General features: G+C 35.8%; 1 protein-coding gene and 1 pseudogene across 1 annotated transcript; one reads left to right on the plus strand and one right to left on the minus strand.

Annotated features, from left to right (window-relative positions):
- Positions 1 to 53,411: 53,411 nt before the first annotated feature.
- Positions 53,412 to 107,926, minus strand: PPP1R3A (protein phosphatase 1 regulatory subunit 3A). Its single transcript, XM_066262148.1, has 4 exons — positions 107,138 to 107,926; positions 61,757 to 61,815; positions 61,537 to 61,661; positions 53,412 to 59,628 (listed from the first exon to the last, which is right to left on the minus strand). Exons 1-4 carry the CDS (start codon positions 107,920 to 107,922, stop codon positions 57,250 to 57,252), a joined length of 3,348 nt encoding a protein of 1,115 aa, XP_066118245.1. The 5' UTR covers positions 107,923 to 107,926; the 3' UTR covers positions 53,412 to 57,249.
- Positions 61,986 to 80,389, plus strand: LOC136324455 (elongation factor 1-alpha 1 pseudogene; annotated as a pseudogene).
- Positions 107,927 to 144,179: the final 36,253 nt, after the last annotated feature.

Below are 144,179 nucleotides of genomic sequence, written 5' to 3' on the forward strand. Positions count from 1 at the left end.
GCACAGTCTTCGCTTACTTTTCAATTAATGAAGAGTAAATCCAGAAATACAAAAGAATGAGGGAGTAGTTTTACTTTTGAGCAAGTACCTTTATCATTTGGCAAAGGTTATTCAGAAATAAAATTTATCGGTTTCTACATGTATCACTCAATTTTTTCTATTTTTTAAATAAATCGTGAACAATCCAAAATTAGACCAAATCTTGTGAGTTATATATTTTTGGTTTGCTTGTTTGCATGCTTGTTCTCCAACCACATGCCAGCCCTCAACACTTTACATGCACGCACTACACTTAGACTGCCAGGGAGCCAAGTATGAAAAACAAAAACCCCAGTCTCAGAAGCTTGAGCCCTGAGTTAGGCAACATTTTCAACTTTCCTCAAGATATTTTCTTTCATTGCTTTTTGATGAAAATACCATATGGCTCTATGGTTCACATAAAAAAATGTAATCATATACATCTGGACAGAGTGAAAAATGCCAAGGGTGACCCAGGTGCTAAATTATGTTACCTTAATCCACACTTGGTTAAGAAAAAGTTAAAATAATAGAGTCTAGAAATACTAAACTCGCTTTCTATTTCATAGAATTTGAAATTGTAATTTTAAACCTTGTACAATTTTTTAAAAGCTACCAAATAGGCTACTAAAGTTTGGAGGGTTTAGCTTCAACATAAAACCTCCTATAACTCAATTTTTATTTGAGCAGTCAAGGAAAACACACACACACACACACGCACACACACACAAACACACACACAGGACCTGGTTGAGATATGAGCCTCTTCATTTTTGTTTTTCTTTTTCCATTTACAGCCTCCATCTTTTTCACTTCAACCCTATCTTTTGGCCTATTCCTTAAATCTCTTTTTTCTGCTTATAATATTTTCAATTTTGATATAATTATATATTTATTGGGTCTCTTAAAAGTCTAAAAGTATCCAGCTGATATATAATACTATATTTTAACTTTAATTTTTTTAAAGTATGTGTACTGTTTCTAAAATGGTATAAATAAATAGCCTATGTTGTTTTATACTTTGACCAAATGGTTTCTGGAGGAGCACCAATGCAAATTTACAAGAAGAAATCAAGACCAGTACCAATCTGAAAGCCACCTACCACAGTCTGCTGCTTTGTTTTGTTCTCTACCAAGTGCTATGTATGCTGAATTAAAAGAAATAGCTAAGATGTCCTTAACCTCAAATTGACTACTGTCTTGAGAAATTTTAAATCAGAGTACTCTTTTTAGCAGTCATATTGATTTTTAATAGAATTTTAAAAATAAGGTTCCTCTCCTTAAAGCAATCATGAGATAATTCAAAGTATTACCCCCAAGCCCTTATTCATCAATATTACACAACACTGTCCATTGATACTTTCAAACAAATCCCAAGAGCACATTTTGTGAAAAAATTAGATGGAGAAGTCTGTCTTCAGTGGTTAAAACTCCATTTTTAAAAAATATGAAATAAGAAGATAGTATATATATATTTTTTGCTTTCACATTAATGTGTTTTTTTTGTTTGTTTGTTTTTTACAGAGGCAGAGATAGACAGGGACAGACAGACAGGAACGGAGAAGCATCAATCATTAGTTTTTCGTTGCGCGTTGTGACTTCTTAGTTGTTCATTGATTGCTTTCTCATATGTGCCTTGACCGCGGACCTTCAGCAGACTGAGTAACCCCTTGCTGGAGCCAGCGACCTTGGGTCCAAGCTGGTGAGCTTTATGCTCAAGCCAGATGAGCCCGCGCTCAACCTGGCGACCTTGGGGTCTTGAACCTGGGTCCTTCCGTATCCCAGTCCAACGCTCTATCCACTGCGCCACCTCCTGGTCAGGCTTATATTAATGTTTTAATGCTTACATCATAGTATCAAAAACAAACCAAGGACTATGTGGAAGTGCTATAAAGCCTAAACTTGGGAACAAATTTCAGTTTCTCTTTTCCTGATGTTATATGTCAGCTTATATGATGATTAATATAGGTTGTATATGTGTGGTACTCAGATCTTATATACCATTCAACAGATAGTTACAACCACAGATAATCAAAATTATTCTAGATACTAAATCATTGCACTATAAAATGGAAATTAGCACTATTAGAAAGACTTCATACTTGAAGAGGTAGAATAGTTTTATTTGTTGTCAGAGATATGTTATGGCCATTTACTTTTATTTTTTATTTTTTGGTGAAAGTTTATAGTAATATATCTTTTTTTTTCTTTTTACAGATACAGAGAGAGAGGGATAGGTAGAAACAGACAGACAGGAATGGAGAGAGATGAGAAGCATCAATCATCAGTTTTCGTGGTGACACCTTAGTTGTCCATTGACTGCTTTCTCATATGTGCCTTGACCATGGGCCTTCAGCAGACCGAGTAACCCCTTGCTTGAGCCAGCGATGTTGAGTCCCAGCTGGTGAGCTTTGCTTAAACCAGATAAGCCCATGCTTAAGCTGGCGACCTTGGGGTCTCGAACCTGGGTCTTCCGCATCCCAGTCCGATGCTCTATCCACTGCACCACTGCCTGGTCAGGCTATAGTAATATATCTTAATAAGTATGAGGTTACACAAAGATAGCTCTCAAGGATTTTGGAAAATGAACTTGTCCCATGAAAAGTAAATTGTAAAAGCAACAAGAAATGGATCAAAGAGATAAACAGTCATCGAAAGAGTTTGGTTTTAACTCTAGTCCAATTATACACACACACATACACAAACACACACTCACATACGCATACACTCAAAAGGACTATGCCCATTAGAAAGGCAATTGGTCATTAAAGAAATAAAAAGAGAGTCATAGAGGTAGCTGTTAGCAGTAACCATTTAAACACTTTCTACGGTAGAGAAAGACTCAACCCTCAGCAACAGATATTTCCCTCTGGTGGGGATGGGTGGAAGAGATGGCTGATGGACTTGACTGCTTTCTGCTGCCATTGGCGAACCTCTTGCTTTGTGAGAGAGGTGTATTAAGCGACCTTAAAATGGGGCAATTCAATATTTCATTTAACGTTTTTTCAAATTCTACTCTAAAATGGCACTTTCCTCATTATAACTTACTTCTCTATGTGGTTTGACTATAGAGAAGAGTACAAAACTAGAATATAATATCTACTCTCCCCTCCTCCCAGCTTAGTCAAAGTTTCAATTTCTACAGTTTCTGTTACCTGCTGTAAACCAGTCCAAAAATATATTTTATTCCCCTAGATAAAAAATTTCTAGGGGGAGGCAGAAGAGTGTAAAAGGGGGATAAATAGAGACAGAAGACTTGACTTGGAGTGATAAACACACAATACAATATGCAAATGATGTATTATAGAATTGTACACCTGAAACATATAATTTTATTAACTGATGTCACCACAACAAATATTTTTTTAAAATCCAGAAATAAACAATTCATAAGTTTTAAATTGAGCACTGTTTGGAGTAGTGTGATAGAATATTGTGACTTTCTACTCTCTCCTGCCCAGAATAAGAATGATCCCTTCCTCAGGTATATCCATGCTGTAAAAGCTCCCCTCCCACTAGTCAGGTAGTTATTGTCTTATTACCAAATGGACTGTCATGGTATTAGCTTTTATTCAAATAACTCTTTCTTTACTTAATAATTGCCCCAAAGTGCAAGAGTAGTAATGTTAGCAATTCAGGTATGCTAAAAGAGAAGCTGTTAAGGTGCTTCTTTAGACCAAAAGATGAAAGTTCTCAATAAGGGAAGAAAAAATATCATATGCTGAGCTTGCTAAGATCTATGATAAGACCTAACCAGGTGGTGTTGCAGTAGATAGAGCATAGGACTGGGACGTGGAAGACCCAGGTTCAAAACTCCGAGGTTGCCAGCTTGAGCAAGGGTTCATCTGGTTTGAGTAAGGCTCAACAGCTTGGGCCCAAGGTTGCTGACTTGAGCAAGGGGTCACTTGGTCTGCTGTAGCCCCCCAGTCAAGGCACATATGAGAAAGCAATCAATGATCAACTATGGTGCCGAAACAAAGAGTGGATGCTTCTCATCTCTCTCCCTTCGTGTCTGTTAGTCCCTATCTGTTCCTCTCTCTGACTCTCTCTGTCTCTGTCAAAAATAAAAATAAAAAAAGATGTAATATATGGCCCTGGCTGGTTGACTCAGTGGTGTGTCGGCCCCATAGTATTCCATTCTGTATATGTACCACTGCTTTTTAATCCACTCATCCACTGATGGACACTTGGGCTGTTTCCAGATCTTGGCTATTGAAAACAATGCTTCTATAAACATGGGGGTGCATTTCTTCTTTTGAATCAGTGATATGGTGTTCTTAAGATATATTCCTAAAAATGGGATGGCTGGGTCAAAAGACAGTTCCGTTTTTAATTGTTTGAGGAATCTCTATACTGTTCTCCACAGTGGCTGCACCAGTCTGCATTCCCACCAGCAGTGCAGGAGGGTTCCCTTTTCTCCACATCCTCACCAGCACTTATTCTGTGTTGTTTTGTTAATGAGCACCATTCTGACTGGTATGAGGTGGTATCTCATTGTGGTTTTAATTTGCACTTCTCTAATGATTAGTGATGATGAACATTTTTTTATCTGCCTATTGGCCATCTGTATGTCCTTTTTGGAGAAGTGTCTATTCATTTCTTTTGCCCATTTTGTGATTGTATTATCTTGGATAGGAAGTATAAATAAAAATCATTGAGTTTTACAAGTTTTTTATAAATTTTGGTTATTAACCCCTTATCAGACATATTGTCGAATATGTTCTCCCATTGTGTGGTTTGTCTTTTTATTTTGTTCTATTGTCTTTAGCTGTGCAAAAGCTTTTTAGCTTGATATACTCCCATTTGTTTATCCTGTTTTTTATTTCACTTGCCCATGAAGATAAATCAGCAAATATATTGTTGCGAGAGATGTCAGAGAGCTTACTGCCTGTTTTCTTCTAAGATGCTTATGGTTTCACAACTTACACTTAAGTTCTTTTTTTTTTTTTTTTTTTCATTTTTCTGAAGCTGGAAACAGGGAGAGACAGTCAGACAGACTCCCGCATGCGCCTGACCGGGATCCACCCGGCACGCCCACCAGGGGCGACGCTCTGCCCACCAGGGGGCGATGCTCTGCCCATCCTGGGCGTCGCCATGTTGCGACCAGAGCCACTCTAGCGCCTGGGGCAGAGGCCACAGAGCCATCCCCAGCGCCCGGGCCATCTTTGCTCCAATGGAGCCTTGGCTGCAGGAGGGGAAGAGAGAGACAGAGAGGAAAGCGCGTGGAGGGGTGGAGAAGCAAATGGGCGCTTCTCCTGTGTGCCCTAGCCGGGAATCGAACCCGGGTCCTCCGCACGCTAGGCCGACGCTCTACTGCTGAGCCAACCGGCCAGGGCTTTAAGTTCTTTATCCATTTTGAGTTTATTTTTGTGAATGTGGTAAGTTGGTGGTCTAGTTTCATTCTTTTTGCAGGTAGCTGTACAATTTTCCCAAGAACGTTTGTTATAGAGGCTGTCTTTACTCCATTGTATGCTCTTACTTCCTTTGTCAAATATCAGTTGTACATAGAGCTTTGGTTTATTTCTGGGTTCTCTGTTCTGTTCCATTGATCTATATGCCTGTTCTTATGCCAGTACCAAGCTGTTTTGAGTACATGGCCTTGTAGTATAACTTAATATCAGGAAGTGTGATACTTCCAACTTTATTCTTCTTTTTCAAGATTGCTGAGGCTATTCTTGTTCTTTTTGGTTCCATATAAATTTTTGGAATATATGTTCTATATTTTTAAAGTATGTCATTGGTATTTTTTTTAGAGAGGAGGGGGGGAGAGAGAGAGAGAGAGAAGGAGGAGGAGCAGGAAGCATCAACTCCCATATGTACCTTGACCAGGCAAACCAGTGTTTTGAACCGGCAACCTCAGTGTTTCCAGGTTGACGCTTTATCCACTGCACCACCACAGGTCAGGCTGTCATTGGTATTTTAATTGGTATTGCATTGAATTTATAAACTGCTTTGGGTAATATAGACATTTTAATGATTTTTATTTATTCTTCCTATAAATGAACATGGTATATGCTTCCACCTGTTTGTATCTTCCTTGATTTCTTTTATCAATATTTTATAATTTTCCAAGTACAAGTCTTTAATCTCCTTGGTTAAATTTACTCCGAGGTACTTTATTTTTTTGTTGCAATAGTGAAGGGGATTGTTTCCTTTATTTCTCTTTCAGACAGTTCATTGTTGGTCTATAAAAAATGCCTCTGATTTCTGAGTATTAATTTTATATCCTGTCACCTTGCTGAATTCATTTATCAGGACAATTAGTTTTTTGACTGAGATTTTAGGTTCTTCTATATACAATATCATATCATCTGCAAATAATGATAGTTTTCCTTCTTCTTTTCCAATTTGGATGCCTTTTTATTTCCTCTTTTTATCTGATTGCTATGGCTAGGACTTCCAGAACTATGTTTAATAAGAGTGGTAAAAGGGGGCAACCTTGCCTTGTTCCTGATCTTAAGGGGATTGCTTTTCATTTTTGCCCATTGAGTATGATGTTGGCTGTGGGTTTCTCATAGATGGCCTTTATCGTGTTGAGGTATGTTCCCTGTATTTCCACTTTGCTGAGAGTTTTGATCATAAATGGGTGCTGGATTTTATCAAATGCTTTTTTCTGCATCTATTGAAATTACCATGTGGTGTTGCTCCTTCAATTTGTTTATGCGATGAATCACATTGATTGATTTGTGAATATTGTACCAGCCTTGCCATCCCAGAATAAATCCCACTTGATCATAATGTATGATTTTTTTCATGTATTGCTGGATGCAGTTTGCTAATATTTTGTTGAGGATTTTAGCATCTAAATTCATCAGAGATATTGGCCTATAATTTTCTTTCTTTGTGTTGTCTTTGCCTGGTTTTGGAATTAGAATTATGCTCACCTCATAAAAGAAACTTGGAAGTCTTTCTTCCTCTTGAATTTTTTGAAATAACTTGAGAAGGATAGGAGTTAGTTCTTCTTTGAATATTTGGTAGAATTCACCTGGAAGCTATCTGGCCCAGGGCTTTTGTTTGTTGGGAGTTTTTTGATAACTGTTTTGATCTCATTTGTTGTAATCGGTCTGTTTAGGTTTTCTGATTCTTCCAGATTCATTTTTGGAAGATTATATGTTTCAAGGAATTTGTCCATTTCACCTAGGTTGTCAAATTTTATGGCATACAGTTCTTCGTAGTATTTTCTTACAATCCTTTGTATTTCTGTTGTGTCAGTTGTTATTTCTCCACCCTCATTTCTCATTTTACTTATTTGAGTCCTCTCTCTTTTTTTCTTGGTGAGTCTTGTTAGAGATTCATCGATCTTCTTTACCTTTGCAAAGAACCAGCTCTTGGTTTCATTGATCCTCTGTATTGTTTTTTTAGCCTTTATGTCATTTATTTTCAGTCTGATCTTTATTATTTTCTTCCTTCTACTACCTCTGGGCTTTACTTGCTGTTCTTTTTCTAGTTCTTTTAGATGCAGGGTTAAATTGTTTATTTGAGCTTTTTCTAGCTTCTTAAGATATGTCTTTAGTACTATGAACTTCCCTCTCAGGACTGCTTTTGATGCGTCCCATAAATTTTGAGTTGTTGTACACTCATTATCATTTGTTTCTAGATACTTTTTAATTCTTCTTTGATCTCATTGTTAACCCATTTGTTATTTAATAACATGCTATTTAGTTTTCAAATGAGTATTTTTTTAATTTTTCTGTTTTGCTTGATTTCTAGTTTCTTGCCATTGTGATCAGAGAAGATGCTTGATATAATTTCAATCCGCTTAAATTTGTTGAGGCCCCTTTTGTACCCTAACATGTGGTCTATCTTAGAGAATGTATCATGAACACTTAAAAAGAATGTATATTCTGCTGCTTTAGGGTGAAAGGTTCTGAAGATATCTATTAAATCCAGTTGATCTAGTGTGTCCTGAAAGGCTGCTCTTTGTTAATTTTCTTTCTTGAGGATCTATCTAGTAATGTTCGTGGGGTATTGAAATTCCCTACTATTATAGTATTGATGTTGCTCTCATCCTCTATATTCATCAAAGTCTGCTTTATGTATTTAAGTGTTCCTATGATAGGTGCATAGATATTTATAATGGTTATATCTTCTTGTTGGACTGCTCCCTTTATCATTATGTAGTGACCTTCTTTATCTCTTACCATATATAGCCTTTGTTTTAAAGTCTATTTTGTCATTCTCTCCAGACTTTTAATTTATTTTGTTTTGTGTTTTCTTATTTTTCAGCACTCAGTAGGGTGTAGTCACAGAGGTTCAGTGGGTGTGGCCCCTGTGCTCCTGTTGTGAGGTCTGTCCACCGGGCTGCCACCATCATTGCTGCCTGGGCATTTGGGTTCAGGTGCTGTTGGTGCTGGCCCACCTCCGCAGCTGCCACTACCCGGGGCAGGCTCTTGCATACCTGTGCGCACCAGTTTGGGCCACTTCGGTGGCCGCCCTAGCTTCTGCTGCCACTGAGAGCGAGCCTGTGCCGCTGGCAATTTTGCTCATGGGTTTGGGCCTCCGCAGCATCTGCCCTGGCTTTGGCCCCTGGAGGCAGGCCTGTGCGCACCCACTTGGACCACTTCCGGGGATGCCTCGGCTTCTGCTGCTACCAAGGACTTGTCCTCATCACTGAGGGTCTGCGTGTTGGCTCAGACCCTCTCAGCAGCCACTGACAGGGGGACCCGTGCATGCCTGTTCGGACCATTCCTGAGGTGGCCTGGCTTCCGCTGCCCCTGAGGGTGCGTCCGCACCTAGGGCAGGTTTGCGCGCCACCCAAACCCCTGCAGAAGCTATAGGGATTTCTGCTTTCACTGGCAGGTCCACACGCGCCCCTGTGGTCCCGCTCCACTGTTGCTCAGGCCTCCGCCCCTGCCAAGGGCAGAGCAAGCAGGTCTGTGTGTGAGCTTGAACCTCTGCAGTGGCAGCAATGGTTCCCACCTCCGCTGGCCCGCCTGCTGAACCGCCCTGGCTTCTGCAGCCGCACCCTACCCCCTCTGGCCGCCTGCCTCAGCCAGCATTCAGCAGTTTGGGGGGGGGGGTGTAGCTTAGACCTCTGCACTCCCTATTTGTGTCCCTAATGTGCTACCTGTCTCTAAGTGCCTTTGTTCTAACTGGGGCAAGTGAGCCTCCAGTGGATGGAATAATTTCTTCCCTTTGCTGGTGATGCTGTTCCCAGGAAAAATGTTCACTTTAGATTTGGGGAGTGACTCAGACCAGGGATTAGGGTGTCCATCCCTCAAAGTGTCTCCTCCTGTGCCTCTGAGACCACACTCTTCCCTGGCAACTTCAGTCCTCCCAGCGCTCTCCGCTGCTGGAGCTCCGGAAAAGTGGCTGTGAACAAGGCTCTCCGTGCAGTCCCTTTAATACGGAGCCTGAGTCTGAGCCATGCAGTCCCTTTAATATGGAGCCTGGGTCTGAGAATTAATCAGGAATAAAATACTTCAAAACCTTCTGTTTTTGAGAATTAACATGCTCTTTATTTCACAGATCAAAAGGAGGAGAGAGAGTTACATAGGATTAGTTAAGATAGTAGCTATTTCTTTATGTATTTTTCAAGGTAACTTATCTAGTAGGTTCTATTTTGAACAGCTATAATTTGATGTAGTCCATGTGGATGAGATTTGATATGTCTCGTGTATCAATGAGAATTATAGTATTTTTAAATAAAAATTTTAAGTTCTGTTTATTTTGTATTTTTTTTATCATAAAAAGTATGGTTATAGGTGTGTTTGATGCTAACTATATAGTATATATGCATGTGTCAGTCTAGGGAAACTCTAAAAAGTATTTGCCTATATTATTAATAAATACACTTAAGATCACTCAAGTAACATAGTTTCATAACCACAGATCTAATACTAAATTAGGTTGGAACCAAAAGAAAGTCAGGTCAGTAGGTATGGGATTAACACCCACAAAATCACCTTGCTTGATCTTGATCTAAAAGTAGTCTAATTTACATAATCAAATTACAAAGTGAGTGTTTTTATTATTAAAAAAAAGACTTTATCAAATACTTCCTTTTAATATGCTAGTATTTAGGTACAGGTTAAATTAATAGTGATATGGTTAGGTCATGGGAAAGTGCTGTGAACAGTAATATTGCACATAACCACATGTGACCAGTAATCTATATTTCCTCATGTATAAGATGCTCCCATGTATAAGACACTCCTTAATTTTGGAGCCCGATATTTGAAAAAAATGTATTACATAAAGTTATTGAACTCAAATTTTATTCATCATAAAATTTATACAACTCCTCATCACTGTCAAAACTCCCATCCATTAGCTTGTCCTCATCTGTGTCTGATGATGAATCACTCTCTTCAACAATGAGCACAAAAACAAGTGTGAAAAAGAGAAATGCAAGCAAAAAAACCTACAATCACTGTATAAGACGCACCTAGTTTTTAAACCCCAAATTTTTTGAAAAAAGGTCCATTTTATACATGGGAAATATGGTAGTTATCCTTAGGTGTACGCAAGGCTCAGGTCTCCAGCATTTGGGAAATACTCTTTGCTGTGACCCTCAGATAAAAGTGATTTTACTCCCCTTTCTATAAAAGAAACTTTAGTGTCCTATAAATAAGGATATTCCCCATGGACTTCAATGTTTCTCCATGTTATCCTTTAATTTGCAATTGCCCCAAGTTTTCTCTCTCTGCTCCATGTCTCACTTATTGTGCATGCTATTCCTATTTTGTATCATATTATTCTACCAAAATAATTTCTTACTCTCCAGAATCCTACCAGCAAGTGTTTGTGACCTTGGTGAATTCTTCTATATCTTGAGAAAGGTAAAAATGTCTATAACAGTGACTCAAACTCTAGAAGCAGACAAGGAAAAAGATTAATAAATTTGACTACATAAAATTAAATTTTATTTTGTATATCATGACATACACAAACACATACACACAACAACCACAACAAAGACAAATGATAAGCTAGGACATAAATATTTGTAATTTATGTCAACAAAAATTAATATCCTTAATATATAAAAGGCCTCTAAAAATAGAGAAAAATAGTAACAATAAAATAATGGACAGGAGATATAAAGCAAGATCACACAAAAAGAAATAAATGCAAGTGACTCTCAAATGTATAAAATATATTTTATATTAAACATAAGTTAAAATCCATTGAGACACAGATGTCATCTAATAGACTGAAAAAATTAAAAAGCTTGTTATTACCTGCTAGTATATAATACCAAATCTAGACTTAGAGGACAAATAATCCACTTTCCTAAACATAAATTTCCAGGAGACAAATAGAGAGTGAGAAATGGAAAAAAAGCTTTAGAGTAAAAGAAATTTAAGATATACATCAATCAGTTGCAAAATTTGGACCATATATTGATCTCAATTTGAAAAACAGTTAAAAACAATTATAAGACCATCAGGAAAATTTGAGCACTGACTAAATGATTATGAAAAGAATTATTGGTAAAAGTTATGTATAGTAATGGTATTGTGGCTCTCTAATTAAGTCCTTATATTTTAAAGACTCATATATTTATGTATAAAATGATAGTGTTTGGCATCTGCTTCAAAATATCACATGGTAGGCAGACAACAAAAAAAGGAGGATGTATTTATAAAATAAAATTTGACAATGAATTGATTGTTGTTTGTTAGGTGATAATTACCTTAATCTCTACTTTTTATGTTATTGATGTATTTTTCATAAGAAAGTTATTAAAAGTGTATCAAAGAATATATGTTAAAAGAATAGTTTTTCCTCTGCAGCTCACTTTACTATAATGTGTACCAAAAAATATTGTTTTTATATTTTTTTGAAGTGAGAAGTGGGAGTCAGAGAGGCAGACTTCTGCATGTGCCCAACCCGGGATCCAGGTAAGCCCACTAGCGGGCAGTGCTGCCCATCTGGACCATTGCTCCATTGCAAATGAAGTCATTCCAGCACCTGAAGCAGAGGCCGTGGAGTCATCCTCAGCGCCAGGGCCAGCTTTGCTCCAGTGGAGCCTTGGCTAGGGGAGGGGAAGAGAGAGACAGAAAGAAAGGAGAGGGAGAAGGGTGGAGAAGCAGATGGGCGTTTTTCATGTGTGCCCTGACCAGGAATTGAACCTGGTACTTCCACATGCTGGGCTGACACTCTACCACTGAACTAACAGGCCAAGGCACAAAATGTTTTAATTACAATAATAAAAGCAATGTCTGTACTCAACTCTGAAAGTCTGAAGACAAAGACAAAGTTTATTTTTTCTGGATTGCATATTAAACAATTTCTAGCCCAAGATCATCACCCTTGTTTTTCCATGCCCCCTATCCTCTTCCTTTTGCTAAGACACTCTTTCTAAATTCCTCTTATTCTACTCTTCACTCTTCTTTGTTTACTGTACTCTGGGACCCACCAACCCTGCTTTCAGCAGCCATCTATGCACAATAAATTCTCTCATTTTTTCTCCTTGCTAATCGAGGGACTGCTCTCCAAACAGTCTTGCCACACACAAAGTGACTGCAAAATTGTTTCTCTTAAGAAAATCTCCCACCAGATTTAAATCATTTTTCCATGCTATAAATTCATTACCTTATGCATAAAATAGATGAGTATTTAAAAAAAATCTTAATCTTCTTATGGATATAGTCACTGACTTATACCATTCATGTATCAGAGAAATAGTTTGTTAGGAATTAATTATATTGTTTGTATTTAAATTTTTTATTTATAAAAACTTACTTTGCTGTTAAAACAAATTTGTATAGAGATATACATAAAAATGTAATATGTAAGAAATATAAATTATCAAAGAAACAATTATCTTTAAGTAGTTCTAAATTAGAATATTATCATATAACATATAATAAACTTCTCATGTTTTATGCTTTAATTTTGAAAAATTGCTTTAAATTTTTTCACCATTTTATTTCATCAGTTTACCCCAAAATCCTTACCGAAACATTACAACTACACACAAGCTTCAACTTACTGCAAAACTTTTGAATGGTTTTATGGTTAACTTTGTGGCAAATTTTGTATTATGCAGAATTTCTGAAAATCTCTTATCATTTCAGCACACATTTATTGAGTTCCAGATAATGCATTAGTGCCTGACATTACCAAGGTATCACTTTTTCCCCTCTCTGTCCCTAAGGATCTCCTGACAGAGTTCCATTGCTTTCCAAGGACGCATGGCTACAAAATGCAACTCCAGATTCCCCCGCAACTTCTGCAGTTTGGATCAAGAAGATGTTATTGATTCTTTTCTATGTTTATTTAGTGCATGGAACCCTTGACTCTTACAATTCATGTATCTCAGACTGGTATACCATTTACTTCTAGGGAACTATTCACTTATTTTAGGGTTACACAATCATTTTTATATTGCCCCTAGATAAAAAGTAAAATTTGTTTTAGTGAAGATCCCCAAATACAATCGCAAGTTTATGCACTAAATTACTGTTTAGTTTAAATGGAGTTAAATGATATCTTTGGAAAGGCTAACTATGAACAGGACAGTTATTTTCAGAAGAAGCTAGAAATAACATTGTAACTTGTGGGAAATGGTCAACAATGAGTTCACTTCAGTGATGTCATTTGTTCAATATAAGATTATCCAATAAGTCTCAGAATTCATTTTTACTGCAGTGCAAAGAAGTTTATTTGCACCATATGCACCTTAGTTGATTAGCTGTCAAATTTACTACTGTAATGGAATGTGAAATAGGAAAACAAGCCTAATTTCTTTTTCCTAGAAGCAAGTTCTTTTTTTTTTTTTTTTTTTTTTTTTTGAGATAGAGCGAGAGTCACAGAGAGGGATAGATAGGGACAGATAGACAGGAACAAAGAGAGACAAGAAGCATCAATCATCAGTTTTTCATTGCGATACCTTAGTTGTTCATTGATTGCTTTTTATATGTGCCTTGACAGCAGGCCTTCAGTCAATGTAGTAACTCCTTGCTCCAGTCAGTGACCTTGGGTCCAAGCTGGTGAGCTTTTTGCTCAAGCCAGATGAGGCCGTGCTCAAGCTGGAGACCTTGGGGTCTCGAATCTGGGTCCTCCGCATCCCAGTCCAACGTTCTATCCACTGCACCACTGCCTGGTCAGGCGAAGCAAGTTCTTTTTGAAAAATAGTACCATTTAGTCAGTTGGTTTGAAAAGGACTCAGAAACTTTAAAAATATTTTTATGCGTTTGAGTCACACTGATGACAATTACTAGGGAAGCAAAATCTGAATGAATTGAGAAATGCTCTGGAAAATGGCTGTTTTATCATTTATTTTATATATAGAATCAAGGGAGGAGATGTAAGGGGGTTACATGAAATCCACTGGTGATACAGGAGGGACGCTGGAGAAAGCTAAGGGGGAAATCCCTGGGGTTGGAGAAAAAGTAAAACAAATAGACACATACTTCTTTTACGTAGGCAGTTATAGGATAGCTAACAGTTAACATGATAATAGCAATGAGGGGATTTGTGGTCTAGAAAAGAAGATTACTCTTAACATTTCAAAAGCATGTTATTCTTACACTTTAAAGGTGTATTAGAAGGTATGTTATTGTAGATGAAGAAAAAACAAACAAACAACCAAATAGGCTCAGTTAAGGTAAACATTGGCCTTTGTTAGGAAAAAATATCAGCCTAGGCCCTGACTACCCACCATGAACTGCTTTTAGTTGGAAAGTTTTAATTTCAGATCATACTGTGTGGTTACTGTAGGTCTCTGAGTCTGTGAGGCTGCCATGTAGGTCTCCACTGAACTCATCAGGTGTGGTATGTGGCCCCTTTTATGCCCACACTTTTCCCCTATTGGTCATAATTCAATCCAGAGGACTCAGTAACTTTTTATTTAAGCCCTCTCAAGTACTATAGTGACATTATTCCCCATGGTTTAGCTTCTTTCCCAGTTTCCCTTACTCTGAAATTTCTTATTCAATGCAAAAACTCATGTCACATGTTTTAGTCCTAAGGGAAATTACTGTGACCTGTTTTTTTTCTTTCCTTGGGAGTTTATTTTTCTCTATTTCTCCCTCCCCTTGATTTTTGGCTATTTCTTCTAGCTATAGTCCTCTAAATTCTAAATCTGGCAAGGCATGCTAGCTGTCTACTGAGGATGCATCTAATCTTGGCTCTGTCTGTCATTTGGCCTTTTTAAAATAGTCCCAGTTAAAGGTGTTGTGCAATAAAGATAAATAGGCTTGTCTTTCTGAATGCTGTGACTCACCCTCATTAAGCCACTGCTGCCTTAAATGACTTTTCCCTTCAGAGATACACATGTACTTTCCAAAAGAATTAAGGGCAGAAGAGTCATATTTTCGTTAATCCACATTTATGGATCACATACTAGGTCAGTGGTTTTCAAAGTGTGTGCCAGGGCACACTGGTGCACCCTAGAAGATTTCCAGGTGCGCTCTATGGTATTCCAGAGAAACATATGCCTGTTGGGGACCAAAAAACAAACAAGGTTTTTGGAGTTTAGATTTTTGGGGGGACAGAGGTGTGGGGAATTGGCTGTAAACTGATAGTCTGCCCAACCCCCCCACCTCACTTGCCTGATTAGGTTGCAAAAGGCTGTTAAACTGTGGTGCTGGATTGTTTACACCACCTCCCATGTTCCCCAGAGAGACTGGAGGCAAGTTTCTATCCTTTGTTTGGTGTAAAGTTAAGATGATATGTATGGTGGGGGTTTTGGATTGATGAGTAAACATAAGGAATTGTCTCTTAAAGCCTTTTGGATTTCTATAAAAGAAGAATATGTGGCAATATCTAAAAAAGCTTTGAACATTTTATTATAATTTTCAACATCTTATTTATGTGAATTAGGATTTTTTACCCTCAACACAATTTAGAGTAAAAAGAGAGGAATTCTTCAATGTATTGATGAGGAAATGAGAGTTTGCCTTTCAAATATATGCCCAAACATTGAAGACATAGCTAGGACACATCAGGCTTATGTTTCTCATAAACACAAGAATAAAAAAACTTAACACATTCGTGCCAGGACCTGCCAAATTTACTAAATCTTACGAAGAATGTATCTATATATATAAAAAGATAACTTTTTTGTCATTTTCTTTTATTTTTTAACCCCTCTTTTTTTTATGAATTCTAAAAAGCATAACTCAAAAATGTAACATAAAAATGTTTTTTAATGTCAGAATAAATTTAATTTTGTTGTATTTATTTTATTTAATTACCATAAAAGCATGCTTGGGCTTTATATTTTTTTCTTTAATATTGGACTTAATTATTCTAACATATTTCTCAGAAATTCGTATATAATACACCTACCATTATTTGTAGGATTTTAAATGTACCCCGACTTCAAAAAGTTTGAGAACCATTGGTTGGGTACATGGATTGGGAACATGTGACCCAACTGCATACAGGAAAAATAATTCACCAACTATTTCATCCCAGCTTATTTAGATTTAATATCAACAATCTGAAAGTCACAAATTTTTCGAGAATTAGTCTGAAATTTCTTCAGCTGTGTATTCTTGACTTTTGCAACCCTGAACAGAATATATACTTTAGTTGCTTTTGATTTCCTGTCATGAGATTCTTATAACCTATAACATGCTACTTCTTTGACAAACAATCCTAGGTGTTGGATATACCTTTATATATGTTTTATTCCTTTTATGTTCTGATTTCTGTAAATAGTGTGTTATATTTTATTTTTTAAATTATAAATTATTAACAGTAGCAAGCAAATATTAAATATTTACCTCTATTGGTTTGTCCATGACCTGTCTGAGTAACTTATTTCATAAGGACAACTTAAAAATTTGATATTGATCAGTTGTTTCATGTATTTTTATGATATGTTACACAATTTACCTTGGTAAATTTTCAAATATATTAGATATTATGGACAGATAAATAAAAAAGAAACAAAACTGTGTTCTATTAACAAAAGTTAATATTAATTAAAACAAAGATGACACTTTTATTTGGAAAAGCAGCTTTTTAAAACATTCTTCATAAGCAAACCAATCTCTTAGCAGTTTTCCCCTAGTGACTAATCAAGTAAATGCTCGCACCTGAAAACCATGAATTCTTGAATCAATGTTATATGTATAACTCATTAGTTTAAGTGTACAGTAATCATAGACTGTCACCTGCCAGTTGTTACATGTCAAGGGCATTTGATATAAGCAGTCCTTTCTAAAGGTGAGCAGAAAGAGAAAAAAATAATGGTAAGCAGAGAAACTGATTGATATTTTACATAAATGAAAAGTATGTGCACTTAGAGGGTAAAATTATAGAGCTTTAAATAAATGTGTGCATCAGAAAATAGATAAAATGAATTAAAAAAATTCTAAATTATAACTCTATGTATAAAATGTCAGATTCCTTAATAGAAAGATCCCCTTATGGGTCAGTGATTCTCTGAATCTATGTATTTGGTTCTTAAAAATATTGTTCATTTAAAATAATTATTTATTTTTACTAAGTAGCATTTAAAACATGCTTGCATAAATTTGAATAAATGAAGGAAAGTATGAATGAATGAATAATTGTGTCCCTAGAATTAGATGGCATCATTTTTTTTTTTTTTTTTTAGGATTCATCCCAGATGGTTTCTTGCCTCTCCCTTTCTCTTTAATGAACTATAAGTAAAAATGAGATGATATTCATATTTCAGGTGCTTAAAAAAACTAGAATTAATTTTTTTTTGGAAGAGAGGGAGAGAGACAGACAGACAGACAGAAAGGGAGAGAGATGAGAAGCATTGACTCATAGTTGTGGCACTTTAGTTGTTCATTGATTGCTTCTCATATATGCCTTGGCCGAGGGCCTTCAGCAGAGCCAGTGACCCCTTGCTCAAGCCTGCGACCTTGGGCTTCAAGCCAATGACATTTGGGCTAAAGCCAGAGACCATGGGATCATGTTTATGATCCCATGCTCAAGCCAGCGATCCTGTGCTCAAGCTCATGAGCCTGCACTCAAACCAGATAAGCCCACACTCAAGTTGGCGACTTTGAGGTTTTGAACCTGGGACCTCAGAGTCCTAGGTTAATGCTCTATCCACTGTGCCACCACTGAGCAGGTTAGAATTAATTTTTGATTTTATCTTTAGTTCATGAAATTGCTATAAATCTTGTTTTAACAGTGTTCACAAGTGCGAGCAATGGCAGCATAAGAAAATATTCATTCAGAGATGTGAAAAATAGAGGTCTGTTTCATGTAAATATAGTGCCATACAAAAACAATGCAACGTCTTGTGATAATTAGCTACAAGATGGTTATAAAATGTTGTTTGTCAATTTCCAGACTAATAAAGGATTTAAGTTCTAATCATATAGCCAAGTACCTTGCACAATAAAGACCACTCAATGCATTTTCTCATGCTGAAAGTTAACTGAGGCCCTGGCCAATTGGCTCAGTGGTAACTAATGTCAACCAATCAACTTCACCTCTGCTCAAATTTTATATGTAGTTATTTGTAAACTACTTTTTCTGTGGAATGTTGGTTTACTGTAATAGGTGTGATAGGATATATATATATCGCCAAAAAAGGATTATTTCTAAGACCTGTGAGAGTCTTTAAAATACTCTGTGTCCTGGAGACCAGCACATAGTTAGAGGTATGGCATGAGCGGGTGGAATAGTAAAAAATGCCTGTGCAGGTGTCAGCAAAGCCAGGCTGTAGAAGGCTTTGTAATGACATAACAAGAAGCACCAAATTCATCCTGGAGGAAATGTGGAACCATTGAAACATATTACAAATGGAAGTCAGAGTCATATGTGAAAAGAAACACTTGGTTTTCAATGGATTTGATCTAGATAAAACTGTAGTAACTGATTGGAAAGAAGGTAAGAGGTGGTTGTCTCAATCTGAGGGGTAAAATGGAGGTGGATTTATTTATAAGGTCAGGCCCATGGGAATAATGAGAAAGGAGTTGACTTAAGTCTTTTAAGAAGATCATATTACTAGGAATTGATAATAACAGTAAAGAGATAAAAAAAGGAAAGTATATATTATGATTGACTCAGGTTTGTAGCTGAATCGTTAGATGAATGGTAATGCCTATCTCAGAGAAGAGGGGTAATGAAAGAAATGCTTATTTATTTATTTATTTATTTAGAGACAAGAACATCAAGTAGCTCCTGTATGTACCCTGACTGGGTAATTGAACTGTCAACCTCCACGCTCCCAGACAGGTGCTCCAATCAACTATGTTATCTGGTCAGAAATGTTTATTCAAGTAATTGAATGATTAATTAATGAAAAGAAGTTTCTAGTCTATCTCCAAAATTTATTATCAATCAGATCTTGGGCATATTACCTAAATCTCATTTTCTTCAACTGAAAAAGAATGGCAATTGTGTCCTCTCAGTCAATCTTATGGAGTTGATATCAAAAAGTGAGGTAATAATATATTTTCTAATTTCGAAAATATTTAATATTAAAACATTATTTTAAAAATGGATCTTTTTTAATCTTCTATAAATATATTTTTATAAGATATCTATCCCATCCTTATTATTTTATCCCATCCTTAGCAATAATTAATCACTACCATAAATGTTATGTTTAACACTTCTTTACTTTAAAATATAGTTTTATATATATATGTATATATATACATTCTCAAACAAGACATAACAGAGTTTTTCTTGTTTTTAGTTGTATTATAGTGTTTTTTTATCTAGACTTATGCACCTTTCTTTTATTCATTCATTATTATTTTTATTATGGTTATAAAAAATTATGCATAAAAGTAAAAAAAATAAAACACAAAATAAAACTAGAAACAACTCAAATATCCACTCACTAAATGATAAACTAAGCTGTGATCTATTCTCCCAGAGTAATATTACATAACAGGGAAAAATTACAGCTGAGTATAGCAATAGAAAATGTGAATTGTTATCTACTTTGAAAAATAGCAAGATGTTATACAAATATAATAAGTAATACTTTTATGAATTCTATGTAGGTAAAAATAAAAGAAAAATATGTTTGCCAAGAACAGTATTTCTTACTAAAACAAGCTACAACTCTTGAGAAGGTTTTAACAATTATGAACCAGGAAGGAAATTCTTTGGTGAGAAGGACCCTGGAGGTTTTCCTTCCAGTTTCTCCCTCAGCCTTTATGTTCTCTTATTTAGAGCTACTCTGTTACCATGCCAGTTGTTGCCAGGGGTGCCTGTTTTTCCTTTTCTGAGGCTTAAGCACGTATTAAGAACTATTTCTGTATGGAGCAGGGTTTAGGCATTAGCCAGGCTGTTTATTTTGTTCCACTCAAGGACAAAGTCCAATTCCATTAAAATTAAAACATTACCTAACTCAAATCGTAGGAAATTTAGTATTTATTTCAATACAAAAAGCTGCTATATTTCTCTGAGGTTTCCTAAAACATTAAGAATTTTAGTGGATAATATACATATATATATAACACTTAGACACAGTCAACAGTGTGGTGATAGCCAGAGGGAAGGGAGATGGAGACTAGGGCGAGGTGGGCAAAGAGGGCGATATGGGAGATGTTGCTAGGGGCAGAGGTTGCACAGTGCAGTGGGCAGGTCGTGGTTTGTTGAGCTGTGCACTTGAAACTTGCAAATTTTGTTGAACCTATTTCATCTCCATAAATTCAATATATATATTTTTAGACATCTAAATCAGATCCAGAACTGCAGAACTTATTCTTTAAGCTCTATAAACAGCTCTAAGTATTGTAATACTAGATAGAATCATGTTATTAAAAATATAAATGTGATGGCTAGGAGTTACTCTATTTCATTTATTAATACATCTTTCCTTCCTGTGTGCTCAGTGTTAAGGAATACAATACTGATTACGAAGACATGCCAATTCAAGTCTACATAACTTTTCAATGCATATCTGTTATAAAAAGATCAAGTTTAAATTTTGGGTGGAAAAACAAAGGAGGAAGTCTTGTTTATGCATCCATCTCAATATAAGCAGCTTATTTCTCATCAAGGACATAAGCTTCAGTTTACTAGTATCATGATATTGCTTTGTTTGCCATATATATATGATATATACATACATAGATACCTATATAATATATACAATTATCATCTATTACATTATAAACATGGTAATGACAATCATCATGGTTTGTTTAAATAAATATTTTGTTTCTGCTATTAATAATTATCATTTCTTTAACGAACTTTGTCAGACACCATTCTAACTTTGCAGTCTGTGAGATGAGTAGTCTTATTATCTTCCTTTTGCAGATGAGAAAGCTGAGACCCAAGGAGGTTATACAATGAGATCAAGTCAGACAGTTCATAAGTATCAGACTCAGTATCAAAACGTACATGTCTGGGAAAATGGAAACAGAAGGAGACGTTGCTAGGGGCAGAAGGGCGCAGGACGTGATGGTGGTTTGTTGAGTTGTGCACTTGAAACCTGTATGTTTTTATGAATCTATTTCATCCCAATAAATTCAATAGATACTATATAATAATAATAAAAAAACAACTTCAAGGGGGAAAAAAAAGAAAAGAAAGCTTCATATGTCTGGTTCCAGGGACCAAGCTCTCAAACCTCATCCTTTATTGCCTTTACTAAACAGATATGTAAAATGAGGTCATGTAAAATACCACTGTAGAGAGTTAAGATAGCAGTCCAAGGAGAAAAAGATTTTTTTTTTATTTTTGTATTTTTCTGAAGTTGAAAACGGGGAGGCAGTCAGACAGACTCCCACATGCACCCCACATGCTCACCAGGGGGTGATGCTCTGCCCATCTGGGGGTTGCTCTGTTGCAACCAGGGCCATTCTAATGCCTGAGGCAGAGGCCATAGAGCCATCTTCAGCACCCGGGCCAACTTTGCTCCAATGGAGCCTTGGCTGCGGGAGGGAAAGAGAGAGACAGAGAGGAAGGAGAGGGGGAGGGGTGGAGAAGCAGATGGGCACCTCTCCTGTGTGCCCTGGAGGGGAATCGAACCTGGGACTCCTGCACTCCAGGCTGACACTCTACCACTGAGAAAAAGATATTTTGATTGTGGTTAGTTATTTTGAAAATTAATCTTCACAGTCTTTTTGCATATATTAAGTAGGTACATTCTCCCATCCCTCACCCCCCATTAGCCTTGCCTATGAGGCTATGACCTCTTCCAGCATAAGGACTCATTCTAACTATTTGTACTCTCCTGAACCTGATACAGTACCTGTCACACACTTGAAAAATGGTTGAAAAGATAAATGAAGGAGTGACCCATGGAACAAACTGGCAAATTCAAGGAAGTGTTTGAGATAACTGAATGCTTCAGAGTGAAATTTGATATTGAGAAACAGTAAAATACTTTGGTTAAATTAATTAGATGGGTAGTCTATGTTACTCTGTTTCATTGGCAAAAAGGAATTGGTTACTAATGTAACTATCTTAGTTGATTACTTGTGCCCTTGCATCATAATCTACCAGAGATTATTCTTGTGATTAGTTTAATGGGGTCCAAAAATTAAACCTGAAAATATACCATACTCTTGTCTAACAGCATAAGCATAATACTTTATTCAAATATGAACATTTTTAGCAAATATAGTGTATTAAAATATTAAATTATAGTACTATTTATTTTTTTAAAGGTTTTATTTTTATTCATTTTAGAGTGAGGAGAGAAAGAGGGAGAGAGAGAAAGAGGGAGGAGCAGGAAGCATCAAGTCCCATATGCACTTTGACAAGGTAAACTGGGGTTTTGAAACAGTGATCTCAGCATTCCAGGTCAACACTTTATCAACTGCGCCACCACAGGTCAGACTCACAGTGTATTTAAGAATCTACTAAATTACTCATTCCCAATGAAAACGAGGTAATGTGCACAAAATTTAAAATATTTGCTTTCCCACACTAAAGAAAACATTTAACATTAGTAAAAAAAAAGCCAAATTATAATCTTCAAAATATTTTAATAGAAGAAAATATGAGGTAAGCATGTGTAGATTTTGTGTTTTTAGCACCTGAAACTATCACTGCCCAGAGAAAATGTATATGAGAGAGGTAAGTCAGATACTCATCCCACTAGTCTGTATAAGAAGGCTGGGCCAGTTGTCACAATAGTCTGTTCACTCAGTTAATGATTATTTATTTTTTTATTTTTTGTATTTTTCTGAAGTGAGAAGCAGGGGGAGGCAGACAGATAGAATCCCAATATGTGCCTGAATGAGATCCACCCGGCATGCCCACCAGGGGGCGTTGCTCCACTGCAATCGGAACCATTCTAGCACCTGAGGCAGAGGCCATAGAGCTGTCCTCAGAGCCCTGGCCAACTTTGCTTCAATGGAGCCTTTCGCTTCTGGAGGGAAAGAAAGAGAGAGAAAGGACAGGGGGAAGGGTGGAGAAGCAGATGAGTGCTTCTCCTGTGTGCCCTGGCCGGTAATTGAACCTGAGACTTCCACATGCCAGGCTGATGCTCTACCATTGAGCCAACCAGCCAGGACCCCAGTTAATGATTATTGAACACTCATTATGTAACAGGCAGTGCACTAAGTGTTCTGTAGTAGTACACTGTGTGCATATGCTACCTTAAAGCACTTCTAACATTCATTGTATTATCTTGTTTTGAGTTAAGGGGTGGGCAACCTTGATGTCCTTCTTTCACATTACAAATGTAGAAACTGAGGCTCAGCATGGTTCACTACACTACCCAAATTCACAGAAGTGGTGGGGAAACTGGAGCTACAAGAGCAGTAACAGTTATAATAAAAAGGAGAGAGGAAACAGAAATAGCCCATCAAAAGGTTCTGCTTCATAAATGTCATGATTTGAAAGCAATGTTAAATGGCTTGGTTATACATGAAACACACACCAAACCCATTTTATCACTAAGGGTTAAGTTTCTTTTGATTAATGCAGGCCAACTTCCTATAACAATACTGTTTTTGAATAGAGTTGGTCTATGCTTATTTTATGCTTTTCTCTCTTTTTGCTTAAACATAATTGAAAAAGCAAGCTTAAAGAAAGGCACCCTATGAATAAATAAGGTATGTAATGAGCACCCATTATACATGATTTTTTCACTCATGTGGAACCCCTATAACCCACTAATGAGTTCACCACTTGTGAGGTACTAAGGTCTTTTGTTTCAACTAGGTTAATCATATTTTATGACCAACCATTATGTCTCTTCCATTTATGTATACTACTATTTCATTGCTAGGTACAGTATTCATACTTTATGGTCCAATTTATTATTTGGCTGCATCTGAAAATGAAGTCTATATGAATATTTTACTTGATATGCAAAACACAATAAAGTTACTGTTATCTTTATAAACAGACAATAAATCATATAAAAAGGCATATTTTATAAAAATAAAAAAATTAGGATGATTTTAAGCTTCCTATTTACAATGTCAAGAAATTAAGCATCCAGCAATTTATTTGGCCCAATATCAATGTTTACAATGGCTATGACTTACTGAGTACCTTCTCTACACTTGATTCTTCATATATACATTTATATATTCATTATTTCACCTAGCTGAATTTTTTAATTGGACATACAAAATAATTATCTCCATTTTACAGCTGAGAAAACTGATTACGGCAAGTGTAAATAACTATCATATTACAGAACAGCGAATGTGAGCTTTTATTCCACCCCGATCATACTGTCGACTACATCATACCTTTCGCCATTTCCTACTTCTCCCACCCTCTCAGACAAGCAGGCTGAGGTTCTGTCTTAATCCCCATGTCATCATCTCTGTAAGTCATCAATTTAGTTATTCATTCAACATACATTTGTTGAATACCTATCCAGGGCCAGCCATAGTTTTAGCAACTGATGACACAAAGTTAGGAAGACAAAGTCCCTGATTTTAAGCGTTTATAGACTCAGGGCAAAATCAGGCAACAAGACATAAATAAACAAGAGAACTTCAGAAAGTAATAAATGTTGGTAAGATAAACAAAACAATGAAAGAATGCAGGAAGGGCAGCTGGTAGAAATGGAGCGTGTCTATTTTAAATTGGAAGTTCCTTTCTGAGGAGGTGCCATTTGAACTAGACCGTGAATGATATGAAAAAGATACCAGGTGATCTGGGACTGGGTATTCATGTCAGAGGGAACATGAGTGTAAAGGCCTAAGGCAGGTACAAGGTCAGCATGTTCAAGGGTTAACTGGAATGGCAATGGGGCCGGAATTTAGTGGGCTGAGAAGAAAGTAGTAGGAGGAGGTGAGGTTGAAGAAATAAACAAGTTCCTGGTTCTGTACAGCCTTACAGATCCTGGGAAAGAGTCTGGTTTTATTTTAAGTGCAGCAGGAGGCCACTGGAGTATGTGGAAATGTCCCAGTGTTAGCGGGATTGCAGCTCAGCCTCTTATCACAGCCAGCTTACCTCATGTTTACCTCTGGCTAGTGTGTGAGATCCCATTGCCACGGAGCAGCTGCCCCACCTGTCCATCACTCTATTAGAATCTCCAGTATTTCCTTTGCATTTACCTGATAAATTTCATTGCCTGATACTGTTGCCAGAGCTGCATTAGTTTGCCACCCATTTTGGATGCCTTGGCACTGCCTTCAGCTGCTCTATCATTCACTGAAATTAACTTTCTTTGCCCCAATGCTGATGATACCAGCTTGGTGTTAGGGAAACACCAATAGGGTGAAAGTGGGGATGATTCACTCTGAAATATGGCAGCCATTTATTAAACTCTGGAAGAAAAACTGACTTCTTAAAAGATAATTCATATTAACCCAAATGAATTTTTAATCTGTAGAGTATCATAACTTTAATAAAGTGACCTGAATTATAATAAGATGACTTGGAATCACCACATATACATGTGTCCCCAGGGTTAGCCGTTCTAAATTAATTCTGCTTTTCAAAGTTCCTTGACTTTCTTAACCTCTGAACAGGTTTTTATAAGCTCCACATTTTTTTTTTTTTTTTTTACTCTTCTTCTCTCGGCACTGAGGAGTGGGACTGGGGAGGAGAAAGCTATTGGAGAGAAGAGCATGAGTCATAGGCAACTGGTTTTTTTGTTGTTGTTGTTTGTTTGTTTTGTATTTTTCTGAAGTTGGAAACGGGGAGGCAAACAGACTCCTGCATGCGCCTGACCGGGATCCACCTGGCATGCCCACCAGGGGGCGATGCTCTGCCCATCTGGGGCGTCAGAGGCAACTGTTTTAAGGAAAAAATTTAAGTTTAAGGATTTGTTTTGTAAGTATATATATACATACAAGTACATATTTATTCATAGTACGTATACATACATTTCTAGAGAGAATGAATTTTAATTTAAAACAAGCTTTGATATTAATTAAATTTGAATCCTAAGATTAACAATAAAAGCTTCCAAGTCATTTCTATGGTCTTGAAATATAGTTATAATAAATTCTCTAGTATTTTTCCCATAATTTAGTTGAACTGGTTAAGGAAAGGAGCTAGGGACAGCAATTATTACATATATATTTCAATTTGATGACTTAGTAATTATTTTATTATTTTATGTAAAGATTATTATTTAGAAATGTTCACACATGTAAGATCTCAGAAGTGTTATTTCCCTTACTCCTAATATTAAGAAGTAGCTTCTATGACAACAAAAATCAAATGTAAATAAAAAAAGAAGGCTAGGACTCAGGAGAAGTAAATCTGCCCAGGAGAACAGTAAAAGGACCTCCCAGGATAACTGCTGGGCAACAGACCTGGAACGGAACTAATTCCTACTGAAGCAGGAAAACTGGAAATAAATTTTTTGGGAAAACGTCATTTGATAGAATTTATGATATAATATAAAGTTTTTCAAAAGTATATATGACAGAGGCATATCATGTAGGAAGAAAGAAATGCAAAAAAACACCATGAATACCAAAAGATAAAACTATAAATACCAAGAAGTCAAACCGAAAAACTTGGATCCAGAGAGTACAACATTTGTAGGCTTAATTATGTAAGTCTTCATTGATTTAACTAAAAACAGTGCCACAAGCCCACAGGAGAATGGGTGAGGGAGAGCATCATCTCTGCCATCCGGGCAGCACAACTGCTTGGGCACAACCAACACCTACGGGCCACCCCAACTCTGCCACATTTCAGTTATGTCATCTTGGGCAAGTTAGTTACCCTCTATGATTTTCAGAGATCTCATCTATTAAATGGAATAATACTATTAAGTCCATAGGCTTATTGTGAAGATTATGAGGAAGTTTTTTTTAAATTTTATTTATAAAATTAAATTTAATGGGGTGACATTGAGCAATAAGAGTACATAGGTTTCAGGTAAATATTTCTATAGCCTTTGAACTATTGATTATATTGTGTACCCATCACCCAAAGTCAAATCATTTTCCATCACTGTATATCTGTCCCTCTTTACTCCCCTCCCCCAAAACCTCTTCCCCCTGGTAACCACTTCACTTTTATCTATGTTCATGAGTCTCATTTTTATATCCCACCTATGTGTAAAATCATATAGTTCTTCACTTTTTCTGATTTACTTATTTCACTCACTATAATGTTCTCAAGGTTCAGGAGGAAAGTTTTTAAATAAAGAGTTTAACATTATTCTTGGACTCTTGTTAGTGCTTAGAAAGTGATACTTATTTTTGCATTATGCATTATCCCTTGACTTAAAATTTTTTTTTTCATTTATTTGAGAAAGAGAGAGAAAGAGAGAGGAAGAGAGAGAGAAGCATCTACTTGTTGTTCCACTTAGTTGTTCCATTTAGTTATGTACTCACTGGTTGTTTCTCATATGTGCCCTGACTGGGGGTCGAACTGTGACCTCAGTGTCGTGAGACAACACTCTATCAGCTGAGCCACTGGCCAGAGCCTATCCCTTGAGTTTGACACGTATACTACCTAATTGATAGTCTATGACTTTGTTATACTTTATCAATAAGTCAATACACTAGAATAAGTATTTGAAAATATAAAACCAAAATGTCCTACCTCTTAAAACTTCAATAAAATTATTTTTATCTACAAAAATATTGCATTTATGATTACTGGTTTTATTTTTATTTTGTTTATTTTCCAAGTCAGCTGAATTTCCAGATTAATTAGTTGTGTAAGAGCATAGAGATTCAGACATTTTGTACATATTAAGCCCTTTTGTTGATTTTGATAAGTTGAGAAGTATATTGTGTTTAGTTCTTAGGATCATTTTCTTACTTTCCAAACAAAAGATTCTCTGCTGTGAATCTATCAGTTTAAACTTCCCAGGATAGGCTCTCTTTAACCCTCCTCTATCTTTTTTTTGAGTAAATAATTATATGATGTTGTCTCCCTAATGCATACATTATTATAAATCAAAGCTCTTTCAAAAGAATTACATGAAAATGAATCACATAGTAAATATTAATCGTGTTTTGAAGTAATAAACAATAGCTATACTGGCTTTAAGCCAAGTTAAACTAAAAAAATAAAATTAAATAAAGTAGAGGTTACTGAGTTTAAGCTGATGTTATTTTTCACATCATTTCTCTAGAGTTAGAAAATCCATGAACAATAACAACAAAATCACCCAAATTGGAGGAAACAAAAGAATTAGAAGAGTACATAAACCTAATTTATCACATTTCTAACTTTAAGGTCAAGGAGCGTGAGAAACTTAAGCATATAGATACATTCAGAGTCTATATTTGTTTGGTGTCATTTAATCGCCGATATTGCATGTGAATTTCTATGGTGTTACTATGCTAGCCACATTTCTCAACTAAATTGCTGAAGGAGTTTATACATAACATTTCCCCTTCTGTATTCACTCTGAATAAGTCAGCAATTCTCTCCTCTCTCTAAAATCAATAAATAAAATCTTTAAAAAAATTAATAAGTCAGCATTTGCTATTCACTCTTTTGAGTTTTAAGTACTGTTTGTGCGCACTGTAAGTGTTGTATAAAATTGGAAATTTCCAAGATGTTGTTTATGTTCAAGGACAAATTTAAATGAGGGGACATCAGACTTGGAAGAGTTTCCAAAAACAAAGACAACTCATAATCTCTATGAAAAAAAAAAAGACTATTTGAAAAATACAGTAAGAGGATGAATTGCAGAACATACATGCAACACTAATTATCACTGGTAAGTCCCTCTCCCCAGGCTTTCTGCCTGTACTCCGGGGTTTTTGACAGTGCTCAAGAGCTACACTGCACTGCGACTTTCAGGGGGCACCTAACAAACCACCCATATTTTGAAAGCAGTGAGCAGGAGAATTAATGAGTTGCTTGGCCCTCCTCCTTTGAATGTGTACTTATTGATTTTGACAGAGGCGTAGGGACGTGAATGATAGAGAGTAGAGTAGCATACCTCATATAGCTCTCTGCCTTTATTTGTTTTTGAAATGGATTGAGACTGATGGCAAATAAGACTGGGTAGGAAAGACAAGACACGGAAAACTATAATGGTCACAGAAAGAGAGTATCGACTAGAATATCCAGCTTTTAACCAGTTGCTATTTTTATAATCTAGGATTTTAGGTGCACATAAGCTATTTGAATATCATGCATATGAATACATTCACAAAGTTATATGCAGTTTACAGCCTTGAAAACAAGGTTTTCCTAACTTACAGAACTGTAAGTTCAATTTCGTGTACCTGGGTCTGAAAAAAAAAATCAGACTGTGTTCTTCTAGTTTCATATATCATCACCCGTGAAAGAGATTTATGGTGTTCGACCACAATGACACTTTTGTTAAAGATGCATGAAGTCAATGATCTGGACGTTTGACAGTGACAAACATTTCCTTGTCACTTAAATGAGACGTAAGTGACTCAGAAGAGAAGATACAATACTGGGGGTATTTGTTTGCTTTTTAGTTTGATTTTATTCTGTGTGTTTTGCAAAGGCATGCTGTTGGCTAGACCAAAATTAAGGTTAGCAATGAAATGCTATTGGTATTTTCTCATTCCATTTAGTCTTTAGCATCTCTTAGTTTGAGGAGCTAAAAACTGTAGATGAAGACTAGGTCTCCATGTGACCACACTCTTGTATTAGTTTCCTAAGGTTGCCTTAACAATGTAACACAAATGAAATGGCTTAAAACAACAGAAATGTACTGTTTTACAGCTCTGGAGGCTAGATGTCTAAAATGAAGGTGTCAGCAGGGCCACCCTTGCACTGAAATCTGTAGGAGAATCCTTCCTTGTCTCTTCTAGCTACTGGTGTTTGCCAGTGGTCCTTGATGTTCGTTCCTTGGCCTATAGACACATCATTCGGATCTCTGCCTCTGTTGTTTTCCCTGAGTCTGTCTTTGCATCTTCCTCCTCTTAAAAGAACAGGAGTTATGTTGTAATAAGGGTTTATTCTACTTCAGTAGGACCTCATCTTAAATTAAGTAATCTGATCTGAAAAGACTATTTCCAAATAAGTTTATATTCTGAGGTACTAAGGGTTAAAACTTTAATATATATTTTTTGAAGGACAAAATTAATTCCATATAATTCTCAATAGCTTTTTTTTTTCTAAACCCAATATGTTTTGGGTGATATTTTTAGATGTAAGAAGCCTATCTTAGCAAGGAACAAAATTGTAAGAGAACATACAGTTACATTTGAATTTCACTAACTGTCTTATGTTCTCTATTTAATTATATTCTTTTCCTTTTGTTATAATTAGGAGCCTGTAGAAGCCATGTTTGAAGAACAGTTTCTTACTTTATAATTTGATGAAATTTTTAAAATAAAAAATTAATTTGTTCTGTTTATCAACTATCTACTAATAAAGTAGTATAGCTTCTTCAACCCTTAATTCTAGCTGCGATTCAGATTCTCTTAAGATGAGCCCGCAACTCAAGTTATAAGTTAAGTGCCTACCATGTGCTAGGATCCGAGGAAGAAACTGTCTACACATCTCTCCCTAAATTCATATTTTCTATCTATCTATCTATCTATCTATCTATCTATCTATCTATCTATCATCTATCTATAACTGAACAAAGTAATTGTAGTTACATGAGGCCAACCACTTCTGATACAGTGTTAAATGCAGAAAACACACCCTTTTGAATTCTTCCTTAAGCCAAATAACTGGCATGACTAATTTCTCCTCACTGACTGAAATGGCTGTTTTGGTTGTATGTATGGACTAACTTATCCATACATACTTATGGTCACTGTTTTATACTTGGTTGTGAGGAGAAAAATCAATCTTACTTTACCTTCTGGAAGATTTGGTTCTCTACTTGTCATTCTAAAGAAGGCTAATTTTTTTTTCTTTTTTTAAAATTTAAAGGGTTATAATTTTATTTTACTTAATTGTAAAGCACAGAGTTAGCATTTGAAGCCATTAAAATATGACAATGTGTTTGTCTATCTGGTATAAACAATACTGAATCGAACTCAACCTATAAAAACCTTTCATTTTTAGCGTTAATATGACAATTTTATATTTTAAAGATAATATCCCTAGGCTTGGTCCATTTATAGAAACCTGAGGAAAAAATTGGTTTTGTTCTAATGGTAAAACTTAGCTTTCATCTGTTATAATATCTTCCTGTCCTATCTCCCCATTCTAATTCTCTCCACCCACGATTTATCACTACATAGCACCATCACTACATAGCCTGTTAGTTACTATCTGACACTCATTGCACATTAAATGACATTCAAATTCCCCATCATGGTTCATAAGCTGCTGCCTGGTCTAAACTATCTCCTTTGTCCCACTGCCTACCATACTCCACACCACACACTGGCCTCTTGGCACCTACTGTCTTAAAGGAACAGGTTCTTTCCTTCGCTGGCTCCTCCTTTCTGGTCCCTGTGTACTTTCAGGACCTCCCCTTTTACTTACAGGACTCAGTGTATGTTTGCAACACCTCTTCTGGATGCTTTCCTTGTTTACTCTGTTTGAATAGAATGCCCTGTGTCATTCTCCAACCTCCTGCACTGTTTATTTCCTTAAGAGCACTTAACACTCTTCATTACTTGTTTACCCGTTATTACCTGTTTCCTCTCTAGACTGTAAGCTCTGCGAATGCAGAGAATAAGTCTGTCTTGTTGACCACAATACATCCAATTTCTACCTTGTTGCTTGATATATATTAGGTCTTCATTAACTATTTATGGGAGAAATGGATAAACACGTAATATTTGGCTTCCCTGTAGACTCAGTACATTTTTAATATTATTTTTGTTTTTGGTGATCTGCTTACTATTATATGACTGAAATTTTTAAAAAAATACCAAGACATGGATGTTCTGCTTTTATTTTTGCTTTTTGTTAAGTGGTCTTTTTGAGTGATAACATTGATTTTAAGAGTTAATTGACAGCTTTTAAAAGATAATATTTGACCACACTACTCCTTTGTTATTATATTCTAAGAGTAACAAAAATCACCATTCTCTTATTTGTGCCTCACACATCACAGGGTTAATTGAGAACACAAAAAGACAAAGATCAAGTACTGCAACTACAAATCACAAAGTTTAAAAAAGGTAACTCTTCTTTCTGAAAAATAACATAAGAAATCATTTTTAAAAAGTGGAGCTATACAACTTACTCGCACCACTCATAGGTTGCTGGGAAATTTTAATGTTGATATAAGTATCACAAATAAATACTCCATTATATATATGAAATGGCTGAATTGGTGGCTACTGTCTTTATTACCATCAGTGAAAGTATCAAAACCACATTTGTTTAAACCATTCATGTGATACATTATTCTTTTTAAAGATTTCCCATCTAATCGTTCTCTATTTTTCATACTTATTCAAGACCTAGCCCATAATGATAAATTAAATACCACATCATATATGATAAATAAATGAGTAGTCATTAAATATATTGAATATATTTAAATATATTAAACACATTTAAATATATTAAATACATGGCATTAGGTTAAGAATTGAAGTATACATATTGGTTTTGTGACCTTTCCTAAACATTACTTGTTCCCCATAGTGTAGTGCTCAGGAAATGAGGCTTAGGGCCAGTTTCTCAGCTTTGCCACTTACTGCCACTTAACCATTTTTTTCTATAATATGTGAATAATATTACTTACTCATCTTTGTTCAATTACAGTGTACTTTTTTCTTTAATTTTACCTGTAGAGGTCACTGGTGTCACAGGGCAATCTTTCTCTCTGTTTTGGTTTTGATGGGTAATTACCTGCTGACAGGTAATATATTACAGGAATAAGGTAATATATTCTTACAATTTACTATTCAGTAAGGAATTCATTAACATAAAGATTATGACCTAGAATATACCCTTGGGAAACTTTCATGTTGATATGCTTTTATTTGGAAGGGGAGTCACTATGTTTGCTAGTGGAAAATAGTTGACAGAAACTTCATTTTTAGCTTACTTCTTATTGGATATAACTGTAGGGTTCAGTCAAATGACAATGAACAAACAAAAAAGTGAGCCACTCATTTAAAATTTAATAAATGGCTATATCCATGAATGTCATAAGAGGTATGGTTGTCATAAGAAAAATGAATTATGTAAACCTAGTTAATGGAACTAACTTTACATATTTTATTAAATATGTTCACAAATTCTAAATAGTAGCCTTCATTTCATTCAGGTTGTTAATATAACACAGACTACGAGAGATGCCTTCCATGAATTATTTAGTCAAAATGGTGACAGTAAACTTTAGCATTTTACAATCTAATGCAAATTCAATTTTTACATTTGTGTAATTAATTGCTGTATATATGGTATTTATTTACCTAAGTATTAAATGTTTATTTTTAAATAATTAGTTTCCTAATTGGTGAAAATGGCCTGAATAGATTTATTGTTGACTGATTCTTTCTTTGAACAAATATTAAAATATGGAGGTTTAAGAAAAGTTGAACTAAATCCAATCTACTTTTTCATCTCGAACAAAAATGGGATCAGCCAGGGAGATTCCTTAAGGATTGAAAGTTCTCGATTCAATTCTTGCCTGGGAAGAATGTATCACCCACAGCCAATTACACCACAGCTATATTGGTCAGAGTACAGTACACAGAATTCATTGTTACTGTTTATTTTTTGTGGAGGAAAAACAATAAGTATGACCAAGATCTAAAGGAGGCTAGGTAATTTTTCACTGAAGTTTAGACTGGTAATACAATCAATTCAGAAAGTTTATTTTTAAGAACCTGATAATCTATTTTTTTTAATCCTGAATTGACAATGAGATCCTAAATCCATATGATAATTGTAAAACTCCATGATTGTTAGGACTGGGCTCATTAAGCTTTTGCAAAAAGAAAATAGGGTTTTAAGAGTTAATATTTTAATTCTTTGGAAATTTCTTTATAACTTCTCTCTGTTTCACAATGAAAGGCAAAAACTATCTTGAAGTTGCAATGCAAGTGAATTAGTTTTAAAAGAAAATAAATGTATTTGCACTAGAAGTGCAAATGTTTGACAGAAATTGGAAAGTGGCTCTTAAAGAAACTATCAGCAGGAAAACCATTAGTTTGAAGATTTACTTCTAGTGGATTCTCAGACCACTAGTGGCTGAAGCAGCTTAAAGTGTCTAGGGGACATTCAGGCTTCAAATATCGAGGCACATATGTTTTGCTGTAGTCCGAAGAGCCATGTAAAAATATAATGTGAAAGTTACAACAAAAGTTATCAAATAGAAACTATTTAACTTGAGATCAGTTCTCCTTATTTGGATATATATATTTATATTTAGGCTGCTTATAATCTTTGTATAATTGGCTCTTACTCTATGGTTCTGCAAATGTATTTTGAGAAAAAGATATTCTTTTTCAATTTTTTTGTGGAGGTAAGATAAAAATACACATAATAGAAATGAATATTTTTTTTACATAAGCAGTGATAGTAAAACAAATCATCATTTTAACTTTATATATCAAATTAGTTCTAAAAGCTTCTAAAATTTTTAACTCATTAGAAAAGGACCATAATCAAAGCATAGGACTTAATATTAACATTAATCAATTTAATGAGTAAATATTATCTTGAGCCTATATGGTATACTAATCTTTGTTCAGATATAAATGTAAAATGTGATCTTCCTTTCAGTCAATTTACAGTTAGTTAAAAGGTACAAAGTAAAAATAACGATCATATAGTATTACAAAACAAATTATGTAAGTAGTAAATAAAATAATAACTTACTAAGAAAAAGAAGATATTTATGTCTATGAACCACCACCATGAACAAAAATTATTTGTGAGAGTATTTAAGCACAAAGTCAAGCACAGGGTGTTCATGTCTCCTAGAAGCAAATGTTCACAGACTTACCAATTTAATTCTCTTATTTGGTAAATGAGGAAACAAAGGATGAAAATATTAAATGGCTTGTCCAACAACATATAAAATATTAATAATGGATTATGCTGTTAAAATTACAAAGGTAGAATTTATCTATGTGTAAAGAATTTTTATAAATTTTTATTTGAACCAAACAAAGGATATTCCTGAAAGCAAGATCTCAGCAGACTGAGATACATACACCCTTCAAGGAATAACAGTTCACAGTTTTGTTTTGTTTTTTAATGTATTTGTGATTAAAGAGGGAATGTATGAAAGATTACATGAGGGTAGAAGAAAGTAATGGGGAATGGCTCAAAATATAAAAGAGTTAAAAATTATGTGCTCTCTTAGGGGTGGTCATGTGGAGATTGGATTACAGGGTAGTTAAGATTATGTGCTCACTTGAGGGTATGAATGCGTGATCAGATAGGAAAAAGAGGGGATCAAAAGGGGCATTTCAAAGGTGTATTAATCAGGGGTTGGAAACCTATGGCTCACGAGCCAGATGTGGCTCTTTTGATGGCTGCATCTGGCTTGCAGACAAATCTTTAATAAAAAAATAATAACAACGTTAAAAACATAAAACATTCTCATGTATCACAATCCATTCATTTCCTACCACTCATGTTCATGGTTGCGGGTGGCTGGAGCCAATCACAGCTGTCCTCCGGGACAACACCAAATTTTTATTAGATAATGCGTAACGTACACAGGTCGTTGTATGGCTCTCACAGAATTACATTTTAAAATATGTGGCGTTCATGACTCTCTCAGCCAAAAAGTTTCTCGACCCCTGACCTAGATGCACAGAAACAACAGCCAGGGCTTGCTTAAGGCCAAGATAAGCCTTTTAATAAAGAAGTTGCATTCCAACCATTACTTGCCCAGCAAGAAATTTATGATTAGATTACCCTGTGAAGTTACTTTTCATAGAACCCCCTTTTGTCGTCCAACAACTAAATCATGGCAGCATGCCTGGATTTGTTTTCATGTCCCTGTGCTCCCCTTCCTCCATTCTATGTCCTGTTACCAAAATGATTTTCAAAAATGCCTTTGATCTCTCACTGACTTGTTTAAAGACCTCTTCAAGGGTCCCTGAGATCTGGACTTATGACTGCTTTTCTTCCTTTCTCTCACTCACCTTTTTTCTCTTCATGCAAACAAAATACAAGCCAAGCTATTCCTCAAACTCATTCTGAATGTTTTTAAAACACGATGCCTTTGTGCACACTGTACTTTTACCCATAACAGCTTCCCTCTTATCTCTTCAACCGCAAGCTTATCCATTGGTGTTCTACTCAAAAACCACTTATGGACCCTTTCTTAATTTCTTTCACTCAAAATGAATCTTATATTAATTTTATAACAACTGATTTTATAATATATAATTTATAATATATAATATATAATATATAATTTATAATAAAATTAATTTTATGATAACATGCAAATATATATGCTTAGCTTACTATATCTCTGGAATATCGATCTATTGTTCCTAAAAAAGTGGAAGTCCACTGAAGACTGAGACTTTCCGATATAAGCTAAATCACGGTGCAGAATATCTGGGTTTTGAACTTTATAGTTGGCTTAATGAAGATAAGACTGGTGTGACAGAAACAAAACATTGGGAACCTGTTGACAACCTTCTGTCCCAGCTCCAAATAAATTTTACTGCAAAAGCCTAAGCCTTATGTGGGTCTAATAAGATATTTTTTATATGATACCATGCATGAACCACACACATTTCAACTGGTATCAGAATCTATATCCCTTCTACTTACTGAATGACTTACATATAACCACAGAGCATTAGCAATCACATGGCAGTTTATTAGTAATAATAATAAACAGAATTAAAATAGTGAACATCTTTGTCACTTAACAGTTGACAGGTACTAATCTGGGTGCTGTAGATGGAGTCAGGATTTGAAGCTAGGCTGTAGACTCCAGGATCCATGATTTGTCAGTGTGATCTCTGGAATCAACTGTTCTGGACTATATCCTGATTAGTCCACTTACTAACTAACAGATCTCTCTGTGTCTCAGGGATTCACCTATAAAATAGAAATATTAATAGTGTCCAACTCATAGGTTTTTAAAGAGGTCATGTTAGCTAATTCATGGTAAATATTTTTAGAGTAATGCCTACTTTACAGAGGTGCTTAGGTATTAACTCTACTACAGTTTGTTTTAATTATTTGTTGCATTACATGGATTCAAGCTTTTTAAGTAAAACTTTTCTTACTTTTTCACCTCTTATCAAAATTTCATTTTATAGAACTACCATATGACCCAGACATCCCCCCAAACTTGAAAACATTGATACATAAAGACACATGCACCCCCATGTTCATCACAGCATTGTTCACAGTGGTCAAGGCATGGAAACAACCAGTGTCCCTCAAGAGAGGATTGGATAAAGAAGATGTGGTACTTATATACAATAGAATACTACTCAGTCATAAGAAATGATGACGTATTGCCATTTACGACAACATGCATGGACATTTAGGTCATTATACTGAGAGAAATAAGTAAAATAGAAAAAGCTAAGAACTATATGATTTTACACGAAGGTGAGATATAAAACTGAGACTCATGGACATAGATAAAAGTGAAGTGGTTACTAGGAGGAAGAGGTTGTGGGGGAGGGGTGTAAAGATGGACTATGCAATGATGAAAAATGATTTGACTTTCAGTGATGGGCATACAATACAATCAACAGTTCCAATGCTATAGAGATGTTTACCTGGAGCTTATGTAGTCTTATTGATTGATGTCACCCCATTTAATTTAATTTTCTAAATAAAATTAAAAAAAATCCTATTCTAGTTTAAGGACCTGCCTATGAAACAACTCCTTTGGAAAATCATTCCCAATGCTATCAGGATTATTCTTTCAGTGTAGTAAATTATGAACTTCACACAGTTATTGACTATAACATATATTAGCTTTTGGAAATAGTTACGGTCAATTATAGCTACCAATAATGTGGGAAATAACTATAATAAATGACCAACTTTTCCTCATGATAACAAACAATGATTGTTGAACCTTTTGTGCTTTGAATCTAATATCTCCACTGACGTGTCTAAACATGTAAAAATGTTTCTTGTGGCCTGACCAGGCAGTGTGGCTAAGTGGGTAGAATGTCGGACTGAGATGCGGAAGACCCATGTTCGAGACCACCAGGTCACCAGCTTGAGCGTGGGCTCATCTGGTTTGAGCATAAAAAGCTCACCAGCTTGAACCCAAAGTTGCTGGCTCAAGCAAGGGGTTAGTCGGTCTGCTGCAACCCCACAGTCAAGGCACATATGAGAAAGCAATCAATGAACAACTAAGGTGTCACCACGAAAACTGATGATTGATGCTTCTCATCTTTCCGTGTTCCTGTCTGTCTGTCCCTATCTATCCCTCTTTCTGACTCTCTCTCTGTCTCTGTTAAAAAAAATGTTTCTTGTAGTCATGATACCTGAGTGGGAATATAAAAGTCTATAACTACAGCAGAATTCTAATTTATAAATTGGAAGAATGGTCCTGGCCATTTGGCTCAGTGGTAAAGCATCAGCTGGCGTGTGGATGTCCCTGGTTTGATTCCCGGCCAGGGTACACAGGAGAAGCACCCATCTGTTTCTCCACTCTTCCCCTCTCTGTCTCACTTCTTTCTTTCTCTCTATTTCTTTCTACTCCTCCCCTCCTGCAGCTATGGCTCTATAGATCAAGTTGACCCTGGCCATTGAGGATGGCTCCATGGCCTTGGTCTCAGGCATTAAAAACAATGGCTCCCCTTACAATGGAGCAAGGGGCCAAGATGGGCAGAGCATCACCCCCTAGTGGGCTTGCTGGGTGGAACCCAGTCAGGGCACATGCAAGGATGTGTCTCTGCCTCCCTCCTCTCACTAAATAAAAAAAATATACAAAAAAAACCCCCTATAAATTGGAAGAAAGAAAAAAAAAAAACTCTCAAGGCCCCAGGTAGTGTTAACATAACAAAGATGAAATTTTACTCAATATGTTTTTAAAATTCCAAATTAAATTTTTTTTCTTACAAGAATTGTTTTGGTATCTGAAGAACCATAGTCAATTTGCCAGGTTATATTAAAGCATGTTTTTGATGAGGTAACCCATATATATGTATTTTCCTATAATAAAATGTAAATATTTATCAGCCATTTTCCCTGAATAAGATGAAAGTGATATCAAAATTTTCAGGACTTGATAGCTTGTTAGGTCAGTCCTACTTCATAATGTGGTTCTAGACAGTGACACCAATAACTAAAAGAGAAGCTGAAATGAAGCATTTTGATATTTTCAGTATTTGGACATACATTCTGAAACAGAAACATAAAATCAATCACTAGTTAATGTGTTCTTTAGTACTGAAGTAATTTTTTATTACTTTTTTCTAGTTATTTAATGGAAATAAACTATATAATATCAAGTATTATTTTATATATTAATAGGATTATAGCAAACACTAATCTACTTTGACCCAGTTTTAAGATTTCATGAGATTTTATATACATATATACATATTTATATATTTTTATTTATATATTTCATTTATATATTATATTTATAGTATATTTTATATATTTATATTTATATATATTATATATATTTTATATTTACATATATTTATTTTTATATTATTTTATACTGGCTGATATAATCTCAAGATAACAGTAAGATACCTATAGTGGCGAAGATTAGGAAGGAAAATGGGGAGAATGAGATATAAAATGAAAGTGAAAAAGAAAAAGCCTAGTAATCTAAACACTGAGTGCCTTTTATGTTTCTCAGTGAAACTGAATTCTTTTGTACAAATCACTTTCAGTCTCCCTGCTTGCTACAGGGTGAGGAATATAAGAAAACTAATATCAAATGTTTCAAATACATTTTCTGGGCTTCATGACAAAGGGAACTTGATTACAAAAGTCATTTAAACATATACTTTTCAAGCTCCAAGGAGTCCTTGAAATACAATGAAACATTCTAGCAAATGTCTAAGAACCTCTAAAAATAGATCATTTTCTTCTCTTTCAAGCCTAACAATTTTCAAACATAAGCTCTACATATGTTGAATTTGATAGAAAGGTATGGGATAGTGTAATTTATGGATATATCAAAAATATTTGGAAAACTAATTTCAAAGTATCTCTGATCTTAAGTACTAATATTTAAAAATTTAAAAATACTCAGCACACATGAAAGAGAATGAAGAGACAACATACACAACCAATATACCTTACTATTATAAAAATTGACATTAAGCTTTCTAAATAAAAACTTTATTTGGGGTAAACTGAGATAAATATACAATATTAAAACAGAGACAACCATCCCATATAATATTTTTTCTTCTTTTTTTTAATACCCTTTTTAACTAATATGCAGTGTTGAATCCCTGGCCCCTCCAATTTGACTCCTGACATTTTCTAAACATGATGTATATAACACTGGGATAACTAAAAGCAATACTTCATAATGCGACTCAAGGCACATTTACAATTTAAAGCCAAGGATTAGAGTGGGAATCCACTTTTCATGAAACACACACACACACACACACACACACACACACACAAAGACTTAGAATGTAACTTTTTAAAAATTGAATTTATTGGTGTACAAGTTTGAGGTGTTCAACTCAATAAAACATTATCTGCACACTGGATCCTGTGCCCATCACCACAAGCAAAGTCGTGTTTGTCCCCATTTCCCCCCCTTTTGCCCACCACCACCTCTCCCTCACCTCCCCACCCCCCTTTCCTTCTGGCTATCACCACTTTATTGTCTGTGTCCATGTGCCACAGATATAGATAGATGATATAGATATAGATATAGATATAGATATAGATATAGATAGATATAGATATAGATAGATGGATATGTTGATAGATATAGATAGATAGATAGATTTATTTATTTATTTATTTTCTTAATCCCTTCACTTTTTGTCACCCAGCCCCCCAAGCTCCTCCCCTCTGGCAGCTGTCAGTCTTTTCCATGTATTCATACTTCTGCTTCTCTTTCGTTTGTCAGTTTGTTTATTAAATTCCAAATATAAGTGAGATCATATTTGTCTTAAAATGCAACTTTAACAGTCTCCAAGCCTAAGGAGAATTCCGACATAGCTTCTTTATTAGGAATAGCACAAGGCCCTGGCCAGTTGGCTCAGTGGTAGAGCATTGGCCCTGTGTGTGGAAGTCCCAGGTTCAGTTCCCAGCCAGGGCACACAGAAGAAATACCCCTCTGCTTCTCCACCCATCTCCCTCTCTTTCCTCTCTGTCCCTCTCTTCCCCTCCTGCAGCCAAAGGCTCCTTGGAGCAAAGTTGGCTCAGATGCTGAGAATGACTCCATAGCCTCTGCCTCAGGTGCTAGAATGGCTCTGGCCACAATGGAGCAATGCCCCAGATGGGCAGAGCATCGCCCCCTAGTGGGCATGCCGGGTAGATCCCAGTCGGGCACATGTGAGAGTCTGTCTGACTGCCTCCCTGCTTCTAACTTCAGAAAAATACAAAAAAAAAAATAGCACAAAAACAATCAATTGATTTTGCAACTGACAGAATATGCAATATTTCTATTATCCCCATAGCACAGAAGCCCCCACATCTGATAATATGATCAGGTTCTGCATGTAAGAATCGAGAAGCCAGGTGGTCAACCACAAAACAAGGTCAAGACTGGGAAAAATAAACTCAGAGAAAAAGAGAATGAACTCAAAAAACAATTTTAAAACGTGAAGAAATCTAATACCCAATACTGGTATACTTAGAAGATATTGTGGATTCAGTTCCAGACCACCACAATAAAGCAAATATCATAATATAGCAAGGCACATGAATTTTTTGTGCATGTAAAAATTATGTTTACATTATATTTTATTCTACTGTATGCAATAGAATTATTTCTTCAAAGAGCACATCTTTTAATTTAAAAATACTTTATTTCTAAAAAATGGTAACCATTGGCGAGTTGTAATCTTCTTGTTGGCAGAGGATCTTACTAAAGCACGTTAGTTAGCTGCTAGAAGAATTTTTTTGACAAGTGAGAAAAGGAAAACACAGATAGATGGTTAGACAAATGGGGCCAACCTAGTCACGCAACTTACAGCCAGCTAGTAAATCACAAGGTCATGTCTTAACCAAGAACACTTGAGACCAAATGGTTTATAGCTCTCCTCCCTAACCAGAAAGTAAATAGCTTAAGTTACCTTGGTCAGGGAGATAGGTAACAGATACTCACTTTGTGCTGTTAGTGCCAGTTAAACACAAGGACTGATGAAATCAGAATAAATAACAAAAAACTCAATAAGAGCCCCAAAAAATCTAAGATAAAGGCAAAGATGACCAGAAAATGATTCTGGTCCCTCTATGCACTCATCTTGGCCCATCAACATATTAAAGAAAACACCTAGAAAGCTGATGAATATTAAGCTGAAACATTACCCTGAAACCTCCCTAGGATTCCTGTCCATAGAAGAGAGATAAAAGCTCTCAAGATTGCATTTTGAAGATTTTTGGAGAAAAGAGCTAGTTCTCTTGGTTACTTTACTGTATACGTTTGCACACAAAAGAATTACAGATGAGGAGAGTGCAAAAAGAAAAATGTCTCCAATAGCTTTAGCCAGGTAGCCCAATTGGTTAGAGCATCCTCAATACACCAAGGTTGTGGGTTTGACCTCCAGTCAGGACATATACAGGAATCAACCAATGAATACATAAATAAGTGGAACAATAAATCAGTGTTTCTCTCTCTTCCTTCCTCTCTCTCTAAAATCAGTCAATATAGAAAAGTCTCATGTACCTGACCAGGTGGTGGTACAGTGGATAGAGCATTGGCCTAGGACTCAGAGGACCCAGGTTCAAAACCCCGAAGTTGCCGGCTTGAGTGCGAGCTCATCCAGCTTCAGTGTGGGTTTACCAGATTGAGCACAGGGTCGCTGGCTTGAATGTGGAATCATAAGCAAAACCTTATGGTTGCTAGTTTAAGCCCAAAGGTCATTGTCTTGAAGCCCAAGGTCACTGGCTTGAGCCCAAAGTCACTGACTTGAGCAAGGGGTCACTTATCTGCCATAGCACCCTCCCTCTGGTCAAAGCACATATGAGAAAGCAATCAATGGACAAGGAAGGTGTCACAACGAAGAATTAATGCTTCTCATCTTTCTCCCTTCCTGTCTGTCTGTCCCTCTCTCAAAAACAGAGAAAGAGAGAGAGAGAGAGAGAGAAAGAAAGAAAGAAAGAAAGAAAGAAAGAAAGATTTTAAAAAGTCTCATGCATGTAAGATTTTTTATAAGTCAAAATCTACATCCTCATATTGCCACTCATTTTTTAATTATATAAGAATCATTCCCTTTCATCAGTCTCTTTTATATCTCACTGAACTGGATAAGGAATAAAGATATTTTTCTTGTAGCCCTGCTAGGGAAGCTCAGTTGGTTAGAGCATTGTCCCAATATATCAAGGTTGTGGGTTTGACTTCCATTCAGGACACATACATAAGTTAGCCAATGTATGCATGGGTAAATGGAGCAACAAACTGATGTTTCTCTCTCTCAACCCTCTTCTCTCTCTAAAACAAAAATAAAAATAATAAAACAATAATAATAATAATAATACCACAATGTGAAAACACAATAAACTCCCTTAAAAAATAGATACTTTTCTTGTTAACAAGCAGTTTATATCTGATATCATTAATCTATTGCATTAATAAGAAATAGAGCTGCTTGGGTTGTCACCCATTATATTCTCCCTAAGAACCCTAAAAACTATATTAAAGAAAAATAACTGTTTTTTTTCCTTTTCTATTGAAGTTAAAATAGGAAGAGAGATCATTAGAAAATAACACACAAAAAACTTTAGAAAAACCCAGATAAACTAGAATGGAGCCTGTTTTCTTTGCAACTCCTGGAACCAAACCTCAGACTGACTAGGTAATTAAGAAACTGATAAGCCTTTGCACCTTGGAAATTTGTCATTGACCTGACACTTCAATGAATATAATTACAGTAATACTTTAAATTTATCTGTCTTTTCAAATTGCAACGATACTTATTATCTCAAATTTACTCTGACTCCCCAACACGGGACAAGATTTATACACTAAGAGATGAAAAATACATTATCTAAGTAAAAAGGAGTAGCCCTGAAGGATCATCTATACAGAAAAAAAAAATGTGTATGTGGACTATTTAATATGCCAGAGACGATTTACATTCTCTTCTACAGAGAGCTTCTGCATTTGATAACTGTGTCTGAGGAAGCAAGTTTGTTTTTTTAAAATGAATTCACTCCTTGCTTAAAGCTCTTCAGTGCAGACTGAGACAATAGATACATTGATCTGAAGTATACTGTTTGCCTACTGTGCAGATCTTCACTCTGCGATAATGACTCTTGAAAATACACTATTCAAAGTTTTACATGTAAACTAAATAAAAAATGTAATAATAATAAATAAATAAACCTACAAGACAAAGGGATCGCTCTGGATCATGCCTATGCCTTTTCTTGGGTATGAATGTTTTACTTTCTTTCTCCTAAACTCTAAATGTCCCCAAGAAACTTGCAACCAGAGAGCAGTGGGCAGTGGCAGCTCATGCAGCTCATGCCGAGTTTACTCCCTGAACTTGTCTCGAAGGTCCCCTTTTCTCTGACTTCCCAGTGAGTTCACAGCAGCTCTGTCTTGGCTCACTTCTTTCCTATAACAATTCAAATGAGCCAAAGCAGAGCAGCATCTAAGCTCTCTCCTGTTGCTTCTTCTACCTTAAGTTTTTCCTTTTTTCATTGTCCCCAGATTAATAACCATACTCTCAAAATCACCTGGACTCATGTTGTGAAATCTTTTCTGCATGAAGTCAAGAACCCACACACTATAGGCAGGTCTGAGGCAGATCTGTTCTGGGCCAGTCCCTTTGTGGTGACATTGCCTTGGTGTTGATGAAAATGAAATATCTGCAAAGTGCAATAAAGCAAAGCAGAATAAAATGTGGTATGCCATTAAACCAAATTCTAAAACACATGAAGAAATAAAATACTAAATACAACTAAATAAATCAAGAATTTGTACATTCACTCCAAACTACATGGTTATAGAAGCAACAAATTGGATTTAACATTTTATAGCAATCCTTTTGTAACTAACTTTGTTAGTGCATTCTTATGAAATATTCCAACAAGATCCTCAAATTCATAAATGAAAGAATAACTTTTATCTTTTAAATGGCAAAAAAATATTCTTTAAAAAAGAGAAAAGAATAAAAATGCTTAGTTTAAAAAACACAAATTTAATATCTTTAAATAAAAAACATGGTCATTAAAATTTAATTGGTACATTATTAGAAAGATAATTCAAAGAATTTATTAAGAATTCAGTATTTAGAAAAAAGAGAAAAATATAAAGCAAACCTCAAAATGACATAGTAAAAGTAAGTCCATATATATTAGCTAAACAAAATACTAGAAATAGCTCAAATTTACCTTTTAAAAAAATTACAAATTGGATTTTAATAATATAATAATAAGTTGATGGCTAGAGATATATTAAGTTCTGAGAACAGATATATTATACAAATACTAAACATAGGAAAACTAGTGCAGTCCTATTAACATCAGATTTTAATGGAATAAATATGCTATACGATTGATTTACTGATATTAGTCTGACTAGCTATAAAATAGAGTTAAATTTATAACTCTAACAAGGTTGTAAAAGGATTCCTGTAAAATGTTAAATCCAGTTTGTTCTTATAACCATGATTCAATATTACTAGTTTAGTCACCACAGTTATGTATTTTTTAACAAATCAAAAGTATAAAATCAATCCTGTACTTTCACCTCTGGCCAAGATCTTGTTACATTTACAAAGCCTGTTTCTCTCCAGATGATGAATATCATATCGAGAGTTAATATCTGAGCAAGAGGACTGCTTGACTGTGAGAATCTGTGAACCTTTGTTACATGAAACAAACACCCCAGGTTATAAGCTATTTGCTAGCTTTAGTTCCTATAACAACCAATGGAGGGAACTGACTCCAACATTCAAATATGTGAGCTTTAGAAGATGTGTGGCCTTCAATCAGTTATCATCTGAACAAATTGTGCTTACTCCTCCCAGCAAAGAACTCTCAACCCCTGTTGTTCCAGTTTTGCTTATTCCCTTCCCCCTCCTTCTCTCTCTTTATAAAAACCCCTGCCTACACCAGAAATGGAGATGGTTTTTTTGAGAACGGGAGTCCCCCTATCTTCTTGGGAGGCTGGCACTAAAACAAACCTCTTTCCTTCTCACCAGCACCTGTGGCATGTAATTGGTTTTCACGGCAACAGGCAGCCAGTCCTGACTGTTATTTTTTTCAGTTATGTTACAGAATTTAAGGCAAAAATATTAATAAGCTTATTATGTACAGTAATAAAGGGAAAATTTTACTAAGAAATGGTCACAATAATAAACTTATTTGCTATTAAGAAATAAGAGTCTTGAAATATTTAAAGCAAATTGGCACAATTATAAGAAGAAATGAATACTTCCATATATTAGCAGGAGATGTAAGGCAATGATAATTGAAGCTGACTACATATTAGTTAGAATATGGTTTTGAACAATAAACTTAAGAAGCTTGACCTAACAAATATATATATATATATAAACCTCTGTACCCCTAAAATAATATGTGTATATAGAATAACAATCAAACTAACAATGTAGTTGATCACAAAATGTTATCACATTTCAAATAATTAGCAATAGTTTTATAACAGTCAGATGTAATTTGACACCAATAATAAAAGGTCATATAAACAATTAAATGTCCCTTTAACTATCTCATGTATTAAATGACAATAATTACAATGACAAATAGGAAATATAATTAAATAAAAATTAAGTTATATATATGTTTTAAGATATAATAATTCAAAACCAATTAAATGTAGTTAAAAATGTTGGGTTTATTTTATAGAATTATATAAATTTTTTTCTTTAGTAGAAGACTTAAAAATAAATGAGATAGATATATTTACCTCAAGAAGCCAAAGAGAAGAAAGTAGAAGTAACTGGATTAATAAAATTATAAACTAGATAGTTATTCTATTGACAGAGTTCTTGAACCTGCATAAGAGAACAAATAAAAATAGTGTTTCTACACTACTGGCATAATTACCAAAACATCAAACTCATAGCTAGTAGAACTAATGACAAAGTTCAGCAAAATTATTGAATAAATGACATAAAATTCAAGTATTACAATATATCAATAATTTCCCTGAAGAAAATAAAGTGCAAAAAATATTTTATTCATAATAGTAACAAAATTTATAAGGTACCTAGGAATATATCTATTAACAAATGTGCAATGTAGTCACAGAGAATCTTATAAATTACAACTGAAGGAACAAAAAAGACATAAGAAATACACTATTATCATGGATGGGAAGACTAAATATTTTTTAAATGTCAATTCCCCTCAAATTATTGTAGACATTCAGTAAAATTTCAATAAATATTAAGGATTTTATAAATCTTGGTAAGCTGATTCTACAATTCACTTAGAAGAGCAAAGGGCCAAAAGTTACAGAATTTGAAAGAACAAGGTAGAGATAACAAGATCTACTATAAATCTATAGAAATTTAAGCCATGTAGATATACAAAAAAAGAGAGGCAGAAACATATCCATAAAAGCTTGAGAATTGGCACATTATAGAAAAACATAAATACCCTATTTCCACCTACTATTTGAGAACCTGTAAACATTTCCTTTACAGTAAGTCCTCTATCAAATTTCCTATGAGAAAATGGCAAGTTCTCTGCCCCAGTATGGGATATAACAGATTGCATTGGGAATGAACATCTGATTCACACAAAACCAATGCATTTCTCTCTTCTAGGAGTTTAAAACTGGGACTCAGACCACTCTAATCAGTTAAATTTTGAATTATATAATCAGGATGTAAGACTACAGTTGGAGAATTTTATTTTAGAAATCATCTATCATGAAGAGATAGTTCACTAACAAAAACAGGGGGGAAAAAAGGGAACACAGAAAAATGAAGAAAGATGGGAAACCATGAAACCCAGAAGAAACTATTTCTGATGGCTTTTCATGACCTGGCTTCTGTCTCTAAAGATGTCTATTTTTACTTCCAGCCTTGGAGTGCCAATTTTTTTATAATATGTTTTTCTCTTGCTTAAACTACTTTGAGAGATTTTGGTTATTTCCAATCAAAGCTTTGAGCAACACAGATGGACTATTACCAAATTTCTCTTGGCCTTAGCAATTAAAAATGACAATGCCCAACTTTATAAAATATCACAACCTCTACAATCTAATTGACAGAACAGCTTATAGAGACATAAAACAGATCCCATTAATACTTTCAAAATGAGCAAAGAGTAGATATAGAAAGGCAATGTCTAGAAATTGTTTCTCTATGTCTTGTGTGGGTAAGATTGGGTTGAAGTCAGTGGAGGCAGAGCTAAAAAGGCTTTTCAGCAACTATGTTAGCCTTTTGCCATTCATTTAGCATGAACATGTTCTACAGTCTTAAATTATGCAGTTGTTTGGAGTTTCCAATGCACATATTCCATAAATGGAAGTGAAGAAAAAGCACTTCCATTGTCACTCAGCCTCAGCGCTGTGCACTTGTATGAAATGAAGCCAAATGTGAAGGTCATGCAAAGGTCAAAACTAGATGGAGTGACACTGGTTCTGCCTTAAAATATTTTTGTCTCTTTCTAAATATTTCAGGCCATTTATTTATATTTTAATTTATTTTTGCTATTGTAATACTATTGGCTTATTTCATGATTGTTAAATGTCAGTAATATGATCTAGTTTCTTTCCAATATTTATTTTTCTTCTTAGAGATGATTAGCTGAATATAGATTCCCAGTACGGCTTCCAGCAGTTATACCACCATAATTTTGAGTAACACACAGTGTCCTCCACAACTTTTTTTTTTTTTTCTGAAGCTGGAAATGGGGAGAGACAGTCAGACAGACTCCCGCATGCGCCCAACCAGGATTCACCCGGCACGCCCACCACGGGGCGACGCTCTGCCCCTCCGGGGCATCGCTCTGTTGTGACCAGAGCCACTCCAGCGCCTGGGGCAGAGGTCAAGGAGCCATTCCCAGCGCCCGGGCCATCTTTGCTCCAATGGAGCCTCGCTGCGGGAGGGGAAGAGAGAGACAGAGAGGAAGGCGCGGCGGAGGGGTGGAGAAGCAGATGGGCGCCTCTCCTGTGTGCCCCGGCCGGGAATCGAACCCGGGACTTCTGCATGCCAGGCCGATGCTCTACCACTGAGCAAACCGGCCAGGGCTCCTCCACAACTTTTGAAGCTTTCTTCTCTTATTTCACTTTGGGTATCCTCAATGATGGAGTTACCATGTCTGGAGCTCTCTGAGTAGGTTATAAGCTATAGTATCTGGTTCCACAGTGATATAATTATTAACATCAGTAATGTAAATGACATCTTTCTAATAGATTCTGGCCAGTGCATTCTTTATAAAGTGTTCCTACTAGTTATTTCCCCCCCTTTTGAGGGGAGGGTTGGCTTGCTTTTTTTTCCTTCTTTTTTTTATCATTACCCTCTGTATTAGTGGATTTGCAAAAATGTTGCTTTACTGTACCTAGACTGACCAGGGGCTGGTATATCTGAATTATGTTCTATGATCTTAAGCACAAGAATTCTGTCTGTAAATTATAGATGACATTCATATTGAAAGCTGCCTCCTTTATTTATGTGAGACAGAGTCATTTATACCTGCTGGCTAGGATATTTTCTTGGATTTTAGGCTGACATTATCATTTTCCATGGAAATCTTGTTACTTTAAAAAGTAAAAGGAGTTCTATTAATAATTACGCTAGGACTGTAGGCATAAATACACACACACTATCACAGTCATATCAAGATTTGTCTTTATGGCAGTTATGTTTGCAAAACTTAATTGTAATGAAGCATTTGGTGGCTTTATTGTGATTTCCTTCACACTTAAAATTATATAGTGTTAAAAATATGGCAAATCTCTGAAACACCAGTTTTACATTGTGCTGCTTCTGTTCCCAAATCTTAACTCTACTATTGAACTGGTCACAAGATATTGCTATTATTGGTTTATAGCTTCATCTCCTGGAACTAACACATTGTTTATGATTTTGAAAGGAATCAACCTGTATATTTTCTGAATTGAAGTTATATGAATAAATTGAAAAGAAAAAAATATTTTTTTAAATTTTCTTTTTAAGTGTGTTAATAATGTTAGGATTATCTGTGCAAAAGATATGGTGCATTATATATAATGTCCTTATATATTATTAAAATAGCTCTATGAAGCATACTAATACATCACTGTACAATTCATAAGAAAATTGGTATACCTGGATAGAAGGAGCAACATGGTACAAAGGTTTAGAGAATCAACTCTGGAAAGGTTGCTTGAGTCTGAATCCAGATTTTGACATTCAGTGGCTATGTGATCTTAGAAAACTAGTCTTTCCCTGTATCTGTTTTTATCTGTAAAATGGGAAGGTAATAGTATTCTTCTCAGGTATTTTTAAAACATGAAGGGGTTTTTTCACATAAAGAGCTTAAAACAGTTCCCAGTTATTATAAACACACAAGAGTCAGCTATAATCTTGCTATAATAATAATTATAATAATAATTGCTATTATTATTAGAGATTAAACCTGACATGCACAGATCAATAGAGATACAACTGAACATGTTATACTCAAAGATTCAGACTACAACTGAGTTCTTTGCTAATTCATGTAATAAAAAATTCTACATGTTGCACTTAAATTGAATACTAACTTAAGAATGGAAATAAGACCATGTAGGTGAAAGAATTCACATGGAAGAAGACGACAGACTTATACTGAAATCTACAGGCCTGACCTATATCAAAAATATTAAATTTCAAATATTAAATTTTAAATATTAAAGGCTGCAAAATAAGTATGGAGATTATTTATAACTTTTTACTTCTTTTTCCAATCAATTTTCAAAGAGTAGAAATGTATTTAAAATATTTTCACTTACATTTCTGAATGTAAGAATATATATTATCTTTTCTTTAATGCAGAACTGTTTCACTTAAATATGGGAAAGTTTATGTACATAATAAAAAAATGACAGTTGCATTTTCCAAAGATTTATGAATTAATTGGGAAGATCACTTAAAGTTTAGAAACAAAATATCCATATCATTTTAGAGTATATGTATAAAAATGATTTAAATGTGTAATATTTTCACAAATGCTTTATATTAAAAATATTTTATAAACTGAACACTGAAAGCCTCCTGCATAAAATTGTTAAAAGTAGATTATGGGTTATTTAAGTGTTTAAAAAGAGAATTTCTAACCTCTTATATTACTTTCTAAGCACCATCTCTCTGCTGTTTGATATTGTTTTATTGAGTGTGTCTTTAGAAAATTCTAAATGTTTCCACTCAGAGTGAAGTCAACCAATACAAGGTACTGATGAATTCTACAATATAGTGCACATGTATCTGACTTTTATTTAAGTCTTCAGAGACTAATTATTGATGGCTTTAAGTCATTATATGACATGTGACTACATTTCCAGGCCATATACTGCTTTCCTTTAGACTTTGGCTCAAAAATTGGCATATCTTTGCATTATTATTTTAATTTCATTTCTAAATATGATAAAATGAGTTTCTTTAAGAACAGTATAAACCTCTTGCATATCACATTCATCACTACACATTGTGTTAATTGACTATGTTAGCTGTCATACTGCCAGCAGATGTTGCAATATTATGTCTGCATGTATGTACATGTATGTATATGCCTGTGTGTGTGTGTGTGTTTGTGGATATACGTACTCTCATATGTTAATAAAGCAAATGGTTTATTTTTACCTTTTTGATTTGTTTGTTTTATTTTGTACAAATATTTTGTTTAAAAAAGCACTGACTATTTTTGTTAGTTGTTCTATTTGCTTACCTTAAAAGTTGACCTGTAGAACAGGTGTGAAATTGAGAGGTCAGCCATTTTCAAAGGGCATGGCAACAGTTGGGAAGATTGAGTTTCTTACACTTTATACCTTGTGATGTTTGTTGGTTTTTAAGCTACTGAGCTATTTTATCTGAAAACATGTCTTGTTTTATTAATTATCACATTAGCCAGTGAATAAAAATATGCATTATTATTTTAATGTATAATTTATATGTTACTTCCTATGAAATCAAATGAGGAAAATGTTTTATGTGCTAGGAAGAATTAATAAATATAGAAAATCAATTTGATTGTTAAGAGGAATGAAAGAAAGAATTGTTTCTCTCTTTTAACATCCCAAATCCACCATATTACTATGTTTTATCTCTATATTCTCTTTACCTCTTTCTACCTTACCTTTGGTAGTTTACTAAAACATCCTAGCTTTGTTCTGATTAAATTTATTCATTTTAAAATCAGACCTCAGAGTATCCTGTGCACATTTCAAGAACAGGATAGGAAGGAGATAGTGTTGTGATTCAATTCTAGCAACACGTATCAACTGAGGATTCTTGCCAAACAAACTCAACTTTGTCCCTATCCTAAACACGCAGGCAATCCAGTTAAGATAGTCAAATGCCCAGTGCATGTAAGAAATAGTGTCCTAAGAGATCTGAAAACAGAGTGATCTCACCATCTGGAATGGTGGGAGACTTCAAAAGGATGAGCTATACACAGAAAATGTGCAGAGTAGGATAGAAAGAAACACGTAGACTACTGCAAGTGACTTGTAGACAGAGGTGTACATGAGCTGTCACAGAAAATCCAGCTGAGCTGGACTGACAGAGGACTTGAATTAGAGAATAGTGAAAATAAGGATGCAATGGTGCAGGCATGATTGTGTGAAGGGCAAAGCAGATGCATTAATCTCAACCAAGACAGGTACTTAATTAGACATAGAACTATGTTGCAAAACTAGATCTTGGAGGCATCTCAAACAAATTAAAATAATTTGTCTGAAATCCATTATTGATTTGTCCATGTTCTTCTTTACTTTATTATAACTATAAAGAAACTTATGTGTTTCTTTTATTTGTATGGACCAATGTCACCCCATTAAATTTAACTTCTAAAAAATGATAAAAAAAATTAATTATATTAGAAAAAGACTTAGGAAATTTGCCTTTAAGTTTCCACGTAATATATGTTTTTATTTCTGAAAAATGAAGGTGATACGTATGTATTTAAAAAAATACAGAAATGACACAAAATAAAAATGTTGAACTTTTTAAAGAGTTGTTTAATAAGGTTTTACCACACTACAATAATGACATTTCTTGTAAAACATGTGATCATTTAAAGCTAGACTGAAAGTCTAGTGAAAACTTAATTTGCTGTTTAAAAAGATTTGGGTAAAGTTATAAAAACATTGGATTAATGAGAAGATTTATTTTTAAAAGATGAAAACTAAATTATGTTGCATAAATTATTATAAATCACATCTGAGGAATAAAAAAATAACTGATTTAATCAAATAAATAAAAGGAACTTCTTAACCTGTTCTCTTCGTACAGGTATGGAAGAGTATGGCATACCGTATTTCTTTCATACTTGGATGCAAAATCAGAGTAGATTCTATTCTTCAGTTCCACAGGAACTGGCTAAGACAGATTCAAATGACAAAAGATGAGTCTTATTTCATAGTTCAATTTCCATATTCATTCAATGAAAGCTTGAAAGGTCAGAGATCTTGATAACAAGTATCAGTAGATGAACTGAGCCTCTCCTGCCTGCATTTGTATTAGTTCTCCTGTTAGTTTTTGTTATGCTTTGCTACCAATTTTATTTATATGCAAAAAGTGAGGCTAACAAAGAAGAGAACAAGTCTGGTGACACAAAATAATATTCATGACTGAAAGAAATTAAGAACTTAATATGAATGCTGTTTGGGAAAAATAAAGTATTTTTTTTATTTCCTTAAATTTGGTATATATGTTTTAAAGCTATCAATTTAACCAGCAAACTGGTTTAAGATGACGAAAAAAAAACCCCTAAAAACCCTGTTTCTTTCACAAATTTGTGGCATAATATGTATACTCTTGAAAGAATTCAAGATTAAAATATTGGAGCTGAGCAGGGAAACAGCTACATTAATCCAATGTCCCTGTATGTTGAAGGATGGAAGTTGTTTCAATGACTCATTTCTTCCTACATTGAAAAATATATTTGACTTATACAGATATGAATTTTTAAGATAATTTTACTACCTACATTTGTGAGACTTGCCAATTAATGTTTTAAATTTTGTTTCTAATAGTCAGAAGCCCTGCAAGGTAAAAGATGATGGTTAGTGTGGCACATTTCTTACTCCTTATGAGAATCAAGTGTGCAATGCATTTCCCTAGGCATCCTCGTGCCACACCCTCTTTGGCTTTTAAGTATTACTTGGGAGACATGGTGAAGGCAGCTATGCTTGCAGAAGTCATTCTTGCCATAGTGATTCACAATCAAATTTTTATTAACCAGACTTTGCCTATTCTTTCTGGATTTACTTTTCTTGTTTGACATAATAATGTGACAAAAATATGTTCCAAAACTCTACTTCTCCACCCAGTGATGGTTTTTATAAATTCTTATGACTATTTCAAATACTTCACAAGTAATGTTTGGAAAGTCAGTTAAATCACCATTTTTTTTCTTCTTGCATGCTGAGAAATACACAATTGAGCATTTATATCCTTTGGTTGTCATATTATAAATATGCATGAGAATGTTTTATAAGTTAATGTTACCAAAAGTCAAATAAAAGAGATAAAAGAAGTTGCATATTTTTATGTAAAAAAGAATAATTACAGTTTGTGCACCTGTGTTCATGAAATTACGTAGTGTTCTTTACATTAATTAGATGTGGTATTTTGACTAAAACTTAAAGGTAGAATGAAAAAACCAAGCTATTAAGAACTGAAGAAGTGCTAACCTTAATGGCATTGTACTTTAGATCTGTCAACAAAGTTATCAGGATAGCAATTTTAGAGATAATATGCTAGGTATGTCCTACAGCAGTGGTCCTCAACCTTTTTTGGGCCACGAACCAGTTTAATGTCAGAAAATATTTTCGCAGACTGGCCTTTAGGGTGGGACGGATAAATGTTTCACGTGACCGAGACAAACGTCAAGAGTGAGTCTTAGATGGATGTAACAGAGGGAATCTGGTCATTTTTAAAAATAAAACATCGTTCAGACTTAAATATAAATAAAACAAAAATAATGTAAGTTATTTATTGTTTCTCTGCAGACCGGTACCAAATGGCCCACAGACCGGTACCGGTCCACGGCCCAGGGGTTGGGGACCACTGGCCTATAGTATCCTACTTGTATTTAATAAAAATGTGCTTTTACAATCAAATATTTGCCCTAAGTTCTACTTCAAGATATTTGTATTTATTCAGCTAAAAAGTTAAAATCAAGCATTCAATTTCAGTGAGACTTGAGACAAGGGGATTTGGAAATAGTTGTGTACCTAATAAAATTTACAGAAATCACGTACTACCATATGAAAGTCAGTTAAAACGCTCCACTCCAATTTTTTCTTCCCATAAATGCATGATTCTTAGAAGTGTGGAATGATATATGCAAGCTTTACTTATTGGATTTACCTTTACAGGTAAACAAATTACTGTTTCTCTCTAAAGAGCAGTGCTACCCGCTCTATGAAAGACGTTCTTATGAGAAAGAAATCACCCAAATAGGTCCCCTTGATGTAACTCTTTTACATTTTCCTGGCCAAGTCAAAAGTGCCAGATTACATACTAATACCTTCTCCCTGAGGACTAGCCACTCAGGGTATCAAAGGGAGTGCTCTGTCATAAAACAGAGTAAAGGGTTTTTCTTATAGTAGTTCTTCAGTAAAAGGTAATTTAAATCAATTGTGTAAGAATATTTGCATTACCCACATGTGACTAAAATGACCAGTTGTTCCATTATTTCACAGACTTAGCCATAAATAACAAAAATAGCCAAAGTCGTTGCTATACTGGATATTCATTTCTCCCTCAATAGATTTCTACATCTACTTATTTGCCCAATTTAAAATTTGAGTTACCATCCAACAACCTGATAATTATATAATAAATATCACCAATGATTGGTTGGTTACCTTGAGGAATAATTCATTGTCTTATAATGAAAAAATACTAAAACTTTATTTGAGGACAAAAAATACTATCAAGTAGAGTAGTTAGTTTGGAAGTGTTTTTAAAATTACTATTATTATTTGAAGCTTTATAGGTACAAGTTCATTCTAAAGCAATGCTTGTAGAACTTTAAAATTTTTATCTCCAAATGATAGTTGACATTGAAATTCTTCAACTATGTTACACAGTCTCCCTTTCTAAAAGAGAACCTACTTCAAAACAGGTCACCCACAAAATTTTGTAGAATTGAAAGGTCATCTCTTAATTGGTTTAGTCTTTGTCAGACTTGGCTTATAGATGCCCTAACTTTGTATGTATAAGGAAGGTGAAGTTAAATGTGTGCATAAAGTATTACTCAAGCAAGTAACATGTTTCTTCAATTTAAGTTTACATATTTTAATATACATGTGCATTGTTCTTAAAAATCTTAAATTGAAGTTGAAAGATTTGACCTATCAAACTGGGCTAATAAAAGATATGGTGGTAAGTGCAAATTTCATGGTCACTACTGAAAGACCAATAAAAAGCCTCTGTCATTGTCCATGTTTTATCTATTTTTAAAAACCATAGAGGGGAAAGTACTCTCAGGGAAAAAAAATGAAGCTTTACTGCAAAAGAAATGAATGCAAGAAATAGCACTTTAAGTAGTGAAGAGTTGTGAAGCATTGCAACTTCATCGCCTGCTAAGGAGCAACAGCTGTACCTAATTTCAACTTGACGTGCTTCAGATCTCATATTCATATAGGTATTTAATGATCCAAGCATAATGGTCCTATATAGAATAATTACTTATATGAAGGAGCAAACTTTATACGCATTCCTTTTTCAATGATCCTTTAAGAGGAAAAAATGCACTGGTTCTTTGAACAATGAATAGTCTTATTCACCAATCCAAATATTTGGGGCTAAACAGCTTATCTTTGAAAAGAGAATAGTCATGGTGCTGAGGTTATTTCTTTCTGACAGACTCTTTTTGTCTCCCTCCTTGCCAGGATAGACAGTACAATGAAAAAAGGTAGAATGCCAAGCCAGTCATTAAGTCATACTGGTAGATGGTTATAAGAAATACCAGAAACAAAATGAAATAGGGTATTTTTGAGTGGGTGTATTTCGAAAGCAGAGATTCACCGTTCTGAGCTTGACTTTGCTGGGTAGGAAGATCAGCAGAAGCAGAGCTCTCAGACTCCTCGTCCCCCGAGAAACACAGCGATTGTCCCAAGTTTAATAAGCCTTCATTTTTATGCCTTGCCTCTTCTATGTTTTCAGCAGCTTCAGTGATTAAAATTTTGGGCCCTAAATATTTTTTCACATTGCATTCTCCTTGTTGAAAAATCTGACCTTTAAATTTTTCTCTTCTACTAACTGATGTCACTGTTCCTGAACTTTTGGAAACTCCTTCAGGTGTATCTCCAGGATGTGGGTATTTCTCAATACTCTGGATTTCACGTGTTGGATTATGATTATATTCTGATTTAGTAGGAATAGACTGGCAAATCATGGTAGTAACTGTATTCTCTAACACAATTGCTTGTTTGGAGGATGATACGGAAGTTGCAGCACAGCTATTGGAAATGTGAGAAGCGTTCTCAGAAGCTCTAATTGTGTCTGAGTTTAAAGCAGAATGAATAACGACATCCACATGCAATTCCTTTGATAATTCTTGGACCTGCCCATAATCTCTATTTTCTGGAAATATTTTTTTGTCTGTTGGTAAGATTCCGAAATTCAAATTCAGTTCTGAGGCTGATGCTGTCTGATCGCCTCTAATGACCTGTGAGGGTTCTTCTATAGATGTTACATTTCCAGTGCCCCGTTTCTCCCTGTCATGTGTCTTTGCAGGATTGTACGTAGACACGGTTTCATCACTCTCCATTTCATCTACATGTACATTACAAATACCTACATCTGATTTTTTTTCAAAATCATTGTCATAGATTACACCCACTGTGTCTCCTTGACAAAAGTTATAATGTGAATCATCATTTTTCCCTTCATGTGGATCAAACGCTGTTTCCTTTACCTCGATGGGCCTGTCACTTCGTGCTGTCTCTAGAGGTAGCTTAGCAATTATTGCTTTTTCTCTAGCAGACACGCTTTCTAGAGTACTTTCTGATGTTGTCTTAATTATATAAGCTGTACCTGCTTCTGCTTTCTCAGTAATATCATGATCAGCTAGAGAAGACAGTTCACAGCTCGCTGTTTCTTGGCAGGTAAACAATTTTTCTGTAGGTGTAGCCGTCAAACTCCTTGTATTATCTCTTTTTTTCCACATGTCTTCACAATCCGCTTGTTTTCTGATCTGCTGTGTTGTATTTGTCTTACTCTCTCCCGCTTTTCCCTGACTTTCCAGAAAATTCCACCGTTGTTTATGCCGAGTGTTCTTATTCTGATCTTCAGGATTAATCCAATCTGAATTTTCTTCTTCGACTTGGAAAAGATAATCATTCCCCAAAACATTTTCAATTCTTGGTGAACACACCTGACCGGGCATCTCTCCTAAAGTAGTGCCTTTATTAGTGAAGAAATCACACTCTGAGGTTGTTAACACACTTTCTTCCCAATTTAGGTTTCTTTGTGGGGATTGAAAGGAATCTGCTCTGATTGCCTGGTGAGGACTTGTGGAGTCTTGACTCTGCAGAGCAGTGAGTTCCCTGCTACTGGCCCCGCTCCCTTTTACACTCTGCTCCGAGCGGCTCGTCTTCTGCTCTTGGTCATGTGAGATTGATTGAAGAGTTTTGCTTTGTTTTTCATTAATGTCTAAATGTATTCTTTGCTTCTCCTTCTCCTTCTTACCATTCCCATAATCTTTCTTGGGAGATCCCTTTTCTACTGATTCTTCCAAATGGAAATCTCTTCTTAAACATTCCCAATCTTTTATTTTAACTTTCATATCTCCTCCTTCATATTTTTTATTAAGGTTGTCTGCCATTAGCTGTTCCGAGGAGGAACAAGGTATTTTCACTCTACCTCTCTTTTGAGCTGGGTTAGCATTATCATCCAATACTTCTTTGTTGCTGATATGTAATTGCATGAATTCATCACTGCCAGTATTTCCCAATGATGGCTTGATTTTTGTCATATCTGAAGTAATTTTTTCTGAAGGTTGATGACTACATTCATTTCCTGAGAAATAGTTTTCATCTCTCTTTAAGGAGCTTCCTGCTGATGAACTTGGAGACAAAGTCATTTTAAGCGAGTCAGTGTATACTTCATCATGAATATGCGTCTCCTCTAACCCTTCAGCTCTATTTGAAAAATTGACTGGAACTGTTGAAAATGTGTTCTTTTCATCTCTGGAAGCAGTGCTTCTTATTAAGCGTTGATTTATCTTAAGGAATAAAAACAATAAGGAATAATGATTTAATGATTTTAAGTATACAAAATGAACTAGATAGGTTTCATCAACTTGGCTACTAATTATCTGGTAGATTTCCTCATTTCATTTGTGGATTTAGTGCAAATTCTGGAAGCTAGATGTTTGGGGGATCTTTGTAGGCTATGTCTTGGGAATGAGATTAATAAGAAAAGGGACCAAAATTAATCATTCTCCTTCCCAGCTTCCAAATATCACATTGTATTATTCAACTATTCTTGCTTGTCATTGCACTTTCTCCTCACTTGGGATATGCACACTGATAGCTCCATGCTAATCAATTAGAGAGCAGCTTCCTGGGTGCCCCTTGCTGCATTCACACTTGCTGTAGGTGCCCCTATTACAGTTTCTCTTATTAATATGTTTTCTGCAAAGCCCCTGCAAACTATTAATAGCAAAACGTCACTCAAAGAAAAGTGAGGGAGTTAATGTCTCTGCAAATTCTGTTTTAATGACCCTCTGCCAACTGGTACTCAAATGTATTTGAGCTCTTCAGTGATGCCAACTGTCAGGATTTAACAGTGAGATGCCTGTGTGTGTGTTTTTTTTTTTTCCTCCTCATAACTGACATTTGCATGATCTCAATAATTATATGCAAATCTTACGTTTTCCCCTTCTTCTCACATAAGGCTCATGTTACTTGTCAACTGCACAGCTGTCTTGTAAGCCAATGCCTGTGGGTTCCACAGATTTGGTTGTATTTCCATCTATTATAGAGCTTCATTGTTTTATGCATTAATGTCAGCGTGGAGCAAATTAGCTTCTAAATTATAGGTCCCTGTTCATTTATTGGACATACAATCTCAGTAACTTCTAAACAAACTTTTATATTTGAGCCTGCTCATTGTAATGAGGTATATTGGTGAAGTATGTGATTTTTTCAGGGCCCTTTCATTATATTCTGTGGTTTGGGGAAAAAAATGGCAATGTTAACTTTCAGCTGCTGAGAATTCTCACAATGGTGACAACTTTGTACTTTCTTAAAGTTAGAGCAAAGTAAATTGCATACTTTAGTGATGCAGCTTCCATATCACCATAGAAAAGGGAGAATGTGTGGGGAAAGAGATGAGCTCTATTTCTTTTCTGTTTCAGTCCTGACACTTGAAGAGGCAAATGTCATTTTAATCTTAGATGATTATGAATCTATGTATTCTAATGAGAAGAGTTCTAACCAAATTCAGTAAAAGGTAAATTATATTATGTGACTCATTTACTCCTATTTCTTCTTTTGTAATAAGTATGCTATCTAAACCATCCCTCTCTCCCAAATTCCAATAGATTGAATGTTCACCAAGTGTGAAATTTATAACAAATGTAATACTGTATTGCACAGTACTGCACTTGTTTCCTGTTAAAAAAAATATGGTACAGGATATTTTTCTCCTTATTTTGTAATGTAATACTTTCCAATGCTATAGAACTTAAGAGATTCTTACAAAGATGTAAGTTAAAAAAATGCTACCAGATGCAATACTTGTGGTGCTGGACAGAACCCTAACAATCATCTATTCCAGCCCCCTCATTTTACAGGTGACTTTATGCTGAGTGTACACTTGCCACAAATATTAGAAATGCACATCAGAATAGTGCTACCTCTTCTGTAACTCCTACAAACTACTAATCAGAGCTACTGGTAAAGAGATAAAAAAATTAATGTTATTAATTTACCACTGCAGAGAGCAGAAGCAGCAGACTGAAATCAAAGTGCCTTGTTGATCAAGTTAGAGATGCAAGGGCAGACTAGGCTGTGCTTTCACATTTGCAAATTACATTAGTTGAAGCTATTGAAAGGCCAGCATTACATCATCTTTGAAGCATAAATGGATTCATCTTCTTTAATACTGTGGCAACCAGAACACTTACCATCAGCTCTAATTCTTTCTCATCGTGTTCATCATGTCCCGTGTTTGCATCTTTTACATTTTGATTACCGGTGTCCAAGTCTTCCTTCTCCTCATGAGAACAAACAATTATTGGGACATAGGTATCTGAAAAATTAATATAATTGTACCTGTGTAAGATTGTATAATTGTAGGCTTTAACAAAAAGCAACACATTTTGTTTAAAATTTAAAGAAGATTACCTGTAACCTTGGAATTCTCAAAGTTATTCTCATACGATGTTCCTGAAGATTCTTCTTTACTGTTAAATTTAAAACAAGATGTTACACATTTCTCTGGAACCATATCTTCTATGTATTTTTATACAGGGGGAATTTCAAAACAATAATGAACCAAATGAATATTATATAAACTTTCATATATTCTTGCATTACTTTGTATATTTTTGAATACGCCCGATCTCTTAGAATGATGCAAAGGTATATATTAGTTGTAAGAATTTTAAAAATAATTTACACAATGCCATATTTCTAAAGAAGATTATGTTGCTCACATAAAACTTATATAGCCAAAATACACATACTGTATATGCAAATGTCGATGATTCCATCATTCATGAATTTAATCTTCGCAAGTAGTAACATTCTTTTCTCTTAGTTTAAATGATCAAGTTTTATGAATTGACAGTGCCTCTGTGGCCATGGAAATTGTTTCCAACATCCTAATTATTAGTTTTATTTGTGTTCCATTTTAACCAAATTTTATTTGGACTGATACATACAACATTAGCTCTCTCTCTCTCTCCAGAGAAGGACAGAAAAAAAAAAAAAACTTACAAAAAACTGAAAGGCAGCTAAATTTATACTCAGTTAAAAGACTTTATGTGTGTATTGCCACAGGCCAATTTTACAACCGAGACTTTAGATTGCACATACGAAAGCATAACTTTCCTTCTTTAAAATGATTTAAGTTACACTTTTCTATCATATTCAGCATAGTAGTTGAGAAAGATAAATACCTTTACTTTCAAATGTAATCTGTTTGTAGGTGTGTTTGTGGAATCATTAAATTTAGATTTGTCCATAACTCTTGACAAAATATGTTACTGAAAAAGACCATTCTGTGTATAGTTATGTCACAAGTCAATCTATCAGATTTGCTTGCTCTGTTTCAGCTGAATCTGCAATAAAAAAAAAATCTAAAAATTTGGCAATGACTGATAAGTTTCTGTAAAAGAGCTGATTTTTCCATAGACAATTTTGATCTAAATCTCAGGGAAGCTAATCTTATCTCAATAAATCATGAGAAAATTACAAATTTCATATTGACTAAGAAAGCAATTCAGTATTATTTGAATTTATATACTTAATTTTATGTTAACCCAAAATATTTGGTATTTTCCAGGGAGCCATGAATGAAAATAATATTTCTATATAATTTCATTAGAAAATTAGTATTTACAGTGGCAGATTAAGGTTAGCTGAGGCCCAGGGCACAGAGAAAATTTGGGGGCCCTTAAGAAAAAGAGAGAGACAGGGAAAATAAAAATACATGTAAAGTTGAGGTTTTGAGGGGCCTTTCAGAAGCTGGGGCCCAGGGTACATGCCCTGTGTGCCTGCTGTTAAATCCACCTCTGAGTATTTACATAATTGACAATCTATATATCTATAATGTTTAATGACACCAATAGCCATAAAAAGACCCATTTTGTGAAATACTATTGAAAGCTGACAGACACATTTGTCCTTCTCTGTGAATATACTCTGTGAGCTTAAAAATATATAAATAACTTAACATCACTTATTGTTTCTACTGCCTTCTATTACCATAACAGTGAAGAAAATTCTCATTTGTAGGAGGAAAATAGTTATTTAAAAGCTTTCATTTTTGCCCAACCAAACCACTATCAAAAATTTTAATTCAATTATCTAAAATACCTCAATTTTTAAAATGATTGCATCAAAAAGAAAGGAACATGTTTTAAACTCATTTTGGGGAGAAATAATTAAGCACCAAACTATGTATTATTATATTGATATCTTATAAAAACATATCTTATAAAAACAGAAATATAAGGAGAAATATTAGATTTAGTGACAAATACAAGAGAAGCCAAAATAGATGAAAATTAAATATATCAAATGATTATTTAAAAAAACTAGCCCTGGCCGGTTGGCTCAGCGGTAGAGCGTCGGCCTAGCGTGCGGAGGACCCGGGTTCGATTCCCGGCTAGGGCACACAGGAGAAGCACCCATTTGCTTCTCCACCCCTCCGCCACACCTTCCTCTCTGTCTCTCTCTTCCCCTCCTGCAGCCAAGGCTCCATTGGAACAAAGATGGCCCGGGCGCTGGGGATGGCTCTGTGGCCTCTGCCTCAGGCGCTAGAGTGGCTCTGATCGCAACATGGCGACGCCCAGGATGGGCAGAGCATCGCCCCCTGGTGGGAAGAGCATCACCCCTAGTGGGCGTCCCGGGTGGATCCCGGTCGGGCGCATGCGGGAGTCTGTCTGACTGTCTCTCCCTGTTTCCAGCTTCAGAGAAATGCAAAAAAAAAAAAAAAAAAAAAAAAAAAAAAAAAAAAAAAAAAACTAATGGAAGACATGTATGTAGTAAGACTCTTAAGGAATAAAATTGTATCAAGACCTAGAAAAACTGAGAAATATACCATGTTCATAGATGAGAAGAAGGTATTATAAAGATATTCATTCTTTCCCAAATTGATCTGTTTTCAATTAGATTTTAATCAAAATTACAATAGTTTTTCACAAATTTTGAAAATATGAATCTAAAGAAAGTAAGCATCAGAACTAAAGAGAGCTGAAATATTTCTGAGAAATAGCAGAAAGGAGGAAACTGCTATACATAATTTTAAGAGTTCTTGTGAAGATTTAGTTTAAAGCAATAACTTTGGCATGGAGACAGATGAGGACTGAGGAATTTAGTAACAGATCTACATGAACTGAACTTTAGTATATGACAAACAGCATGTCAGACAACAAGGAAGTAAGAAACTTTTAGTAAATGGAGACAGGGAACATGGTAGCTCTTATGGGAAAAGATGAAATTAGCAAAACATAAATTTAAAAATCAACTCCAAATTGATTGCAATCTTAACTGTCAAAAAACCTTGAAAGTGTTAATAGAAAATATATGTAAATACTTTTTTATAAATTTTTTTAGATTTATTCATTTTTAGAGAGAAAGAGAGAGAGAGAAGGGAGGAAGCGCAGGAAGCATCAACTCCCATATGTGCCTTGACCAAGCAAATTCAGGGTTTCAAACCAGCAACCTCAGCATTTCAGGTCCACATTTTATCCACTGTACCAACACAGGTCAGGCATAAATATCTTTCAGATCTCACAATAGAAAATGTTTTCTTAAATAAGGATAAAAACAGTAACTATAAAAAAGATTGTCAATTTACTTTATCAAAATTTAAGCTATTTATTAAAAGACATTATAATAAAAAATACAAATTATAAACTAAGATAAGATGCTTGCATTACACAAAATCAATACAAATAAGTATTAAAAATATACAGAACTCCTATAAATCGTTAAGAAAACACAAAAATTTTAATGGAATCAGGGGAGAGAGTCAGACATTTCACAGAAAATAAGATACACTTAGCCAATAAGTACATAAAGGGATGGTTAACATTATTAAAAAACAGAGAGCTCTGACTGGGTTGCTCAGTTGGTTAAGGTGTCATCCCAATAAACCAAGTTTTTGGGTTCAATTCCAGGTCAGGGCACACATAAGAATCAATCAGTAAAAGTATAAATAGGTGGAACAAAAAAAATTGATGTTTCTTCCTCTATCTATCCTGAAAAAATCATTAATAAAAAGAACAGAGAAATATAAATCAAGACCATAAGGAGGGACTCTTTTATACCGCTTAATTGATGAAAGTTGTTATCATCTGCATAAACTTGGACCAACCCAGATGCTTATCAAATGAGTAGAGGCAAAACTATGCCATATCACACACACACACAAACACACACACACACACAGACACACACACACACACACAAAACAACTGTATACTACTCAAAGATAATAAAGCACAAAGACATAAAACAATATGAATAGATCTTATCAAAATAATATTAAATGAACATTTCCAAAGCATTATATCAGAGGACTTTTTATTAAACTAAAAATAACTAAGACAATTTAAATATATGCTCCAAGGAACACATAGAATATAATAAAAAGTTATATAAACAACTTGATTTTTCAAGATATGGTTTCATCAGGTGGGGTAAGTTAAGGGACAGAAATGAGAAAAGAAAATGGTTAGTTATTGTTTTGAGTGGTAGTTTCAAAGGTGCTAATTACATTATTTATAATATCTGAATAATTAAATTCTAGTTTCCCACTCTGAAATTCAAAATACTCATTATATGATTAAGTTATATCTAAAGAGTAAAATAAAACAACTTTAGAAAACTTGGAGCAAAAGATAGACTTGCTGGTTGATGATAATAAGGCCCAGACCTACATACAATTGTGATATAAATGAAACATTCTTAAGTGTTTTTAGTCTTCCCTGTATGTTTCGAGTCCTTTTTGAGTTTTGTACTTTTCTGCATTCCCAGAGTCTAACACAGAGACTGACACATCACAATGGTCACAAAGGTGCTGCTGAGTAAATGCCAAGCGTCCTCTCTCCTCTCTCCTTCTCTCCACCTCTTATCAATATCATTATGCATTGTTCTTCTCTTCCTTCTTCACTAAAAGTTAATTTCAAAAAAAGTTCTATCTATTAAATGATGAATATTTTTAGTGTCTTATAATGCTTTAAATATCATCCCTTTCAAAGTTCAGGACAGTGTTTTTAATTATGGGTTCAAATAATAAAACAAAAATTTAAAAATCTAATATAAATTTAGAAATTAAAAAGTCAAAATGTATGTACTTTGTAAAGCAACAGTTACATTTTAGTGAACCTTATATAATGTATTCATTTATACTCTTTAATTGTAAGAGGGGAATTTATTCTTCTAATAGATATTTTGAATACACACTATGGGCCATAAGTTATAAATAAGCACTGGAAAATCACACATAAACAATCTATAGCCTTTTACCTCAAGGAAGCAATAATGTAACAATGGAAAACACATCAATAAGCCCTGGCCAGTGGCTCAGTGGATAGAAAATTGGCCCATCATATGGATGTTCTGGGTTTGATTCCCAGTCAGGGCACACAAGAGAAGCAACCATCTGCTTCTTCGTTCCTCCTTATCCCCCTTTCTATCCCTTTTCCCTTCCCTCAGTCAGTGGCTCAATTGGTTCAAGCATCAGCCCCAGACACTAAGTATAGCTCGGTTGATTTGAGCATCCACCCACAACGAGGCATTGCCCAGTGGATCCTGGTTGAGGCGCATGCAGGAATCTGTCTATCTCCCTTCTTCTAACTTAAAAAAACAACACACCAATAAGCAATTGTTATAACAAATGATAAATATTATAATAAATAATGTGATATGATAGGTATTCTCTTAGGAAAAAAGAGAGGACAGAAATGAGAACATTCCTTTGGGGGAAATTAGAGAACTTTTCAAAGAGAAAGCAACATTCTGAGTTAAATTTTAGGGAAAGTAGAAGTTCTCCAATTAGAAAAGTATGGTAAGGTCATTTCAATCAGAGGAAATAACAAGTGGACAAAGAATAAAAGAAAGTTCCAAGAAAAGATAGAAATCATGAAACAATGAGATTTTCAGGGTATTTGGACTGCCGTTTGGGGTAAGAAGGCCAAAGAGCAGAAGTAGAATTCATTTCAGTCAAATTTAAAGATCTTAGCATGCCACACAAAATGGGGATGAATTATTTATGCACTTTTTAATCACTGTAAGGGAGTGAAAGGTGGGATGTTAAATGGGAGGTATGTTCAGATTTATACTTAGGGACAAATCTCTGGAGATACATTTAGAGAGGTTGGATGGAATGAGCCACAATATAGCAGGAAGACTAGTCATGAGGTTGCTGAAATATTTCAGGTGCAAAATGATAAGGATTAAAGGTGACAGCAATGAGGAAAGAAAATAGGAATTAAATTTGAGTTACAATTTTTGATGTAGCATCACTATGATTTGTTGATTAATTTCCTACAAATAGATTTTAAGAACACCTCTCTTCATCTGAACTTGGTTTCGTTTATGAGCTTTAGAAACCTAGTATGTCCCCTTCTATGGAGGAGTTAAGTCTGGTGGTTAACTGGGGTCAGTAACATATTTAATCTGAAGTTTGGTTTCTGATGTATTATAGGCTGTGTGATTTGCTTCTCAGGTAGCCATGAAAAGTACTTTTCTCTTTAGTCTCTGGTACATGTGCCTGAACAGTGGAAGAGCAAGTTATGCCTAGGTGCCTGGCTTTTATTCTAATCCTTCTCTGGTGAAAAATAAAATGCTTTCTCAGCCATATTCTGTTCACCTAGGTTCATACCATTCCAAGTCATTCTTGACCAACCTGTGAGTGGTAACAAACCTGCTTTGCTAGATTTAGATATTCTACCAAGAACAATTTCTAAGAAGTTAGAAATTAGGCTTATAAAGGAACTTCAGACATCTCATTTGTTCAGAAGCTCTGCGCTCTTGACCTTGACTCTCCCTTCCCCCATGAATGCTATAGCTTTTAAATCTAACAATAGTTCCCTAAATTACCTTCATATTAGAAACATCAGGTCCTATCTCTGTAAATTCTAAATTAAAAGGCCTGCACATGGAGGTGAAGAGAGGAACTGGAGAATGATGGTAGGGGAATTGCTTAAGATGGTTTAGATATGAAGCCAGATTGGTAAACTCCTGAAGTACACAATAATGTACCTCAGAGCACAAAGCCCTTTGGACTTAGCTGTTTAGACTGCCCCTTCCCTAGGCAGTTAAGAAAGTTACTCCTCACCTTAAATTGAACCTCCAGGCCCCAAGCAGAGTTCTCCTACATTGTACTAGTTTTATATGTGTGTAGCATGATTTACAACTACCCAGATGATATGTATGAGTAGAGAGAAATAAAGGTTGAGGCAGAGTCTTCTAGTTTGAGAATTTAAGGATGGAACTCATGTCACATGAGATGAATTCAGGACAGTGAACAAGAATAAAGGAGAGGGTGACTTCTATTGAAGGAAATGTGTTCAGCTTAGAAAATCTTTGGGATGTAGGCTTTTAATCAAATGGGAAATAAAAATTAGCCTTTGTTAAATAGAAAATGTCCTGTTTTTGTTACTTTTCCTTTATTTCTCACAATATTTTTGACCAAAGCTTTGTACCATCTATACAATTTGAAGAAAAATTTTCCCCACTTCAAAGAAATGGGACTTACATTGAAATTTATGTAATGGTCTTAAATAGATAATAAATAATATGTGTTGACTATATGAAGAAGTAAACATTTTCAGCCAATAGTGATCCTTATGAAAATGTACTAGTTATTTAAATATATAGCAACTGATATTCATTCATCATTCAATCAACACTTAACAAATATATAACAAGTGCCCACAAAATTTCAGATATTGTACCATAATAAGACTGAGTTTCTTCCCTCAAAGGACTCACAAGCCAGCAGTGAAGTTAGACAATTAAGTAAAACAGTACATTCATCCCTCATTATCTGAAGTTTTGTTTTCCAGGGTTTCAGTTAGCCATGGTCAACCATGGTCTGAAAATATTAAATTAAAAATTCCAAAGTAAACAGGTCACAGCTTTAAATAGCACACAGTTTTGAGAATTGTGATGATATTTTGAGCCATCCTGCCCCATCCCTCCTGGGCTGTGATTCATCTTTTTGTCTGACACTTCCATACTATCAATGCTCCCCATCCATTACTCAGTTGCTTTCTTGGTTCTCAGATTGATTGTCATGCTATTGTATTGGTGTGTTCAAGTCACCTTTGTTTTACTTAACAAAGGCTTCAAAATGGAAGAATAGTGATGCCAGCAATTCAGATATGCCAAAGAAAAGCCAGAAAATACTTTCTTTAAGTGAAATGGAGAAAGTTATTTGGCTTCATAAATGAAAAAACTCATATGCTGAGGTTTCTAACATCTTAGGTGAGAATGAATCTTCTATGTGGAAAATTGTGAAGAAGAAGAAAAAAATAAATTCAGGCTAATTTTGCCTTTTCACTTCAGACTACAAAGTTTGTAGTCATAGTGCATGGTAGTGCTTAGTTATGATGAAAACAAAACATTAAATTTGTGAGTAGAAGACATTTAACTGAACTGATATAATCTGGTGCTATCTGTGGTTTCAGGTGTTCACTGGGTCTTGGAGCTATCACTTTTGAATAAGGAAAAACTACTGTGACTGAATAATGTAATTTGTATGCTCAGCAAGGTTCAGGGTACAGCAGGGAAGACTTCCAGGAGGACAGGGACTCTAAATTAAAACTTAGACAATAAGTAACATTAGAGAAGCAGAAGCAGAAATTCCAAGAGTAAGACATCATGTGCTTTACTCTTCAGTAAAAAAGGAATTCTTTTTAACATGTCAAGTAATTCAAGATACAATTTAGAAATAATGAAAGTTTGAAAGCCAGGGCACCTAGAGCAGAGATGACGTCAGAGTAATGGTAATATGAGAGATTCTCTCAATCTCTTCTTTTGAAATTTTAACAAATTGAACAACTATAATGCAGTGAAGGAATACCAGCTGGGCTCATAAGTGCACCTGGAAGATCCACACACCAAATGAACTAAAGGTGAGACAGGGTGAAAAGGGTGGGCAGAAGATAAAATGCAATCACAGTGGGCTTTGGAGAGGAGACAAACCTGGTGTGACTGGGTTTTTTATTTCTCTGTTAGACTACAGGGAGGAAGGAAGCTCAGGCTTTCTGGATTTTGTCTGAGGGGTACAAAGAGGAAAACTTGGAGTGACTGGGTCTCCTTCTGCTGGGAGGAACATGAGACAGAGGACCAGAGGGGTAGATAAACCAAAGCAGCCAGAGTGTGGAGTCATAGCCAGTGTTCCTGCAGTCTGCCTGCAGCCCACACTCAGCAGAGACAGAGAAATCTAAAGTGTGGCCCCCAGCCTCCCAGATCCCGCCTCCCTCATCTTGCGGTACTGAGAGTGGCAGAGACAAATCCCACAGCTAGCTCTCCAAAGCCACTCTCTCCTGAAGAACAACTCTGATAGGGGTTAATATCCAAAATATATAAAGAATTCATAAAGCTCAGCAAAAAACAAGCAAGCAATCCAATTAAAAAGTGAGGAGAGGACATGGACACTTCTTCCAAGAAGAAATACAAATGGACAACAGATATATGAAAAAATGCTCATCTTCACTAGCTATTCAAGAAATGGAAATCAAAACTACAATGAGATATCACCTCATAACTTAGATTGGCTAATATCAACAAGACAGGTAATAAGTGTTGGAAAGGCTATGGAGAGGCAGTGTACCCCTCCTACACTGCTGGGGGTATACAAATTAGTACAACTGTTTTGGAAGAAGGTATGGTGGTATCTCAGAAAATTAAGTATAGAACTACCATATCACCCAGCAATCCCTTTACTGGGTATCTACCCCCCCAAACTAAAAAACATTGGTGCATAAAGACACATGTGCACCCATGTTCATTGCAGCCTTATTCACAGTGACCAAGACATGGATACAACCAAAGTGTCCCTTAATAGAGGATTGGATAAAGAAGTTGTTGTACATATATATCATACAATGGAATACTACTCAGCCATAAGAAATGATGACATAGTGACATTTACAACAACATGAGTGAACCTTGAAAACATTATATTGAGTGAAATAAATCAATCAGAAAAAGCTAAGAACTGTATGATTTCACACATAGGTGGGATACAAAATTGATACTCATGGACATAGATAAAAGTGAATAGTTACCAAAGGTAGGGGGTGAGGGATGGGAATGGAGATGGGGATGGGAGAGGGGAGTGAAGAGGGACAAATATAAGGTGATGAAAAATGATTTGACTTTGGGTGATTGGCATACAAGATAATCAACAGTTCAAATGTTATAGAAATGTTTACCTGAAACCTATGTACTCATATTGATGAATGTCACCCTATTAAAGTTAATTTTCTAAATAAAATTTAAAATAAAAAGAAATCCAGGGTACCAACTGGTAATCAATTGTGCCAAAAGTCACAAAATTAAATTCTAACAGTGCCTCTTAAAATGTGGTTCTGAGATATCTTCTGTGAAAATCACCAGTATTTGTTACAAATGCTACTTCGGGGCTCTAAATTTAGGTATACTGAGTTAGCATCTCTGAACTGGGAAGTGGGAATTTGCATTTTTTTTAACTGGAAACTCAGGAGAATGTAAACACGAATGGTTGGATTCACTAGGGTTTAGCTGCACATATAAAATGACAACAAGCAGACAGCCCGCCCGCGGAAACAAGGCTTGTCACCTGACTCAGGAGCCGGCTTCTCCCCTGGGGGTGGAGCAAAAGCCCAGAACAGGTGGAGTCCTGCAACTGAGCATGGGCACATAGACCCGCCCAGCCCGTGGGTCCAAGGCTTGCAGCTGACCCACAAGTGGGCTTCTCCTGCAGTGGAGGGGCGAAAGCCTGGAATTAGGAGGAGACCCACAGCTGAGCAAAGGTGCTCACCCCTGCCCTCAGGGCCGAGCATAACTCTACCCACAGGGGCAGAGCAAAGGCTAAGGCCACCAGGGCTTGTATACCCGAGCACATGACCAACAGCCACTCCTGTGAAGGAGAGGCAGAAACCACAGAAACAGCCCAAGTGGGCTGGCACCAGCAACGCTCATACCCAAATACCCTAGGCAGCAGCAGCAGAGGGGGTGGTGGACTTGCAGACAGACCACACCTAAGAAAAACAGAGGCCACACCCAGTGGACTCCAGTGGCCAAAACTTTCCTTTAAACAGAAAAAATGAGAAGGCAGAGAAATGCAACACAAATGAATCAATAGAAATCCCCCCAAAAGGGCCTGAATGAGTCAAATATAACCAAATAACCAGAGGCAGAGTTTAAAATAATGATTGTGAGGATGCTCAAAGATCTTAGAACAACAATAGATGGTCATTACAAACACCTAAATAAAGAGATAACAAATATAATAAAGGACATTGAAATAATAAAAAAGAATCAGTCAGAAATGACAAATACAATATCAGAAATGAGGAACACAATGGAAGGAATTAAAAGCAGGATAGATGAAGCTGAGAATCGAATCAGTGAGGTAGAGGACAAGATAAATGAAGACATGGAAGCAGAGCAGAAAAAAGAAAAGAGACTCAAAAAGTCTGAGGAAACTCTAAAAGAGCTCTGTGACAACATGAAGAGAAATAACATCTGCATCATAGGGGTTCCTGAAGAAGAAGAGAAAGAATAAGGGATAGAGACTTTGTTCAAACATATCATAGCTGAAAACTTCCCTAAATTAAGGCAGGAAAATGTCTCACAAGTTCAAGAAGCACAGAGAACTCCATTAAAGAGAAACAAAAAAATTTACAGCAAGACACATCATAATTAAAATACCAAGGTTAAGTGATAAAGAGAAAATATTAAAGGCTGCTAGAGTAAAAAAGGCTATCACCTACAAAGGAGCCCCCATAAGGATGACTTCTGACTTCTCAACAGAAACACTTGAGGCCAGAAGGGAATGGCAAGAAATATTCAAAGTAATGCAGAACAAGAGCCTAAAACCAAGACTACTTTATCCAGGAGGTCTATCATTTAAAATTGAAGGAGAAATAAAAAGCTTTCTAGACAAAAAAAAAAACAAAAACCTCAAGGAATTCACTACAACCAAACCAATGCTACAAGAAATGCTAAGGGGCCTGTTGTAAACAGATCAAAGGTGAAAAAGAATATAGCAAAAGAGGAATGCAGTTTTAAAGAATAAAATGGCAATAAACAACTACATATCAATAATAATCTGAAATGTAAATTGATTAAATGATCCAATCAAAAAACATAGGGTAGCTGTGTGGATAAGAAAACAGGACCCATACATATGCTGTCTACAAAAGACACACTTTAAAACAAAAGATGCACATAGGCTAAAGATAAATGGATGGAAAAAAATATTTCACGCAAATGGAAATAAAAAAAAGCTGGGGTAGCAATACTTATATTAGACAAAATGGACTTTAAAACAAAGGCTATAGTAAGAGATAAAGAAGGTCATTATATAATGATAAAGGGAGCAATCCAACAGGAAGATAGAATTGTTATAAATATCTATGTGCCTAATATAGGACCACCTAAATATATAAAGCAGACTGATGGATTTAAAGGGCGAGATCAACAGCAATACTATAATAGTAGGGGATTTCAATACCCCACTAACATTACTAGATAGATCCTCAAGAAAGAAAAATAACAAATAAACAGCAGACGTAAAGGACACACTAGATCAACTCAATTTAATAGATATCTTCAGAACCTTTCACCCTAAAGCATCAGAATATACATTCTTTTCAAGTGCTCATGGTACACTCTCTAGGATAGACTACATGTTAGGGCACAAAAGCAGCCTCAACAAATTTAAAAAAATTGAAATAATATCAAGCACTTTTTCTGATCACAATGGCATGAAACTAGAAATCAACCACAACAGAAAAACTGAAAAATACTCAAACACTTGGAAACTAAATAGCATGTTATTAAATAATGAATGGGTTAACAATGAGATCAAAGAAGAAATAAAAAAAATTCCTAGAAATGAATGATAATGAGCATACATCAACTCAAAATTTATGGGACACAGCAAAAGCAGTCCTGAGAGGGAAGTTTATAGCATTACAGGCATACCTGAAGAGGCTAGAAAAAGCTCAAATAAACAACTTGACCCTAAAAGAACTAGAAAAAGATCAGCAAGTAAAGCCCAGAGGTAGTAGAAGGAAGGAAATAACAAAGATCAGAGCAGAAATAAATGACATAGAGGCAAAAGAAACAATACAGAGGATCAATGAAACCAGGAGCTGGTTCTTTGAAAAGGTAAACAAGATCAATGAACCTTTAACCAGACTCACCAAGAAAAAAAGAGAGAGGACTCAAATAAATAAAATTAGAAATGAGAGTGGAGAAATAACAACTGACACAACAGAAATACAAAATATTGTAAGAAAATACTATAAAGAACTGTATGCCAAAAACCTAGACAACCGAGAGGAAGTGGACAAATTTCTTGAAACATATAATCTTCCAAAAATTAATCTGGAAGAATCAGAAAACCTAAACAGACCAATTACAACAAATGAGATAGAAACGGCTATCAAAAAACTCCCAATAAAGAAAAGTCCTGGGCCAGATGGCTTCACAAGTGAATTCTACCAAATATTCAAAGAAGAACTAACTCCTATCCTTCTCAAGCAATTTCAAAAAATTCAAGAGGAAGGAAGACTTCCAAGCTCCTTTTATGAGGCGAACATAATTCTGATTTCAAAACCAGGCAAAGACAACACAAAGAAAGAAAATTATAGGCCAATATCCCTGATGAATTTAGATGCTAAAATCCTCAACAAAATATTAGCAAATGGGATCCAGCAATATATGGAAAAAATCATACACCATGATCAAGTGGAATTTATTCTTGGGAGGCAAGGCTGGTACAATAATCAATGTGATTCATCACATAAACAAAAGGAAGGAGAAAAACCACATGATAATTTTAATAGATGCAGAAAAAGCATTTGATAAAATCCAGCACCCATTCATGATCAAAACTCTCAGCAAAGTGGGAATACAGGAACATACCTCAACATGATAAAGGCCATCTATGACAAACCCACAGCCAACATCATACTCAATGGGCAAAAATTAAAAGCAATCCCCTTAAGATCAGGAAAAAGGCAGGGGTGCCCCCTTTCATCATTCTTATTGAACATAGTTCTGAAAGTCCTAGCCACAGCAATCAGACAAGAAGAAGAAATAAAAGGCACCCAAATTGGAAAAGAAGTAAACTATCATTATTTGCAGATGATATGATATTGTATATAGAAAACCCTAAAGTCTCAGTCAAAAAAACTACTGGACCTGATAAATGAATTCAGCAAGGTGGCAGGATATAAAATTAATACTCAGAAATCAGAAGCATTTTTATACACTAACAATGAGCTATCAGAAAGAGAAATTAAGGAAGCAATCCCCTTCACCATTGCAACCAAGAAAATAAAGTACCTAGGAATAAAGTTAACCAGGGAGATTAAAGACTTGTACTCGGAAAATTATAAAACATTGATAAAAGAAATCAGGGAAGATACAAACAAGTGAAAGCATATACCGTGCTCATGGTTAGGAAGAATAAACATCATTAAAATGTCTATATTACCCAAAGGAATTTATAAATTCAATGCAATACCAATTAAAATACCAGTGACTTACCTCAAAGATATAGAACACATATTCCAAAAATTTATATGGAACCAAAAGAGAACACAAATAGCTTCAGCAATCTTGAAAAGGAAGAATAAAGTGGGAGGTATCACACTTCCATATATCAAGTTATACTACAAGGCCAAAGTACTCAAAACAGCCTGGTACTGGCATAAGAATAGGCAGATAGATCAATGGAACATGACAGAGAACCCAGAAATAAACTCACAGCTCTATGGACAACTGATATTTGACAAAGGAGATAAGAGCATACAATGGAGTAAAGACAGCCTCTTCAACAAATGGTGTTTGGAAAATTGGATAGCTACCTGCAAAAAAATGAAACTGGACCACCAATTTACACCATTCACAAAAACAAATTCAAAATGGATAAAAGACTTATTTGTAAGCCATAAAACCATAAGCATCTTAAGAAGAAAACATAAGCAGTAAGCTCTCTGACATCTCTCGCAGCAATATATTTATCTCCATGGGCAAGTGAAATAAAAGACAGGATAAACAGATGGGACTATATCAAACTAAATAGCTTTTGTGCAGCTAAAGACAATAAGAACAGAATAAAAAGACAAACTACACAATGGGAGAACATATTTGACAATACATCTATCTGATAAGGGGTTAATAACCAAAATTTATAAAGAACTTGTAAAACTCAATACCAGAAAGACAAACGATCCAATCAAAAATGGGAAAAAGAAATGAATAGACACTTCTCCAAAGAGGACATACAGATGGCCAATAGGCATATGAAAAAATGCTCAACATCACAAATCATTAGAGAAATGCAAATTAAAACCACAATGAGATATCACTTCACACCAGTCAGAATGGCGCTCATCAACAAAACAAGAAGAATAAGCGCTGGCGAGGATGTGGAGAAAAGATAACCCTCCTGCACTGCTGGTGGGAATGCAGACTGGTGCATCCACTGTGGAAAAGAGTATAGAGATTCCTCAAAAAATTAAAAATCAATCTGCCTTTTGACCCAGCTATCCCACGTTTAGGAATATACCCGAAGAACACCGTAGCACTGTTTCAAAAGAAGAAATGCACCTCCATGTTTATGGCAGCATTGTTAACAATAACAAAGATCTGGGAACAGCCCAAGTGTCCATCAGGGGATGAGTGGATTAAAAAGCTTTGGTACATATATACTGTGGAATACTACTCAGCCATAAGAAATGATGACATCGGATCATTTATAACAACATGGATGGACCTTTATAACATTATACTGAGTGAAATAAGTAAATCAGAAAAAACTAAGAACTATATGATTCCATACATAGGTGGGACATAAAAATGAGACTCAGAGACATGGACTAGAATGTGGGGGTTATGGGGGGGGGGAAGAGAGGGAGGGGGTTGGGGGAAGGAAGGGGCACAAAGAAAACCAGTTAGAAGGTGACCGAAGACAGTTGGACTTTGGGTGATGGGAATGCAGCATAATCAAATGTCAGAATAACCTGGAGATGTTTTCTCTGAACATATGTACCCTGATTTATCAATGTCACCCCATTAAAATTAATTTAAAAAATAAAATAAATAAAATGACAACAAGCAGACACTCTCTGACTACAAGAAAAGTGATTCAGGAAGTGCCTCTTTATGTCTCGGTTGCTTTAGTCAGTCACATCCAATATGTAAGGACAGTTGCAGTTCTGTGCACACACAGAAAAATTGTTTATGTATCTTATATATACCCAGAAATAAATAAATGCATTGAAGACTCAACCAGTCTATATGCCTTACAGAATAAAATAGTGAAACATTAATGACTTTGAAATTGACAGGTATTTGCAAACTAATGAATTAAGTCATAAGCAAACAATAATTTTTGTTTGAGTCAGCTGTTAATCACTCAAAAATTGAGGCCTAGAGACTATCTCTGAGCCTCATGAAATTTCCAGAAAGTTTAGTTTATTTTTTATGTCAAGTTCCTCCAATTCATAGGATCTCAGATATGTAAAAAACCATATACTTGGGTCGTGTCATTTCATCACATCATAGAGAAGCTAGAGCCTCAAGAGGACAGCAGAAGTCACACATGTTAACTACTAGTCAAGCTAGAAGTAGATTCAAGTTTCTTGATCCTCATGTCAGTGTTTTTCAGTAGAGAGTCAATCCACAATGATGCAAATCCCAATCTTTCCTGTCGTTTACCACTCACAAAGCCACTTAGTATCTATGTGACCACAGACAAAGAAATTAACCTTTCCATATCTCATTATTTTTCAAAATATGGCCTATTCTGTACAGAGGACAATTACTTAGCATAGTTCTCAATATGTGGAATGTTTAAGAAATATATCATTTTATCACTACTGTTACTTATCATTATTAGTTAGATGTGGTAAATACCACAGTGATTATTAGTTCTATGTTACTGCAGTACCCAATTCCAAAGCTAAACCTTTTACTTGAAATTATCTATATTTTTAATATTTATTCTATTCTTACATATCTTTAATTCACTAGTTACTTTTAAGAGTAAAATTTGCAACCCATAATGCATATTTACTTAGTCTTTTTTTTAATATGCCCTCCATATTATTTTATATTTAATCCATATATGTAATATGTCCTCCTTCTTTGGACTACCCTCCGAAAAAGTAATTAGATCTTTAGTGAAAGCAATTTTTTATTTAAAGTGTCATTGCCAAATGCAGTTTGCATAGGAACACTAATTCATGTTTTCTGTTACTATACAACTGATTTATTCAGTGTCAAAATTTAGGTAGTATGTTAATATTACTACAGTTTCTGGGTATGTGGTACTTCCACTTTTAAAGTTATGGTTAATTTAAACACTGTCAAAATTTAGAAAATCAAAAAATGCAGTAATGTTAGTATATAAGTAATAATATGACTTTCCTCAAGTTCTGTAATGTCATTGTACTAAAAGCCCATAATCCTCTTAAAATAAGAGTGGAACCTCTTAGAGACCTGTTCCACACAATCTAAGTCTAATGTAATGGAGTGACTCAACCAGTCAGGGTAAATGTCAGGATTAGCTTGTAGACAGAGGAATCAAAATGTTGGCATAGGGTTTTTTTTTATAATGGGTTTGCTGGCAGAACACAGGTATTGTGAAAACCACCAGTCAATCAAAGCCATAATAAGACAGGAAAAGACTCAACGTCACTGATATTGGACATGTAGATTCCAACATGTCTGATACATCTGATCTACACATTGGCCCTCTGATCTACAACTATGGTGGGAGCAACAAAAAATCCTTCAAAAAATTTGAGAAACAGTCTGCTGAGGTCAGGAAGGGCTCCTTCAAGCATGCCTGGATCTTGGATAAACTAAGACCTGAACCTGAGTGTGGCTGAAGACTGGTGAAAATTCAAAACCAGCAAGGATTATGTGACTATCATTGATGCTCCAAGACACAGAAACTTTATCAAAATCATGATTATGGGCACATCTTGGGCTGACTGTGCTGTCCCGAGTTTTGTTGCTGGTGTTGGTAAATTTGAAGCAGGTATCTCCAAGAACTGACAGACCATGAGCATGCCCTTCTGACTTACACTAGAGGTGTGAAAATAACTGATTGTTGGTGTTAACAAAATGAACTCCACTGAGCCACCCTGCCAGAAGAGATACAAAGAAATTGTTAAAGAAGTCAGCACCTACATTAAGAAAACTGGCTGCAACCCTGACATAATATTTGTGCTGATTTCTGGTTGGAATGGTGACAACATGCTGGAGCCAAGTGCTAACATGCCTTGGTTTGAGGAATGGAAGGTCAACATAAAGACAGCAATGCCAGTAGAAACATGCTCTTGAAGCTCTGAATTGTGTCCTGTCACCAACTCATAAAATTGACAAGTCCCTGTGGCTGCCTCTCCAGGATGTGTACAGAACTGATGGTATTGGTACTGTCCCTGTGTCCTGAGTGGAGACTGGTGTTCTCAAACTTGGCATGGTGGTCAGCTTTGTTCCAGTCATCATCACAACTGAAGTCAAGTCTGTTGAAATTCACCATGAAGATTTGAGTGAAGCTCTTCCTGGGGAATGTGGGCTTCAATGTCAGGAACGTGTCTGTCAAAGATGTTCATCTTGGCAATGTGGCTGGTGACAGCAAAAATGACCCAACAATGGAAGCAGCTGACTTCACAGCTCAGGTGATTATTCTAATCCATCCAGGCCAAATCAGTGCTGTCTATGCACCTGTGCTGGACTGTCACACAGCTCACAATGCTAGCAAATTTGCTGAGCTAAAGGAGAAGATTGATTGTTGTTCTGGGAAAAAGCTGGAAGATGGCCCAAAGTTTTTGAAATCTGGTGATGCTGCCATCATGGTTTGTGGCAAGCCCATATGTTTTGGGAGCTTCTCTAACTATTCTCTTCTGGGTTGTTTTGTTGTTCATGACATGAGACAAACAGTTGCTGGGTGTCATCAAAGCAGTGGACAAGAAGTCAATAGGAGCTGGCAAAGTCAACAGGTCTGTCCAGAAAGCTCAGACAGCTAAAAAATACTGTCCCCAATACCTACCACCCCAGTCTTAATCACTGAAGTAAGAGTGGTCTCACAACTATTTGTCTCAATTGGCCATTTCAGTTTAATAGTAAAATACTGGGTAATGATTACAGTGCATCGTAAAACCTTCAGAAAGGAAGGAGAATGTTTTGTGGACCATTTGACTTTTAGGTGTATATGTGTGTGGCAATTTTTAAGTTATTAGTTTCTAAAACCCAGTACTTTTTAATGGAATTAGCTTGACTAAAAACCTTGCACAGAATTTTGAGACCCATTAAAACAAAATCAAATGAGAAAAAAAAGTTGGCATAAAAATGATCATTTTCAAACTGAGTCATAATGAAGGAGCTTTCAGTCAAGATGATACAGTAGGTAAGTGCTGTACTAGCTTCCTCTCACAACTACATCAAATTTACAGCTAAACTACTAAACAACCATCAATGAGAACTAACTGAAGCCCAGCTGAACAGAAGTCCTATAACTAAGGATACCCAGAAGAAGCTGTTGAGAATGGTGGTAGGGAAAGAGATGCAAAATGGGCCGATCCCACATCCACTTGTGTCAGATAAAAATTGGGAGGAATCTCTCAGATGCTGAGATCCTCCCTGTGGACAGAAAGTCCCAGACCCACACCAGGTTCCCTAGTCCAGGGTTCCAGGGCCAGGAACCAAAGTCCCCATAAATTCTGACTGTAAAAACCAGTAGAGAGTATGACAGAGTGACAAAGAGGGCTGCTGGAGTTTCAGGACTTCCTCATAAAAAGCTTTCACATGGATTTCTTTATTGATAGACTCACTTTTTAATGGAGTCACTCCTTCTGAGATCCAGTGCTGAGGCAACAAGTTGAAAGGCACCAGGGATATATAGGGAGGAATTGAATTATCTTGTTTCAGAACAGGGGATAGAAGGACAACTTTTTCCCAGACAGAAGTACTGGCAAAAAAGAGAAAGCAAGGGATTGAAACCTTATTTGAATAAATAATGATGAAAAACTTTCTTGAAGAAGGAAATGGATATACAAGCCCAGAAAATGCAGAGTCCCAAACAAGACAAACCCAAAAAGGTCCACACCAGGACACTTCATAATTAAAATGACAAAGGTTAAAGACAAAGAGAGAATCTCAAAAGCACCAAGAGAAAAGCAGTTAGTTACCTACAAGAGAACACCCATAAGTCTGTCAGATGATTTCTCAACAGAAACTTTGCTGTCCAGAAAGGACTGGCACAAAATATTCAAAGTGTTGAAAAACAAGGGCCTATGACCAAGATTACTCTACTCAGCAAAATTATCATTTAAAATTAAATGTCAGATAAAGGGTTTCCCAGAAAGAAAAAAAAAGCTGAGTTTATCACAACCAAACCAGTAATACAAACAAAGGTAAATTAATTTATTTAAGGAGAAAAAATAAAAAGATAAAAATATGAATATCAAACTGACACTAAATAGATATCAATCAACAATTACTTTAAATGCAAATGGATTAAATGCTCCAATCAAAAGGTATACATTAGCTGAATAAGACCCTCATATATGCTGTCTATGAGAGACTCACTTCAATTGAAAGACAGCACAAACTAAAAGTAAAGGCATAGAAAAAGATATTTCATGAAAATGGAAACAAGCAAACAGACAAAGCTGAATAACAATCCTTATACCAGGAAAATTAGACTTTAAAACAAGGCTATAAGAAGAGACAAAGCAAACAAACAGCAATTCTTCTTCTAGGTATTTATCAAAGAAACTAAATACACGAACTCAAAAAGATATGCATTCATAGGTTCATTACAACATTCAGTTACTTATTTCTTTTAGAGAGGAAAGAGAGAGAGAGAGAGAGAGAGAGAGAAGGGGGAGGAACAGCAAGTATCAACTCCTATCTCTTCCTTGACCAGGCAAGCCCAGGTTTTCCTTTTTTTGTTTGTTTGTTTTTCTGAAGCTGGAAACAGGGAGAGACAGTCAGACAGACTCCCGCATGCGCCTGACCGGGATGCACCCGGCACGCCCGCCAGGGGCTGCGCTTTGCCCACCAGGGGGCGATCTGCCCCTCCGGAGACCAGAGCCACTCTAGCGCCTGGGGCAGAGACCAAGGAGCCATCCCCAGCGCCCAGGCCATCTTTGCTCCAATGGAGCCTTGGCTGCGGGAGGGGAAGAGAGAGACAGAGAAGAAGGAGGGGGGGGTGGAGAAGCAAATGGGCGCTTCTCCTATGTGCCCTGGCCGGAATCGAACCCGGGTCCCCCGCACGCCAGGCCGACGCTCTACCGCTGAGCCAACCGGCCAGGGCCAACAAGCCCAGGTTTTCTACCAGAGACCTCAGCATTGCAGGTTGACATTTGTCCACTGAGCCACCACAGGTCAGGTGCAACATTGTTTACATTAGCCAAGATATGGAAGCTAGAATGAATAAAGAAGTGGTACATATATACAATGGGATGTGACTCAGCCCTAATAAAAGAATGAAATTTTGCCATAAGCAACATGGAGGGATCTACAGAGTATTCTGCTGAATGAAATAAGAAAGATAGAGAAAGGTAAATACCATACGTTCTCACTTATATGTAAAACCTAAAAAACAAAACCCACAAACAAAACATAAACAGATTCATAGATATAGAGGTTGATGGCTGCCAGATGGCAGAGGGGCATATGTAAAAAGGGGGAAGGGATAAAGAACTACAGCTTAGTAGTTGCAAAACAGCGATGGGAATGTAAAGTGCAGCATAGGGAGCATAGTCAATAATATTATAATAACTATGCATGTTGTCAAATAGAAACTAGATTTATCAGGATGATCACTTTGTAAGTTATATAAGTATCTAATCAGTACAATGCTGTATCCCTGAAACTAATATAGTATTTTATGTCAACTATAATTGGAAAAAAATTTTTTTAAAGAGTACATTAAGTCATGAATGTTGTATTTGTGTCCAATTAATACCCTGCATGAAAATATTCAGCACTGCCTACAGGGAACCAAATTTGTAATTCTTGGGCATCACCTCTCTATGATAAACAGCTAAAAAATGAAAGTTGAACTCTTCAAGAACTTTGGGCTTGCCATCTTTGTTCAAAACCTGTGGTCCTATTTAATTTCCTCTACCCTTTCCCCATTAAAAAAAAAAAAGCAATAAATGAATGTAGAGACGTTAAATGAGAAATAATATGCACCTCATTAGAGATTTCTTTTTTAAAGACCTTTAAAAAGAGTATATTATCATTGGCATTGATAAGTGGATACTATTAGAAGTACTAAAAAGGGTTTTCTTAAAGTAAATAATTATATATTTTGTATTATTTATTTTCATAATTTTATGATGATATACTCTAAAAATTGTCTTTCTAGTACTCTGACATTTTATATTCACTTATAGACTGGAAGAAGAAAGGAAGCAGACACTTGTACTTAATGAGAAGAAAAGTTCCTAATACATTAACCAGCTATTAGAACTTAAATATTTATCCCTTTGGTGTTGTAATACCGACAGTCTTCTCTTGACCAAGAATAAAACTGAAAACAGCAGAAGAGAAATATTTGATTAAAAGAAAGACAAAGAAACAAATGTCTAAGTGTGAACAGAAGTGTCTAAGAAAAAAAAATGTTAAAGGAATGATGCAGAAGTAATTCAGAGTGAAAAGATGAATTAAATTTAATTCCTTAATGATAATGCTAGGAAGAAAAACAAAATGAGGACTGTCTTTATTATTAGAAGGGATTATAAGAAACAAGAAAGTATGTCAAAGAAAAAAATAAAAAATTTTGATGACTTTATATTTCTCTTAGATGTTGAATATGCAGGCTAAAACTAACATGGTAAGGAACATAGGTTTTGTGGGCATAACATTCTTTATCTTCAAAATTAAAGCTCTGGGTTAGATTAAGGATATCAGATACAACACCTTCATGCTTGCCTCTCTCTCTAGCACCCATGGCAAGCACTGATATAGATCAGGGGTGATAGTCAGGCAGCCACTCTGTGTATAGTCAGGCAGCCACTACCCATCTACCCTCTTATTCCTCAAAATGAAAGTAATTCTCAATTTTGATATTAAATAACATGCCTTCTAATTTTGGAGTTCTATGTTTATATAAATAATAGCATCTAAAAAGGAAATTTTGAAATTTTTAATAAAAAATTTCTTAAGCTTTTTTTCAAAAGAAATATAAATGTTAGTAGGATCAATAGAAATAACTGTTAAAATTGCAACAGTCAAAAATAAATTCTCAATTAAACTTTAAGGTCAACATCATTAGTTAAAATTGATAGAAATCTTACCTGCACACTTTGCTAGCTTGTCATTTCTAATACAGGTCATGGAAGGATTTATTCCTACATTAGTTTACTTTTGTCCAGCTAAAACATTTCAAATAGTGGAAGATTGCCAATATCTACAAGTGACTAGAATAAATAAATGTATTGAATAATACATATTTTATAAGCTAATGCATTACTTAAATTTTTTTTTTCAACTGAGAGAGAAAAGCATTAACTCATCATTCCACCTAGTTGTTCCATGTTTTGTGTACCCATTGATTACTTCTTCTTCATGCCCTGACCAGGATGAAACCTCAGTGTGCCTGGACAACGCTTTATCCACTGAGCCACCCGGCCAGGACCTACATTACTTTAATATGTAATCATAAACAATGATAAACCACAAGTCCCTTGAGTAAACACTAGTGAACTGATCAAGTATTTAAGTAAGAATATTACTATTATGTTAGTGACTGACCAGATGGTTTTATTGTCACTTTCTTATTGTCTATGAAGTGGAATTACTACATTTCTAAAACAAAGTAACTACACTACAGTTTGTCCTTATGTACAAAAATTAGCTCAAAATGGATCAAAGTCCTAAATATAAGATCTGAAACAATAAATTACATAGAGGAAACATAAGTAATAAACTTATAGACCTTTGTCTTAGAGAAGATTTTATGAATTTGACCCCAAAAACAAAGGAAGTAAAGGCAAAAATAAATTAATAGGATATATCAAGCTAAAACATTTTTGCACAGCAAAGGAAACTGTCAATAAAACAAAAAGGCAACCAACCAAAGGGGAGAAAATATTTGCAAACAATAAACAAAAGGTTAATATCCAAAATATATAAAGAATTCACACAGCTTAACACTAATCAAACAAACAGTCCAATCAAAAAGGAACAGAAGAACTGAACAGACACTTTTGTCATACAAATGGCCAACAGATATCTGAAAAGATATTCAACTCCCCTAGCTATTAGGGAAATGCAAATCAAATCTACAATGAGATACCACTCCACAACTGTTTGAGTAACTATCATTAACAACAGAACAACAGTGGTTCCCAACTCCCCGGGCCATGGACCAGTACCGGTCCGTGGGCCATTTGGTACCGGTCCACAGAGAAAGAATAAATAACTTACATTATTTCTGTTTTATTTCTATTTAAGTCTGAACGATGTTTTATTTTTAAAAAATGACCAGATTTTCTCTGTTAATCCGTCTAAGACTCACTCTTGACGTTTGTCTTGGTCACGTGATACATTTATCTGTCCCACCCTAAAGGCCGTTTCATGAAAATGTTTTCTGACATTAAAGCAGTCCATGGCCCAAAAAAGGTTGGAGACCACTGATTAACAAGACAAGCAATAACAAATATTGGAGAGGTTGTGGAGAAAAAGGAACCCTCATTCATTCACCACTGGTGGGAATGTAAGCTGGTATAGCCACTATGGAAAACAGTATGGAGCATCTTCGAAAAATTAAGAATAAAGTTTTTATATGACCTGGAAGCTCCTCTTCTGGGTATCTACCTGTAAAATTTAAAAACACCTATTTACAAAGATATATGTACTTTTATGTTCATTGCAGCGTTATTTACAGTGACCAAGTCATGGAAAGTGTCATTTGCTAGATGACTGGATAAAAAAGATATGGTCCATATATACAGTGGAATACTACTCAGCTGTAAGAAAAGATGAAATACTGTCATTTGCAACATGGATGGATCTTGAGAATATCATGCTAAAAGAAATGTCAGTGAGAAAAAGCTAAGAACTACTGTATATGATTTCACTCAAATGTGGAATATAAAACTGACACTCAGACACAGACAACAGTATGGTGGTTACCAAAGGGAATGAGGGGGAATAATGCATAATAGGGGACAAATAGATGGTGATAGAAGATGAGTTGACTTTGGCTGATGAGCACACATTGCAACATTTGGGTTATGTAACATAGTAATGTATACTTGAAACCTACATAATCTTATTAACCAATGTTGACCCAATAAATTTAATTAAAAAAAGAAAAGGTAATTTAAAATATAAATTGAAGTTCCACTATATGTTTGGAAGGGTTATGTTTAAAAGGTTTAGGAGAGGGAGAAAATACAAAGGGGCATTAGACTTCCATGTTTTCAAATCAAATAATTGAGAAATGACATCTCTCAGAAGGTGAATTTGTTGCCCAACTGAGGATGGCTAGATGTGAGGCCAGAGCACCAAGTCTCAGTCACTTACCTGCACATCTGTGCCCTCCATTGTTTCTCAACAGAATAAAACTTACATGTAGATGTTCATTTTGTTATTATATATATATAATTATATAATTATATTAATTATATATATATAGGTGAGAGGGGAGAAGATTGTGAAGCAGATTCCTGCATGCACACCGGGATCCATCCAGCAGCCCATCTTGGGTTGATGCTTGAGCACCAAGCTATTTTTAGCACCTGAGACAAATGCACTCTAACCAACCAAGCTACCCTCAGTGCCCAGGGCCATGTTTGAATTAATCAAGCCACTGGCTATGGGAGGGGATGTGGGAGAGAAGGGAGTGGGGAGAAGCAAATGGTCACTTCTCCTGTGTATCCTATGAATCAAACCTGGCACATCCATATGCCAGGCTGATGTTCTATCCACTGAGCCATTGGCTAGGGCCCACTTTGTTATTTTTTATAGGGAACAAAGTGTCAAATGTCTCCAATGTTTTTCCTAGCTTCTGTTCTATTCCTGTCTCTTGACAAAGAATTTCAAACATATATCAATATTCATTCCTTTAGCTGGAGAGTAAATCAGGTGAAATGGTATATAATTCTATACAAATACTAGAAGAGCAATTCCTCAGTATTGCTTGTATTACTTATAGGAGATCATAGATTTTATGTTTGTAAAAAAATCAGCAGATATCTTTAGTACCATAATTGGGACCAACAAAAGTCAAAGTATGGCAAATCATGTTAGAAATGTTACAATACTCCATGACATTCTATGACTCCTTTTTTTTTTTTTTTTTTTTAAATTTTTATTTTATTTATTCATTTTAGAGAGGAGAGAGAGGGGGAAAGAGAGAGAGAGAGACAGAGAGAGAGGAGAGAGAGACAGGGGGGAGGAGCTGGAAGCATCAACTCCCATATGTGCCTTGACCAGGCAAGCCCAGGGTTTTGAACGGGCGACCTCAGCATTTCCAGGTCGACGCTTTATCCACTGCGCCACCACAAGTTTTTTAATTTTATTTATTTATTTTATTTATTTATTCATTTTAGAAAGGAGAGAGAGAGGGAGAGAAGAGAGAGACAGAGAGAGAGAAGGGGGAGGAGCAGGAAGCATCAACTCCCATATGTGCCTTGACCAGGCAAGCCCAGGGTTTTGAACCGGCGACCTCAGCATTTCCAGGTCGACGCTTTATCCACTGCGCCACCACAGGTCAGGCCATGACTCCTTTTAATAATATGTTGGACTTAAAAGTTATGAAGTCATTTTTTTAGATCCTGAACCATTTCTTTATTGCTATAAAATCAATATATATCTATTATCTCCTCTATATTTTAAATGTATTATACTATCGGTCATTGTCTTTTAGTTCTAATAAGGTTTTAGTAACTTTTATGATATGAAATTTGTTGGAATTCATTTCCATTTTCAAACAATTCAGTTTTACAAATATATTTTCAAACTCACTTTTCTACTTATGCTTATCACAGCATAAATTGATATATCAAAGGAAAGAGAAATGTGGTAAATTGGGTTGGATGGTTTGCATTCAAATTCAAATAAGAACACTATTATCAAACTGGATTTATATTTAATGGCATTTCAAAGTTTTCTAGGCAGACTCAGTATGTCTTAAAGCATTATTTCTAGATTTAATGCTTTTGTGAATTTACCTCACACATTAAAATCATCTTATTGCAACTTTTTGCCAATTCTTCACAGTAATATTATAAAAGGGAGTAGAGGATACATTTAAAAAGCAAATGAGAAAAAGAACTCAATGAAAGCTTATTAGGCAACCTGTTGATGAGAGCATATAAGAAAGTCATTACTATGCAAAATGTTGACATGATAAGCCTTAATGACTCCTCCAGGGAAGGTTTAGTCTATGTGTCAGAGACTAGTTTGGGATTCATTAACGTGAACCAGGACTTCTTAAAACAAAAATTAGTAAGGCAAGGCACTGAGGCATACCTCAAAACTATCCATATTTTGTTACACATTTTCTTTGCCACCCTGCTTCCACATGTTTTGTGAAATATTTTCTTTCTTCCATTCTTTGTTATATATTTCTTCACAAAAAAATCTTTAATTATGAAATTCACCACTTCAAATCAAAGACTCCACCCCTGCAGCCCACATCTCTTTAAGGCAGGTTTACTTATACAAACCACTCCAACATTTTGACTAAATTAGTCAAACTTTAGCACAAGATCTGACATGATATATTTTTCCAGTGTCAAATTGGTTTTTAGCTAAAGGCAGAGCACTGTGAACAAAGTACTCATTATTATTATTTTTATTTTATTTTATTTTTTTACAGAGACAGAGAGAGAGTCAGAGAGAAGGATAGATAGGGACAGACAGACAGGAATGGAGAGAGATGAGAAGCAGCAATCATTAGTTTTTCTTTATGACATCTTAGTTGTTCATTGATTGCTTTCTCATATGTGCCTTGATCGTGGGACTTCAGCAGACTGAGCAACCCCTTGCTTGAGCCAGCGACCTTGGGTCCAAGCTGGTGAGCTTTTTGCTCAAGCTGGCGACCTTGGGGTCTCAAACCTGGGTCCTCCACATACCAGTCCGATGTTCTATCCACTGCGCCACCGCCTGGTCAGGCTCGTTATTATTTTTTTTTAATGAAGCTCTGAAACATAAATCATATGACTAGCAGCTGAAGAATTTGGACTGAAGGTGGGTGGGAAAAGAGTAGGGGAGAAGAGAAAGAAAAAGGGGAGCAAAGTCCCCAGAGAAGTGTAACTACACCAAGTAAAGAGTGTAAATATATCAGTGTAACATTAAATGAGGAAATGGATTCAAAAGACTCAGTGTCTGACATACAGCAAGTAATCAATTAGCTATTTTTATTATGTTGACATTTTGAACTATGGAAGAAGATAAAGTTAATGTGCACATCTTCTATTGAAATAATAAAATAACTGTTATAAAGTTAAAGTAGTTCTGTCTTTAATATAATATGAAGAAGGGAATCAAATTTATAATTCCTTATTCCTGCAGTAGAATTAGCTATAAAATTTATGGAAAGTTACTTACATATCTTTTGAAGCTTACCCACGTACCATGTATGTAAAATATGTTATAATACAACTTTTTATCTGGAACTTCATATGCTAACTATATATATGTATATATATTTGCCACTTCATTACTCTAGCTTCATCTAAAATACAATACAATCTTTATTATTTTTCTTCTAAATTTCAAGAAGAATAGATCCTTATTTCTAAACTTAAAAACACCATAGATTTTAAACTCTGCAGTAGGTCTATAGAAGTCTATCTTTATCATAAAATATTTATTTCTCATACAGCTTTATAGAGGTATAATTTGCATACAACAAATCCATTCATTTTAGTGTTTGATGTTCCAGCACTCCAAAAAGAAATCTTTTGCCCACCTGAGTCATTCTTCATTCCCACCCCCAGTCCTAAGTAACCACTAATCTTTTTTTATCTTTATATATTTGCCTATTCTGCATATTACATAAAAAGGGAATCATGCAATATGTGTTCTTTTATGTCTGATATCTTTTGAGGAGCATAATGTTCTTCAGGTCAATGATGTTCAATGTATTAGTATTTTTTTATATTGTTGAGTTATATTCTAGACCTCATTGATTCACTCACCAGTTGAGGTACTTTTGAGTTGTTTCCACCTTTTGGGTTTTGTGGCTAGTGCTTCTGTGGACATTTGCATGCAAGTGTTTGTGGGACATTTGTTTTAATTTTCCTGAGTAGATATCAGAAGCAAAATTGTTGGGTTTGTGATAATTCTATAATTTTAAATTCTTCACATACTCCCTAATACTTAATATCTGTCTTATTCAGTGTAGTAATTCTACCAGGTGTGAAGTAATACCTTATTGTGGTTTTGATTTGTATTTTTCTAGTTATTAATGATTTTGAATACTTTTAATGGCTTATTAGTCATTAATATTTGTTTTAGAGAAAAGTTTATTAAACTCCATTGGCCATTTTTAAATTGAATTATTTGTCTTTTTATTAGTAAGTTGTGATAGTTCATCTGGTACACATATAAGTGAGATCATATAGTATTTGTCTTTCTTTTCTCTCCATTATAGTCTCCAGGTCCATCCATGTTGTCTCAACAGGTAAGATCTCCATTTTTTTTTTTTTTTTTTTTTTTTTACGGCTGAGTAATATTACATTGTGTAATGTAGTGTAAATTTTTTTTATCCACTTATCTACTGATGGGCACTTCATCTGTTTTCAGTGCTATGGTAAATAACATTGTATTGAACATAAGTGTGCATATATTCTTTTAAATTAGTGTTTCATAATTCTTAGGATATATTTCTCAGTAGTGCAATCATTGGGTCAAAATGCAGTTGTATTTTTAATTTTTTGAGGAAATTTCATATTGTGTTCCATAGTGGCTGCATCAATCTGCATTCCTACCAACAGTGCACAGGGTTCTCTGATATCTCATTATGGCTTGAATTTGCATCTCTCTGATGATTAAAACTTTGAGTATTTATCATATATCTATTGGCCATCTGTATGTTTTTCTTTGCAGCAGTGTCTATTCAAGTCATTTGTTTATTTCTTTAAATTTTTATTGGATTTATTGGGGTGAGATTGCTTAATAAAACTATACAGGTTTCGGGGGCACAATTCTACAATTCATCATCCATATATTGTACTGTGTCTTCACCACCCCAAGTCAAGTCTCCTTCCATCACTATTTATTCCCCTCTGCTTTCCCTATCCCTTTTCCCTTTGGCAATTCTCACGCTACTGTCTGTGTGTATAAATAATTTTTTAACTTTATCCCTTCATTTTTTTTTACCAATCCACCCCCAACCTTCATGTCCTCTAACAGCTGTCAGTCTGTCCTCTTTCTCTATGAGTGTTTATATTTTTTCAGGTGTTTCTATTTTGTTTGTTTGTTTATCTTGTTCATTATATTCCACATATAAGGTCCATTCATGTTGTTGCAAAAGGTAAGATTCCCTTCTTTTTTTTACACCTGAGTAGTATTCTCCTGTGTAAATGTACCACAGCTTTTCTATTCACTCATCTACTGATGGGCACTTAGGCTTTATCCATTTTCTAATCGGATTGTCTTCCTGGTGTTGAGTTGTACAAGTTCTGTGTATATTTTGGAAATTAACCCCTTAACATGGACAAATATGTTCTTTCATTTAGTGGGTCCCTGTTTCATTTTGTTGATGTTTATTTTGCTATGAAAAAGCTTTTTACTTTAATGTAGTTCCATTTGTTTATTTTTTCCCTTGTTTTTCTTGCTTATGGAGATACATTGGCAAAAATATTGCTCCTAGAGATGTTTGATATTTTACTGCCTATGTTTTCTTATAGGATTTTTATGGTTTCATGACTCACATTTAAGTCTTTTATCCATTTTAAGTATTGTTGTATATGGTGTAAATTGGTGTTCAGTTGCATCTTTTTTTTTATTTGCATGTAACTGTCCAGTTTTCTCACCCCCCATTTATTAAAGAGACTGCCTTTATTAAAGAGACTGCCTTTGCTCTTGTTTCCTTTGTCTAGTATTAATTGACCATAAAGGCATGGATTATTTCTGGGTTCTCTGTTCTGTTCCATTGACCATATACCTGTTGTTGTGCCAGTACCAGGTTGTTTCGACAAGTAATACAATTTTTGCATTAGCTTTAAGGTCTTTGCTACCTTGAAAATATATGCATAGAATTATTTGACAAAAACTATTTAAGTGGGAGGAAATCTTATTTTTAACAAAAATAATCTTTATTATGTAATTATCACAAGCAGTTAATTAGCTTAACATTTTTGCTTGTGTTAGTTTCAATACCAAAGGCTACAAAACATTCACAAGTCATTGGTCCAAGTTTTAGACTGGATTCAGAGATGATGCAAAAGAATATATATATATATATATATATATATATATATATATATATATATTCAAGATAAGCAGTACAACTGATTTAGGAAGCTTACAGTACAAATACAACCTTATTTTCTCTGGAGCCTACCACTGGAAGAGAAGTAGCAGGCAAGAAGGAGCTCATCAGTGCCAAGATGGCTCTTCTGGTTAAAGGCTTAGAGATTAGTATAAGAGCAATATGGTGCTTAGGAAGGACAAGTTGAGAACCAGATATGAACCAACAGGCCTAAATCAGGTGACAGAAGAAGTTGGGCCACAAACTAGGATTTCTGAAGGAGTCAAGTTCAAGAGCCAAATTCTGCTGAGATGCAGGTCCATTGTGAGAAGGTGTCAATCTCTGCCATACTTTTAATGAGGCAGCATAAGACTTTACAGTCAACACTCTGAACAACGTGACTATCAATGGGTTTAAAAGAACTTAGGCCTTCTATTAGATTTTTCACTAATTCTGAATAATAGTTGAAAAATATTTATTGTGTACTCATTTTATAAATATTTAATATGTGTTAAGCATTTTGCTAGTAGTTAAACCATAGCACAAATCAGTATTAAACAAATTGTGCCCTCATAAAGTTTACAATCTAAAGAAAAATAAGATGCTCATCTTCTTTAGTTATTAGAGAAATGCAAATCAAAACTGCAATGAGATACCACCTCACACCTGTTAGATTAGCTATTATTAACAAGACAGGTAATAGCAAATGTTGGAGAGGCTGTGGAGAAAAAGGAACCCTCATACACTGTTGGTGGGAATGTAAAGTAGTACAACCATTATGGAAGAAAGTATGGTGGTTCCTCAAAAAACTGAAAATAGAACTACCTTATGACCCAGCAATCCCTCTACTGGGTATATACCCCCGAAACTCAGAAACATTGATACGTAAAGACATATGCAACCCCATGTTTATTGCAGCATTGTTCACAGTGGCCAGGACATGGAAACAACCAAAAAGCCCGTCAATAGATGACTGGATAAAGAAGATGTGGCACATATACACTATGGAATACTACTCAGCCATAAGAAATGATGACATCGGATCATTTACAGCAAAATGGTGGGATCTTGATAACATTATACGAAGTGAAATAAGTAAATCAGAAAAAAACAGGAACTGCATTATCCCATACGTAGGTGGGACATAAAGGTGAGACTAAGAGACATTGATAAGAGTGTGGTGGTTACAGGGGGGAGGAGAGGGAGAGGGAAAGGGGGAGGGAGAGGGGCACAAAGAAAACTAAATAGAAGGTGACAGAGGACAATCTGACTTTGGGTGATGGGTATGCAACATAATTGAATGACAAGATAACCTGGACATGTTATCTTTGAATATATGTATCTTGATTTATTGATGTCGCCCCATTAAAAAAAATTATTAAAAAAATAATAAAAAAAGAAAAAGAAAAGCAAACCAGCAGTTTAAAATCACAATTGTACCTTTCATGATGGGGGAAACATGGGGTCCTATAAAGGAAAATAAGAGTGCTAACTGCAACTCAGGGAGACAATAGCAACTGTGTACACATATAATCTTTTAGAGAACAGGGTGGAGCAGGATCAGATCCTGTAGTATGATCACAGATCACATTAAAAGTTTGATTTTCTGAATCATAAAATACACATCTTTTTCAAAAAGAAAAATTAATACTTTCTACAAGTTTTCCTCATTCTAAATGGAAATTAACTTTCCATGTTATTTAATGTGCTTTTTTCCTCTTCTTCAAGTCAGCACAGGGGCAAAAGATTTTCTAATAAGTGCCTTATTTATAAAGCTCACTTATATATCTCAGTATCCCAGAGTCTTTAATGTTGCTATTATTGCCTAAAAGTTTCTCATGCCATAGTTACAAAAATGTTGTTTTGTAATTTTCCTTTATTTAGTATTACTCTTTTGATGGATACTGAGACTAGATGACTTTCAATTGCTAAAAATAATTATAACTCAAAACACTTGTGTTTATGTCTTGTTTCTACCAGGCTTTCTCAACCCTTGTGCAAATTTGAGTCACCTGGGAGACGTTTTAAAAATATCTATTCTTTGGTATCTGTGTGTGTGTGTGTGTGTGTGTGTGTGTGTGTGTGCGCGCGCGCGCGCACGCGCGTGCATTTGCCTGTGCCCCCCCATATCAATTAAGTTAGAGTATTTGTGGTGACATCTGGGCCCACGTAGTTTATTTTTAATTTACTATATACAGCCAGGTTTGAGAGACCTGGTTACATTAACATTCTATACTGCCTTTTACTATATGATGACATGTTAGTGTGAAATTAAGTCCTCCAGTAAAAATACTCTGCTATAAGGTATTCCATGGGAAGGAGAGAGGAGAGATTACACAAAATCAAACAGGCCAGAAATAACCTAAATTGTATATGGACTATATTTCTGGTCCTGTTGGGTCTATCTATAAAACAGTTTTCATTCTCCATGGGTATTACATGTTAATACTTAAAGAAATTTAATTTTATTATTATTTTTAACTGAAAGGAAACCTAGTATGGTTTAAGGTAGCAGATGTTCATCATTTCTACATTAACAACTCCATTGCTAATTATAAAAATCATGTTTGTGACCTGAGCTAATAAAATGTTTTCCAGGTGTACTATATAGCAAATTGCCCAACAATCATTGTAAATACGAGCAACATAAAGTATGTCCTCAAGGATGCTAGTAGATTAGATCCCATAAAAGAAACAATTAGAATTTTGAGGTGAAAATAATAGAGATAAGTTGACAGTTACTGCAGAAAGGTAGACTGCAATTCAATGGTTCAAATCTAAGTTCTTGAAGAATGCTGATGGTTTGATGTGTTTGAAATTTATCATATGTAAGAGAATGTTTCATATAAAAATACAGTGACTATATATACTGTGATCTCTTTTCCTGATTTGATAATAAGTGAAGGCACTTGCAAGATTATACTTGTTATTTTCAGAATCATCACTTTACAATGGTTTGCTTGATTTATATGTGAATGGTGTTGATTTTATTTAAAAATTTTTTTTCTCATAAGAACTAATTTACATAATCTTATCTGACATGTATAATACTAGTTAGTGGTCTATATTGGAGATCATCAAAACATTTTAAAAATAAAAATAATGATAGATACAATTATTTAGTAGTTTTTAAGATAACTCATATGTGGACTTTCTTCTTTGACCAGATGAACACACACTTCTATGTCACTAAAATTGCAAATGAATCCTTCAGTGAAAAAGATGTATTTAAAGGATAAGATATGGGGATATGGGTAGCCAGAAAGCATCCAGAGAAAGGAGAAAAGTACCCTAAAAGATACTGGCATGTAAGATAAATGGGTAATTGCATGTTTCATCTACACTTTTTCTACACCATCTCTTTCTCTCAGAAAACCTGTGGGTAGTGACTGCTCCTATGGGAAATAAACCCAAGAGTCAGTAGGAGTCCTAAAGAGAGGAAGAACCCAATGTAAACAGAAGGGAAGGTCCATCATTTGAACTTGCTCAGTGCATTTACACTGGTTGCTTCATTCAGCATGGAACTCTTGTCCTGCAGATTTCTTCATTACTGACTATCTTTGAGTCTCTAATCAACTGTTGCCTTCTCAGTGAAGTACAATTCTTACTTCTTATTTTTCTTATGCGGCTCTACATTTTATATTATGTTTATTACTTAATAGTTTTCTCCCCATTAGAATATAAGCTACATGAATACAGGAATTGTTGTTATTTTGCTGCTGTATATCAGTGCTTAAAATAATACCTAGAGCACAATATGTGTTAAATAAATATTTGTTGACGGTATAAAGATTCTATGTTAATTTCTTCCAGTAATTGATAATTTTACTCCCTATGAATGCATAAACTAAAGAGCATAGTAAGAGCTTTGCAACTGATATGATTATTTTTATTTCATGTTAACCAAGACCAATACTCTTTTAATCTTGAGGTCAATAGTATTATAGAAGAAAACATACTAGTGTAATTTCCATACATCCAAAAGGACAAAGATTCAAATACTTGGGCTAACCTTTTTCATTAAGTTAAAGTGTAAACCTTAATTTTTGAAGGAAGAATTGGTATCAAAACTAATTGCAGAAATAAATTCTTTTAAGAGTGACAAAAGTAAAATAAATCACCCATAAAATAGGTATATATATATATATATAAATCTGTTGCATAATTCACATCTACTTAACATATTTATTATTGAATTTATGTTTTAAACATTCCAACATGTAGAGACAGTAAATTAAAATCAGTTATGAACATAGAAAAGATTATTTAATCCATGACAAAACCAAAATCACAGTCATAAGTATGTTGGTATTTATAAATGTCAAAAGAAATATTCAAGGCAGTGAGAATCTTTAACATAATTAATGAAAAACTCCTAAAGAGAAAAATATTAGGGAATTTATACTCAACATTTCAAATTGCATTTAACCTAATTCATGCTTTTTTCTTCACTTTAATTTATCGTGCATACTCTTTCTGGATTAATTATTATTACTCAATACTACTTTGTCCTTGAGCATAGTCACTAAAATTCAAAACTCTTAGCCTAACAAGATTGTACAATTCTTTTACAGCTCTTTTTTTTTTCAAAAGAGAGACAGACAGATAGGAAGGGAGAGAAATGAGAGCATCAATTCATAGCTGTGGCACCTTAGTTGTTTATTGATTGCTTTCTCACATGTGCCTTGACCAGGGCACTCCAGCTAAGACAGTGACCCCTTGCTCAAGATAGTGATGTTGAGGTCAAGCCAGCGAGCTTGGGCTTCAAGCCAGCAACCTTTGGGCTCAAGCCAGCGACCATAGGGTTATGCCTATAATCCCATGCTCAAACTGGTGACCTTGTGCTCAAGCTGAGTGAGCCTGCGCTCAAGCCAGCCACTTTGGGATTTCAAACCTGAGTCCTTAGCATCCCAGATCAATGCTCTATCCACTGTGACACCACCTGGTCAGGCTTCTTATAATTTTAATATATACTGCTACCTATGTTCAACTTGCTAAATAAATGATCAGTTCCCTTTACATATTCCTTGACTAGAACAAAGAGCTGTTAGTTAAAAATGTACACACATACACATACATGTCAAGAAATTTAACACATATTCAAATTAATTTTGCCTTTAGACACAGTATTAACCTTTCTATAAAAGGATGCACTTAGAATAAATTTAAACTTTAGGTGCTCTCTAGCACATTAGACTTTTTCAAATCTATAAAACTCTTTTTAAAAATTTTTTTTTATTGACTGATTTCAGAGAGAGAGTAAGGAGTAGAGAGAGGGACAGAAACATCAATCTGTTTCTATATGTGCCCTAACTGGGAATTGAACCAACAACCTTTAAATATTAGGATGATGCTCCAACCAGCTGAGTTATCTGGCCAGGGCTCAACAAGATTTTCTTTTCAATGTCTTATTTATACAATTACATTCCTGAGTAAAATTTTATTTAAAAATTAGATACCTATAAAATAGAATAACTAATATTTTAAATTATTCATTATATGTCCAAGAGAGTTTCAAAAATTCTAACACAGCTATCTTTTACAGTAGGATTGATAAACTGAGTAATCTGAAATACTTTAATTTTGTAAAAAAAAAAAAAAAAGTCTCCTCCCCTTCTCTGACTCCCACAGGAAGTACAGTAGTAATGTCAATACCTCTATTAATCCTAAAACTAAAGAGGGAGAGCTCTTTAGCTAGTCTGCTATTAACCTATTGGACTGACGCTTGATATGTTAGTGCTGCCAAAGCACAGTCCTTGTAATAGCAGCAGAGTTCATCTGTTAAGAGAATCCAGTTGGTTATGAGCTGTTTCTTCTCTGAATTTTGCATTAAAATACTGCACTCTTTTATTAGTTTGCTAGTTAAAACCTCAAAGGAAAATCTAAAGTTATTGTGGTTATTTGACATACAAAATAAAAATCAGCAACAGAAACAATATAATCTTGTTAAATTTTAAAGTATGTATATAAGGATAGGGACTTCAACATTTCATTCAAGTGAGCATTAAACAAATGACAACATGAAAGACATAGAGCAACATAAGTAGCTACGTAAAATGCATAGAATTTCCTATAGAATGCATTACTGAAGAACACTATTTTCCTAGGAGATAATTAAGAAGAGAATTTATAACCATTTGGTTTGAATAGTTTTAAGAATCATTCTGCCTGAAAACAAGGATAAAATTAGATGGTATCTTTATAAAAATACAATTCAGTGAAAATTGTTAAGAAATCATTGGAAACAATGATTAAAACTTTATACTAAATACAATAATTTTATATACCTACTTAAAATTATATGTGTGGATTATATATTTTTTCTGCTACACCTGAATATGATTTTTAAAATTGTGCAAATTTTCTATTGATAAATGTTTAGAAGTTTAAGATATAATAATATAGTATTATGAAATTATTTATAAACATTAATTCTCAAAACAAAATATTATCAAAATGTGATTTTTTTTTTGCCTAACTGTATTTCACATATAGTTTATGAGGTTAAGATTAGCCTGAGAAATTCTATGTAATTTGGAGTTATGTGAAGATAACCACAGTGATTTTTAAGAATGAAAATCAACTAGGAGTTTTCTTACAGATTTTCTTACAGAGTCATTAGGGTAGGTTTGTATGTGCCTTAAATCAGAAGAACATCAGGTTTTAAATGGGTTCTAAAATCTGTTTCACTATTAGGAAAAGCATCTACTATTTGGCATGCTTTACAAATATAAACTGGGTAAATATTTTGATCTTTTTGACTACCACAAATTTCCAAAGGGATAAGCAAAATTCAAATCCACAGAGGCGCATAGAACTTCACTTCTAGTTGGCACTACCGTACAGAACACATAGACCATTTTTACAAGAACTTGATGGGGCAGAGAACAGTAAAATTTTATGACAGTTTTTTCCAGGTACAATTAGTCTCTCTCACTAAACAACACAGTAGAACAAGTTAGCAATTTATTTTCATTTGTCATAAAATCTTTAAAGAGCGGGACCGTATGATGTAGGTTCCAGTTATTAACACTACAGGGACAGTTACCAAGAACTATTAGAGAAGCAGAATGAAAATGTGAAAAGATTTGAGAGATGTTCTGAGTAGGCTTTTCTTTTTTATATAGTGGTAGGATACAGAGAATGCTTTAAAACAAAGGAATGGCCCAAATGCAATGGTGTATAATATATTTTCTTGGAGGAAAGGAATTATATATAATTCAATTTTATCTTCTATTCAAAGACATGAAGACACGATAAGGTGAAATTGTGTGCATCTAACTCTGTTATTTTTAGGCCAAAGTACCATTAAGAACTCTAAGAAAAAAAAACACATTGTAGTTCATTTTTTAAAAAGTAGCAAGTGTCCAAATTATGAACAGGTGATGTTTCAGAATCTTTTGTAACAAAAAAGTTGCTAGAATTTGGAAATAATTTTTCTCCATAGAAATAATGCCATAAATATTAGTTAGTTTTCCTGGTTAATGACTAAAAACTTATTGGACCTATGGCATAATTAATTTTGAAACTGTATTATCCTGTCTTCTGGCAGTAGAAATGATATTGAGAAAAACAGGCATTTCTTCATTACTCTCAGGAATAGAACTAGCTATATACAAAGTGTGGAATTTATCAGCTATGCCATTTTGAGTATCTACAGAGTATCAGAAATGGGGAGATGTATGTGTTAGCTGATATATTTCTTATAGCAATTCTGGCAAGTATAAATTATTATTTTACACCTGAATAAAATGGATACAGAATATAATTTTTTCAAGTTTACACAGTAATTAGTAGGAATGAAAGCCCAAATTGTCCCCACATTAAAGCCTGTGCTATTCCCATTATGCCTCATGGTTTCTGAGTCCTCCTTCCCCTCAAATATACAGACACACACACACACATGCACACACACAAGCACACTCACACACTCCACACCCTGAGTCCTCAGGCTTCTACAGAGCCCTTACCATAATTGTGTACTCAAGTCTGTCTGAACCCTCATAGTGCTTTCTGCTCTACAGTTATTGATTTCCATGGTCTCAGTCTAAATTCCAAGCCCATTTGTGAAACTGACCCTTAATTGGGTGTAAGACAGAAACAACCCCTGACGTCCTAGAGGCGTCAGCGTTTAAAGAGAGGAAATTGTGTGTGTGATATATGTCTGTGTGCATACACACATAAAGGCACACATATATAATACATGTACACATAAATAGATGTATTTTCAAGCACAGTTTTAAAGAGAGTTATCATAGTAGAAAGGATCTTTATTCTGACAAGAGGCTGGGCAATGGGGCCTACCTCAAATGTGTGCCCGTTAAGTCCCCTTCCCTTACATATTACTCCTGTTGAGGTGCTGGGATGAAAACTTGGAACAGGGCTGAGTTACAGTCAGCAGAATGGGAAGAAAGTGAAAAACTGTCCTGGTTCACAATCTGTTTTGTTGTTGTTGTTTTTTGAGTTCTTAGGCCCTGCTCTATCTTTTACAGGCTGCAGATGGGCTTTGGGTGGGAAATTAGGTACAGAGAGATCCCAGAGGATCATGTGAGGTATGAAATCCACAGGGATTCCCTTCAGCTGGAGCTTGAGAGAAACCCTGAATGATGAGACCCTTTTCTTCTCTCAGAAAAGGTTCAAAGTGGCTCTCGGGAAAGTCTATGTTGAACAGAATGAATTTTACAAAACCAGAGAACCATGGAGCCTTGGTCGATCTCCAAGGAAACTCTAAGCTGTTTGGCTCCTTGCTGCAAACAGCTGGCAGCTCCAAAAAGTCTTCTTGATGGGTTCTTTGCAGCTGTGTTATGTGTTTCCATATGGTCTTGACAGAGGTCCCTCCACAATTAGTGTGGACTCAGAACAAGTTAGCTATGAAATACATTAAGTTCTAAAGGCCTCGTGGGGCAATTTATACCTCTATGGACTATTTCCAGGATCCCAGATTATATTGTAAGTGTAAATTAAAGTGTAAATTAAGGAAGTCTCACAATTCAATGCCACTGGCTGAAACTGGAACACGACCATATCTTATGCCTCATTTTCTAACACTTTTCTTGGTCTCATTTTAATTTTACCTTCCTGACAGATAAACTTTCTGTAATCCTATATTAATGAATTAGAGAGCACTTTGTTCTATCCCATTCTTGAATTTTCCCAGTTCTATACTTCAGGTACAAAAAGTGACCACAGATCAATTTTATTCTTTACATTAAAGTTTTTCAGGAATCTATTTGCATTTACCTAGCCAAATTATAAATACAATTTCTCTATTGAAAGTAATAAATTGGTTTCACTTACTAAAATACAAAACCAGATGGAGTTAGTCTGTACCCAACAGTTGGGAACATACATTTAGCAGCTGGTGAAGGGAAAAAAAAATGCTGAAAAGGTAATTCCCTTACTCAATACAGATCACACATTCTAGAAAACTCTAAATGCAATGTAAATGTTTCTTATTTTATTTGTTTATCCATGGCTTCCACTGTTTACCCAAAGAACCTGAGTTTGGTTTGGTGTTCTCTCTCTACCTCTCTGCTCTCATCCCCTGTGAGGCCTTTTCCCTGGGGCCTCTCCTTGTCTTCACAGGGTCTGGTTCCTGCCACGGTTTTTGGTTAGATACAGATGTCTAACAGTCCTTAAAGTGCTTTTGAAATGGGTTTTGGAACCTGCACAAGGATGGCCGTGATGTCTAGGAAACAATGCAAGTTCAAGAATCAGAAAATTAGCTGAACAAGATCATAGTTGGCTTTTTTTTTTTTAACAGAGACAGAGAGATAGAGAGAAGGATAGACAGGAACAGACAGACAGGAATGGAGAGAGATGAGAAGCATCAATTATCAGTTTTTCGTTGAGAGACCTTAGTTGTTCATTGATTGCTTTCTCAAATGTGCCTTGACCGTGGGCCTTCAGCAGACGGAGTAACCCCTTGCTCGAGCCAGCAACCTTGAGTCCAAGCTGGTGAGCTTTGATCAAAGCAAATGAGCCTGCACTCAAGCTGGTGACCTCAGGGTCTCGAACCTGGGTCCCCCGCATCCCAGTCCTACACTCTATCTGCTGTGCCACCGCTTGGTCAGGCATATAGTTGGCTTTTGATGACTCTTCAATATATGCCCAACAGGTACTGAAATTTTTAAAAAATATAAGCTCATTTTACTTTTAATTTAATCAACACAACATCAGGCATTGTTACTCCCTATATAGGGAGTTAACTGAGGCTTTGAGAAATTAAGTTACATGTCCTGGCCACATAGCTCCTAAGTATAATTTCTGGAATTAATGCACATTTCAATGGCAAAATTAATGCCTTTTTAAACCTTTACTAGCTGATCCTCCATTATTTCAGCTATTAAATATGGAAATATTAAGTCATTAAGATCTCTTCCAACTTTAAGATATTCCAGATAAAAGGTGACACACATTTCAGAAAATTTGCAATTCAGTTAGTTTTGCTTATTTATTAAGTCCTGCAAGAGATAAAGAACTGGCTCTCAAAAGCTGAACATTTGCCTGATCTGTGGTGGAGCAGTGGGATAAAGCATCGACCTGGAAATGCTGAGGTCGCCGGTTTGAAACCCTGGGCTTGCCTGGTCAAGGCACATATGGGAGTTGATGCTTCCTGCTCCTCCCCCCTTCTCTCTCTGTCTCTCTTCTCTCTTCTCTCTCTCTCTCTCTCTCTCCCCCTCTCTCTCCTTTCTAAAAAAAAAAAAAAAGAACAAATTTTAAAAAATTAAGAAAAAAAAAGCTGAACATTTAAGAACCCTGAAAGAAAAGAGGAGAGGACTTTTGGGCAGGGTGAGCCTTCTAGGGTTTTTCAAATCCACCTACAGGTGGATTTAGCCTTGTCTTTTTAGAGCACTTAATATTTACGGATAACTTACTATATACCACACACTGTGTCAAAAGTTTGTATGTATCATCTATATATCTCAAAACCCCCTATGGGGTATTATTATTATTATTCCTAATTAACAGATGAGGAAACAGAGTTTAAGTTGCTCAAGGTCACACAGTTAGCATGTGATAAAGCTTGGACTCAAAGCCAGATATGTTTGACTTTGAAGCTCATAATTTTAACTTTGAGCTTATCTGCTTCTTTATGCTATTTTAGGCTACTTATCTATGTACATTTAATGTCAATTATATCAAAGTCATTTATTCCTTTCAAAATAAAGCTCTTGGGTTATAGATCAGCCATCTGCATAGTTTGTCCGCACGTACCCCGGTGCCACACCTGTGATAACACTTAGCAAGTATCTCATGATGTGTGCCTTATTGGTGCAATTAAATACTTTTGGGTCCCTCTTAGTGACATGGCTTTGAGTTACAGACTCTGCTTTCCTCTCCTTTTAGGCGTTTCTTTTTGTCCAAAGTGGATAGATTAACAAGCATCATAGAAAATAAACAACCACATCAATGTGGAGCTTTGTAAACTCTGATTTGAAAAAAAGAAAAAGAAAAAAAATCTCTGTAGAAAAGGATATATTGTTTAGGGTATTAACTGAAATCCTACCTTCCTAAATGGGTTCCCATAGTTTATCCTAAACTTATTGACACTCTCAGAAGATACAATCTCCAAGACACTGATAGCAAATTAACTTTGGTATTAAGAGGAATTCAAGTTAGATATTACTCTCTACATGAAGACAACTTGATTTTCATTCCAACTCTGACTTATACACTACTATTAATCTACTTGCATGCATGAAGCTAAAATTCACACACATTTCCCTTCTGTATTTATCTTCAGACACGAGTGACCTCCAAATTAAGCTCCACAGGAAGTATGAGAATGGTTTTCAAAAGCCCATTTAGATTCTGTAACTCTTTAGGAAAAAGTGGATATTTTAGAGGCTATCATTTTTTTTTATATCAAATAAGTATGAGTTTATTTTTATGTTAGCCAAGTACATGTTTTATAAAATAGCACTAATAAGATGTGCCATTTTTACCTAACCAAATTCTTTGCAATAAAATCCAACTGTAATATTCATTTAGAAATTTGATAATGCTCTCTTGTGTGAGTTTTGGAAATATTTGAAACTCCACTGCATATAAATTATATCATGGAAAAGCTGTATAAATATTCTATAGTGGCACATTCTGTTCCAAGGACCTGTCAGAATTTCCTTTATGCACTCCATTTTGAGTGGTATATAAATCAGATGTAAAATTCCTGTTGGACTGAAAATCAGCACAAAAGGCCTCCTCCAAAGGCAAATACTTTTTTCAAAATCAGGTTTGAATTATGTTGGTGATTTTTAAGTTATAGAAGTGCAAAAAATATATTTGTGGTTTTGAAGGAGAGAGTTTTTTTCCACTTTTATAACTCATTAGGAAACTTTACAGGCTTTTAGACCATTCTGTGGTTTAGTTCTTCTCAGGTTTTTCCCAAAAGCAGTATTAAAACTTGAATGGTGTTTGCTATGACTCTAACGATTCCTGTTCTGAATACAAATATGCACATGGATATATAAACATATATAGTTATGCATATTTTAGATCATAAGTTCTAATAACATAGACACTGGGGCAGATTAGGTCTATCATTTGCCCATTTTGTTGTTGATGGCAAATGAAAGTTTGGTTTATCAAAGGAGTCCTCATCTATACTATGGTTCAACATGTATTGCTCGTAATTTTAAAACTGCATTTTTAACTTACAGAAAAGTCCTGAGTCAAACACTGCTTGTTTTATAAGCCCTTTGATAATAAGGCTGTGCCTTTTCTAAATTTTGCTTTCCTCTAACATACAGAGCAACTTAGTTTGTTTAGTAGATATGATTATCTCATTTGGAAAGTATTTAATGTATGTTTATGTATAAAAATTAGTTTGTAAATAGTGGTGAACTTAGTTTGTAGGACTAACATGTTGCTGAGTAATTTCATAAATGTCTGAATTATTATTTTAGCATATTTAAAATTTTTAATTATATATTTTTTCTTAATAACATCAGTTGAAATCTGAAAAAGCTTTCTTTGGACCAAAAAGAAAATGGTATAATTCAAATATTTAAGTAAGCCAATCCTTCAAATTACTTTAAAGGAAAGTGAAAATAGAAATATTTTAATGGTTGAATTGCTTCCATCTATATTATATTTACTTCATTAATGCATTAGACTTACATATTTAATGTAGGCATTAGAGCATAAAGAAGTTTAGAATTTCCCAGTATCATTTCTTAAGTTTTTATTTAATTCTGCTTAGAATCTGGGTGTCTTGATCCCTAATACAGTTACCTTTTTAACATATTATACTATTTCTGGTACAGTTACTAAAATCTTTGGGACTTGACAGTTTGGACAACCCAAAGGATAATCAAACATTTGCCTGTAGCTGGTGGAGCACTGTGGACTTTCCTATTGGGACATTGCAGAGAAGAAGGGATCTGTCTCTTCCTGGATGTTTTATCTACCAAACTAGTGTCATGGAAATTAGCCAGCTCTACAATAAAACCAGTTTTCTTCTTTTCTTACCTATCTTTCTTTCTTTCTTTCTTTCTTTCTTTCTTTCTTTCTTTCTTTCTTTCTTTCTTTCTTCTTTCTTTTCTTTCTTTCTTTTTTGTCTTTCTTTCTTCCTTTCCTTCTCTTTCTCTCTCTCTCTCTTTCTTACTCTGTCTTTCTTTCTTTCTTTTTTCATATTAATAGGAGAGTAAGTTTACTAATGAGGGGTTATATTCCAAATCTTAAATGTATAAGCTGAATATTTTTATTTTAAGTTAGATCTTTTTTATTCTGCTCTATTTCCTTTTAAGAAATTATACTCCTTTTTGTTCCATGTTACATTTGGTTATAATCTTATTATAAAGCTTTATGTGTAATTCATACATTACTCATATGTTTATGTCTTTCTCTTAGCTTATTATTAAAGTCACAGCTTTTATGATTTAACTTAACATGTATCACTCCAAACAAAAATCTTTGCAGCTTGTAAGGGAAGTCTAAAAATCTCTGAGAACTAGGCACATTGAAACACAGTTTTATGTTGATTAGAAATGTTTTAAAGTACAGCAAAGACATTCAAAACATGATGGAAATAAATATACTTTAAATGACAAAATAAATACTTTTACAAATTAAGAATCTAGATCCCATAGTTTGAACTTATACAATTTATCTCATTAGGCAAGCAATATACACATTGCACTCCCTTCTCTATCTATTACATTATACCATAATTTTACTAACATTTGGAGAGGAGAAAATACAGTGCTATTATTTGAATAGCACTGACCTTGTTAAGGCCCAGCAGCATTGTTTTATATAAAATAGGCAGTATATTTTAAAACAGAATAGCTATCTCTTAAGAGCATATATAATAAACAATTACAAACTTTAAGATTATAAAGAGAAAAGAATGTAACACATATTCTCACCTTGACTTTACCTTTAAGCAGCCTTTTATTTGCCTATTAGGAACTTCTTCTGAAGGTTTTACAGGCTTCAGCTCTTGTTCTTTCTTTTGACAAATCAATATATAATTTGTGCCATTATTATTTGACCAAAATGTACCAATAGAAGTTTCATAACGTATACAAAACTCGACTTTACCGCCATCTTTCTGATAAGGAGGAACCAATGAAATCTTAAAAGAGAACTGGTCAGTTTCACCATCACAGGAATTTGGAACATATTCTGCTAAAATGTCAAAATGTGTCTGCCAGTTATCTAAGGACATTCTCACATATACTAATTTCTCAAAAGAAATATTTAAAACTCGAATAATACCCTTCATACTTGTAGACCCAGGGAGATACTCAGCTGATTCCAAAATCGCTTTCTGTACTTGAAGTTGCTGCATAAGATCTTTTGAAGAAGGCAAGTCAAATAGTGGAGATAAAACATATTCTTCTGGGTAGAAAGTGTCCTTTGGTAAGTCGAAATTGGGTAAAACACCTGGTAAATCCCAGCAATCAAATTCTTTGACAGATACAAGGTTGAATCCAAAGGTGTCAGCAAATGAAACTCTTCTTGTTCTGGAAGATGGAATGTCTAGATACATATCTTCAGAAGAATCAGAACCTTGTCTACTAGGTTGAGGGGAGAAACCGAGTTTGAAGGTAGCTTTAACTTCTTCATCTTCAGAAAGAGGATCAGATAAATTAGGAACTCCTAAAAAGTTATCTTTGTTAATTTGACTAGTTTCTTCAGAAGGCTCCATTGGGCTCTCTGATATCAACTAAGGGAGAACTGTACAACTTAGTACAGGCTGATATTTGAGATAGAGAGGCTAAAATAAGTATAATGTTACAGTTGACATTACAAGAAGAAGTCAGCTCTATAAATAGGTGCTTTGGAGTGTAAACTATGCCAGCTCGCCTCCGAAGGCCTTTAATATGATAACATCCATGTTACTCTCCCAAGTATGTTTCAGATTTAACTTTTAGTTTTTAAAGTTGCATGTGTTTATGAGATGAATTGCAAAGAAACATTTTGCTGTGTTAGAAAATATGACACTTAACAATAAAAATATTGTTTTATCCAGTTACTAAAAATAAAATCTTGGGCTATTTATTTTAAAAGAAAATAAATGTAATATCACAATACTAAATATGTAGTTTGGGTTAAACCAATCCATTGGAACAGGCAAGCACAATAGAAGAGAATAAGAACATTTATAGAACTGAAAATGTCCAGTTCCTAATAATAATAAAAGGTACCATTTACCGGGACTTATAATGTAAAATGTGGACTATAATATACTTAAATAGAAGTGCTGGGACATATGAAGAAGAAAACATGATTTAGATGGAGAAGATATCATTTGAAATAAACCATGAGGGGGCAGGTATGATATCAACATGCAGGGTTGAAGTGAGGTGGATTTTCCCAGTAGAAGAAGTAGTGTGAGTTAAGGTCTCTAGAACAAATAACTAGTTGAATGCATTATTTTAAACATTCATTTGTTTTTTAAAATTAAGCCATGATAAAATACAACACTTAATGTATTATTGAGTTGAAAATATAAGTGAGCGATGATAATTCTTTTCCAGGAATAAATTAGTTATGTAGAATAAAATGTTTATTTTTAGCAAAATTCTATTTTATACCCACAAAACACAAGCTACTCACATCTTGGTATCTAAACAGTTGCTCTCATGTGAATTTTAAAGTGTGAGAAACCTGTTTAGATTCTCATAGACTTTTTTTGTGTTAATGTAAAACCAACTTTGGGGATAGTAATTGAGTAAAAACCCTATAACTAATTTAAGCATACATATGTTTTTACCCAGAATGCTTCAGCTAGAAATCTGCCCTATCAGTATGGGATAAGTATGCAGAGATAAATATAAATATATGTTCATAACAAAACTATTTTAAAACTCTAGTAATATCCATCAATAAGAACTGGATAAATAATTTTACAGCCATAAAATATAATGTTTTAGTCATCAAAAGAATTAAAGTAGCACTTTTTGTGTTAAAATGAAAAGATAACCAAGACAAATGGCTAAGTAAAAAAAAATGGTGTGCACATATACATGCATAGAAAATTTCAGGAAAGACCAGAAACAATTAGCAGTGATTATCTCTAGCCGCAGAGGTGGAAGATTATAGAAGAAAAGGGACTTATTTATTTCAGTCCAAAATCTACTATACTGTTTGAAATGCTAAACATGAACAAGACTTTTTTTCTAATTATCTTCAAACTTAAATAAAACATGTTTGAGAGTCAAAGATGGCTGAAGAGTAGAAGGAAGCTACATTCACCTTGTTCCTGGCCCCAAACAGGATTTACACGTAAATTATAGAGTAATCAAACTGAATAACCAATTGAAGGCTAGCAGAGCTGAAAAATGATAACCAAGGATTTACAGAAGCCTCACAGAGACTGGTAAGAAAGGCAGAGAAGTGGAAAGAGCTGATCCCACACCCATGTGTGGTGGCTGAGATACTGGAGGATACATTGGCTGTAACCAGACCCCGCCCCCCACCAGGAGCATGAAGTCTCAAACCCATGCAAGGACCCTCAATTGAGGAACAGAGATGGGAAGAAGAGCCTACATACCATCTGGTGGTGAAAAAATCAGTGGGGAAATCAGTCTCCTTGGGAGAGAAGGGAGTCTACTAGAGATCCTGATACCAACTTCCCAGGGTCAAAGACTCTGATTGTTACACCATCAGTCTACTAGTCTAGGGAGTGCACTGCTAGAGTGACATTAGTCTTCTATGTTTTGGTTTTAAAGGGGGGAATGCAGGCTGCTCCCACCAGGAATCTTTGGGGTACTCTTCATCTGGAGAAACTCTTGGCAGAGAATCAGACAGCGATTGAACTATGTAACTTTGGAATGGAGACCATTATTCCCCACCTTAAGCACATAGCTGGTGCCTTCTGCTTCATGTGTTGGATCACCGGCCTGCTCTGCCACTACTGAGTTCAGTTGCACAGGGGGATCAGAGTGTTTCACAGAGCTGGGACATTGGAGTGCTGTCTCCTGGGGAGGTTTTTGTCTAAGAATCATACAGGCAGGTGCTACCCTTACCAAAGGGGCCACTGCTATTTCACCTGTGAGTTCAGCCTGTGCTATCTGGGGAAGGGGAAGATGTACCCACCTCCTTCCTATAGGCTTGCCATCACCACTCCCAAAGGGAAACTCTTTGGATCTGCCCTTCTAATTCCCAGTAGCCCTGCCTTGATGAGTTCAGTTCCATGAGGAGAAGGGTGTGATGCCTGGAGCTGGGACAATCAAAATGTGTCTCCCTCAGAGGTTATTGTCTGGGACCATACAGAATAAATGACCCTCTGCTGTGGACTCAATGGGCACCACCCCCAACTAGGGACTATTTGATCTGTCTACCCAAGCCTGAAGACTCTGTCCTGCTGAGCTTGCTCTTAAACAGAGGACAGTTGGTTACACCTAAACTGAACCCAGGGTGTGCTCCACTGGGAGAGCTAGAATTGGAGATTCTGGCACAAATGAAGAAGTTTGGCTCTGGAGTAAGGGGCCATTTTCACCTCACTGAGTGTCTTGTCATGTAGCCCCAAAGTAGAGGACCCACTAGTCTGGTCCTCTTGCCCCTGGCTTCCCAGCACGACTGAGCTCATAATCTGAAGCTCATAACCTGTGGAAATGTCTGTGAGGTAAATCCAGCCTGAACAACTCTACAATCTTTCTTTGAAGTACTCTGGAAGGCAGAGGAGAAAGCAGAATGCCTGAGAGGTTGAGCAGACTTCATGGAACCTTGGACGTTTTATAAACCTGCCTCAGTTTTCACTTAAAGGAGCAGACACTTGTATACAGATCAACAGTAAAAAGCATGGCAGCTCTTAACAGGTAGCCCAAGGCAGGTTACACACAACATTACTTATTGACTTGTACATAATTCTTGCCCAAATGGATCCAGATCCAGCACAATCAGTGGCAGGTTTCAGACCACACCAGAACTTAATCTAACTAGTCATACAGGCAAGGAATCTGGCAGGCATAAGATCCTACTGGGAATAACACTGCTTCAAGGGTATCCACTGCACAGCAAATTATATATGGTGATTGAAGTTTATCATTGTAATCAGTCAATCTAAAGGGTTAACTTCCCCCAAGAAAGGGTAAACAGTATTCAAAACTCAAGTACAGCAGGCAGGGATACCTAACCCACAAGAAACATTCTTGGTGCACCAAGGTTAGGTGATCTGGAAGACTGTGCCACTGAACCCAACAAGACATGTACATTATAAAGCCATCATAACAATCTCAGGAGTCATGGAGATCTACCTAATACACAGAAACAAAATGAAGAGACAAAGAAATATGTCCCAAATGAAAAAACAGGAGAAGTCCTCAGGGAAAATAATTAAATAAAATGGAAACAACCAAGGTACCAGATGCAGAGTTTAAAATAATGATTACTGGGATGTTCAAAGACCTTAGGGAAAGAATGGATGACCTCAGTGAGAGCTTAAACAAAGAGATAAAAATCCTAATAAAAGACATAGAAAACATTTTTTTAAAAAGTCATAAATGAAGAATACAATATCTAAAATGAAGAATACACTACACAGAATCAACAGCAGGTCAGAAGAAGCAGAGGATTGAGTCATTGATTTAGTAGACAAGATAACAGAAAGCCCTCAAGCAGAGTATCAAATGGAAACAATAAATTTAAAAAATAAGTAAAGTCTAAGAGACCTCTGGGACATCACTAAACATAACAAAATCCACATCATAAGAATACCAAAAGGAAAAGAGAATGATCAAGGAATCTAGACCTGTTTGAAGAAATAATGGCTGAAAACTTTTCTAACCTGGTGAAGGAGAAAGTCACACAAATTCAAGAAGCACAGAGTCCCAATCAAAATTAATTCAAAGAGACCTACACCAAGACACATAATTAAAATAGCAAGAGTTAAAGACAAAGAGAGAATCTTAATAGCAGCAAGAGAAAAAGAGTTAGTTACCCAGAAGGGAGCTTTTATAAGGTTGTCAGGTGATTTGTAAACAGAAACACCTCAGGCATGAAATATCAAAAAAAAAAGGCAATCATAAAACAAACATAGCAAGAGTAATAGTAGTGTGAGAGATACCCCTGGTCTCTCTCCTTGAAATTTCAACAAAGTGAGCAGGTATAATGCTGCAAAGCAAAACAAGCTGGGCTTGCAGGCTTGTTTGAAAGATCTACGCACTGAATGGACTAAAGGTGGGAAGAGTTGAGAAGGTGGGCAGAAGATAAGATGCACTCATGATGGGCTCCAAAGTGGAAAAAGGCCCTGATTGTCTGGGATTTCATCCACTGTGGCTTAGGAAAGGAGAAAACCCCAAGTGACTGTTTTTGTTTGTTTGTTCGTTTTTTATCTGCCAGGGCTCCAGAGAGAGGAAAAGCCTTGAGTGACTGGATTGCCTTCTGACAGGAGGAGCTGTGAGATTGAAGGGCAGAGGGGGAAATACTAAACCAAAGTGGTGGCAGAAAGACAAGTCATGTCCAGTGTACCCACAGTCTGCCCACAGCTCTCACTTGACACAGAGACAGAGAAAACCAAAGTATGGCCCCCCAGCCTCCCAGATGCTACCTGCCTCACCTCCCATGGTACTGAGAGTGGCAATGATGAACCTAACAGTTAACTCTCCAGAGACACTCTCTCCACTGAAGAACAGAGGTGCTCTACAGCTGGTCTCCTGGTCTGATGAGACACAGGGAAGAGCACCCAGAGTCTTGAAATCATCATTGCTAAAATTGTAAAGCTATAAAGTAGTAAAGCCCTCACAACATGCCCCACCCACCAATATAACTGTGACTCTGCCTACATCATTGGGACAGCTATATCTCAGCAGAGGTCAGCCCAGGAATTTTAGAGCTAATTCTTGTAACACAGTGACACCTACTGGAAAAAAAAACAAAAATATCTCAAAACTGAAAAACTATTTTTCTTTTATTCCTCTTTTCCTTTATTGTTTTGAATTTTATTTTATTTATTTTTATATTTCTTACTCTTATTTTTTAGGTGTTTTGTGTGTTTTTTATTTTTATTTTGGTTTTTACTGTTTTTTGTGGTTTTTCTTTTTTGTCAATATTTTTAAAATTTTTATAGTTTTCATTTTGTTATTGAATTTTACTTTTAATATTTTTAATTATTTTTTTAGAGTTTTCAACAATACTATGTTCAAATGCCAACAAGAAAGAAGAAATTGAATATCATAGCTACACAAGAAAGAGACATATAGTTCAGGAGGAAAATAAAAAATCTCCAGAAAGCAGATTAATCACATGAAAACCTTCGAGTTAAATGATAGAGAATTCAAAATTGAAGTTCTGAAAATACTCAACGAGATGTGAGAAAACACTGATAGGCAATTTAATGAGCTCAAAAACAAATTAGTGAACAAAATGAGTACTTCATCAAGGAGACTGAAACTTTAAAAACACAGATGAAGAACTCACTACGTGAATTAAAAACTGAGGTATCGTTTAACTAATATAACTGGCTAGATAAAGGAGAGAATCAGTGACATTTTAAAGACAGGCAACTAATGACATTACAGAGAGAAGAGGAGAAAGACTCATGAATTAAAAAAAAATGAGGAAGCTCTACAAGAATTGTCTGACTTTAGCAGAAAAAGCAATATAAGAAGAAGAGGAAGAGAAGGGAATGGAAAGCCTATTCAAACAAATAATTGATGAGAACTTCTCAAGCCTATAGAAAGACTTAGTTCCTCAATCCAAGAAGCAAACAGAACATTGAGTTACCGCAACCTAAACAGACCCAGCGATCCCTTTATGGGTTATCTACCAAAAAAACCCTAAAAATTATTGGTACCTAAAGACACATGCACCTCCATGTTCATCATAGCATTATTCACAGTGGCCAAGACATGGAAACAACCAAAGTATTCTTTGATAGAGGATTGGATAAAAAAAGATGTGGTATATCTATACAATATAGTACAACTTAGCCATAAGAAATTATGACATATTGCCATTTATGACAACATGGATATAGCTTGAAAACATTATACTGGGTGAAATAAGTAAATCAGAAAAAGCTAAGAACTATATGATTTCACACATAGATGGAATATAAAACTGAGACTTATGGAAATAGATAAAAGTGAAGTGGTTACCAGGGACAGACAGTAAAAAGAGGGGACTAAAAGGGACAAATATACAGTGATGGAAAATGATTTGACTTTGGGAGATGGTTATACAAGATAATCAACTGTTCAAATGCTATAGAAGTGTTTACCTGAAACTTTGGTACTCTTATTTATCAATGTTACCTTGTTAAAGTTAATTTCTAAATAAAAATTTTAAAAAGGTTATAGAAAAAAAGGAACCCTCATTCACTGCTGGTGGGACTATAACTTGGTACAGCCATTATAGAAAACAATATAGAGGTTCTTCAGAAATTAAGAATAGAGTTACCAAATGCCTATCAACTCCATTTCTGGGTATCTACCCCCCCAAATTGAAAACATTTATTCACAAAGATATATGCACTTTTATGTTAATTGCAACATTATTCATGGTGGCCAAGATGTGGAGACAACCAAAATATCTCTCACTAGATGACTGGATAAAGAAGATGTGGTACATATTTAACAATAGAATACTACTCAGCCATAAAGTGAAATACCACCATTTGTGACAATATGGATAGTTCTTGACAATACCATGCTAAGCATAATAGGTCAGACAGAAAATGTCAACTATATGATTTCACTCATATGTGAGATGTAAAACTGAAAACAACAAATGAAACATGACAAATAAAAATTTGTAGATAAAGACAACAGTATGATGGTTACCAGAGCAAAAAGGGAGTGGAGGGGTTAAAAAATAAAGGGGGTCATATATATGGTGACAAAAGGAGATTAGACTTTGGGTGGTTAACACATTGTCATGATTTTTACAAATGATTTATTATAGAATTGTACACTTGAAACTTATGTAATTCCATTAAACTATATCGCCCCAATATGTTTAATTAAATAATCTTTTAAAACTAGCAATCATTTTTTTATATTTCTGCTTGTCAAAGGTTAATTTCAAAAATACATCAATAGATAGATCATAAGTAGCTAATAGATGTAGATAGGCATACAAATATATAATAATCCAAATATATAATATTAAATAATGACTTGTAACTTGTTTCATTGTAGTCTTTTCAAAGGCTATAGTATGTAATAGCCTGACCAGGTGGTGGCACAATGGACAGATCATTGGACTGGGACACTGGGGACCCAAGTTTGAAACCTCATGGTCGCCAGCTTGAGCCAGGGCTCATCCGGCTTGTGCAGGGTCTCACTAGCTTGAGTATGATGTCGCTGGTTTGAGCATGGGATCATAAACATGACCCCATGGTCGCTGGCTTGAGCCTAAGGTCATTGGCTTGAAGCCCAAGGTCACTGGCTTGAGCCCAAGGTCGCTGGCTTGAGCAAGGGGTCACTCAACTCTGCTGCAGCCCCCAAGTCAAGACACATATGAGAAAGCAATCAATGAACAACTAAGGAGACTAAGGAACCATAAGAAAGAATTGATGCTTCTTATCTCTCTCCCTGCCTGTCTGTCCCTACCTGTCCTCTCTGTCTCTGTCACAAAATAAAGACTATGATATGTAATGCTTAACTTTACAAGATATAAGATAGCATTACTTTAAAAAATGATCTTATTATTTGAGCTAAACCTTTCCCTTCTTTAAAAAAAATTTTTTTTCAAGTGAGAGGGGGAAGCTAGAGAGACAGACTCCCACATGCTCTCTGACAGGCACCCACCCCACAACCTCAACTGGAGCCAATGCTAGAATCAACTGAGCCATCCTCAGCAGCTGTCTGGAGCTGCTGCTGCAGCAAATTGAGTCTCTGGCTATGAGAGAGGAAGAGAGAGGGAAGGGGAGACAAAAGGGAAGAGAAGCAGATGGTCACTTATTACGTGTGCCCTCACTGAGGATTGAACTTGGGCTGATGACTTATCCACTTATCCAACCGGCCAGGGCCAAACTTTCCCCTCCTTAATTTGTCCTTTACACAGAGTATGACTTCATTTATGTGTAGTAATCACTGCCTATCTTTTGGTGTTTATAACCTTCACATAATTGTATATGGTTGACATATTTCCCCTAAGTCACCACTTGGCTGTGTTGGAATCCATGGGAGTCCGAAAGACCAGAGTAACAGGCTTTATTGAAAGGAAGAAAGGAACCCTGCCAGTCACTTTTCCTGATGGAGAAGAGAGCTGGTTACAGACTAGGGGCGAGTTATATAGTGTTTGGGAGAGCCTGAGGGGCTAATGAGGCAAAAGTCCTGCTATGTCCGGAATGCTCCTCCTTGGGGGGCTTCGAGCATGTGGGTGTTGAATCAAAAGTCTTGGTGTGTCTGGAGCCCCTCCTTGGGGCGGCTTGTCAGCTTTTTGGAATTCCTCTGTCTCGGGGCGATAGTCCAGTAAGGGTGAGGTCTGACAGATAAGCGGAACATCAAGAGGGCAGTTTGGAATACACATATCTATCAGGCAGTAGTAGAGTGATTTCACATTTTTAATCTTTTCTCTCATGTTAATCCTTGTTGCATCGACAATGTCTACTTGGAGACCACATGGCATGCACTGAGGGATCTATGAGAGACCATCTCACAATCTCCTATACAAGTTTCATGAGTCCTTGCCTGTATTTATTGATTTACACAAAACAGAAGCAGAGGCAAGAATGAGGAATTCAGGAAGCCGAGAAAAGAATTAGAAAGTCAGAAAGGGGAACTTCTTTAGAGCAGATTAAAGGCCAAGTGAATTAGCTCAAATGTCCCCACCTATTGATTAATCGGAATTGCTAAGTCTATCCCTCTTGTGCTGCGTTTAGCACAGTACTGAGTTCAGTATTTTTGCCAGTAAAGCCACTTTGGCTTTTGCCTCAGCACACTGAACTCTGTCCCTGTTCTATGTTCCTATTCAGGGCCTCTTCAGTATGTGTTCATTTTAAGTTTAAAATTATATTGTCCTAGTCATAAAGCTCTTTGAAAGTTAATTTGTCCAACTGTCATCTTTTAAAGATTCCCTTAAAGATTTGTTAACAAAAATCAATTTTATCATTACCTTGCAAAAATCCACTCACTGTTTTGTAAGGAAGCACATTACACTTTTTTTTTTCTTTTTTTTTTTTTCTTTATTCATTTTTAAAGAGGAGAGAGAGAGGGAGAGAGAGAGAGAGAGAAGGCGGGAGGAGCTGGAAGCATCAACTCCCATATGTGCCTTGACCAGGCAAGCCCAGGGTTTTGAACCGGCGACCTCAGCATTTCCAGGTCGATGCGTTATCCACTGCGCCACCACAGGTCAGGCACATTACACTTTTGAAAAAATTAATAGGCCCTGGCCGGTTGGCTCAGCGGTAGAGCATTGGCCTGGCGTGCGGGGGACCCGGGTTCGATTCCCAGCCAGGGCACATAGGAGAGGCGCCCATTTGCTTCTCCACCCCCCCTCCTTCCTCTCTGTCTCTCTCTTCCCCTCCCGCAGCCGGGGCTCCATTGGAGCAAAGATGGCCCGGGCACTGGGGATGGCTCCTTGGCCTCTGCCCCAGGCACTAGAGTGGCTCTGGTGGCGGTAGAGCGATGCCCCGGAGGGGCAGAGCATCGCCCCCTGGTGGGCAGAGCATCGCCCCTGGTGGGCGTGCCAGGTGGATCCCTGTCGGGCGGATCCCGGTGGGGCGCATGCGGGAGTCTGTCTGACTGTCTCTCCCCTTTTCCAGCTTCAGAAAAATACAAAAAAAAAAAAAAAAAAGAAAAAATTAATAAAAATCTCTTATTTTGTGTTACAATCTAATTTATATTAGTTTTTCTATTTTATTTTTATTTTTGTTTAGAATCAACATTTGGTATCCTAAGAACTTACTGTATTAACCAGTTTTCACAAAAAAAAAATTATGTCCACTGAAGCTAAATTTTTAAGGTATTACATTCCTATCAAAAAGTTCACAAATCATAAGTATACAACTCACTTAACTTTCCTCAAAGTTAACTGGTTCAAAAAATAGACCAGCACCCCAGCCAGAAATTCATCTCAAACCCATTCCTAGCAGCTACCTCTGAAAGGCAGCTACTATCTTGAACCTTACCACCATTATTTAGTTTTTCTGGTATTTAAACTAAATTTAAATGAAACCAAACTATTGAGTATATAGCTTCTTTTGCTTAATATAATGTTTCTGAGGTTTATACATTCTATTTGCTGTATAATATTTTATTTTATAAATAAATCAAAACATTTATTCTACTGTTAAAAGGAACATTTAGTTTGTTTCTAGACATGAACCACTAAAGACAGTTTTGCTATTCTTGTATATTTCATTTGGTGCACAGATCTATGCATTTCTGTGCACCTAGCTGCTCCTGAGTTTGCTCCTGGGTGTTTGCTGAATCATAAGGTATATGCACATTCAGCTTTAATAGATGCCACCGGTGGTATATCCAAAGTGGCATAACAAATACACAGTCCTGAACAGTAATGTGCAAGAGTTTTCTGAGTTGTTTTCCATCCTTGTAAGCACTTATTACTCTCAGTAGTTTTATTTGTCAGTATGGTAGTCATAAAATTATATCTTACTGTGTTTCTCATTTGATTTTTTCTAACATCTAGTAGAGTTAACCTTCTCATTTTAGTGCCATTTGGATATCTGCTTTTGTGAAGTGACTCTTTAAGTCAGATATATGATACCTAGCTAGCTAAATAACAGATATAAAATGAGTCTTTTGTATGTGTCTATATGTGTATTATTTCTCCAATTATGTATCTTGTCTTTTCACTTTCAATGGTGTCTTTTCATAAGTAAAATTTATTTTAGTCAAGTCCATTTGCCAGCCCTTTAAGCAAATATTTTTGGTTTTCACATTTAAATCTACAGTCCATCTGGAATAGATTTGTGGATATAATAAAAGGTCGGAGAATCAAGATTTATTTTGTAGCATAAGCATATTCAGTGTGTCCTGCATCACTTACTGAATGGACTTCATTCTCCCTGCACTGTTGTGTCACCTTTGTAAAAAAATAGTGACCCCAAGTGTGTATCTGGACATTGCTTCTGTTTTATTATTTCTGTGCTAATATTGTGTTTTAATTATTGTATGTTTATTGTGAGTCTTCATATCATCTAAAGTAAGACCCAGCTTGTTCTTTTTCAAAATTTTCTTGGCCTTATGCAACTCTGTTTAAATTTGAGAATTTGCTTGATAATTTCCTCAACAAATTCAGCTAGCATTTTACTTGGAATGCATCGAGGCTATAAATTACTTGAAGAGAATTGACATTTTTACAAAATTGAGTTTTCCCCTCTGTAAACATCATATAGCCTACATAGTAAGGTCTTTATAAATTTTCTCAATAATATTTTGGAATTTTCAGTGAGAAGCCCTTTTACATATAACATTAGATTCACTTCTTGATATTTGATTTGTTGTCCTAGTGTAAATAGTGTCATTTTAAACATTCCTTTTCCTATTTGTCTTTCAGTGATGTATAGAAATACAGTTGATTCTTGCATACTGACTTTGTTTTTTGTTTTTTTTTTTTGCATTTTTCTGAAGCTGGAAACAGGGAGAGACAGTCAGACAGACTCCCGCATGCGCCCGACCGGGATCCACCCGGCACGCCCACCATGGGGCAATGCTCTGCCCACCAGGGGGCGATGCTCTGCCCATCCTGGGCGTCGCCATGTTGCGACCAGAGCCACTCTAGCGCCTGGGGCAGAGGCCACAGAGCCATCCCCAGCGCCCAGGCCATCTTTGCTCCAATGGAGCCTTGGCTGCGGGAGGGGAAGAGAGAGACAGAGAGGAAGGCACGGCGGAGGGGTGGAGAAGCAAATGGGCGCTTCTCCTGTCTGCCCTGGCCGGGAATCGAACCCGGGTCCTCCGCACGCTAGGCCGACGCTCTACCGCTGAGCCAACCGGCCAGGGCTGCATACTGACTTTGTATCTAGTAATCTTACTAAATCTGAAACTGGAAAAATGACCCTCAGGTCTGGTTGCCTGCTTCCTTGAAAACCAATTACATGACACAGGTGCTATGAGAAAAAAAGAGGCTTTTCAGGTGCCAACCTCCTGAGAAGATAGAGGGACTCCTGTCCTTAAAACTCATCTCACTCTCTTGGTACAGGCAGGGGATTTTATAAGGAGGAAGAAGGAGAAATAAGCAAAACTAGAACAAAAGGACCCAAAGAACAAGGTTGAGAGTTCTTTGCTGAGGGACTCAATACAATTTGTTCGGATAAGTGGATGAAGTTCCCATATCTCCTGGAGCTGGCACATCTAAAAGTTGGAATCTGTATGGTTGTTATGAGAACTGAAGCTACCAAGTAACTTGTAAACTAAGATTTTTGTTTCATGTAATAAGTACTTACAAACCCCAGAGTCAGGCTGGGTTTTTTGGTTTTATCAGCACAGTGGTGGGGTGGGTGGGGAGCTGACTATTCATTTTAATCATTCTGGTGATAACTCTTGATATCCATCAGCTGAGGGGAATAGGCCTATTAACTGTAACAAGAACTTGGCCATAAGTGACAGCACTGGGTTGATTATATACTTTTGATTTGTTACAGAATACATAACTGTGATCACTAAACTACTAATATTAAATCATGGTGATAAGAGCAACAAACTGGATTTAACATTTTATAGAAATTCTTTTATAAATTTACTTTGTTAGTACATTCTTTTTTATAATTTTTATAAATTTTAATTTATTGTGTTTACATGGAGTACATTCTTATTTATCTCTATTTTATGGCTAGTCAGACTAATATCAGTAAATTAGTAATATAGCCATGTTTATTCCAGGTTATAAATTTATTTATTAATTGTAGTTATTTGCAGTTTATTTTGTACTTTATGTGTACAATATGGTGTCATCTGTGAATAATGGCAGTTTATTTCATAATCATGTTTATATCTGTTGTTTTACTTTCTTGTTTCAATTGCACTGGCAAAATAACCCAATACAATGTTCAACAGTATTAGCTGTGAATGACATCATTGGCTAAATCCTCATCTATGGAGTAAAAATTTTAACATTTCACCATTATGACATTTAATTTTGATAAAACTGGATATTCACATACAAAATAATTAAGTTGTACACCACCTCCCACTATATATAAAGATTAATTCAAAATGAAATCAAAGACAAATATTAAGAGCTCATGCTTTTAATATTCATTAGCTTGTATTAAGCAATAGTTTCTTAATATGACACCAAAAACAGAAGTGACAAAAATAAATAAATTTGGCTTCATGAAAACTAAAGACTTTTGTGCCCCAAAGACACTATCAAGAAAGCACAGAGACTAGCTATAGAATGAGAGAAAATATTCACAAATAATATATGTGATAAAAAACTCAAATGTAGACTATATCAAGTTTTTACATCTTAACAATAAAAGGACAAATAAGCCAATCCAAAGCAGTCAAAAAATTTGCTAAGATATTTCTGTAAAGAAGATTTATGAATAGCCAATTAGCAAATGAAAATATGCTTAACCTTATTAATATTTAAGAAAATATGAATTAAAACCACAATACAATACATCCTCATTAAGACGTCTATAATTAAAAAGCTTACAGTAACAGGTGTTGTTGAGACTTTGAAGAAAGAAAATCCTCACACATTGCTAGTAGGAATACAAAATGTCACAGACACTTTGGAAAACAGTTTGGCAGGTCCTCAAATAGTTATATAGGAATTGCCACATGGGCCCTAATTTCAGTCCTAAGAATATGTCCAAGACAAATGAAAATGTATATCAACACCAAAACTAATATATTAATATTTATAAGAACACATTCATGATAGCTCAAAGTCGAAAAAACCCAAGTGTACATCAACAGATGAGTAGACTAAGAAAATGTGACATATCCTTACATGATGAATAAAATGTCTTTCAGCAATCAAAAAAAAAAAAAAAGCAGTAATACAGGTTATAAAATGAATGAACCTTGAAAACAATATTCTAGGTAAAATAAGCCAGGAAGAAAAGGCCATATGTTACATGATCATTTATATGCAGTGTCCAGAATAGGTAAATCCAGTGAGAGAGAACGTAGATCAGTGGTTGTCAGAGGCTGAGGGACAGAAGAATGGAAAGTGACTGCTAATGAGTTCTGGGTTACTTTTTGTGGTGATGAAAATGTTTGGGAATTAGCAAGTGGTGATATTGCACATATGAGTAAATATACTAAAAAACTACTAAACTATACTTTAAAAGGATACATTTTAAGGTATGTGAATTCTATCTTAATTTTTAAAGATCAATTTTCTGGTAAAATACTCCATCTTGTACTATTTTCTTAAATATACTTATCACAGTATTTTGAAAATTCATGTCTGATAACCATTTTTCTGCCTTTCTCATTGTCTTTGGCAAGATAATTAGTCTACCACAAGCTATGATACCATAATGGAAAAGGAAATCAATTTCTCTGTCTTTTGATAGTACAAATTCTCCATCAATTTATATTTGTGTAATTAATTTTATAAATTTAAACACAAGATATTAGTCTTGTTAACATCTTTCATCTACTCTAGCACCCAGCTTTCATATTAGTTACAGCAATCAATTTTATTACAACAAGCATTCCTAGGTAGAATATAATTATCTATAATTTAAATTCATTAAAACTTTTTGATGCAATATTTCTAAATTCCTTCACCAGGGCATGTATATAAATTTCTAGTAATCTATGTAATGATAACCTATGAGATTACTATGATAAAAAAATAATCAAAACTTATTTTTATATATTTTATATGGACTCACAGTAAGAAAATCTTTACAAAAAATAAAATAGAACATATTTATGGAGCAATAAAATACTTTAAAATCTCTTTTTACAAATGTAGATATTAAAGAAAAGGGAGACAGAGAAACTTGACCTCATATAGCAAGTTGGTAGTAATAGGATGTAATTAGTCCCAGAGATGGTTCCCTTCATATATTTCCTACTTTACAATAAATTCAGTTCAACTAAAATCCACTGAGGAGAGAGATCATTCCAGTCAAAAAAATTGTATGCAAACTATGGTTCATACATTACCAGGCAGGTGACCTTGGGTAAGTATTTGACTTTTCTAAAGGATCCTTATTTTCTTCATATACATATAAACAAAGATGATAACAGCACTGTTAAGAATATTAAATGAGATGATATCCATAAAGGTCAAGCACAGTGCTTAGCATATAGCAGGTGTCCAGATAGCAATAATATATACTGAATTTAAAAATAAGATACTTCATTGTCACAAACTTTTGAAAAAAATTATATTTCAAAGCAAAATACTTATTAGACATTATTGGTTTTGTGATAAATGTTTGTTTCTGCTTAATTTTTTAAAGACAGTAACTTACAGTGTTCAATTAACCCTTGAAAAAAATAATAATAATTGTAACTATTATATCTTATTCCATTGAAATTGTCAACTCCCAATCTTCTTATATCTCCTTTCCCCAAATTCTATCAGCTTCTGTGAAAAACATTCACCTATACAACCAAATCACAAAAATGACCCAAAAGAACATTAGAACTTCCTAGAGGTCTAAAGGATAAAGGTCATGGTGATGGGAAGAATCTGATACTATCTTTTTTATACTTATAAAATTTAAATTTACTTTAATAATTCCTTCAGGAAGGTTAAATTTAAGTTACTTTTTATCTGCAGACTCCACAGAATGAGAATGTGATCACAGTCATGTTTTCTCATTACAATGAAATCTCACTAACATATAAAACAATTAGATGATCTCAAAGGTTCTTTGTATTTTATAATTCTCACTATATGCCTTATGACGGTCATTTCAGTGTGCTTAAATTTTTATTGAATTCTGCCTATTTTTTCATTGCAGGTACCCATGTTATGTGTTGGGACAGATACTATTGATTGATGCCCAAAACTTTCATTTCATATGATTTATTTCACTAAATATTTACTGATACTCCAACCTTTTGCCACGATGATGAAGAAGTGCCCTTGTCTTTAAAAGGACCACAGTTTATCACTGCAAAAATACAAAGAATTGTAAGAATATACTATGAAGACCAATATCCCCCCCCAAATTAGACAGCTTAGGAAAATTAAATAAATTCCTAGAAATACAAAATCATCATCTAAAACTGAATCTGGAGAATCAGAAAATCTAAACAGACCAATTATAACAAATCAAATTTAAACCATTATTAAAAAAAAAAAAAAAAAACACCAGCAAACAAAGGTCCTAGGACAGAATGCTTCACAGGTGAATTTTACCAAACATTCAAAGTAGAACTAACACCTATCTTTCTCAAGCTATTTCAAAAATTCAAGAGGAGGAAAGACTTCCAAGCTCCTTTTATGAGGCAAGCATTATTGTCATTCCAAAACCAGGTAAAGACACTACAAAGAAAGAGAATTATAGCCAACATACCTGATAAAAATAGAAGCTAAAATTTTCAACAAAATATTAGCAAACCAGACCCAGCAATAGATAAAAAATTTTATACATCATGATCAATTGGGATTTATTCTGGGGAGGTAAGGCTGGCACAATATTCACAAATCAATAAATCTGATAAATCATAAACAAAAGGAAAGATAAAAATCACACAATTATATCAATAGATGCAGAAATAGCATTTGATAAAATCCAGCATCCATGTATGATCAACACTCTCCGCAAAGTGGAAATACAGGGAACATACCTCAACATAATAAAAGCCATCTATGACAAATCCACAGCCAACATAACACTCAATGAGCAAAAATTAAAAGCAATCCCTTTAAGATTAGGAACAAGGCAGGGATGACCCCTTTCAACTCTCTTATTCAACATAGTTCTGGAGGTCCTAGCCACAGCAAAAAGACAAGAAGAAGTAAAAGGCATCCAAATTGGAAAAAAAAGAAGTAAAACTATTATTATTTGCTGATGACATCATACTGTACATAGAAAACCCTAAAGTCTCAGTCAAGAAACCACTAGACTTGTTAAATGAATTTGGCAAGGTGGCAGGATATAAAATTAATATTCAGAAATCAGTGGTATTTTTATACACAAACAATAAACTGTCAGAAAGAGAAATTAAGGAAACAACTCCCTTCACTAGTGTAACAACAAAAAATAAAAGTACTGTGGATAAGTCCTGCCAGGGGTGAGGACGACAGAGATGCAAAGACCCGACTCCGGGGACCAGGTTCAGTGATGCAGTTCTACTTTATTCAGGAAGTAAACTAGCTTATATACATGGGTTCAGCCAATAGGATGTTACAGCGTGTCCTTCATAGCCAATGGCTAAAAAGATCAGGGAGCTGCATGGTTGGTGCTGAGTCACTTCCTTATAGTGGGCGAGCTCCCTTCCTGAGTGTGCCCAGGAGGGTTCCGGGAGCTGGAGCAGTCTCACAGCATTGCATCAGCCACAGCTGTTAGGAATGCACTCTTTGCTCCACCTACAATTCCCCCTTCTTTTTAAATTAAGGCCAGTTGAACTTTCTTGATGACTGCTTGTTGCTGTTGTAGCTTCTGAATGCTAAGCATTATGCAACAGAACCCTAGTAGAACTAAAACAGCTATAATACCTATTATACTATATGCTAATAGATTAGCTGGAGTAAACAATGAGGCAAGCTTCTGTAATGTTTGACTAGTTAGGAAATTGAACAGGGGTCTTAAACAGGGGATTCCTCCTAGGGGTCGGGATGTCATTTCCCTCCCATTGTGTTATAGAGACTTTTCAGGTGCTGTTAAACACAGTTCCATTTTGATTGTAAAAAATGGACATAGGTCCATGCATGCCCCCTTTCCACAGAGGTCCCAGCATCCAAACATGAAACAGATGGCTTGCGAAGGGCTGCATACTGCATATGGTTGCATTCTGTTTCTCAGCTTCTGATGCTAAACTCTGAGGTTGACGGACTGCACATCCGGGCCAGAGGCAATGTGTCAGTCTCTCCAGGGAATTCCTTCTCTTGGGAGTGTTCTTAGATGTTTGTCATATAGGAATGGGCAAAGAGGCAACCCTGGGAAGGCAAGGTTAGTGGGGCGGGCCCAGCTGTTGGTAGCTAGGGGGAGGAGGGCTTGTAGGCCAAGTACTGAGCCTTGGTTGGTAGTACCGTTTTCAGCAAAGTCCCCCATAGTATGATTTCGAAGGAGGACCCACCCCTCTGAGGGGTCGGTATTATTATTCAGAGTAAACTTAAGTAACATTGAGTCACTGAGGTTACCCCATATAGTGCCATTCCAATGTTGGGATTCCCAGCCACTATTGTCACAAGGGAGACTAAGGGAGCAATTACTGGAATATACTGCTGGAAACTGTGGGCTATTAACTTCAACAGGCATAATTATGCCAGGGTGGGAACAGCTGCCTAGACATGGGGTCCGCCCGTGTCTGGGAGTTAGCGATTACTATAGCACACATAAGCAGGAACAGAGTACGAGGGCCTGGGGCCCACTAGGGGCCAATCTCTGGGCTTGCTCCGCTAAAGCCTCCACATCCCCCCAGGTGATGGGGCATGCATGCCGGCCATGAGGTCTTCTTCTGGAGTGCTGAGGACCTCTTCCCCTCAGGCATAGTCAGTGTGGAGAAGGCCAGGGCTGTGGCTTTGAACAGGTGAAGACTGAACCATTTAGTGGGTGCCCAAGAAACCCTGTCAAGCATGTTTGGGGTTCCTGGGATCCAAATTGGCTGAAAAACACAAGCATAAACACTCCCTTGTGTTAAAAGAGGGTGTGATCCCCACCACTGTGCTGTGGCTGGGTCTTTCCAGTGTCATTTTAGAGAGAGGGGTGGGGAGAGGGAGAGCAAGAGATACAGAAAAATAGACAAGACAGACAAACAGACATGCAAGGGGAGAAAAGAAAAAAGACACATGGGGGCGTGTAGGCTGGCCCATGGGTCTACAGCAGGAACACATGTTGGAGTTAAAGCTGGGGTAGAAAATGGCGTCTGAGAGGCTGGGAATGCAGAAGTAGTGACTTCCGCTTTTTCCTGTGGCAGAGCTAATGGCACAGTTAACAATTTGGTTGGTTTTATTTCTGCATGCTCAGCCACGATTTTGTCAAACTCAGAGGCCTAACTACTTTCCTCCTCAGTGGAGGGGGCCAAATAGGAAGGTAGGGGCTCCTCAGAGAGAGAGGCAACCTGAAATATCTTTGGCACCTGCAGAGGGTCCCCAGCAGGAGCACTGGTCAGGCAGGTGTCTATCGCCAATAAGGCAGGAGTGAGGCCAAGAGGAAAAGTTTGCCCCCCATGCACCTCAGCCAAACAAATGCATCAGAGAGCTCAGGCCCAAGTATCCAGGTCCCAGTTGGGCATCTCCTCAATCCAGGGATTGAGACCAGAGAGAATCTCACAGTAAGTACAGAGTTCCTTTTCACAAACTTCAACTCACCTACTCTGCAATAGGGCATGCAGAGCTCAAGCCTGCGGGGCTCGAGAGTGAGGGAGAAGGTTTTCCATTGCAGAGGGGTCACTCACCCGTCCCTTGGATGCCAGTTAGGTCCCTGTTCAAGGCACCAGTTGTGGACAAGTCCTGACTAGGGTGAGGATGATGAAGACGCAAAGACCCGACTCTGGGGACCAGGTTCAGTGATGCAGATCCACTTTATTCAGGAAGTAAACTAGCTTATATACATGGGTTCAGCCAATAAGATGTTACAGCGTGTTCTTCATAGCCAATGGCTGAAAAGATCAGGGAGCTGCATGGTTGGCACTGAGTCACTTCTTTATAGCGGGCAATCTCCCTTCCTGGGTGTGTCCAGGAAGATTCCAGGAGCTGGAGTATTCTCACAGCATTGCATCAGCCACAGCTGTTAGGAATGCACTCTATGCTCCACCTACAAAGTACCTAGGAATAAATTTAACCAAGAAGGTAAAACAGTTGAACTCAGATAATTATAAGACATTAAAAAAAGAAATCAAGCAAGATACAAACAAGTGAAAGCATATACCATGTTCATGAATAGGAAGAATAAACATCATTAAAATGTCTATACTACCTAAAGCAATCTATAAATTCAATGCAATTTCTATTAAAATACCAATGACATACTTCAAAGATAAAGAACAAATATTCCAAACATTTATATGGACCAAAAAAAGAACATGAATAGCCTTGTTAATCTTGAAAATAAAGAATAAAGTGGGAGGTATTACACTTCCTGATATCAAGTTATATTACCAGGCCATAGTAATAAAAACATCTTGGTACTGGCATAAGAACAGGCATACAGATCAATGGAACAGAACAGAGAACCCAGAAATAAAACAATGTCTTTATGGTCAATTGATATTTGACAAAGGAGGTAAGAACATACAATGGAGTACAGACAGTCTTTTTAATAAATGGTGTTGGGCCTGACCAGGCGGTAGCGCAGTGGATAGAGCATTGGACTGGGATGTGGAAGGACCCAGGTTCGAGACCCCGAGGTCGCCAGCTTGAGCGCGGGCTCATCTAGTTTGAGCAAAAAGCTCACCAGCTTTGACACAGGGTCGCTGGCTCCAGCAAGGGGTTACTCACTCTGCTGAAAGCCCACGGTCAAGGCACATATGAGAAAGCAATCAATGAACAACTAAGGAGTAGCAACGCTCAATGAAAAACTAATGATTGATGCTTCTCATCTCTCCGTTCCTATCTGTCTATCCCTCTCTCTGACTCTCTGTCTCTGTAAAAAAATAAAAAAATAATAATAAAAAAAATAAATAAATAAATGGTGTTGGGAAAATTGGATAGGTATATGCAAAAAAGTGAAACTAGACCATCAACTTATACCATTCACAAAAATAAACTAAAAATGGATAAAAGACTTAAATGTAAGTCATAAAACCATAAACTTCTTGGAAGAAAATATAGGCAGTAAACTCTTTGATATTTATCATAGTAATATTTTTTTGCCAGTATATCTCCATGGGTAAGTAAAATAAACGACAAGATAAACAAGTGGGACTACATCAAACTAAAAATGGTTTGCACAGCAAAAGACATCATTAATAAAATAAAAAGACAACCCACACAATGGGAGAACATATTTGCCGATACATCTAACAAAGGGTTAATAACCAATATTTATAAAGAACTTCTAAAACTCAATACCAGGAAGGTAAACAATCCAATTAAAAAATGGAAAAGGGAACTGAATAGACACTTCTCCAAAGAGGACATACAAATAGCCAAGAGACATATGAAAAAATGTTCAATGTCACTCATCATCAGAGAAAAGCAAATTAAAACCACAATGAGATACCACCTCACACCTGTCAGAATGGTGCTCATTAACAAATCAACACACAGTATATGCTGACAAGGGTGTGGAGAAAAGGGAACCCTTCTGCACTGCCGGTGGGAATGTAGACGTGTGCAGCCACTCTAGAAAACAGTATGATGTTTTCTCAAAAAATTAAAAATGGAACTGCTATCTCACTTTTAGGAATATATCCTAAGAATACTAAATCACTGAATCAAAAGAAAATACGCACACCCATGTTTATTATTTTTTATTTTTTATTTTTTTTATATTTTTCTGAAGCTGGAAATGGGGAGAGACAGTCAGATAGACTCCCGCTTGCGCCTGACTGGGATCCACCCAGCACGCCCACCAGGGGTTACGCTCTGCCCACCAGGGGGCAATGCTCTGCCCCTCTGGGGTGTCGCTCTGCTGCAACCAGAGCCACTCCAGCGCCCGAGGCAGAGGCCAAGGAGCTATCCCCAGTGCCCAGGCCATCTTTGCTCCAATGGAGCCTTGGCTGCAGGAGGGGAAGAGAGACAGAGAGGAAGAAGGGGGGGTGGAGAAGCAAATGGGCGCCTCTCCTATGTGCCCTGGCCGGGAATCAAACCCAGGTCCCCTGCACGCCAAGCCGACACTCCACCTCTGAGCCAACCGGCCGGGGCCACACCCATGTTTATTGAAGCATTGTTTACAATAGCTAAGATCTGGAAACAGCCCAAGTATCCATCTGTGGACGAGTGGATTAAAAAGCAGTGGTACATATACACAATGGAATACTATGTGGCTGTGAAAAAGAAGGAAATCTTACCTTTTGTGACAACATGGATGGACCTGGAGATTATTATGCTAAAGTGAAATAAACCAGGCAGAGGAAGAAAAATATCATATGATTTCACATATATGTGGAATCTAACAAAGTGAACTGAGGAACGGAAAAAATTTGTATGTTGGTCTGCTTGTATCTCAATCTATCACTGTATATATAACACATAGATACAGATAACATGTCAACAAATCCCAGAAGGAATGGGGGGAGAAAGTTACAGGAAGAAGGACAAAGTGGGTGTAATGGGGGCATGTGATTGGGGGGTGAGGGTGTTAAATTGAGTGGGACACTTGAATCCATAATAAATTAAAATTAATAATAAAAAAGATTCAATAGCAGATATTACAGCAATAGCAGACACATGGTAGACTTAACTCAAGAGAACAAAATAAGTGAAAAAATACTCTGCATTTAATAAATTATAGTATCTGGCATGTGAAAAAAGAGTTAGACAACTATTAATTGTTTAAACCATCTAAAGAAAAAGACACAAACTGTTGGCAAGAGAAGAGAGAGAGTCAGTTAAGAGAGACTAACCCAAGTCTCCTTTTTCCAGAGCTTTTATTGATCAGAAGGTAACTGGATTGCAGGGGAGGGAGATTAGGTGATGAGGGGGAAAATGTAGCAGGTTTGCAGGGGAGGAGCAATGTATAAACCTCTAGGCTAACTTTGTAAAGCCCATTCACATGCATTCCTTTGAGTTTGCACAAAGGTCACTCCCTTCCTCACACAGTTTCTAGTTGTTTGTATCCAAGAAACCTGCCTCCCTGTGTTTACAGCAGGGGAGCACATTCACATCACCATTCACACTCAGGGTGTTTTAATTAAGTTCCCCAATCCAAGTTATAGAGGTTTCAATATCAGATAGGTGATTACCTGCATTTCCCCCTGCCTTGTTTCTTTAAGGAAGGAGACATAGAGGTGGGCTGTAGAGCGAAAAAAGCCATGAAGCTCATTGGTCCTCATGTTGTATTCAGTGTCAGGTGTTGGAAGTTATTGTTAGGAGTTCATGATGTGTTTTGACTCTCCAGAGGGGATCCACTCCATTTCTGTAAGTAAGAAAGCACAAACTGACCCTCAACCCTGTGCTAAAACAGGATAAAGTCCTTCCCATGGAGATCCTGGCTCCCAACTCTGAACATATACCTACTGGTCCTCAGAGAAATGTTTGGTTGTTTTGGAATAATGCCATTCAAGAGCAGGAAGATTGTCTTTATAAAAATCCCCAAAACTTAGGGTGTATAAGGCCATAGCTAATCAATCCCTTGGGGACTCTGATTGGCCATGGGGACCCCCTTTTTGTATTTTAAGATAGGTTTTTAAGGTGCAATGAGCACATTCAGTACAGGCCTGTCCTGTTGGATTATAAGGGATACCTGTAACATGTTTACAGTATATTCAGTAGGGGAAACTAAAGTTTTTACTAGAACCTTCCAAGCATTAGGGTCATATCATATCTATTTTCTAGGGCCTCAATTATGCTCAAGTATCCAATCCCTTGAATACTCTTTTTCAATTCCTTAAATACAGAATAAGGTAAATTCTGATGGACTCGCTATCCCTGTTGTACAAAAAAATGAGGAAAGTTGTAGCTTTAATAGCATCTTGGTCTCCTAACATTAATCTTTCTTGGAGACAATTTTCTATTAAGGAAAGAGTATGACTCTTCTCAGGTCCCAGGGGAAGAGGTGAAGAAGGATAGGGGGAAGCCAAAGGCTCCTTGAGAGGCAAGGGAGGAGGAAAAGATGTGTTGTCCTTATCAGCCTCCGCAAACTTTATTGTTGCCTTAACTGGCAGTTCAGGTTAACTGTGGTGTGATTTCTCTCTTATTTTCTGTTTGGGAATATGCAAAGGATATAAAGCAGAGCAGATAAAATTTCATGTCAGGAGAAGAGGAACAGAAACCTTTAATCCTTGTTCAAAGTGCTTTTTCAGAACTCTACCTACTTGCTCTCATACTTCTAAGTCTAAAGTTTCCTCATCAGGGAACCATAGACAGTGCTCTCTACAGCAAGAAGGAGTTGCTATAATGCTTTAGGCTCTACCATACACTGAACAGCATGGAACAATTGTTGTAAATTCCTAACATAAATGCATTGCTGCTTGGTGAGCTCTTTACCATGTCAAAATTCCTCTTTGAACTTTGTGCATCAGTCCCTCCTTTAAGGTGAGTAGGGACTGTTTCTCACCGAAATTCCCCATAGGATATGGGCCGTTAAATTGCACTTCACACACAGATTCCACTCAATCATGTCAGGAGTCACATCTGGTAGTCCTCCAGCCTGCTGGAGACTTCTGGTGTTACATGGAAAAACTGCTCAAGACACAAACTCTTGACAAGAGAAGAGGGAGAGGCAGTCAAAAGAGACTAACCCCCTAAGTTTCCTTTTCTCAAGCTTTATTTGATCAGAAGGTAACAGGATTGTGAGAGAAGGGAGATTAGGTGATAAGGAAAAAGAATTTAACAGGATTGCAGGAGAAGGGCAATCTATTAACCAGTAGACTAATTTTCTTTTTTTTTTTTTAATTTTTAATTTATTGTGTTTACATGGATTCAAGTGTCCAACTGAATATAACTCCTGCACCCCCACACCCCTGTGTCCCTTTTTATACCTTATTTATCCCCCTTCCCCTAACTCCCATCTCCCTTCCCTCTAGAATTTGCTGTCCTGTTATCTATATCTCTGTATCATGTATATATAGTTTTACTAATTGTGGACAAGTCCTGCTGGGGGTGAGGACAACAGAGACGCAAAGACCTGACTCTGGGGACCAGGTTCAGTTACACAGATCCACTTTATTCAAGAAGTAAACTAGCTTATATACATGGGTTCAGCCAATAGGATGTTACACCGTGTTCCTCAAAGCCAATGGCTGAAAAGATCAGGGAGCTGCGTGGTTGGCACTAAATCACTTCCTTATAGTGGGTGAGCTCCCTTCCTGGGTATGCCCAGGAGGGTTCTGGGAGCTAGCTGGATATTCTTACAGCATTGCATCAGCCATAGCTGCTAGGAATGTGCTCTGCACTCCACCCACAGCTCCCCCTTCTCTTTTAATTAAGGCCAATTGGACTTGATGAATGACAGCTTGCTTTTGTTGTAGCTTCTGAATGCTATGCATTATGCAACAGAACCCTAGTAGAACTAAAACAACTATAATACCTATTATACTATATGCTAATAGATTAGCTGGATTAAACAATGAGGCAAGCTTCTGTAATATTTGACTAGTTAGGAAATAAAATGAGGGTCTTAAACGGGGGGATCCCTCCTAGGGGTTGGGATGTCATTTCCCTCCCATTGTGTTACAGAGACCTTCTAGGTGCCATTAAACACAGTTCCATTTTGATTGTAAAAAATGGATGTAGGTCCATGCATGCCCCCTTCCCACAAAGGTCCCAGCGTCCAAACACAGAATGGATGGCTTGCCGTGGGCTGTGTACTGCATATGGTTGCAAGGCACATTACACAAATTACAACAACATGACAAATTATACAATTCCAACAATTACAAAGGTATATTTCACCAGTCTCTGAGCACTTTGCCAAAAGCACAAAATGTCCTCGGCCTTCTTAATAGCCATGGGAAAAGCTTCCCGGGGCAGGGAAAGGGCCTCCAGCAAAGCTTCCCCCCACCCTCATCGGGTATTTTACATTGCCCAAAATCCATAAGTTCATTCAACAAAGGAGCCAGTGCTCACTCTGGTCATAGTCAGGAAATCAGTCCGTTCACATGAGGCCTCAGCCACCCTCCTCATCCCTGTCATCCTGGCAGGTCTTACACTGTCCCAAAGAGGAACATGTGGCAATGGCAGTCAGCATTTCCATCTCTGCTCTGGAGAGCATGATGGCATCTACCCCTATATCCCAAAATGTCAGCGAACCCACCAGTGGCTTAGCAGGCACTCCCTGCTGTTCTAGTGGCCACTCTGCGATGCAAGCCTGGCTTCCATTCATCCTCCCACCACAGCTGCCACTGTTTACCTTCTGGAGTCTGCAAATCGCAGCTCTGGCCCAATTATCCTCATCCTCCAAAGATGAACTGAAAACACCAGCTTGGGCTGCCAGGCTCGAGCACCGGGCTGCTGCTACCTGCATCTGAGAGTCAGCAGTTACTATAGCACACATAAGCAAGAACAGAGCACCAGGGCCTGGGGGCCCGTCAGGAGTAATTCTCTAAGCCTGAACTGCCAAAGCCTCCACATCCCCCCAGGTAATGGGGTGCTCACACTGGCTCCGAGGTGTTCTTCTGGAGTGCTGAGGACCCCTCCCCTCAGGTATAGTCGGTGTGGAGAAGGTCAGGTCTGTGGCTTTGGATGAGTGAAGACTGAACGGCTTAGTTGGTGCCCAAGAAATCCTGTCAAGCAGGTTGGGGGGTTCCTGGGATCCAAATTGGCTAAAAAACACAAGCATAACCTCTCCCTTGCATTAGAAGAGGGTATGATCCCTGCCACTGTGCCATGGCTGGGTCCTTTCAGCATCATTTCAGAAAGAGGGGCAGGCGAGAGAGAGAGAGAGCAAGAGATACAAGACAGACAGACAGAAATAAAAGATACATGGGGGCATATAGGCTGGCCCATGGGTCTGCAACAGGAACACGTGTTGGAGAAAATGGCATCTGAGAGGCTGGGGTGGGGTATTGAACCCTGGCAGGGAATGCAGAAGTAACGACTTCTGCTTTTTTCGGTGGCAGAGCTGATGGCGCAGTTAGCAATTCAGTTGGTTTAGTTTGTGCGCGCTCTGCTGCAAGTTCATCAAACTCGGTGGCCCAGCCCTTTCCTTCCTCTACAGGGGGAGGCGAATAGGAAGGTAGGGGTTCCTCTGAAAGAGGAGTGGCCTGTAGGACCTTAGGGACTGGTGGAGGGTCCCCAGCAGGAGCACCGGTCAAGCAGGCGTGTATTGCCAATTAGGCAGGGGTGAGGCCGAGAGGAAAAGTTTGTTGCCCATGCACCTCGGCTTCACAGATGCATCGGAGAGCTTGGACCCAAGCATCTGGGTCCCAGAGAGGTGCGTTCCTAATCCAGGGATTGAAACCAGAGAGGATCTCCCAGTAAGTACAGAGATCCTTTCCACAAACTTTAACTCGCTTACTCTGCAATAGGGCGTGCAGGGCTCAAGCCTGTGGGGCTTGAGAGTGGGGGAGAAGGTTTTCCATTGCAGAGGGTCACTCACCCATCCCTTGGATGCTGGTTAGGTCCCTGCCCCATGTTGGGCACCAGTTGTGGACAAGTCCTGCTGGGGTTGAGGACGACAGAGACACAAAGACCCAACTCCGGGGACCAGGTTCAGTGATACAGATCCACTTTATTCAGGAAGTAAACTAGCTTATATTCATGGGTTCAGCCAGTAGGGTGTTACAGCATGTCCTTCATGGCCAATGGCTGAAAAGATCAGGGAGCTGCATGATTGATGCTAAGTCACTTCCTTAAAATGGGTGAGCTCCCTTCCTGGGTATGCCCAGGAGGGTTCTGGGAGCTGGAGTATTCTCACAGCATTGCATCAGCCACAGCTGCTAGGAATGTGTTCTGTGCTCCACCCACAACTAATCCCTTTATCTTCTCTGATCCCATCACTTCATCTCCTCTGACTGCTGTCCTTCTGGTCCCTGTGACCCCACCTCTGCCTCTATTCCATTCCTCAGTTAACATTGTTCATTAGATTCCACATATAAGTGAGATCATATAATATTTGTCTTTCTCTGCCTGGCTTATTTCACCTAACATAATAATTTCCAGGGCCATCCATGCTGTCACAAAAGGTAAGATTTTCTTCTTTTTCACAGCCGCAGAGTATTTCATTGTGTATATGTATCATGGCTTTTTAATCCACTTGTCCACTGAAGGGCTCTTTCCAGATCTTGGCTATTGTAAACAATGCTGCAATAATCATGGGGTACATATCTTCTTTTGAATCAGTGATTTGGTATTCTTAGGATATATTTCTAAAAGTGGGATAGCTAGGTCAAAAGGCAGGTCCATTTTTAATTTTTTGAGGAAACATCATACTGTTTCCTAGAGTGGCTGCACAAGTCTGCATTCCCACCAGCAGTGCAGGAGGGTTGCCTTTTCTCCACACCATTGTCAGCACTTACTGTGTGTTGATTTGTTAATGAGCACCATTCTGACAGGTGTGAGGTGGTATCTCATTGTGGTTTTAATTTGCTTTTCTCTGATGATGAGTGACATTGAACATTTTTTTATATGTCAATTAGCTATTTGTATGTCCTCTTTGGAGAAGTATCTATTCAGTTCCCTTTTCCATTTTTTAATTGGATTGTTTACCTCCTGATGTTGAGTTTTAGAAGTTCTTTTAAAATTGGTTATTAACCCCTTGTCAGATGTATCGGCGAATATGTTCTCCCATTGTGTGGGTTGTCTTTTTATTTTGTTCATTGTGTCTTTTGCTGTTCAAAAACCTTTTTAGTTTGATATAGTCCCACTTGTTTATTTTGTCCTTTATTCACTTGCTTATGGAAATAAATCAGGAAAAATATTGCTATAAGAGATATTGGAAAATTTACTGCTTATGTTTTCTTCCAAGATGTTTATGACTTCATGACTTACATTTAAGTCTTTTATCTTTTTTGAATTTATTTTTCTGAATGGTGTTAGTTGGTGGTCTAGTTTCACTTTTTTGCATATACCTGTCCGATTTTCCCAGCACCATTTATTAAAGAGACTATCTTTACTCCATTGTGTGTTCTTACCTCCTTTGTCAAATATTAATTGGCCATAAAGGCATGGGTTTATTTCTGGGTTCTCTGTTCTGTTCCATTGATCTGTATGCCTGTTCTTATGACAGTAAAATGCTTTGAGTACAACGGCCTTGTAGTATAACTTGATATCAGGAAGTGTAATGCCTCCCACTTTATTCTTCATTTTCAAGGTTGCTGAGGCTAATCATGTTCATTGTTGGTTTCATATAAATGTTTGGAATATTTGTTCTATATCTTTGAGGTATGCCATTGGTATTTTAATAGGAATTGCATTGAATTTATAGATTGCTTTGGGTAATATAGATATTTTAATGATGTTTATTCTTTCTATCCTTGAACATACTTTATGCTTCCACTTCTGTATTCTGCTTCATGGGCCCAGGTGTCATTCACTCACCCTTTTCTGAAATTTGAGGAGTATGGAGGCCGGTAGATGAATTTACTTTCCACACCATCTCTATGTGCTTCTTTTTTTTTTAACAGAGACAGAGAGAGAGTCAGAGAGACGGATAGACAAGGACAGACAGACAGGAACGGAGAGAGATGAGAAGCATCAATTATCAGTTTTTCATTGAGAGACTTTAGTTGTTCATTGATTGCTTTCTCATATGTGCCTTGACCGTGGGCCTTCAGCAGACTGAGTAACCCGTTGCTCGTGCCAGTGACCTTGGATCCAAGCTGGTGAGCTTTTGCTCAAACCACTTGAGCTCGCACTCAAGCTGAAGACCTCGGGGTCTCAAACCTGGTCCTCTGCATCCCAATCCGACACTCTATCCACTGCACCACCGCCTGGTCAGGCTCTATGTGCTTTTGTATAAATTATCTGGTTACACAAATAATCATCTTGAAACTTATTGCTCACTTCTTATCTATTCAACAGTTTGATGAGACAGTAAGGAATATTATTAAAGACAATAAGGTACCAACTCCTTTAATTATTCTCTCTTAAGAATCTGCCATTTTAGAAGACCTATTCAGATTTAGAATCCTGATATTTTAACCTCTTTTTGGTGAAAGGTTTTTATCTCCATCTCGAAGAATACTGTATGTGGTTTCTCACAAATGGCTTAAACTTTCTACATCTCAGCTTTATTCTTTATAAAATAGAGATAATTACAGTGGGTTTTATTTGCCCAGCATTTGGCAGGCATGCTCCATGCATCAACTCCCTGTAAGGTCTTTATATTGAGTTTGAAATATGTCCTAAGAACAAACAGAACTGAAATATATTGATAATTGGGACTGAAAGCCAGACAATGCTTAGAGCAGAAAGGAGTTGAATGTCAGTGTTTGAGTCCTGTGTTACCCTCTGCCATTTACACATACACATCTATTTAATCTACCTGAATAAACACTATAAGTGAATAGAACTTTACAACTGGTATAAATTAAAATTCTCAAACTGTTTCATTAAACTTACAAATAATGTAATACTTTCTTAAAGAGTTATAGAAACACTAAGTTGACAACTGATGTGGTTTATTTTCAGTAATTTTTCTAAGAAATATAAAAGATGTAGCATACTAATATTTTAATGAAGTGAATTATAATCCCATGATTTCTTCATTAAGATTGGAAAAGCCTGTAGTTGCAGGAGGGTTTATATTAATTTTTCAGTAATTTTGAATTTAAATGGCATTTATGTTTTAATTTTTTTAATTATAGAATTTTTGTTTTATAATTGAAAAGTGCTCATAGACAATTTGCTCCAGTAATCATTAGTGATTAATGGTTTCAGTGTCTATCAGTAAGTATTTTGAAAATGCTTCTTACACAATAGAGATAATAAATAGCCAATAAATTTCATAAGGAATTATTTTGTAAGAAGGAAACAGTGTAGATTTTTTATTTATTTATAGGTCTGTCTTTTAAAACAGCACTTATATAAGGAGTATATCAAATCAGAATGTTAATCCAACTGTCGTAGTCTGTTTAAATAATAGCAACAAATGCCTAAAGAATCACCTAAAATATTAATCTGTTCTCTATTTTGAAAATATAATCCTGTGAAAATGCTGTCCTTTTTAAGCCAAGCTTAAAAACTATCTTTTGAAATGTATGGAGGTGATATTGGATCACAAAACCATACAAATTTCTAGTGTACAACTCAACAGATAAAATCTGCACAATGCATAATGAGCCTATTGCCCCAAGCAAAGTTCATTTTCATCTCCTTTCCTCCACTTGCCGGCCTCCATCTACCCCCTACCTCCCTTCCCTCTGGCTATCACCACACTATTGTCTGTGGTTGTGTGTTATGTATATATGTTTTTGGCTAATCCTGTCACCTTCTTGTATCCACTGCTCCATACCACCCCCCTCCGACAGCTGTAAGACTTTCATGTATCCTTGCCTCTGTTCATTAGTTTATTTTGTTCATTAGATCCCACATATAAGTGACATCATATGATATTTCTTTTTCCCTGACTAGCTTATTTCACTTAACATATACTTTCCAGGTCTATGCAGTCTATCTCAAAAAGTAAGATTTTCTTTTTTATTTATGACAGTGTAGTATTTTATTATGTAAATGTACTACAACTTTTTATCCAGTTGTCCACTGATAGGCACATAGGCTGTTTCCAGAGCTTGTCTATTTTAAATAATGCTACAATGAACATAGGGGTGCACATATTATTTTGAATTAGTGTTTTAGTTTACTTAGTATATATTCCCAAAAGCAGAATTGATGAGTCAATATCTAGTTTTATTTTTAATTTTTTGAGAAAACTTGATACTGTTTTCCACAGTGGCTGCACCATTCTGCATTCTCACCAACAGTATGAGGGTTCTCTTTTCTCCACATTCTCACAAACTTATTGTTTGTTGATTTACTAATGACAGTCATTCTGGCAGGTTTGAGGTAATATTTCATTATGGTTTTATTTTCCAGCTCTCTGATAATTAGTGACATTGACCATTATTTCATATGTTTATACCATCTGTATATCTTTTTTGGAAAAGTGTCTATTCAAGTCCTTTGTCCATTTTTAAAATGGATTGTTTGTCTTCCCAGTGTTGAATTATATGTTTTTATATATTTTTGAAATTTTCTCTTTATCAAATGTATCATTGGCAAATATGTTCTCCCATGCAGTAAATTGTCTTTTCATTTTGTTGATTGTTTCTTTTGCTTCACAAAAGCTTATTAGTTTGAGGCAGTCTTTTGTTTATTTTTCCTTTGTTTCTTTTTTGCCTAAGGAGATATATTGGCAAAAATATTGCTATAAGAGATGTCTAAAATTTTACTGTTTAGGTTTTCTTCCAGCATGTTTATGGTTTCATGAGTTACATTTAAATCTTATCCATTCTAAGTTTATTCTTCTATGGTGTAATTTAGTGGTCTAGGTTTATTTTTTGGCATGTACCTGTGTAATTTTTCCAACAATAGTTATTGAAGACATTGTCGTTACTTCTTTGGATGCTCTTGCCTTCCTTTTCAAATATTGATTGAAAAAAAGGCATGGGTTTATTTCTGTGCTTTCTATTCTGTTCCATGCTTCTATATGCCTGTTCTTGTGCAAATACTATGCTGTTTTGAATACTATGGTTTTATATTAAAGTTTGATATCAGGTAATGTCATATCTTTAACTTTGTTTTCCTTCTCAAGATTGCTGAGGTGATTTCATATCTTTTGTGTTCCATATAAATATTTGAAATATTTGTCCCACATCTCTGAGATATATTATTGGTACTTTAAAAGGAATTACACCGAATTTATAGATTTCTTTGAGTAGTTTGGACATTTTATTATTATTTTTTCATTTCCATAGACATGATATATGCTTCCACTTATTTGTATATTCCTTAATTTCTTTCTTCAGTATCTTATAATTTTCTTAAGTATAAGTTTTTTACCTCCTTAGTTAAATTTATTCCTAGTACCTTATGTTTTATTGCAATAGTAGATTTAATTGTTTTCTTAATTTCTCTTTTTGAATATTAATTTTTTATCCTGCTACTTTGCCTAATTTATTTATTAGGTCTAGTATTTTTTGGTGGTGAAGTAATTAGGGTTTCTATGTGTAATGTTATAGCATCTGTAAAAAAATGACAGTTTTAATTCCTCCTTTTCAATTTGGATACCTTTTATTTCTTTTTCTTGTCTGATTGCTGTGGCTAGAACATCCCATATTGTGTTGAATAAGAGTGGTTAAAGCTGGCATCCCTGTATGTTTCTAATCTTAAGGAAAATGATTGTTATTTTCCCATTGAGTAGGATGTTGGCTGTGTCTTTGTCAAATATGACCCTTATGTTGAAGTATGATCCCTCTATTCCCACTTTGCTTATTATAAAAGATGCTGAGTTTTATAAAAAAAATTTCATTTATTAAAATGATCATGTAATTTTTATTCTTTATTTTGTTTTAGTGATGTATCATGTTTATTGATTTGTAAATATTGTAAGAACCTTGCAACCTTGGAATAAATCCCACTTGACCATGGTGTATCATCTTTTAATGCATTGCTGAATTTGGTTTGCTAATATTTTGTTGAGGAGTTAAACATCTATGTGTAATAGAAATGTATTTTTTTTTCTCTGTAGTGTCTTCATCTGGTTTTAGAATTAGGACACTGATAACTTCATTTAAAATACTTGGATGTCTTTCTTTCTCTCGAAATTTTTAGAATTTTATGGTGAAGCCATCTAGTCCAGGATTTTGTTTGCTAGAAGGTTTTTTTTATTACTGCTTCATTATTTGTAATCAGTCTATTCCAGTTTTCTGATTCTTCCTGATTCAGTTTTGGAAGACTGACTGCATATAGGAATTTTTGTATATTGTCCAATTTTTTGCCCTATTATTTTTTAACAATATGTTGTAGTTCTGTGGTGTCAGTTGTCACATCTCCTCTTTTTTTTTCCTGATTTTATTAATTTGAGTCCTTTCCCTTTTTTTCTTGATGAGTTTCATTAAAGGTTTGTCAATCAATCTTGCTTATCTTTTCAAAGAACCAGCTCTTGGTTTGGGGGGTTTTGTTTTGTTTTTTAGTGTCCATGTCACTTATTTCTGCTTTGATCTTTATTATATAATTTCTTCTACTTACTCTGGGCTGTTTATTTTTCTTTTTCTAGTTCTTTTAGGTGTAAGGTTAAATTATTTACTTAAATATTTTCTTACTTCTTGAAGTAGGCCTATAATACAAAAAACTTAAATTCTCAGGACTGCTTTTGCTGTGTTGCATAGATTTTGATTTGCTTTGTGTTTATATGCATTTGCTTACAGGCAATTTCTGATACTTTAATTGATCTCATTGTTAACCCACTTATTATTTAATAACATGCTATTTAGTTTCCATATGATTTTTATTCTTCCTTGTGTTTATGTGACGAATCACATTTATTGATTTGTGAATGTTGTACTAGCCTTGCCTCACTGAATGAATCCCATTTGATCATGATATATGATCTTTTTGATGTATTGCTAAATCTGGTTTGCTAATATTTTGTTGAGAATTTTAGTATCTATGTTCATCAAGGATATTGGCCTATAGTTCTCTTTCTTTGTAGTGTCTTTACCTGGTTTTGGAATAGGAATAATGCTTGCCTCAGAAAAAGAGTTTGAAAGTCTTACTTACTCTTGAATTTTTTGAAATAGCTTAAGGATAAGTGTTAGTTCTTCTTTGAATGTTTGGTAAAGTTTGCCTGTGAAGACATCTGGTCTAGGACTATAGATTGGTATGAGTTTTTTTATAACTGTCTCAATTTTATTTGTTGTAATCAGTTTGTTTAGGTTTTCTGATTCTTCCAGATTGAGCTTTGGAAAACTATATGTTTCTAAGAATTAACTATTTCACCTAGGTTATCCAACTTTTTGGCATATAGATCATCATAGAATTTTCTTACAATCCTTTGTATTACTTCAGTGTCAATTGTTACTTCTCCACTCTCATTTCTAATTTTATTTACTTGAGTTCTTTCTCTTTTTTTCTTGGTGGGTCTGGTTAAATGTTCACCCATCTTGGTTACCTTTTCTAAGAACCAGCTCTTTGTTTCATTGATCTTTTGTATTGTTTTTTTAGCCTCTATGTCACTTATTTCTGCTCTGATCTTTATTATTTCCTTTCTTCTACTTCCTCTAGGCTTTATTTGTTGTTCTTTTTCTAGTTATTTTAGATACAGGGTTAAGTTGATTATTTGAGCTTTTTCTTGCTTCTTAAAGTACACTTGTAATGCTATGAACTTTCCTCTCAGAACTGCTTTTGCTGTGCCCCATAAATTTTGAGTTGCTGTATGTTTGTTTTCATTTGTTTAAGAAAATTTTTTATTTCTTCCTTGATCTCATTGTTAGCCCATTTGTTATTTAATAACATGCTATTTAGTCTCCAAGTGTTTGAATACTTTTTAGTTTTTCTATTGTAGTTGATTTCTAGTTTTATGCCATTGTGATCAGAAAAGATGCTTGATATGATTTCAATCTTCTTAAATTTACTGAGACTCGTTTTGTGTCCTAACATGTGGTGTATCCTAGAGAATGTACCATAAGCACTTGAAAAGAATGTATATTTTTCTTCTTTGGGGTTAAAAGTTTTGAAGATGTCATTAAATCCAGTTGATCTACTGTGTCATTTAAGGCCTCTGTTTCTTTTTTAATTTTCTGTCTGGAGGGTGTATTCATTGATGTTAGTGACATATTACAATCCCTACTATTATAGTATTGCTATCTATATCGTTCTTTATGTCCATCTAAACCACTTTATATCTTTTGGTGCTCCTATATTAGGTGCGTAAATATTTACAATGGTTATAACCTCCTCTTGGATTGCTCCCTTTATCATTGTGTAGTGACCCTGTTTATCCCTTACTATAGCCTTTGATTTAAAGGCTATTTTTCCAGATGTAAATATTGCTACACTAGCTTTTTTTTAACTTCCATTTGCATGACTTTATTTCACCCCTTTATTTTTTTATAGATAAATTTTTATTAATGTTAATGGGGTGACATCAATAAATCAGGGTACATATATTCAAAGAAAACATGTCCAGGTTATCTTGTCATTCAATTATGTTGCATACCCATCACCCAAAGTCATATTGTCCTCTGTCACCCTCTATCTAGTTTTCTTTGTGCCCCTCCCCATCCCCCTTCCCCTCTCCTCCTTCTCTCCTGTGTCCCCTTCCCCCGCACCCTCGGTAACCACCACACTCTTGTCCATGTCTCTTAGTCTCATTTTTATGTCCCACCAATGTATGAAATCATATAGTTCTTGTTTTTTTCTGAT

This window comes from Saccopteryx bilineata, chromosome 2 (assembly GCF_036850765.1).
Source record: "Saccopteryx bilineata isolate mSacBil1 chromosome 2, mSacBil1_pri_phased_curated, whole genome shotgun sequence".
Classification (NCBI taxonomy): Eukaryota; Metazoa; Chordata; class Mammalia; order Chiroptera; family Emballonuridae; genus Saccopteryx; species Saccopteryx bilineata.

What these genes read in the sequence shown, in the direction of transcription:
- PPP1R3A (XM_066262148.1), bottom strand. Translation starts at nt 107,922, where the DNA reads ATGGAGCCTTCTGAAGAAACTAGTCAAATTAACAAAGATAACTTTTTA. An exon ending in TGCTTAAAGGTAAAGTCAAG is followed by an intron (nt 61,816 to 107,137) that starts GTGAGAATATGT and finishes TAAATTTAACAG; the next exon opens with TAAAGAAGAATCTTCAGGAA. An exon ending in TGAGAATTCCAAGGTTACAG is followed by an intron (nt 61,662 to 61,756) that starts GTAATCTTCTTT and finishes TTAATTTTTCAG; the next exon opens with ATACCTATGTCCCAATAATT.